Below are 131,149 nucleotides of genomic sequence, written 5' to 3'. Positions count from 1 at the left end.
ACAGATCTCATATTTTTTATTTCCAGGTGAGATGAGAACCGAATAATCTATTCCCGACCGTAGCATAGACTCACTCAACCTTTGGGTAATAGGAACAGGAAAATGCGGGCAACCTGCCCCAGTGAATACTTCTAGCTGTTTTAATATGGCTTCATTTGGTTCACGAAGCGAAGTCTAATGACCCTAACAAAATCCTCAATAGGAGGCACCGTCCATTCAAGAATATTGATTAACCTTAACTGATCAACTTTAAATTAACTATATACTAATTAGGTTAAGGCTACCAAAACCACCTTACTTATATGTGAAATAATAAATCTCAGATAGTATCAATGACAAAAATAAAATCTGAATTTTATAAGACAAGGTCTTCCCAACTCAAAATAAAAAGTCGGATTTGTATAAATTATGTCTGAAATTATATAGATGAAGTTCAACCTAAAATTGTTTATATTAAAATATATGACAAAAGAATATGACATTGTATTGTTGTCCGCCTGCTGCTTTTTGCTTGTCTTGCCGTCCACAAACAATTTATTTCCCAAATGTCCAAACAAAGATACGAACACGACAGAAAAAGTCAAAATACTTTAGATCAACTCATCCAACGTTTGGTAAAGAAGCCACCAGTTCATCTTTGACATTCAAGATTTTATTCAATTCTCAGATGTAAATTAACATTTTAAAATGAAATATGGATTGAATTGTCGACTGAAAATGACTGCTTGTTTGTACCACAAGAGAGTAGATGTTAAATTCGTTTTGTACGCCAAGAAAAGGAATTGACAGCCTGACAAATTTTGTCTACATTACGAGGGAATGTTTGGTTTTGGTATAGTTTCCATAATGTGTACCTACTTTTTTTCCTAGTTAACAAAATTGTTAACCAAAGTATGATTTTTCAAATCATACCAAGACAGTGTTTTGATCGTTGTCTCAGTAAAATCAGTGATTACAATCAAAGATTGAATATCTATACTATTTTATTAAGTTTGAGATACTTAGAGTAACTAATCTTGGTGTCACGATCTGTTTTAAAAATTATATAGTTTAATAAAATGTTAAAATTTTAATGCAAGTTATATGTAGTTCAGCGGATAGAGTCATTGTTTCCTGGGGTTTATGTTATAAGTTCAATTCTTAGTGAGGTCATTTTTTATTCTTTTACTTTTCAATTTAATTTTTAATTTATATATCAAAATTACAGGGTAGTCTCTCACTATTTTTTATAATTATATTTTGATCCTTATTTAAATATAAATCAAATGAATTATAAAAAATATTATATAAGTATGTAACGCGTGTGTTGATGTACTAGTATTTACGAGGAATCCGATCCACTGTAATGTTAAAAATTAAACAAAAGTGTATGGTCAAAATGTGAGAGAATTCTTATTAAAAGCCCCCCAAAAATTAATAATCTATATTTGAAAGGTGATTAAATGCTGACGTAAAAATAGTACTCTCACACATAATATTTATTTATTTTTATGAACTCTACATATTCCTCTCTACTTTATTGAGAAAAAAAGTTGATAAAGATGAAAATTAGGTGTGAGTTTTGAGGCTAACCTAGATTTCCCACTGACAAACGCCATTCTTTCTGCCACTTGTCAGTTTAATCGTGAGGCCCGTCGCAGCTGGCGCGTGAGATTTTGTTTTGCACTTTAGATTCCGACCGTCCAACATGCACCATCTGCCTTTTATCAACGCGTCGAAATTACGAAATTACCATATTTTTTATTTAATAGTTTACTAGAATAAGTCTACTTAGATGCTTATCCAATTATCGATATTTAATTATGGATTTTGAAAAGAATATTGTATTCTTCATTAGTCTTTATATTTTATTTAAATTAAAAAATAAGAGTTTTGTATTTTTGAACTCATTTGACTTGATCTAATAATAAGATTTATTCCTAGATAATTTAATTTGCATGATTCGTTTTTCTATGTAATTTATCCCTTAGATATGATATCTTAGATTTGAATAAAGTTTTATTCTTATTAAACTCTTGTTTCCATATTTGTAGAATTTTGTATTCATGAAAAGACAATAAGGTCAAAATATGAGATCTATATATACGAGATATTGGAGAAAAAAAAAAGATGATTTTGAGAAGGTCTTTACGTAGCTGCTGGAGTTTTTCTTTGAACGTACACAATGTTCAGAGTTGGAGATAATTTTCGTGCTGAAGATTTTGAGTGTGACTCACGATTATATTGTGTTGTTGATTGATGTTAAAGACACGTGAAAACAACGTTAACACAGGCAGAGTATTGATCGAAGAGTGTTCTTCTATTGTTTTTAAGCAACTTCGTTTATGCATCTAGTTTTGATTTTGGTTTATTTTGATACATTTTCAATTCCTTGAGCGTAAAGGAATTTGGTTTTATTATTCTCACTAGTATTATTTTGGTGTAAACGATTACTTATTTTTCTAGTGAATTTTTGCTACGAATACTTGTGCATAATTTAAATATGGTCTCTATTTATTCGAGTTATAGTTGTGTGTCAATTATTAATTTTTGATGCATACTGTGCGCTCGTGTTGACAACATCATAACACAACACTAACTTTTGATACACATAATATATAAATTTCGAGCACATTTATGATCAACAGTCTTATCAAGTGGTATCAGAGTCAACTCTTGATACACTAAGTGATTGATCTTGTGTTACTGTTGTTTTTACAAGAAATATAACAATAGCTCAATGGATGCATTGGCCTCAAGTGCTACCTTTAGACCACCGGTTTGGATAGATCGAATTATATATGTGTTTTGAAAAGTCAAGATGAGAATGTACATAAAATCCATCGAGAAAAGAGCTTGGCAACGGGTTCTAGATGGTTGGTCATCACATAGAATGTCGATGCAGATGGTGACAGCCGAGTAAAACCTGAGAATGCATGGACTAATGATGAAGTTCAGACCACAAATTTCAACTCTAAGGCACTCAATGTCATCTTTATCTCGGTCAATGTCAACATGTTCAGCCTCATTACAAATTGCATATCTGTTAAAGAAGCATGAGACATTCTCCAAAAGCACTGTGAAGGATTTGAAAATGTCTGCAGAACCAAATTGAGGATGTTGACCTCTAAATTTTAGAGCATAAGAATGGAAGACAATGAGACAATTGTTAAGTATGATCGAAGACTTCGAGATATCACCAATGAAGCTTTTCGTCTCGGTTATCCTATGTCTAATGAAAAGCTCGTCAGTAAGGTATTAAGATCTTTTCCTGAACAATTTAACATCAAGATTTGTGCCATTGATTAATCAAATGACACGTCTACTCTGAATCTGGAAGATTTGATAAGCACTCTTAGGACTTTTGAGATGAATTTGGATATACATAAAAGAGATAAAGGGAAGGTCATTGCATTGCAAGCTACTAATGACTCCGTCAACAATCTAATTCAAGAAGCAAATTAATCTGATCTCGGTGAGGAGTCAATCTCTTTGATTACTAAGAAGTTCGGTGATTACTTGAAGAGAATGAGAGACAAGAAAAAAAAAACATGTCAACACCGAAATCTTATTTTGTCCCTTTTGAGAGAAATAAAGTGTCTACACCTGCTCAAGGGAATTTTAAACCAAGAAATGAAGTGATGGCTCGACCATAAACTAAAAGATTGGATTCCGTACAATGTAGAGAGTGTTTTGGATATGAGCATTATGCAAATAAGTGTGCCAATCGACTTCGCAGAAATAAAAGCATGGCAGTTTCCTTGAGTGATGAAGATTATGATGAAGAACTTGGATTCAGTAAATGAGATGATTTCATCTCTCTGTATGCCGTTTTGAAGAGTTCACGCCAACTGCAACTCAATCCACTTGGTGTTGCCACCAGTGTTGCAACACCAGGCTGCAACACCATCTCAAAGTCACTGTGTCTCAATGCTAAATCTCTGGAGAACTCCGACTTTGACGAAATCCAGGAATCCGATCAAGAAGAGCTTACTGTAGATACTATCCAGACGATGTATGAAGAGTTGTATGGTGACTGGCTCGAAAGAAATGAGACAAACTCGATGCTTTCAAATCAATTTTTAAATCGCGTGAAGATGTGTTTCCTCCGGCAAAAGAAAACAATTCGTCGACAACCACTAATTATAGTGATGTTGACATCTCACCTAACATTTCTCTCATTTGAAGACTTGATTCCAATCATGACTTCACATGATCATTGCAGCAGCTCATATCTCTCAATTTATACTTGCAGTCCAACTGAAGTTGAACACATCTTCAGTTTGTCAATGGTTACCATCTTCGTGAGCATATCGGCTGGAAGCCGATTTTTACTTCCAGGAATCTTCTCAAGCATCAAGACTTCATCTTCCAATACTGATATGATGAAATGGTACCTAACATGTATATGCTTTGTCCTAGCATGATAAACATGATTTTTTGCTAAATGAATAGCATTATGACTGTCACAGTATAATGTGCTACTTTCAAGCTTCTGACCCAATTTTTCCAAAAAAGATCTCAATCATATCATCTCTTTGCTAGCTTCTGTAACTGCTACGTACTCAGCTTCAGTAGTTGAAAGCGCAACTATCTTTTGCAACTTAGATACCCAGCTTAATGTCGTACTATCTAATGTGAACACATATCTAGTGATACTTTTTCTGTCATATAGGTCACCACTCATGTCGGCATCGACAAAACATTGTAAGCCCAAATTTGACCTTCTGAAGCATAAAGAGAAACTAGCAATACCTTTCAAGTACCTCAGAATCCATTTAATTGCTTCCCAGTGCTGTTTCCCTGGATTGCTCATAAACCTACTTACAACTCCCACTGCATGTGCTATGTCTGGTCTAGTGCACACCATTGTATACATGAGTCTTTCGACATCAGAAGCATAATGAACCTTGTTCATATAAACATGTTCCTTCTCCGTCGAAGGTGATTGTGCGTTGATTAGTTTAAAATCACTAGCCAAAGGAGTACTCACATGTTTAGCTTCATCCATATTAAATATGTTAACCACCTTTTTCACGTACTCTTCTTGAGATAACTTCAAGATTTCGTTCACCTGGTCTCTTAAGATCCTGCTCCCAAGAATTTTCTTTGCAGCACCCAAATCCTTCATATCAAATTCTTTTGATAACTCTTTCTTGAGTTTATCAATCTCCTCCGGACAAGCTCCTGCTATCAACATATCATCTACATATAGCAGTAGAATGATATAAGAACCATAAAACTTTTTCACATAACAACAGTGATCAGCCTGACACCTCAGAAAACCATTATTACTCATGAATCCATCAAACTTCTTGTATCACTGTCTTGGAGCTTGTTTGAGACTATTCAAGCTCTTCTGAAGTTTGCACACCATTTTCTCTTTTCCCCGTGCTTCAAAACCCTGTGCATGCTTCATATAAATTTCTTCATCTAGGTCATCATGAAGAAACATTGTCTTTACATCTAACTATTCCAGATATAAATCTTCTTTTGCCACTATTCCGAGTACAGTCTTGATAGTGGTTAACTTAACCACCGGAGAGAAAATCTCTGTGTAATCATTGTCTTCCTTTTGTTGAAACTTTTTACAACAAGTCTTGCTTTGTACCTCTTACTTCCATCACGTTCTTCTTTTAACCGGTACAATCACTTGTTGTGTAATGCTTTTTTGCCTTGCGGAAGTTCTGACAACTGCCACGTCTGATTGGATTACAATGAATCCATCTCATCTTCCATGATTAACTCCCACTTGGTTGAATCATCATTTTGCATTGCCTCTTCATAGGTCTCTGGTTCACCTTTGGCTGTCAGCAAAATATAGTGAAGTGTAGGAAAGTATCTATCAGGTGGTCTAATTGTTCTCACCGATCTTCTAAGTTCAATCACCGGAGTTTGTGGATTATCATCTTGTGTAGTTGCTTCTTCATCTTCTTGGTTATTGCTTTTTGATTCATTCACATGAATATCTATCAATAATACTTCATCTTTATTCTTGACTTCGGAACTTTCATCTTCAGTTCCAATGTCTGACTCATCCTTGTAAAGAACTTGCTCATTGAAGATTACATCTCTGCTCCGAATGATTTTCCGGTTTTGGTCATCCCAGAAACGATAACCAAACTCATTATCTCCATAACTAATAAATAAACACTTCTTTGATTTTAAATCAAGTTTTGTTCTACTTGCTGAATCAATATGAACATATGATAGACAACCAAACACTTTCAAGTAAAAAATGTTTATTTCTTTGCCGCTCCATACCTCTTCAGTTATTCTGCAGTTAAGCAGTACAGAAGGTCCTCTAGTGATCAAATATGCTGCAATGGTAACATCATCATCCCAAATGATTTCAGTAATACAGAATGTAATCTCATGCTCCTAGCACGTTCATTTAGGGACATGTTCATCATTTCAACTACATCATTCTGTTGAGGTGTACCAGGAATGGTTTTTTCCATCTTGATCCCGTTCTGTGCATAATATTTCTTGAACTCATCATCTTCATATTCACCACCATTATCAGACCCTAAGCACTTCACCTTCAAGTTGGTCTCATTCTCAACCATGTCTTTTCATCTTTTAAAGGTCTCATAAACATCATATTTATTTTTTAGAAAATAAACCAAAACCTTCCAGCTTGAATCGCTGATAAATGTGACATAGTATCTTGATCCTCCAAGGGATGTCACAGGAGATGGTCCCCATACATCAGTATGAACCAGATCCAACTTTTCTGCTTTCGGTTCTCTACCGCTTTTTGAAAAACTCGCATTTTTCTGCTTTCTAAAGGTACAGCTTTCACATAACTTGTGTTCAACGGTCTTTAATTCCGGTATCTTCCCGTTTGATACAAGCATCTTCATTCCCTTCTCACTCATATGCCCAAACCTACAATGCCATAGACTTGAATTAGCTCCAGCACCTACGACTGCTAATGTATCTTTGCAACTGAAAGTCATATAAAGTATTTCAATTTTCTTTCCTCGAGCAACAATCATGACTCTTTTGTTCACTTTCCAGAAACCATCACCAAAGGTCACATTATGGCCTTCGTCATCAAGCTGTCCTACCGAGATCAGATTTCTTGTCAGTTTCGATACATGCCTAACTTTGTTGATTTTTCAGATAGATCCATTTGACATCTTCATCTGGACATCACTCATACCAACTATTTCCAAAGGTTTTCCATTAGAATCACCAGCGATGTAATAATCGAATACATCACGATTACCAGTGGTGTGAAACGAAGTTCCTGAATCCATAACCCAAGAATCAATCGGGCTTTCCGTGGATAGTAATAGTGCATCATGTATCTCCTCAGTAACAGAATTTGCATTATTATTTGTTGATTTACAGTTCTTTTTCAAGTGATCAGTTTCACCACACCTCCAACATTTCAAATTCTTTTCAAAAGAGTTTTTGTCTTTCATTTCTTGACTTGGATCTACTGCGCCATATGTTAGATCTTATTTCGTCACTCCTGCCTCTTCCCCTATTCTCGAGATTTAGAGCAAATCGATAATGTCCCTTCACTCGAATCCATCTTGCGAACTTTTTCGGCAAAAATTTGATCTGTAAAAAAGTCAAAAGAATAAGTGCACGAATCTCATCACCAAAATTAATTTCAACCGATGTTAGCTGAGAAACAATCATGCTGAACTCATTGATGTGTTTAGCCACCGAAGTACCTTATCCCATTTTCAAGTTGAATAACTTTTTCATGAGATGTACTTTTTTGTTTGCTGATGGCTTCTAGTACATGTCCTATAAAATAAATATAATCTCTTCCGTGGTTTGTGCCTCTGCCACGTTATGTGTCACATTCTTTATTAGGGTCAATCGTATTACACCTAACACCTGTCGGTCAATGAGCTCTCAGTCATCATCCTCCATCTTTTCCGGTTTCTTTCCTGATAGAGGTTGATGCAACTTCTTGCTATACAGATAATCTCTAAACTGTAACCGTCAGAACGAAAAATCTGTTCTGTCAAACTTGCTGATTCCAAGTCCCAATCCATCATTTCCGACCATCGCTTCTATAGCTTTAGCAAAAAATCTAAAAAATCTTTTCTGATGTGGAAGATCGGACAATGCTGAAACCACAAAGTATACTCAGAATTTTAAGAATTTCACAACAAGACTCTGAGACCAGTTGTTGGGTAATTACACTGAAACGATGGCGATCATGAGGATAGTATAGTACAAAAAATGCGGAATAAAATAATCAACTACGCGGTTCACCCAAGATAGGCTATGTCCACGGAGCTACTGCAAATATTTATTATAGAGAAAAAATTACATGTGTATACAAAATACTTAATATCTCACAATCTCGACCCTCCAGTATAACCGAGAAAATATTTTCTCCAACTCAAACAAAATAACCTCACAACACTTTGCTTTCTATTATTTAAGAAGTTTTGAAATTGCTTCTATTTTGGAATGATTTAAAATGATCGAATAACTTTATAGATGCAAATTATGTTGTGAAAATGCATTTTCTTCATAAAAAAAAAAAATCGTCTACAACCATCAACCACTAATTATGATAACGTTGATATCTCACCCAACACTTCTCGAGGTCATCAGCGTCTCTTTATGGTGATTATGGCCTATAGATAGCATTTACGATACAAAGAATGAAACAAAATCTTGAACTGATAAAAAAAGAATGGGGATCATGATATTTCATATATACCCGGGTAGGTCCAATTTCCTTCGAAAAAAGTGAATGATTGATCGTATCTAGACTTGATGACAAAGGAGTCAAAGGATAAAAGATCCATGTGTCCGAGAAATTTGTAATAATATCGAAATGACAAGTTCAATTCTTTGAGCCACCAACAACCAAGTCAATCAATCATAGTGCTAAAGGAAATATTATTTCAAAATTTGAATATAAAATTACAATATGTATAAAAAAAATGAAAAAGAGAATGATCAGTTAGTTTCCCTACATCCACACCAATTATACTATCATAATAATAATATTCCACAAAAAGGAAACTATCATGCATGTGTATTATTACATTGGTGTGAGAAATGTGAACAACATGATTACTTAACAACTTTTATTTAGTGAAAAGTGTTCGCTTTTCAATTATGTTTTTATAGTTTAACTATTATTAATATGGTTATACCGGAACCATGTCTTGTTTTATCTTAACCCACCTAAAAATTAAAAGATTGAGAAAATCGTCCACTGAATCCTTAATTGATGGACAAGATTAAATATTTTTGATTAATTAATTTTCACACGATTACTAGTAATAATTAGACAAAACTTGCATGAGACGGTCTTACGGGTCGTATTTTGTGAGACGAATATCTTATTTGGTCATCCATGAAAAAGTATTACTTTTTATGCTAAGAGAATTACTTTTTATTGTGAATATCGGTAGGGTTGACCCGTCTCACAGATAAAGATTCATGAGACCGTCTCACAAGAGACCTACTCTTGAAAAATTAGATTAAGATTTGTTTATTGTCATATATAGAATTGAAACTTGACTTCCATTTCACTTTTTGTATCAAAAATACTCAAATAAAAAATATGTTCTATTGGGCTGGGCTTAGCCCAAACCACATGCCTATTAATGTATCGTATGATCCGCCCAGAATTTGGGCTTTTCATTCGGGTCCGGTTCTCTGTTTTCAGTTTCATCTTGTAATCGATATTAGGTTTATTGTTTTGGCGACAAATATTGATTCTTGTACAGTTCTCTGTTGTGTTTCATATGGAATTTGCTCTTTTCCTATGATCCGGCTTTTTGCTTGTTCTCAAACCTTCAAGATTTTTATTTAAGTTCTTCAGTATTTGCTGCCTCGTATGGTTTTGTTTAGATGTTTGATGCATGGATTTGATGTGAGGGTTTTTTTAATGATCGATTTTGAGGAATTTTATGGGTGCTACCTCGTGTTTGTTTGTAGTTATTGTTAAGCAGTGATGGCAGATTCATTCTTTGTGTGTCTCTCTATTTCCATATTTTTGGTTGCGATAATTTGTGTGTTTCTGTTTTAATGCGACCTAGATGAAATTATGAGTTTTGTAGGTATTGTGTCAACTGGTAGATGGGATTATCGTCTCGTTTTGAAGGTTGCCATTGTTCACTTTTAATGAATTTCGTAAGGTTAATAAATCAGGAGATATTCGAAGCATATAACTCTTTTGTTGTTTTAGTTTTATGTACTGGATGTTGTGCTGGCATTATCAAATTTTTTTTTAGGTGCTGTATGGAGTGAGAAATGAGGTGGTGATAATTGAGGGCATTCAGTTTCCACTTGGATAAATTTCCGAAATTATTTTCCAGAAAGTTTGGAAAACATGGACGGGAGCAGGCCGGATTCCGTGCAAGAAAGTTCTCAGACTCCCCACTCACAGGCTTTGCCTGAAGAAATGGATTAGATGTTTTGGTTCCTTGGTTAATCCTCAGTTTTCTCCTCTGCTGTCATTTTTACTTTTTATGATGCCTTTCAAAGGGCACTCATTGAAACTTGTGTGCATGTATCTGATCCCAGAAAGAAAAGCTCGCATAGATGCTATTTGGCAGCAAATCAATAAAGGAGTTTCAGCAAAATCGATCAAGTCCATGATGGAAATGCATAGCTCAACCGTAAATAAGAGTTCTTGACACAATTCCTCCCAGACTTCATCAGCTGTAAGGAACTCCCGTAAACCTCTAAACCTCCCTATCTTTCCATAAAGTGTGTTGTATGCTTAAATTTTTTACTTGCGACTCAAAGGTAGGTAAAATGGATTTACTTTAGGGTTGGATGGGTTATCTAGGATTGGAATCAAAGAAAACACCATCCCCTGGCCAAGGAATCCCAGCAAGCCACCTAGCATCACTCAAAATGGTACCAGTGAGGATGCCAAAAGACACGCTGGGGCTGCTCTTGCAGCAGTTAAGGATGCTGCTGGGTTATCCACTGCAGGAAGGGGCAAAGTTGAGGTGTGTTTGTTTTTTAATTGTGAAAGGGTGTTTTTTCCACGAAATTTTCTATTGTTCTTTTATTGCTTTTTGTGTATACACTGTATCTTAGTTTTCACTGTTCTATGATTCATTTCATTATTTTTTTATCTATAAATGAAAGGTAGTATTCCATGTCAAAACCAACAATTGTTGGGCAGAACTTAATTTTCAAGGAAAAGTTATTGAAAACAGAGAAAATAAATGTTTCCCTTCTGGTCGTGCTGTGGGAACTTGTAGGAGTAAAGATTTTTGTTTGTAAAGCTATTTGTCCAATTGCCCTTTCATTTTTCTTATCTTGAGCTAATCCCATGAGAACCTAAACGGAGCCTTTTTAATTCATAACTTTTTGGCGTACACCCTTTGTTGTGGTTTGTTCTATCAGTACCCGAACCTTGAAATTGAAAATTCAGGTGATGTTATGTTATTGTATTATTTTATTGAAAGAAATTCAGATTTTGTTGTACTTGCTGTGGATTAGCTCATTTTCAAAAACCCGAAACTTCTTCGTTCCGTTTTTCATTGTTACATTCTCCATTTCACATTTTATTAAATTCAGTAGTGTACTTATCAGGCATATACTTGTTCAATTTTATGTTCTCCGAAGGCTACAGAAGTTCGAGACTTTGCCAGTGAGGAAATTTAAGTAAAGAAACTTGTTGATGCTTTGAGGCAGTTGATAAAGGTAAGACTGCAGCAGGTGCTATTTCTGCTTGTTGGGATCTCGTTTTTTCTCGTGTCCAAATCCTAGCGAAAGTTTTAAACTTTTATTTTGTTATTCAAAATATTTTTTGGACACTTGTATGGTTTAAACTAAATAAAACATTCATAGGGAGTTGGTAATATACCTTTAGTGAATTAATTCACTCGATTCCAACTATTCCGGTGTTAGCGGATATAGCTCTTGTTGAAAATCTCTACGAAATTTCTTCAATTCTCCTTCTTTAATCTTCGAATTAGGTCCACGACTAGAACAAACGTTCATCTTCTAAATTGCACTAGAAAATTTAGAAGATATTTTTCGTTTGGAGATTAAAAATCGAGAGGCGGCTCAAACCAAACTTTCTTTGATGAAGGCCGAAATTTTTAAGAGAAAAGGGATTGTGATTCTCGAAAATCACCATGAGGAATTATTGGAGGCTATGGTTGTTTTTTCGTTACCTTAAAACAAGAGCTTTAACCTAATTTCCATAATTGTGGATTTAGGTTCCTTAATTAAAATTCAACTCCTTGAATTTATTCTCTTCCAAATTTTAAATATCATAAATTCAACTCCTCGAATTTATTCTCTCAAAATTTAATTATCATAAATTCAACTCCTTGAATTTGCTATATCATTATTTTTATATAAATTCAACTCCTTGAATTATTTTCTCTCGACGGGAACAAATGATCAAATGTTTGTGTGACCCTCAATGGTTCAGGGATACAGCTAGCCGTGAGTTCACAATTCTTTGTGATTCAGGACATTTTTCCTTTATTCGGGCTTACTCTAATTTGTCCCATTTCATGCACCAACATTAGGTCATGAGAATGTCAGAAATCATTTCTGATTAAACCCATTGAATCATGGTAAGAGCATCTAGTAGCATCGCCCCATGATTCCATAGGTATCACTGATAGTGCCTGCAAGAACCAGTCGATTATGATTAACGTACAGTACGGTCCCTTCATTTTATATATCCCGATCGAATCTGCAACCATTGGTTCATCGAGAGTTGCATATTAATTCGATAGCTATGTGATACAATCATGAATAGTGTCATCGCATGCACAACTAGGGAACTATTTCCCTAATGTACATCTCATTCTCTGGCCAGAGATTTCATGCACTATTATTTCGTTAGATCACATAGGATATCCACACCCGTAGGTGAGCGGTGAATTCCCGACTATAATGCACTGGCTCCTACACATTTCGCAATTGCACCCAACCTCGCCATCTTGTGACCCTCGCGGAATCGGTAAACGAATCAAAGCACAATCCTAGTATGTAGAACCTCAGTATTGTCTCTGGTCGTAAGAACTAATCATGTACGATCACAACAACAGACTTTTCCTCTCGATGAATGATAACCACTTGGAAAGTCCGAGGGAGGGTTGTTCGGTACAATCATCGTATGATTACCCATCTGCATGATTGGACATTTCTATGCCCTTACCATGAAACACGGTACACAACATCACAGATGCTAGTGTCAATCTTAATCGATCTTTTTCCTTGTTTTAGGCGGCTGAATCGACTAGGAACGAATTTAGAATATACAGTGTTTACAAATGAGTTTTAAGATCGAATTACGATTCATTTGTATTAAAGTATAATCAAGGACTTTATCTATGCTGATTGCATGGGTATACAGATAAAGTAAAATAAAACCATAAAAAGTTAAATTATATTAAAATAAAGATTGTTTATTACAGTTGAGTCAATAAATTTCCTAGCTAATCGTTGGCTTGCAGGACATCTACTCTAACACTGCTGTAGATGTCATTCTAGAACAGATAAAAAAGAAACCTAAACTAAGTGTTTTTAGGGATGGAAGACGAGCTAGATGCTTACAAAAAAAGTTCGAATCAGTACCTAGACAAGGTTTCTTTCTTGCACCGTACTGATTAAGAGAATTTGAGCGGGAAAGAGATGCCCGCCTTGCTTCGTAGGCCGAGAGAAAGGTAGATATGCGGGATGATTGATAAGAGCACTCTGTTTCCAAAAAGTCTGACTGCTTGGTTCCGTCAAAAGGGAAATGCAGGTCTGCAAGTGCTTGTTTGCGATGTTGATCCGAAGCATTTTTTTAGTAGGATTGACGGATATGGTAACTCATTGAGCGCAAGGATTCTTGGACACTGCAAAAGCTTTACTCTTGATTATTAGTTAGTATAATTTCCTTTTTTTTTTTGCCTTTTTCCTCGTGTTTCTTTTAATGTTTGGTCAAGTTGATGAGTATATGTTTCTAGGAAGGAAGCTTTGGAGTGGCAGATTTAACTGGCAGGGATGATATTTTTCCCTCAATAAAGTGATAAATTTATCAAAATTATTAGTTTGTGACGAGTCCCACTCAAATTTAGTTTGAATCTTCCAATAACAGGTGTCCAATTTATTATTTAGTGTATACGATTTTCGTTCACCAAAATACTTAGAATGTAAAAGCAAACATTTTTTGAAACCGAAACTTATAAATAATTGATATTAATTGAAGATCTTGATATCTTCTTGAAAATGTAAACTATCAACACAGATTCAAATCACAAACAAAACAGAAAGTTATCTAACATAGAAATGTTTATCAACAAAAAAAAAAAAGAAGAGATAACAAGGAAAAAATCTTAATGGTACCAAGAAAAAACAATTTTAATCCGGATCCAAAAATGTCCCCACAACAGAGAAATAAGAGGTAGTTAATGGCTTAGAAAATGAAGCAAACCGTCCCAAACAAGCTACACTACACTTCCCACCTCTCGTACTTGATTTCGCGTCAATTTATTGGATAATTGTCATAATCGACATATGAAACAGATAACAGTCCTCAAAATTCCCACTTTAAAATTTCTTGCCTTCTGTCCAACACAGAGCAAGCCAATAACTGTCAGACATTGCCAGATTCAGGACAGCAGCCTAAAATCTTCATGGGCTGCTGTTATTCAGCTTAGTTTCGATTAAACTTCGTAGCTTTCTGTGGCTATTGTCCCGAAAAGCTTATTTTTGAGAGTTTCTTGAACTGAAAATGAGAAGTTAGGAAATTCACAGGTGTTGGATTTGATTGTTTGAATTAAAAATGTTACATGTTTGCTCAACCACCACCAACAGCTCCTGTCACACACAGGTTAGATTATATAAGCTTCGCAAATGTTTGGATTTTAATTTCTTGGTTGTTAAATAGTTGATATTATGTAGCATTTTAGTTTTTCTTTGTTTCATTTTGAATTTGTTTCTTGAATTATTTCTTTGCTTATAGCTGTTAACTACTTAGATTTTACTTGTTTATCTCTTAATTGAGTATGAATTTGATTGGAGGATAAGAGCTTAGTAGCCATATAATAAATCCCCGTGTCATTAAATATCTGGGTGATGGGACCGTTGTGATACATCAAGAGTTTTTTACACGTTATGAATATAACCCTGCAGATTCCTATCCATGGAGGACTGAAATCATTTTCCCTGTTCGATGTCAACTCCAACCATGTGGACAAAATTACCCGTAATTTCTCCAGTGGAGTTCTTGACAGAGCTTCTCCATTGGAATTCTTCATGAGACGACCTGCTTTGTGCTTCTACTCTAACTATGCTGTGAACAGCGAACAATGAAGCTCCATGGACATGATTAATAGGCCGGCAAGTCAGATTGGGTTAGGAAGCACAAAATTTTTGAAACATGGCAATTATCAAGTTGGAGCGATTGATGAATCACACATTTTAGGACCAAACAGATTGATATTTGTAGAGAGCTCGAGTGGATTTGCTGAAGGTGATCAGCTCATGGAATTGACTAGTGAAACAATCGACAATGCTGCTGACATACCGAGTTATGCTGATCTTGAATTGACTACACCTTTCTATGATGTTACAAGTGATTCCTCCCCAGCACCCGATTCTCTAAGCGGTGATGCAAATTCGTTCTCTGACCTGAATGCGAGTGTCTTTAAAATGAAGGAATCATTTTCTGATACAATTAAAAGAGGAGAAAATATTTTGAACAATTCAATTGATACCATCACTTCATCGATGAACAAAACTCTTACAAATGCTACTGAAGCAGTCGATGGTGTCATCAAGGACATCACTTCATTTTTTAATAAATCTGGAGAATCCTTTAGTAATAAGTTTACTGGTGTCACTAGTGATCTTAAGGGAGCATCGGGTAGAGCCGGGCTTGGTGCACTTGATGTGTCGAGGAAGGCTATTGTTATTATAGTTGAGGATTCACTAATACGGGGGACCAAAAATGCTGGGTATGCTTATAATTCTGCTAAGGAATTTCTTCCTCCAGAATTCAAAGAGGCAATTGTAATGCCCGGTTACTCGTACAAATGATTAATAATGCGTTTATGTAATTTAGTATGTGGTTATTTGACTCATTATGTTTCACGTGTTGATTGAGGTATCGATAGTGAGATTGAATATGATTTATATATTTTCCATGGTGTATTGAGAATGAATATATGTCTAAATAGTGATAGTAAGATATGTAGATAAAGTAGTAAGATGTGTAGATAAAGTAGTGTAATCGAAGTTGGTATGGAAATGCAGGAAATGAGATAAAAAATATGACAGTTCTTATGGGTTTTAGCATAATGATTTGGATATTGATCCAAATTGTGTGAGGCCACAACAATTAGAAAGCTAAGATATAAGGTTACAACTTTCATGTTTTGGGTTTTGTCCAAATCATTGTGGAAGACAAGCCAAAAGCGCCCCGAAGTGTATCGTGTGTATCGTTATTCCTACAATGACACATTTTGGTAGATTGAGCATAACTTTTTACTTACACCTCCAAATGACATGAAACCAATTGGAGATGCAAGCCAAGACATAGGGCTACAAATTTCATGTTTACCACTTTTCCGATTATGAAAAGAAGAGACGTTTCTAGAGCGATCTTTGATGAACAGTGTGCAGGGACATAATATGTGGCGCCCGAGCGGTAGGATGTTACCGCCCGAGCGCCCCTGTACCACAAATGCAGTATGTTTACAGAAAGTTCCGCGCCCGACCGGTAGAATATTACCGCCCGAGCGTCACTGCAATTCTATGCCCCGATTTCCCACATCCAAAGCATACAACGCTGGCCCTTCGGCATTCCCCGAGGTGTCTGAAACCGCATTTTGGGCATGGCTTGAGTCCTTGATGGTTAGTGGAGGGGGATTGCCCTGAGGGAGGTCCACCTGACTGATTGGGCCTCTTGAACATCTGTCTTCCTTGAGAAAGCTAGCTGTTAGGGGGTCGCTTGTTCCTGTTTTCCCCTTTTCTTCGTCGAATGTCAACTTCGGCGCGACTATCAGGTCTGAAAAGTTGGTAAGTTGGTAGACTGCTAGATCTTATTGGATCCGGCTGTTCAATCCCTTCTTAAAACGATGCAGTTTCAAAACTTCGTCCGCCATGATTGCCAGAGCATAAGATCCAAGGGCATTGAACTGGGAGATGTATTCCACAACTGACATATCCGGAGCTTGAATAAAATTTTCAAACTCACTCAGTTTCTGCAGTCTGACCTCAGCTGGATAATACTGTTTCAGAAAAGCTTCTCGAAAATGCTGCCATTTGATTGGTCCTGCAGCTGTCATGGCTGGCGAGATTGCTTCCAACCATTTGCCTGCCCTGTCTTCTAGGAAAGACACTATTACATCCACCTTGAGTGCCTCAGGGACTTCCAGCAGTTGCAGCTGGGTTTCCACACTTTTCAGCCAGCTCTGGCTAACTTCGGGCTCGTCAGCTCCACTGAAGGTTGGACAGCTGTTCTTGCGAAGTGATTCATAGTGGAACTTGATTTCATTCGGTGGTGGTGGCTGATTGGTGTTTGGGTTCACTAACCCCTGCAGTGTCGTCGCCACGATAGTGGCTATAGCCATTAAGTCTGCTTGGTTAAGACTGAACCCTGGTGGTGGTCCATATCTTCCTTGTTGGCCTGATTATTGTTCGCATAGCGGTGGTTGCGATTTTGTCTCAAGGGTCTACCGGCCATTTCCTACAATTTAAACGTTTCTAAGAATTTGTTGTGCATAACGACATGACTGAATGAACAAGTTATGCTGGAAACAACTGAAATCAATGAAAAAATAAACATATTTTATTGATTTCTTAATATAGAGGAGCAACTGAATGAAAATAAATCGTACTGAATGAAAACAAATCGTACTGAATGAAACAACGTAACAACAATGATAAAATAAACTCCTAGTAATAAAAAAAGGGTCACTAGGACATTCTAGTCTACTATCTCTCCACCATTGTCGGCTTCTATGGGCTCTGCCACTATCTCTATGGGCTCCTCCTCTTCCGGCTCGTCTTCCTGAAGTAGCTCTATCATCTGTGTGAGTTGGGCATTCTCTCCAGTAAACCGTGCCACTTGCGCCTTCAACTCCTATATCTCTGCATCCGTCTCGTCCAACAGATCACTGACATGCTGCTGGTGCTGCTCACGCTCCGTCTTCTTCTGCTTGACCTGGTTCTTCAGAGTCTCAACCTGCTGGGTCAGACGGCGGTCACATCCGCAAGGCTGCTCACAGCCTCACATGAATTCTTCAGTCTTTTCTTACCCCTGGCATTTTGCTGGCTCTCTTCCTCCAATTCTTTACGGTAATGCTCCGTATCCTCTCGTAACCTTCTCTCTCGATACAGGCTCTGCTCTATGACCTCCCTTAAGTCCATGTTGTCACCTCTCACTAGCTCTCCCTGATAGATTGCATTGTTAAGCTGGACCTGTATCTCCTCCTTTTCTGTGGCTAAGGTCTCGATCTCTCGCCTAGTCTGGCTCTAAGTCGCTTCATCTGGCGCGACTGATAATCAAGGGCAAGCTGCTTCATATGAATGGCAGCCTGGGCACGAGTGCGGAATCACATGGGAGTTGATGGAGCCATTTCCTGAAATAAAAAATGGAAATGCGCAGAATCGGAAAGAGACAAGAAAATGAGTAGGAGAAGAAGGTGTACTCGACCGTATTTTCAGAAAAACGAAGAAACATGCATAACGAATTTTTAATCTTTAAAACAAGCCGAAACCTCGTTTTTGCCGTTTTAGGAAATATTCGTAGACCCGATAACTTCTCATTGGAAATTCCGAATTCGATTTTGTCAATTGTTCTGGAATCTTCTCGAGATATGTTTCGAACCCATGTGTCTATTTCCAAACTTTTTTTTTTGGAAAAAAAATCTGTATATATTTCTCGAAAATTTCATGTATATAGCATATTGTATCTTGTTCTATATTGTCTCTTTCCAATTCTGAGCATTTCTATTTTTTATTTCAGGAAATGGCTCCATCGACTCCCTTGCGATTCCGCACTCGTGCCTAGGCTGCCATTCATATGAAGCAACTTGCCCTTGATTATCAGTCGCGCCAGATGAAGGGACTTAGAGCCAGACTAGGCGAGAGATCGAGACCTTAGCCACAGAAAAGGAGGAGATACATGTCCAGCTTAACAAGACAATCTATCAGGGAGAGCTAGTGAGACGTGACAACATGGACTTAAGGGAGGTCATAGAGCAGAGCCTGTATCGAGAGAGAAGGTTACGAGAGGATACGGAGCATTACCGTAAGGAATTGGAGGAAGAGAGGCAGCAAAATGCCAGGGGTAAGAAGAGACTGAAGAATTCATGTGAGGCTGTGAGCAGCCTTGCGGATGTGACCGCCGTCTGACCCAGCAGGTTGAGACTCTGAAGAACCAGGTCAAGCAGAAGAAGACGGAGCGTGAGCAGCACCAGCAGCATGTCAGTGATCTGTTGGACGAGGCGGATGCAGAGATATAGGAGTTGAAGGCGCAAGTGGCACGGTTTACTGGAGAGAATGCCCAACTCACGCAGATGATAGAGCTACTTCACGAAGACGAGCCGGAAGAGGAGGAGTCCGTAGCGATAGAGGCAGAGCCCATAGAAGTCGACAATGGTGGAGAAATAGTAGACTAGAGTGTCCTAGTGACCCTTCTTTTATTACTAGGAGTTTATTTTATCATTGTTGCTACGTTGTTTCATTCAGTACGATTTGTTTTCATTCAGTACGATTTATTTTCATTCAGTTGCTCCTCTATATTCAGAAATCAATAAAAATATGTTTATTTATTCATTGATTTCAGTTGTTTCCAGCATAACTTATTCATTCAGTCATGTTTTTATGCACAACAAATTTTTAGAAACGTTTAAATTGTAGGAAACGGCCGGTAGACCCCAGAGACAAAACCGCAACCCCCGCTATGCGAACAATAACCAGGCCAACAAGGAAGATAATGGACCACCTCAGGGTTCAGTCTTAACCAAGCAGACTTAATGGCTATAGCCACTATCATGGCGACGACACTGCAGGGGTTAGTGAACCCAAACACCAATCAGCCACCACCACCGAATGAAATCAAGTTCCACTATGAATCACTTCGCAAGAACAGCTGTCCAACCTTCAGTGGAGCTGACGAGCCCGAAGTTAGCCAGAGCTGGCTGAAAAGTGTGGAAACCCAGTTGCGACTGCTGGAAGTCCATGAGGCACTCAAGGTGGATGTAATAATGTCTTTCCTAGAAGACATGGCAGGCAAATGGTGGGAAGCAATCTCGCCAGCCATGACAGCTGCAAAACCAATCAAATGGCAGCATTTTCGAGAAGATTTTCTGAAACATTATTATCCAGCTGAGGTCAGACTGCAGAAACTGAGTGAGCTTGAAAATTTTATTCAAGCTCCGGATATGTCAGTTGTGGAAAACATCTCCCAGTACAATGACCTTGGATCTTATGCTCCGGCAATCATGGCAGGCGAAGTTTTAAAATTGCATCGTTTTAAGAAGGGATTAAACAGCCGGATCCAATCAGCTCTAGCAGTCTATCAACCTGCCAACTTTTCAGACCTATAGCCGCGCCGAAGCTGACATTCGACGAAGAGAAGGGGAAAACAGAAACAAGCGACCCCCTAACAGCCAGCCTTCTCAAGGAAGACAAATGTTCAAGAGGCCCAATCAGTCAGGTGGACCTCCCTCAGGGCAATCCCCCCCCCACTAACCATCAAGGACTCTAAGTCATGCCCAAAATGTGGTTTCAGACACCTCGGGGAATGCCGAAAGGTCAGCGGTGTATGCTTTGGATGTGGGAAATCGGGGAACAGAATTGCAGTGTCCCCTACCGCCGCCAACCGACCAGCACGGCTGAACAAAGGAATTGGGCCAAACGCGAGAGCAGACCTTAGTAAACCAAAGGTGGACAAACCTAACGCTAGGGTCTTTGCCATGACTCAAGAAAAGGCAGACGACGCCAATGAAGTCGTGTCAGGAACCGTCCTAATTCAAAAAGTGTCTACTTATACGTTATTTGACTGTGGTGCTACACATTCATTTATGTCTAAGAGATTTGCTAAAAAGTTAGGATGTAAGCCCGAGAAACTAACTGAGCCCTTTCGAATAGCCACACCTACAAGTAGGGTCATTGAAACTCACGAAATTTACAAAGATTGTAAAATCAGTATCGATAATCAGACTTTTAGCGCCGACTTGATACAGTTTATCATGGTCGACTTTGACATCATTTTAGGGATGGATTGGTTAGCAAGAAACAATGCGATAGTAGATTGTAAGAGGAAGAGAGTCAAACTCCGAACCCCAAATCAGGAGGAAGTCGTGTATAATGGTAAATCCAAGGAGCGGAAGTCACTGCTTTCCGCATCTCAAGCTTGGAGAGCCATGAAATCTGGAGAAGACATCTACCTAGCAATGGTCAGTGAAGTAAAAGAGGAAGTCGAGCTAAAACTGGAGGACATCCCAGATGTTTTTCCAAAAGAACTCTCTAGGACGGTCCCGAACCGCGAAGTTGAGTTTGAAATCAACTTGGTTCCCGGTACTGCACCAATCTCTAAGGCGCCAGCTGAGCTCAAAGAGCTGAAAGAACAACTCCAAGAATTGCTAGATAAAAGGCAGATTCGACTGAGTGTGTCCCCGTGGGGAGCCCCAGTACTCTTCGTGAAGAAGAAAGATGGGAGTATGAGATTGTGCACCGACTATAGAGAACTGAACAAGATCACAATCAAGAACATGGACCCTCTATCTCGGATAGACGATCTGTTTGATCAGCTTAAAGGAGCCGCCGTATTTTCTAAACTGGATCTGAGGACAGGTTACCACCAGTTGAAGGTCAGGGCTGAAGATATCCCCAAAACAGCCTTTCGAACCAGATATGGGTATTATGAATTCACAGTGATGCCTTTTGGCCTAACAAACGCACTGGCAACATTCATGGATCTGATGAACATCCTAACGCTAAAAGCCATTCCTGGATCAGTTTATAGTGGTATTCATCGACGACATCCTCGTCTATTCCCCTAACGCTAAAAGCCACGAAGAACACCTTCACCTTGCTCTACAAACCTTAAGAGAAAATAAACTCTATGCTAAGTTTAGCAAGTGTGAATTCTAGCTAAAGAGTGCGTCCTTTTTAGGACATGCGATCTCGAAAACAGGAGTGTCAGTGGGTCCAAGGAAAGTAGAGGCAATTGCAGAGTGGCCGAGACCTAAGAACGCCACCGATATCAGAAACAGAAGCTTCCTTGGATTGGCAGGTTACTACCGGAAGTTTGTCGAAGGATTTTCCTCGATAGCCGTGCCACTGACCAAACTCACACAGAAGAATTCTAAGTTTATCTGAAGTGAAAGCTGTGAGAAGAGTTTCTAGACATTGAAAGAGAAACTCGCATCCATGCCAATGTTGATCTTGCCCGCAGATAATAAAGATTTCACTATCTACAGTGACGCGTCTAAGAAAAGTCTAGGATGCGTACTCATGCAGGAAGGAAGGATGATTGCCTACGCATCAAGGCAGTTGAAACCGCACGAGCAGAACTACCTTACGCATAATCTGGAACTTGCAGCGGTTGTCTTTTCCTTAAAGATTTGGAGGCACTACCTCTATGGTGCTAAATGTTAAATCTTCACCGACCATCAGAGCCTAAAATACTTGTTCACCCAGAAGGAACTTAATATGAGGCAAAGACGATGAATCGAACTTCTGAAGGACTATGACTTGACCGCTACCATCCGGGTAAAGCAAACAAAGTGGCCGATGCGCTAAGTAGGAAGGGCCCAGGCAAAGTGACTCTAGCTTCCCTCTCGGCCCAGCCACGTTTGCAAGAGACCGTCAAGTTAAACCAAGATCGAGACCCGGTACAGACCAAACTTAAAGATCAAGTCAGAGAAGGGAAACCTCAAGATCATCAGATTGATGACAAAAGAGTCTTATGGATAAAAGGGCGACTGTGCGTACACCCGACAGCGATAACCTTCGCCAAAAGATAATGGCAGAGGCGCACAGATCAAAATTCTCATTCCACCCAGGTAGTACGAAGATGTACATAGACCTCAAAAATAACTTTTGGTGGAATGGCATGAAAAGAGATGTAGTAGAATTCGTCTCCAGATGTCAGGTATGTCAATAGGTCAAAGCAAAACACCAGCGGCCTGGAGGATTACTGCTACCTTTGGAAATTCTTGAATGAAAATGAGAGCATATTTCCATGAACTTTGTGGTAGGATTGCCAAAGTCTAGGCAAAGCCACGACGGGATACGGGTAATCAGAGACAGACTCACGAAATTTATGCATTTTCTACCCGTCCGCATGAATTACAATCTCGACAAGTTGGCTTCACTGTACATGGATAACATTGTGATGCTGCATGGAGTGCCAGTGAGCATCTTATCTGATAGAGATCTGAGGTTCGTCTCGCGCTTTTGGAGAGGCCATGGGAACGAAAGTGACCCTTAGTACGGCCTATCATCCTCAAACCGATGGGCAAACTGAGAGGACAATACAAACCTTAGAAAATATGCTGCGAGCATGCGCCCTTTAATTTAGTAGCAACTGGAACACTCATCTACCCTTAATTGAGTTTGCATACAACAGCAGCTATCACAGCAGCATTGGAATGACACCATATGAAGCTCTGTATGGAAGGAAATGCCGATCACCACTGTATTGGGATGAAGTGGGAGAAAAAACCGTGGTAGGACCCGAGCTCGTACAGATGACAGTAGACAAGATTAAAATCGTCCGGGAAAAGCTCAATGCAGCTCAAGACCGATAGAAGAGCTGGACAGATCTGAAAAGAAAGCCTGTAGAGTTCAACGTAGGCGAGAAGGCTTATGTGAAAGTCTCGCCTATGAGAGGAGTCGTCTAATTCAGTAAGGCCGGGAAACGGAACCCTCGTTATGTCGGACCATTTGAAATCTTTGAAAAAGTGGGCACGCTAGCATGCAGAATAGCACTGCCACCAAGCATGTCAAGAATTCATAATGTGTTCCACGTATCCCAACTAAGGAGGTATATTCCAGACCCAAGTCACGTGTTGGAAGTAAAACCGCTCTTGATTGAAGGAAACTTGGGAGAAGAACTGAAATACGAAGAAGTCCCCATCAGAATTGTGGACACCAAAGAACAAATTCTTAGACGACGTATCATTCTCTACGTCAAGGTGCAATGGTCCAACCACACAGAGCGAGAAACAACTTGGGAAGTTGAGGAGAAGATGCGAAAGGAATATCCTATTTGGTGACCTAGCCAACTCAAGTTTCGAGGATGAAACTTCTCATAAAGAGGGAGGGATGTGAGGACCGAAGATTTATGTTAATCAACCTTGTAATTAATATTTTCAAGGAAATTAGGATATTTGATTCTTGAGTTAATTGAGAAATATATTGTACATCCTTGTATTGGAAATTTTATATATTGGAAATCTTTGGTATCAAGTCAATAATATTTACACAAGGCATGCGTATTTTCGAAAATTGGGAAAGGAATTTACAAGATTGGAATACCATACAAGTTTCGAGGAATTAAGGCATAAGGATTTCAAGCAAATTTTGAAATTGCTCCTAGATTAAATGCCTAATTATTGTGATGGATAGATAATAGGCTAATTGGAAAGAAACCATCAACCCTTCCTCACAAAATCTTTGACCTAGCCACCTAAATTTTGAACCAATCAAAAGGGTGCTGAATCAAGGAATGATTGGGATCAAATCATGGGAAGATTTGGTGACGAAATGGAAGGGAAATCGTGTGATTTCGATAACAAACGAGCAAGATTTGGCTGCCACCTTAAGCTCCCCTCCCCTCACCTATAAATACTCCATCAACCCTAGCCATTCTCACACCCAAATTTCGAGATTCACTAGCTGCAATAATTCGAAAATTTCAGCAGCATAGTTAAGGTGAAATTCTGCTTGTGTTCGTCCAAGAATTAGGCTAGAAAAGTGAACCGAAGCGCTGCCCGAGCAAGAAGCCAAAAGCAATCCAATCCAAAGCCGTGCACTCCACGTTTTTTTAGCACTCAAATATACTGTAAGTGGGCTTGTTTTAAAGATTAAATTTCTCTTATGCATATTTATTTCGTTTTTTCGAAAATGCGGTCGAGTACACGTTTTTCTTTTACTTCGTTCTTGTGTTTGTGGTCATACGATTTTGGGCACTGTGAGGAGTCAACTGTATATGAGTGGGAATCCCAACCATGACATGACCCTTATGCGGTGGGGATGTAACCGCTATATGGCCTCGCCTCCTTAGATGAGTAAAAATCAGAGACTTATTTCAGTAAACCATAGAAGGTAGAGGAATCTCAATGTCTGGTAAATGTTATGCATGTGATATGAATGATGTTATGCAAGTCATGTGATTTCGAAATTATGCATGTTGTTATATTGTGCTCGATATGACCCCCACTTGCTGAGTATTTCCCAAAATACTCACCCCTTTACAACCATTTCCCAGATATACCCGAGGAAGAACTCGAGGAAGAGGAGTCGGACCATTTTTGGGGCTGATGAACTTTCGAGATTTAGTTTAAGTTAAGATTATTATTATTATTATTCAGTTGTAACGTTTCCGCATTAGATTCTGCCGTTGTTTTTCGGTTATTGAGTTGTAAAGACATTATTTATTTCGTTTGGAATTATGATATAAACTGGTTTTGGGTTATACTGTGCTATGAGGCTGGTTGTTTTTAGTTGTGTGATTGTTAAAACAACGTCTGTGTCAACCCTAAGTTTCGTGGCGTGACAATATGTACATTGTTAGTATGTTTATTGATGAAAACATAGCACCATATTCCATTGTTATGTATTAAATATGAAAAGAAAGTCATGAATATTGAAGATAGGTGTTATGTCATGAACATTAACATGAAAGAAAAAAAAAATGACTGATTTGTATATGATATATGAGCTTGTTGACATCATGGGTGGTTTTAAGTCCACCAAACCTATTGGCCAATATATGTTCATGGGGCGTGGGGTTGTCACAGAGCACCCTGACGTCCAACACAGTAGTAGCTATATAATAAAGCAAGTACAGTAGTACAGGTCAACTAATGAGGCTCAAGTACTGAAATGAACATGAATATATGCTATGGTATGACATGATTTAAAGATTCATTGTTGATCACGACTTGATATGCATAATTCTTCGATGCATATTGATACGTATAAGTGCCAACTTATTGAGTTTTATAAACTCACGTAGCTCATGTATTACAGGATCAGGTAATAAAGATACATAGGATGCCGGTTCGCCAATAGATGCTTGTGACGTGCCTTACCTCGACAAGAATCTGGACATCTTATTGTATAGCTTCCGCATATGTATTACAATGGATTTTATGTCAGGGTTTGAAACGACGTTTATGACTATATGTATAACGATACAGTGTATGTTTGTATATGAAAATATGCTTATACATAGGTATAGTTGTTGTTGCTTGAGTTTTTGGCTTTTAAAAAATGTAGGGATATCATGCCAAATTTTTTATAAACCGTCAAATTGATACCCCTTGTTTGAATTGCTTCATAATATAAGTATATCATTCAAACCCTATTTTGACTATGAGTACAAGTATCATTAATCTTGTCAAGTATAGAAGAAGGGTGTCTCACAATCAGTTTTTCCGAAAACACCGTTGTTAAAACAATCAGGCATGTTGGAACTGCTTTTCAACAGGTGTGTTTGGAATTTCTCGCCTTCTATGTTTGAAGATTTATAAAATTGTTTATATTTGATGATTTGATTATACTCTATTCTGTTATATTTCTATGTTAATGACGAGAGATCATTTGGATTGGCTATCTGGCGTTGGTGAATTAACAACCTTGAATGTAAAATGCATAGCTTCTAAATAAATTAATGTTTTAATATTCGTCAATAGCATTTAAAAGTATTTGCTTACAGATTCTTCAAGTTCTTGATTGATGTTGAAATAAAATAAAGTCATTTTAGGCATTAGTTAATGTAATAGATACCTAATATTTACTTACGCCACTCCCACATCATGTTGAAGGTTTATATTGCTGTGGAGGGGTTTGAAAAAAGCCTTGGTCTGGACCCTAATGATCCTCTTGTTCCACTTGTTCTTTTCCTTGCATTTTCAACCACTTTATGGTATGAATTTCTTTCTTTTAACTATTTTTTCTTTCTATTTTACGCTTGTTCATGTTTTTGTAGGCTACTAGGCTGTGGTTCTTATTATATCTCCCATTCCATCAATCGAAATTACATTTGTCATCAGATTTGTGCAGGGGTTCTTACAGGGTATTTATATATGGTGGATATGCTGGAGATTTATCTCCGAAGTCAACTTTGGAGCTCTTACAAGGAAATGAGAATGCTGTGCTTGTTGACATTCGTCCCGAGGCAAGTGACTGTAAACTTTTCCAGCCTTTCTTTTGTAAAATGCTATTGTGCTGTAATTATGATATTTCTTGTTTTACCTTCATTTTGTTGATTTTTTTTGGAAATAGTTTGTTTTGTGGTAGGTTGTTGTTTTGCAAGATCTTTGTTCTATGCCGAAGCATATCTTTTTGTTTACGAAATGCCGAAGTATTCTAATTGGCAAGACATACTTTTCATTAACTATTTCTGGTTCAATTCTTATGGCCGTGAAGAATTTGAAGGAAAGAGATGGCATTCCTGATCTTCGATGGACAGCACTATCGATATTCCAGTCTACCAGTACCTGAGGTTGTTAATCTTTTCATAGAGAGACATTTAATATTTGTTAACATTACCTTATAAATAGTTGACTGAAAATATATGTTGACGACAAAAATATGCACTGTAAGAACCTTCTTTCTTACTTTTTATTTTTTATACCTTTTTGCAGGTTGATGACTCTGTGAAAAAGTTGCCCAAGGGAGGAAGAGACATTGAAGACTCATTACTTGCTGTTGTCATTTGGAACCTTAAAATTGTTAAAGTATGAAACACCTTTTAACTATTTGGTCCCTTCCATGTTCACGATGAAGCTTCTATAACGAGTTCTGGAAATTTACTTTTCTTTCACTAGAGCGTGAAAGGATGATTAGTGTTAAAAAAAATGGGGATGGCAGTTCGATGTAGATCAAATATTTGTTAGTGAAATTATTGTAGTTAGTTATTAAGTGTGAGCAAACACCTAATGTGATTAACAAAGTTGTATATTCATCTACCATTTTGTATGCGACAGTTATAAATTATAAAGGCTGATCTCTGAAATGAATTCAACCTATAGGACAGGTCAAAGGTTTTGGTTATGGATGCTGATGGAACACGCTCCAAGGGTGTTGCGAGATCACTGAGGAAGCTTGGAATCGTGGTAAGTAAATGTCATTTCCATTTATGCGAATTCTGCTTCTCCTAGCTCCAAAATTACTGTTCAAGCTGTTCATGACCTGTCTTGCAAAATATAAAAAGTATCTTTTAAAAGTTCATCGACTTTTCTAGCTTAGCCGATTATCTACTAAAATAATGATATGCCTATGACATATCCATGGTAGAAAGAGAGAATCTATGCTTGATATCTTCAAGCTAAATGGCTTGTATTTTAGCAAGCAGCTCTATTAAATGTTAGGAGGAAATTATGAATTTTGAACAATTTTCGTTTGTATTCCTTGTGACAGGAACCATATCTGCTCCAAGGTGGCTTTCGCTCTTGGGCAAATGAGGGTCTCCGTGTCAAAGAGCTAAAATCTGAGACCGCACTTACCATTATCAATGAGGTACATGCTACACCTTAAATTCTGGTTTTGCTATCACTTTTGGAGCAAAGATTCTTACGAAATTTTGCTTTTTGCACATATCATAATTGAAGTTCGCACAAATTACAAAATGGATTCATTGCCTAAAAAAGGTTCAAATAATTCGAATCCAAGATGTTATTGTTCCTTGCACTTTTAATAAGCATGGTCTCATATCAAAATTATATTGTATATTGCTACAAATTTAACTTTTCGTTCTCAAAATCAATGCATAAGTGCTTGTATTGATCGTCCTTTTGTCTTTCATCTTTCTGAATCATTGTCTTATTTGGGGTAGTCGTAGAAATTTTTTGTTCAAATATGATAAGTAATCAGTCAATCCTTTGACCTTTCTTTCTGTCTTGTGCATTTGATTGCATCCGGGAAATAGTTGATCTAACCTTTTATTCTTGAGCTTTGTAACTAACGGACAAACACCTTTGCCTTACTGTCATATCATGAACCAATACGAGCATATTTCCATAATAAGAAATAATTGACGAACAGGAGCATTGTGCGCTGACATTCCAAAAGAAAATTTGTGCAACAAGAGTTTGTACACAAGTTATATAATGCTGTAAAAGCAAATAACTCTTAATTTTCCAAGAAGCAATCAGTCGTTGGAATTTGACGGAAGCTTTAATTCTGGCTTGCAAATATGGTGAACTAGAGTTATGGTTCTACAAACTATGAGAATACACAATTTTCCATTTGTTTTTTGTGTTTTATGGTTTTTAGGATCTGAAGTTGCTATTGATGACGTATTTTTTTACCTTCGTAGCGTCTATAAAAACTAACGCGATATTGGGGTCTCATCAGGAAACTCAAGCAATCTTGGAGGAAATAAATCCAACTCCATTGAAACTTATTGGATATGGAATTGTAAGGATCCACTCTAGCATGACTGTTTGTCTGAATCCTTGCTTTCTTCCTACTTCCTGTTTCTGTTCTCTCTTTCATATATTTTTGAGTTGCATATCTCTAATTGGATTGAGATGAATAAACTAGATAAGTTAGGTTACCTTTGAAGATCTCGTAAATGTCCACGCCCTTTCAAACTTTCTTATATTTCTGTCAGTTCTTACATATATTCATTCATGCAACTCGTCGTATCTCTGTTTTTGGAGTCCGAATGAACATAAAATGCCACCGTTGGAGGATAAAAACTTCTGTATTTATTTAGCTATAAAACCCCAGTTTACTAAGATAGTTTAATATCGGAAACTGGTTCGAACAGAAGTTGAAGTGAATTTCAGAGTTCGAACTTCTATTTGCCAATGCAACTGATTTATGTGAATTGTGCTGTGGACAGGTCCTTGCCGCTGCAGCTTATTCGTTATTTGGTAATATTTTCTTTTTAGTTCTTGTTACTGGAACATACTTTACGAATTTGTATTTGTTGAGGTGGTGGCCGAGATTTTGAAGGCACGAGTGAAGTGATTAAGAGTCAATAAAAGAACTTAACCACCTATTTGTAACTAACTAGTGTTAGGAGAGTTAGTTAGGCCCAAACTAATTCTTGTGTTGACTTGTGGATAGGCAAGAAAACACGTGCAATAAATAGAGGACCTACGGTAAACTCATTTTTCTTCTAAACAATAAAAGTTCTCTAATTTCTTCAATGTGCTTCAATCTCTCAATCACCGTGAAATTGTTTTCATTGTTATTACTTGGTAAATTTGTATCAACGCATAAGAGAAATTATTGTAACAGTATTCTATTATTAGCACAGATGAAGTAAAAATAATATTTTTGCAGAATGGGAAAAGACTCTGCAATTCATTGCTGTTATTGGTCTTGGCCAGGCGATCAGTCTCAAAACTCTAATTTCTAATAAGAAATCTTCTAGCATTCTCTATATTCAAAATAAGGTAAATGTACTCAGATATTGAGTAAGCTGATAATTCTACTGCTCTCATTTTTTACTCTTATATCAAACTGCCAGACCATACTCGGGAGAGTTGGTTCTTACCAGGACGCCGAAGACGTTAAGAAGGACGTCCGGTAAAAGCTTTACTTCATTACACATCAATCAAGTCATGAAATAACATTGTGTTGCTGTCATATCTCGTAGGTTTCTGCTAACTCCAGCTAGACTTGGAGGTCAGACCATTTCTTGGGTTGCTGGCAAATTAGAAACGAACCGTAATGGGCTCCCTACATCACCATCATCATCCGACGTCCAAAGCAGGGTGTTGCAAGCTGCTGCAAAGCATGAATCGGGACCTGAAGAAACACAAGACTCATCTCCGATCACAGCTTCTGGCAACGTGGAGGTTAATGCATCTGAAGCATAGAAGTCAAGATTCATGAAGCTGGAGTGGAGCCCATTTGTGTTCTGCTTGAGTTAAATTATAGGGATGGTACTTGATGATCCAATATTAACTTTTTTTTGTAGAGTTTGTTCAAGATTATGAGAAAATTATGTAGTCTCATTTGTACCAAATAGCATGATGTACTTGTGTTGCATGTAATATCAATTATATTATAAAAATTAAAAAAATTTGATTTTCTCAACAATTTGAATCATTTTGTTATTTATCTGAGTTTAATTTCTTATCATATTAGACGACTTATAAGAACTTATATAACTTACTCTCAAGATTGTTTTCCAAATTAAAATTCAAACAGTTGATTTTATGTTATATAATAAATTGTAATGAACATAATATATAGAACAAAATGAAATGAAACAATTTTTTTAAAAAAATTATATATTCAAACACCACGTATAAAGCATAATAACCTAAAAATCAACCAAATTATGGATTTTATCAATGTATAAATCATAATCTACAAAAGCGAAGCATACTAAAGAAAAATAATTATCAATTTAAAATCACTATGACTAACTAATAAAAACAATATTAAAACAAATGAAATAGTAATTTTGAAGTATTTAACATGTATTAATTTTCTTTTTGTTATTATTGAATTTGGTTTTTATAATATTATTTTTTGATGAAACTGTTTAACATTGTTAGATGATAATATTGTTCGTTGATTTTGTCATTTCATACGATCGACTCTTCAAAAGTAGCGTTATTATTTTTGCTTATAATATTGAATTTTTTGTTGTTGTTGTTATTAGAATAAGCAAATTTTTTATTTAGACACTTATTAGTTGTACGAGATAAATTAGCATTTTTTGAGAAATAATTACTTATGAATCATTATTTTATTTTATATAAAATATAATAATCATTTTTTTTAAAAATGACTTTTATTATATTTGTCAATCATAATTAGTAATAAACGGAAATATATACATTTTTATATGAATTAGATTAATTTTAATATCTATATTATTTTTGAACTATGATTGACTGAATTTAATTTTGCACAGAATAATTACATAAAAATATTAATTTCTTTTATTTTTTTAATTCTTTAGTTAATTTTTGTATGATATAGTATGATATATTACAATAATATTTTAAAACTAATATTTTTTAATTAATATTAGTTAAAATTAGTATGTTTTAAAGTTGTATAATTATTATTTTCATATATTATTTAAAAATGTGATTGAACCAATTAATATTATTAATATTTGCTTAATAATAATAATAATAATAATAATAATAAAACTAAATGTGTTTTTAGTATTTATTTATTATTCGTTAAATAATATTATTTAATATTATTATCATATAATATCATCCCACTACAGAAATAATAAATACTAATATTCTTTAGTAAATGCAACAATCACCTTACAACACGTTGCACTTATTTGGGGTTAAATATTCATGGCATGCCCATCATTGGTGTAAGCGTACGACAAACATACGTTACAACAGCGCTACGCAACTTGGTTAGGTTTTATGCCTACATCTTATCAGATTAAAAGTGCACACTTTTATCTGACCGTTTTGCGAGATCACTGCCTAAATAATATGATTACTGATCACAACACTGAAGATGATGTGGCACAATATTCCCGCTGTGTGGCATTAATTGTCATTGGTGGTTGTATATATTCGTTTATTCTTAATTATGATTGACAAATATAGTAAAAGTCATTTTTAAAAAAATGATTATTATACTGCATATAAATATGCTATTTTAAAATTAGTACTTTTTGCCAAACAAAATAATGATTCATTATTAATTATTTCTCAAAAAATACTAATTTATTTTGTACAACTGTCTAAATAAATTTTTTTATTGTTCTAATAATAATAAGAACACTAAATACAAAATAATTTCAATATTATCAACAAAAATAATAACACTACCTTTTAAGAGTCGCTCATATGAAATGACAAAATCAACTTACAATATTATCACCTAACAATGTTAAACATTCTTATCAAAAAATAATATGATAAATCCAAATTATTTCAATAATAACAAAACTAAAATTAATATCTGTAACATACTTCAAAATTACTGATGTTCGATAAACCAACGCAACGTAGTCGAAAAACATAACCAGAACAAGAATATGTGAAAACCTTTAAGCGTTTTGCGCAAACGAATCGGAGGAAAGCGCAATTTATAGGGGAAATAGTCACGGATTCATTTTAAAAAGTTAGAATCCGGAACAGTTTTAACCGGATTGCCTTATTTTTATAAATCTTTCACTTTTGCAATAGTTTACTAAATACTTTTTAAATTTATATTATTTTTTAAAAAAAGCCCAATAAAATGAATTGTTTTTTCAAAGTTTCTTTTTGAAGTTCCCAAGCCTATTAGATAACACAATTTGAAATATTTTATAATTGATAATTAATATGTAATTAAATTATTGTAATGCATAACAAATTCTTTTTCAAATTTCAGTTTTAAAATTGAATTTCTTGAAAATATAAATTTCACTTTTAATTTCAAATTTAAATCTAAATATCTTGAAAGAATAAATAACATTCAAAGATTTGACATCAGTTCTATCACATGATTTAATATATTGGTTCCATCACACGGTTCATACCAACGAGGTTGTGCTGAATATAATTTGATTGAAAACAATTATTTTTAAAAATATAATTCTAAAAAACGAAATATATATTATTAATCTCAAAATAGGTGAACTGCAATAAATGATTGAAAACAATTAATTTTATGCGATTTTTATTGATATTTTTGTAATAAAGAATGATATATATTTTTTTTTAAAAAATTCACATGTGAATTGAAGAAATTTGAAAATATAAACTTCAATTATTGTTTGAATTGATTATATCAATTCTTTTATTAGTTTAAATATGAATTTAATTCATTTTTATATCAATTTAAATGTAATATATGAATTATGTGTTTTTTATGTTCTTTATTCAAATTGAAACTGAACTCAATTGAAAACATAAACTATTTTTAAATCATTCAAAAATACATTTAGCGCTTAGACTCTAATTAGTTCGTTGATACGATCTACCAGCATATGGAAACTACATAAATTCAAATTTAAAATGTTTTTTTCATTATCAAAATTTTATTATTGTTTTTTCCATACATTTATTTTTTGATTTAAGTGTATTATTTATATATTTTTTATTTTATATTGTTCATACGCACACACACATATATATAAACAAAGTTTTTTTTCCATATCTGAAAAGTTTTTCGTCAAAAATAATATGTTATAAAAAAAATATATCATTATTAATGTATTCACATACCGCATTAATATTTGAAACAAATAGAAAATAAATACGTAATTAAATGTGAATTGTTTGCAAATTATTTTTTAAAATTCAAACTTAAATTTAATGTTTTTTGATATTATAAACTACATTTAAGTATTTGCATTGATTATATCATTCTATTTAATTTCGATTATGGTTTTAAGTTGTGTGTTACTTTTATAAAATTTATGTTTATTACTCTCTACCATACTAAAAAAATATAAAAGCTTTTATATTATTATGTTTTCAATTTTGTTAAAAGAGTGTCAGAAATTGTTGTTGTTATTATTATGTATAGAACTTTAAAATATGTATTTTAATAGAATTTTAATATAAATATTTTTAACATATCCAAAAAATAATTATTTTTTTAATCAAAATTTATTCATATAATAAATAACAAAAAATGCGAATTTTTAAAAAATGTTTATTTATTCTTTAAAATTTTGATAAACAAAATTATATAATTTTTAAAAAAATATTTTTATATTCTTTTTATTTATAGCAGTTCCATTTAATCAAGATAATAAGTCAATTTAACGGCAAAATATTGTTATCATCGTTTGAGAGTTATTTCAAATGACATTAATATTTTGATATAATAATTTTTTGATAATAATATTTAAAATTTAAATATATTCATTATATTAAATAAATAAGTTTAATCATTATTCAAACACTAATACTTACTAATTTTAATCATTAATTATATAAAATAACACTCTGTGCATCGCACGGGTGAAATACTAGTATGTAAAGAAATGCACATTCAAAAAAGATTATATGGTAAATATCAATTAAACTCATATAATAATTATTAAATATATATTTTAAACTATTGGTATGATTTTCACCATTAAAATTTGAAATATAACAAAAGAAATAAACTTTCATAAAAAAACGTTATTTTTGTATCTATTGAATTAATTAGTTTGATTTCAAAATAATTAAATAAAGAAATTAAATATCATATGTAAAAATTCTGATACTTTGACAAATACTAATCAATGATCATTATAATTATATTTATTATAAAGATTATATCATATATTGTTTTTACAATAAAAAATAACATATAGTCTTTTTATTGCTCGTTAAATCTCTTTTCATGAATTACACATTCAAAGTTTTGATTGATAATTGATTTTACAAACAATACATGTAATTTTTTAGTTATACAATTTAATAAAATAATTACGCCTATAACATATATATTCGTTATAGATAACTTTTTTCATATTTTTTGAAATCGTACTATCTTTTAAAATTAAAATTAAACTCTTTACTTTCAATTCTTTGTTAAAAAACTCATAAAGTATGTTAGTTATTCTACTATTGCACATATATTTATAAATTCTTCATATATCTTTTTGTGATACTATAATTTACTATTTAATTAGAAATTGCACTAAAAATATAATTACAAAATTACAATAAAATCATTGGAAAAAAATGTAGAGAGAAAATTAAAATGATAAAACATTTAAATGTAGTATAAAGATGAGTTATTTGATAAAATTAATATAGGAGTTACATTCTATTCTTGATGTGTGTATAAAAAATTAATTTTGTCATTGCACAATTTGAAAACAATACACTTTCTCCACACTTTCATAGGTATATAGTGTAATATCCCAATCTTTTAGCATTTTATTGTTTATAATATTATTTTTGGTTGGGTGTTTAGGAAATATGTTTATTGGAATGATTATTATATGGTCATTGTTTATGGTTATTGTTTTGGAATCATGTTCATAGTTGGTGATGATTAGGGAAGTGAATGGGTATAATAGAAAGTTGATTTTGAGTCAAATAGGAAATTGAAGTGCAGAAACGGTATGAAAAATGTGGCAGTAGTTGTGGTTTTTAATATAATGTTTTGTATATTGATGCAATTGATATGAGGCCACTTCCATTATAAAGATAAGATATAAGACTATAACTTTCATGTTTTGAGTTTTGTTCAAACCATTAGGGAAGACGAGCCAAAAGTGGCCCGAAGTGTGTCGTGTGTTTCGTTGTTCCTGCACTGACACATGTTGGGAGAATGGGCATAACTTTTTACTTAAACCTCCAAATGACCTGAAATTTGGGGAGATTCAAGAAAAGACAGCTACAACTTTCATGTTTACCACTTTGGCTAATTCGGAAGAAAAAGTGCAGTTTTGGCCCTTGGACCGAGGATACACGGACCCCACACGGACCCCTACACGGGGTCCGGGTCTGGCCATGCAAAATGAGTGATTTCCCGAGTGTACACGGACCTATACACGGAGGGGGGCACGGGGTCCGTGTCTAGGACATAGAAAACACGTTTTTGATGGATTTTGATGGCTTATAACTTGATTCTAGAGGCCTCTATCATAATCTATCTTCCTCCCATTCCCTTGCATCGGTTCTTACTTCTTTTCCCTTCAAAGTTTTCTCTCCCAATTATATCTTCCACTCCAAGTCAAGGATTTTAGTTGTATTCTTAGTGGTTTCCACTTTTTCCTCCAAGCTACAAGGTAAGGATTATAGTATTGGAGTTGGAAGGGTTTTTACTATTAAGGTTATGTGAGGGTTAAGTTGAATTGATGGATTCTTTGGATTAATGTTAATGATTCATAGTTATTATTGTGTTTATTGTTGTAGGAATCCTTTGAGATCATCATAGCCACCATATTGTTGATTGGTTGTAAGTAGAAGCTTTTCCTTCTAATGCTCACATGATATATGTATATAAGACATGTTTATTGATGTCTAACTCCTTCCATTGTTAGATTATTGATGTATGTATGTATTATTTGTTCATTGAGCCAAGAATATCATTGAATTCATTGATAAGGAGCTAGTACTCTATTGTTGCTTACCAAGTGTTTGCTAAAATGTCCCAATGAAGTTTCCTATGATTAAAGCCAAGGAATGATAGTAATTCATGCATGTCATTGGCCAATCACATGATTATGAGTATCTCTCACAGTTTTGATATATTTATATATCAAAGAGATACTATCCACAGGTCATAGGTCACAGAACTATCATTTCCTTTCCTTTAATTCATGCCATGTTATACCATCTATATTGCCTTGATTATATATTGTTCATTGAAGATGGTATTGTTCGATTTTCATTGCCATTTCCATAGCCATGTTTCAAGCCAAGCCATGTATATGTATTTGTTATGTACAGCTTTCTGCTTACTGAGTTTTATATCATTCCAGTTAATGTCATGTGATGCAGGTGATAAAAAGAATTGAAGTGGAAGTCATATAGCAAGTTGAAGGGGAAGACTTTTGAACTTTTGTTTTGTAACCATTATTTTGGTGAACATTGAAAGTTTAAAATATCATGTATTTGGTAACTTGAATCTTGTGAGAAAATGTGGGGTGATTTTTGAAAATATGTTGATGATGGTTTTGTAAATAGTTATGGTTAAAAGTTTGAAATGTTTTTGGTGCAAATTATATTCTTTCCTTTAAATTGTAATGCTTCCGCGTATGTTATTTATTTAAATTTATTGTCATGGGAGTGGAGTTGTTTCAATTGGTATCAGAGCGAAGGTTCTTCGGACCATATATGACTTCTTCTACCTTGGACAATCCGGTATGTTTTCGATCCTGCATCTATTAATTTTAACATTGAGAGTTGATTCCATTTCATTGCCATTGATGTATCCTTTCTTCCTATCTATGTTAAAGTAAGCATTTGTGTAGGATATGCCTCCCAAGAGAAAGAATATTGAAGGGGATGATAGGACCCCTGATAAGACTGCAAAGGTGGTAGATGAATTCAGTAAGTTATTGAAGGAGCAAGCAAAGGTCCATGGCGAACAAATTCAACAGCTATTGAGCATGCATACCTCGAGCCAGGGTCGTGGTAGAGGAAGAGCCCAAAGTACAACTGAAAGTTCTGTTGAGGGTGCTTATGATCGTTTCAGACATATGAACCCTCCTGATTTTATTGGAGGCACTGATCCCTTAGTGGCTCTTGAATGGATCAAATCGTTGGAAGCCATATTCGATTATTTGAAGTTCACTGACCAAGAAAAGGTAAGTTGTGCTGTGTTTATGTTGGTCGAAGCTTCTCGTATCTGGTGGGAAGCCACCAAGGTGACAGTTAATGTTCAAGAATTAAAGTGGAACGAGTTTAAAGATTTATTCTACGCCAAATATTTCTCGAGCGAAGTAAAAGCCAAGAAGGTGAAGGAATTTCTGGAATTGAGGCAGGATGCTTTGTCTGTTACTGAATATACGTTGAAGTTTGAAGAAGGATGTGTTTTTGTTCCTTTTATTGCTGAGAACGATAAGGATAAAGGTGAACACTTCCTTCGTGGATTGAAGCCAGAGATTCGAAGAGATGTGCATATGTCCAAGGTGGTCACATACCAGGATATTGTTGAGAGGGCCTTGCTAGCCGAGCACGATGAGCAAGAGATCGAGAAAGAGAGGCAATTAAGAAGACAAGCTTTCCAAGCTAGAGGACAAGGTGCAAGTGCAAATGTTCGTGGTGGCCACAAAGGTAAGGGTAAGATAGAGCAGCGCTCTAAACCTCATGTGCCTTCTTCTGATACCGAATGACAGGTATGTCCTAAGCGTGGAAAGCCACACAAGGGTGAGTGTTTGGTGGGTAATGGACGATGTTTTAGATGCAAGGAGATGGGGCACACGGCATTGAAATGTCCTCTCTCCTCAGGCAAAGGAAAAGTCCAAGGCAAAATTTTTGCTATGACGAAGGAAAGTGTTAATCCTGATTCTTTTGTGATATCAGGTAATATTTTAATCTACGGCAAAGAAGCAATTACATTGATTGACACTGGTGCAACCCATTCTTTTATGTCTGAAGTGTTTATGCATTCTATATCTGTTGAACCTACTGTTATGCCATTACACTTCAATATTGTGTTGCCCTCTGGGGATGAAATTCGTGCCACTAATATTATCAAGGCATGTCCCGTACAAGTGGGTAATAGATTATTGTTTGCTGATCTTATTGTTATTCCAATTGTTGCATTCGATGTTATTTTGGGGATGGATTGGTTATCTGCGTATCGTGCGGTAATTGATTGCGTGAGAAAAACAGTGAAGTTTTTAGCTGATGACCATGATAGTGATGTGTTTGTGGGTCTAGGCTCTTCGATGGGTATTCCTATTATTTCTTGCCTTCAAGCTAATAAGTTGTTGCACAAAGGTTGTATGGGTTTTCTAGCTTCAGTGGTTGATGTGCGAAAGGAAAGTAATTTGCAATTACAGGATATTGATGTGGTTCAGGATTATCCTGACGTTTTTGCTGATGATGTGCCTGGATTACCACCTGATCAAGAGGTGGAGTTTGTTATTGATTTAATTCCAGGTACAGCTCCAATTTCCAAGGCTCCATACAGAATGGCTCCTACTGAAATGAAAGAATTGAAGACTCAATTGCAGGAGCTATTAGATAAAGGTTTTATCCGACCTAGTTCCTCACCGTGGGGAGCTCTAGTTTTGTTCGTAAAGAAGAAAGATGGATCATTGCGATTATGTATTGACTATCGAGAACTCAACAAGGTAACAGTGAAGAACAAATATCCTTTGCCACGTATTGATGATCTCTTTGATCAATTGCAAGGAGCAAAAATATTTTCGAAGATTGACCTTCGGTCCGGTTACCATCAACTGAAGGTGAAAAAGGAGGACATACCAAATACTGCATTTAGAACAAGGTATGGCCATTATGAATTTCTGGTGATGTCGTTTGGGCTAACCAATGCTCCTTCGATTTTTATGGATTTGATGAATCGTGTCTTTAAGCCGTATTTGGATACTTTTGTCATTGTTTTCATTGATGACGTCTTGATCTACTCAAAGACACGAGATCTTCATCGTGAGCATTTGAGGATTGTGTTGCAGCTATTGAGGGATAAGCAATTGTATGCCAAGTTAAAGAAATGTGAGTTCTGGTTGGAGCAGGTGGCATTTTTGGGCCACATCGTTTCGAAAGAAGAAATATCTGTTGATCCATCCAAAGTTGAGTCCATAAAGCAATGGTCCATTCCAAAGACAGTTTCAGAGGTAAGAAGTTTTCTTGGTTTGGCAGGATATTACAGACGTTTCATAGCGGACTTTTCGAAGATAGCTTTGCCATTAACGAGTTTGACTAGGAAGGCAACAAAGTTCGAATGGACCATTGAGTGTCAACGAGCATTTCAAACATTGAAAGATAAGTTAACGTCGGCCCCTGTATTAGTACTTCCTTGTGGTACTCAAGATTTTGTTGTATATACAGATGCTTCAAAGCAGGGGTTAGGTGCAGTACTGATGCAGCGTGGGAAAGTGATAGCATATGCTTCTCGTCAGTTGAAGGAATACGAGAAGAATTATCCCACTCATGATTTGGAGTTGGCGGCGGTGGTTTTTGCTTTAAAGATTTGGCGGCACTATCTATATGGTGAGAAATGTGAAATATTTACAGATCACAAAAGTTTGAGTTATTTGTTTTCGCAGAAGGAATTGAATATGCGGCAGCGAAGATGGTTGGAACTTGTAAAGGATTATGATTGCACCATTAGCTATCATCCTGGTAAAGCTAATGTGGTTGCGGATGCTTTGAGTCGCAAATCGAGTTCATTATTGGGTTCCATGATTTCTAAACCTTTATTGTTTGATTTGCAAAGAAATGAGATAACTTTGGTATCTTCAGGTACAGTTGCTCGATTATCTGCACTGGTTCTCCACTCAACCTTATTTGATCGAATTTTAAAGGAACAACAGCTGGACACTCAGTTATTAGAGTTGAAGAGAAAAAGTGATCTGACTAGAGTTTCAGAGTTTGGGTTGAATCGTGATGGTTTATTGACCTTTCGAGGTAAGATATGTGTCCCTATGGGTGATGGCATTCGAAAAGATGTACTTCTTGAAGCTCATACAGCGCCTTATTCTGTACATCCCGGTAGTACCAAGATGTACCAAGATCTTCGACGTCTTTACTGGTGGCCAGGTATGAAGAAAGATATCATGTTATTTGTTTCTGAATGTCTAACATGTCAGCAGGTTAAGATTGAGCACCATAAAACCCGCGGGATTGTTGCAATCCTTGCCTATACCGCAATGGAAGTGGGAGCACATAACTATGGATTTTGTTGTTGGGTTACCGAGGACGCAGAAAGGCTTCAATTCTATTTGGGTGATCGTGGATCGATTGACCAAGTCATCTCATTTTCTTCCTGTCAAGACGACGTATTCTATGAACCAATATGCTGAGGCTTATATTCAGGAAATTGTGAGACTTCATGGAATACCGGTATCGATAGTTTCAGATCGTGATCCAAGGTTTACATCAGAATTTTGGAAGAGTTTGCATAGAGCCTTGGGAACGAAATTGGCTTTTAGTACCGCCTACCATCCTCAAAGCGACGGTCAATCAGAAAGGGTTATCCAAATTCTTGAAGATATGCTAAGGGCTTGTAGGATTGATTTCCCGGGAAGTTGGGATTCCAAGTTGCCTTTGGTGGAGTTCACGTATAATAACAGCTACCAGTCTTCTATAGGCATGGCACCTTATGAAGCTTTATATGGAAGAAAGTGCCGATCTCCTTTGTTTTGGGAAGAGGTAGGTGAAAGGAAGATGTTGGGCCTGGAGTTGGTTCAACAAACAGCAGATGTTGTGGCATTGATCCAAGAAAGAATGAGGACCGCTCAGTCTCGACAGAAGAGTTATGCCGATGTTCGACGACGACCTTTAGCATTCGAGGTTGGTGATCATGTATTTATTAAGATAGCTCCTCTCAAGGGAGTTATGCGATTTGGCAAGAAAGGTAAGTTAAGTCCTCGATATATTGGGCCATTTGAAATTCTTGATAAGATTGGAGATCAAGCCTATCGTCTTACATTGCCACCGGACTTGGATCGAGTTCACAACGTATTTCATGTTTCTATGCTACGTAAGTACCTTCCCAATCCATCGCATGTTCTTCGACATGAATCATTAGACCTTTTGCCTAATTTAAGCTACGAGGAAATGCCGGTTCAAATTCTTGATCGCAAAGTTAAAGTGTTGAGAAACAAAAAAATTGGCCTTGTCAAAGTTCTTTGGAGGAATCAAGTAATTGAAGAGGCCACGTGGGAACCGGAAGTGGAGATGAAACATCGTTATCCGAATTTATTTGACGGTAAACAAATTTCGGGGACGAAATTTTTATAAGGAGGGGAGATTGTAATATCCCAATCTTTTAGCATTTTATTGTTTATAATATTATTTTTGGTTGGGTGTTTAGGAAATATGTTTATTGGAATGATTATTATATGGTCATTGTTTATGGTTATTGTTTTGGAATCATGTTCATAGTTGGTGATGATTAGGGAAGTGAATGGGTATAATAGAAAGTTGATTTTGAGTCAAATAGGAAATTGAAGTGCAGAAACGGTATGAAAAATGTGGCAGTAGTTGTGGTTTTTAATATAATGTTTTGTATATTGATGCAATTGATATGAGGCCACTTCCATTATAAAGATAAGATATAAGACTATAACTTTCATGTTTTGAGTTTTGTTCAAACCATTAGGGAAGACGAGCCAAAAGTGGCCCGAAGTGTGTCGTGTGTTTCGTTGTTCCTGCACTGACACATGTTGGGAGAATGGGCATAACTTTTTACTTAAACCTCCAAATGACCTGAAATTTGGGGAGATTCAAGAAAAGACAGCTACAACTTTCATGTTTACCACTTTGGCTAATTCGGAAGAAAAAGTGCAGTTTTGGCCCTTGGACCGAGGGTACACGGACCCCACACGGACCCCTACACGGGGTCCGGGTCTGGCCATGCAAAATGAGTGATTTCCCGAGTGTACACGGACCTATACACGGAGGGGGGCACGGGGTCCGTGTCTAGGACATAGAAAACACGTTTTTGATGGATTTTGATGGCTTATAACTTGATTCTAGAGGCTTCTATCATAATCTATCTTCCTCCCATTCCCTTGCATCGGTTCTTACTTCTTTTCCCTTCAAAGTTTTCTCTCCCAATTATATCTTCCACTCCAAGTCAAGGATTTTAGTTGTATTCTTAGTGGTTTCCACTTTTTCCTCCAAGCTACAAGGTAAGGATTATAGTATTGGAGTTGGAAGGGTTTTTACTATTAAGGTTATGTGAGGGTTAAGTTGAATTGATGGATTCTTTGGATTAATGTTAATGATTCATAGTTATTATTGTGTTTATTGTTGTAGGAATCCTTTGAGATCATCATAGCCACCATATTGTTGATTGGTTGTAAGTAGAAGCTTTTCCTTCTAATGCTCACATGATATATATGTATATAAGACATGTTTATTGATGTCTAACTCCTTCCATTGTTAGATTATTGATGTATGTATGTATTATTTGTTCATTGAGCCAAGAATATCATTGAATTCATTGATAAGGAGCTAGTACTCTATTGTTGCTTACCAAGTGTTTGCTAAAATGTCCCAATGAAGTTTCCTATGATTAAAGCCAAGGAATGATAGTAATTCATGCATGTCATTGGCCAATCACATGATTATGAGTATCTCTCACAGTTTTGATATATTTATATATCAAAGAGATACTATCCACAGGTCATAGGTCACAGAACTATCATTTCCTTTCCTTTAATTCATGCCATGTTATACCATCTATATTGCCTTGATTATATATTGTTCATTGAAGATGGTATTGTTCGATTTTCATTGCCATTTCCATAGCCATGTTTCAAGCCAAGCCATGTATATGTATTTGTTATGTACAACTTTCTGCTTACTGAGTTTTATATCATTCCAGTTAATGTCATGTGATGCAGGTGATAAAAAGAATTGAAGTGGAAGTCATATAGCAAGTTGAAGGGGAAGACTTTTGAACTTTTGTTTTGTAACCATTATTTTGGTGAACATTGAAAGTTTAAAATATCATGTATTTGGTAACTTGAATCTTGTGAGAAAATGTGGGGTGATTTTTGAAAATATGTTGATGATGGTTTTGTAAATAGTTATGGTTAAAAGTTTGAAATGTTTTTGGTGCAAATTATATTCTTTCTTTTAAATTGTAATGCTTCCGCGTATGTTATTTATTTAAATTTATTGTCATGGGAGTGGAGTTGTTTCAATTGGTATCAGAGCGAAGGTTCTTCGGACCATATATGACTTCTTCTACCTTGGACAATCCGGTATGTTTTCGATCCTGCATCTATTAATTTTAACATTGAGAGTTGATTCCATTTCATTGCCATTGATGTATCCTTTCTTCCTATCTATGTTAAAGTAAGCATTTGTGTAGGATATGCCTCCCAAGAGAAAGAATATTGAAGGGGATGATAGGACCCCTGATAAGACTGCAAAGGTGGTAGATGAATTCAGTAAGTTATTGAAGGAGCAAGCAAAGGTCCATGGCGAACAAATTCAACAGCTATTGAGCATGCATACCTCGAGCCAGGGTCGTGGTAGAGGAAGAGCCCAAAGTACAACTGAAAGTTCTGTTGAGGGTGCTTATGATCGTTTCAGACATATGAACCCTCCTGATTTTATTGGAGGCACTGATCCCTTAGTGGCTCTTGAATGGATCAAATCGTTGGAAGCCATATTCGATTATTTGAAGTTCACTGACCAAGAAAAGGTAAGTTGTGCTGTGTTTATGTTGGTCGAAGCTTCTCGTATCTGGTGGGAAGCCACCAAGGTGACAGTTAATGTTCAAGAATTAAAGTGGAACGAGTTTAAAGATTTATTCTACGCCAAATATTTCTCGAGCGAAGTAAAAGCCAAGAAGGTGAAGGAATTTCTGGAATTGAGGCAGGATGCTTTGTCTGTTACTGAATATACGTTGAAGTTTGAAGAAGGATGTGTTTTTGTTCCTTTTATTGCTGAGAACGATAAGGATAAAGGTGAACACTTCCTTCGTGGATTGAAGCCAGAGATTCGAAGAGATGTGCATATGTCCAAGGTGGTCACATACCAGGATATTGTTGAGAGGGCCTTGCTAGCCGAGCACGATGAGCAAGAGATCGAGAAAGAGAGGCAATTAAGAAGACAAGCTTTCCAAGCTAGAGGACAAGGTGCAAGTGCAAATGTTCGTGGTGGCCACAAAGGTAAGGGTAAGATAGAGCAGCGCTCTAAACCTCATGTGCCTTCTTCTGATACCGAATGACAGGTATGTCCTAAGCGTGGAAAGCCACACAAGGGTGAGTGTTTGGTGGGTAATGGACGATGTTTTAGATGCAAGGAGATGGGGCACACGGCATTGAAATGTCCTCTCTCCTCAGGCAAAGGAAAAGTCCAAGGCAAAATTTTTGCTATGACGAAGGAAAGTGTTAATCCTGATTCTTTTGTGATATCAGGTAATATTTTAATCTACGGCAAAGAAGCAATTACATTGATTGACACTGGTGCAACCCATTCTTTTATGTCTGAAGTGTTTATGCATTCTATATCTGTTGAACCTACTGTTATGCCATTACACTTCAATATTGTGTTGCCCTCTGGGGATGAAATTCGTGCCACTAATATTATCAAGGCATGTCCCGTACAAGTGGGTAATAGATTATTGTTTGCTGATCTTATTGTTATTCCAATTGTTGCATTCGATGTTATTTTGGGGATGGATTGGTTATCTGCGTATCGTGCGGTAATTGATTGCGTGAGAAAAACAGTGAAGTTTTTAGCTGATGACCATGATAGTGATGTGTTTGTGGGTCTAGGCTCTTCGATGGGTATTCCTATTATTTCTTGCCTTCAAGCTAATAAGTTGTTGCACAAAGGTTGTATGGGTTTTCTAGCTTCAGTGGTTGATGTGCGAAAGGAAAGTAATTTGCAATTACAGGATATTGATGTGGTTCAGGATTATCCTGACGTTTTTGCTGATGATGTGCCTGGATTACCACCTGATCAAGAGGTGGAGTTTGTTATTGATTTAATTCCAGGTACAGCTCCAATTTCCAAGGCTCCATACAGAATGGCTCCTACTGAAATGAAAGAATTGAAGACTCAATTGCAGGAGCTATTAGATAAAGGTTTTATCCGACCTAGTTCCTCACCGTGTGGAGCTCCAGTTTTGTTCGTAAAGAAGAAAGATGGATCATTGCGATTATGTATTGACTATCGAGAACTCAACAAGGTAACAGTGAAGAACAAATATCCTTTGCCACGTATTGATGATCTCTTTGATCAATTGCAAGGAGCAAAAATATTTTCGAAGATTGACCTTCGGTCCGGTTACCATCAACTGAAGGTGAAAAAGGAGGACATACCAAATACTGCATTTAGAACAAGGTATGGCCATTATGAATTTCTGGTGATGTCGTTTGGACTAACCAATGCTCCTTCGGTTTTTATGGATTTGATGAATCGTGTCTTTAAGCCGTATTTGGATACTTTTGTCATTGTTTTCATTGATGACGTCTTGATCTACTCAAAGACACGAGATCTTCATCGTGAGCATTTGAGGATTGTGTTGCAGCTATTGAGGGATAAGCAATTGTATGCCAAGTTAAAGAAATGTGAGTTCTGGTTGGAGCAGGTGGCATTTTTGGGCCACATCGTTTCGAAAGAAGGAATATCTGTTGATCCATCCAAAGTTGAGTCCATAAAGCAATGGTCCATTCCAAAGACAGGTTCAGAGGTAAGAAGTTTTCTTGGTTTGGCAGGATATTACAGACGTTTCATAGCGGACTTTTCGAAGATAGCTTTGCCATTAACGAGTTTGACAAGGAAGGCAACAAAGTTCGAATGGACCATTGAGTGTCAACGAGCATTTCAAACATTGAAAGATAAGTTAACGTCGGCCCCTGTATTAGTACTTCCTTGTGGTACTCAAGATTTTGTTGTATATACAGATGCTTCAAAGCAGGGGTTAGGTGCAGTACTGATGCAGCGTGGGAAAGTGATAGCATATGCTTCTCGTCAGTTGAAGGAATACGAGAAGAATTATCCCACTCATGATTTGGAGTTGGCGGCGGTGGTTTTTGCTTTAAAGATTTGGCGGCACTATCTATATGGTGAGAAATGTGAAATATTTACAGATCACAAAAGTTTGAGTTATTTGTTTTCGCAGAAGGAATTGAATATGCGGCAGCGAAGATGGTTGGAACTTGTAAAGGATTATGATTGCACCATTAGCTATCATCCTGGTAAAGCTAATGTGGTTGCGGATGCTTTGAGTCGCAAATCGAGTTCATTATTGGGTTCCATGATTTCTAAACCTTTATTGTTTGATTTGCAAAGAAATGAGATAACTTTGGTATCTTCAGGTACAGTTGCTCGATTATCTGCACTGGTTCTCCACTCAACCTTATTTGATCGAATTTTAAAGGAACAACAGCTGGACACTCAGTTATTAGAGTTGAAGAGAAAAAGTGATCTGACTAGAGTTTCAGAGTTTGGGTTGAATCGTGATGGTTTATTGACCTTTCGAGGTAAGATATGTGTCCCTATGGGTGATGGCATTCGAAAAGATGTACTTCTTGAAGCTCATACAGCGCCTTATTCTGTACATCCCGGTAGTACCAAGATGTACCAAGATCTTCGACGTCTTTACTGGTGGCCAGGTATGAAGAAAGATATCATGTTATTTGTTTCTGAATGTCTAACATGTCAGCAGGTTAAGATTGAGCACCAGAAACCCGCGGGATTGTTGCAATCCTTGCCTATACCGCAATGGAAGTGGGAGCACATAACTATGGATTTTGTTGTTGGGTTACCGAGGACGCAGAAAGGCTTCAATTCTATTTGGGTGATCGTGGATCGATTGACCAAGTCATCTCATTTTCTTCCTGTCAAGACGACGTATTCTATGAACCAATATGCTGAGGCTTATATTCAGGAAATTGTGAGACTTCATGGAATACCGGTATCGATAGTTTCAGATCGTGATCCAAGGTTTACATCAGAATTTTGGAAGAGTTTGCATAGAGCCTTGGGAACGAAATTGGCTTTTAGTACCGCCTACCATCCTCAAAGCGACGGTCAATCAGAAAGGGTTATCCAAATTCTTGAAGATATGCTAAGGGCTTGTAGGATTGATTTCCCGGGAAGTTGGGATTCCAAGTTGCCTTTGGTGGAGTTCACGTATAATAACAGCTACCAGTCTTCTATAGGCATGGCACCTTATGAAGCTTTATATGGAAGAAAGTGCCGATCTCCTTTGTTTTGGGAAGAGGTAGGTGAAAGGAAGATGTTGGGCCTGGAGTTGGTTCAACAAACAGCAGATGTTGTGGCATTGATCCAAGAAAGAATGAGGACCGCTCAGTCTCGACAGAAGAGTTATGCCGATGTTCGACGACGACCTTTAGCATTCGAGGTTGGTGATCATGTATTTATTAAGATAGCTCCTCTCAAGGGAGTTATGCGATTTGGCAAGAAAGGTAAGTTAAGTCCTCGATATATTGGGCCATTTGAAATTCTTGATAAGATTGGAGATCAAGCCTATCGTCTTACATTGCCACCGGACTTGGATCGAGTTCACAACGTATTTCATGTTTCTATGCTACGTAAGTACCTTCCCAATCCATCGCATGTTCTTCGACATGAATCATTAGACCTTTTGCCTAATTTAAGCTACGAGGAAATGCCGGTTCAAATTCTTGATCGCAAAGTTAAAGTGTTGAGAAACAAAAAAATTGGCCTTGTCAAAGTTCTTTGGAGGAATCAAGTAATTGAAGAGGCCACGTGGGAACCGGAAGTGGAGATGAAACATCGTTATCCGAATTTATTTGACGGTAAACAAATTTCGGGGACGAAATTTTTATAAGGAGGGGAGATTGTAATATCCCAATCTTTTAGCATTTTATTGTTTATAATATTATTTTTGGTTGGGTGTTTAGGAAATATGTTTATTGGAATGATTATTATATGGTCATTGTTTATGGTTATTGTTTTGGAATCATGTTCATAGTTGGTGATGATTAGGGAAGTGAATGGGTATAATAGAAAGTTGATTTTGAGTCAAATAGGAAATTGAAGTGCAGAAACGGTATGAAAAATGTGGCAGTAGTTGTGGTTTTTAATATAATGTTTTGTATATTGATGCAATTGATATGAGGCCACTTCCATTATAAAGATAAGATATAAGACTATAACTTTCATGTTTTGAGTTTTGTTCAAACCATTAGGGAAGACGAGCCAAAAGTGGCCCGAAGTGTGTCGTGTGTTTCGTTGTTCCTGCACTGACACATGTTGGGAGAATGGGCATAACTTTTTACTTAAACCTCCAAATGACCTGAAATTTGGGGAGATTCAAGAAAAGACAGCTACAACTTTCATGTTTACCACTTTGGCTAATTCGGAAGAAAAAGTGCAGTTTTGGCCCTTGGACCGAGGGTACACGGACCCCACACGGACCCCTACACGGGGTCCGGGTCTGGCCATGCAAAATGAGTGATTTCCCGAGTGTACACGGACCTATACACGGAGGGGGGCACGGGGTCCGTGTCTAGGACATAGAAAACACGTTTTTGATGGATTTTGATGGCTTATAACTTGATTCTAGAGGCTTCTATCATAATCTATCTTCCTCCCATTCCCTTGCATCGGTTCTTACTTCTTTTCCCTTCAAAGTTTTCTCTCCCAATTATATCTTCCACTCCAAGTCAAGGATTTTAGTTGTATTCTTAGTGGTTTCCACTTTTTCCTCCAAGCTACAAGGTAAGGATTATAGTATTGGAGTTGGAAGGGTTTTTACTATTAAGGTTATGTGAAGGGTTAAGTTGAATTGATGGATTCTTTGGATTAATGTTAATGATTCATAGTTATTATTGTGTTTATTGTTGTAGGAATCCTTTGAGATCATCATAGCCACCATATTGTTGATTGGTTGTAAGTAGAAGCTTTTCCTTCTAATGCTCACATGATATATATGTATATAAGACATGTTTATTGATGTCTAACTCCTTCCATTGTTAGATTATTGATGTATGTATGTATTATTTGTTCATTGAGCCAAGAATATCATTGAATTCATTGATAAGGAGCTAGTACTCTATTGTTGCTTACCAAGTGTTTGCTAAAATGTCCCAATGAAGTTTCCTATGATTAAAGCCAAGGAATGATAGTAATTCATGCATGTCGTTGGCCAATCACATGATTATGAGTATCTCTCACAGTTTTGATATATTTATATATCAAAGAGATACTATCCACAGGTCACAGGTCATAGGTCACAGAACTATCATTTCCTTTCCTTTAATTCATGTCATGTTATACCATCTATATTGCCTTGATTATATATTGTTCATTGAAGATGGTATTGTTCGATTTTCATTGCCATTTCCATAGCCATGTTTCAAGCCAAGCCATGTATATGTATTTGTTATGTACAGCTTTCTGCTTACTGAGTTTTATATCATTCCAGTTAATGTCATGTGATGCAGGTGATAAAAAGAATTGAAGTGGAAGTCATATAGCAAGTTGAAGGGGAAGACTTTTGAACTTTTGTTCTGTAACCATTATTTTGGTGAACATTGAAAGTTTAAAATATCATGTATTTGGTAACTTGAATCTTGTGAGAAAATGTGGGGTGATTTTTGAAAATATGTTGATGATGGTTTTGTAAATAGTTATGGTTAAAAGTTTGAAATGTTTTTGGTGCAAATTATATTCTTTCCTTTAAATTGTAATGCTTCCGCGTATGTTATTTATTTAAATTTATTGTCATGGAAGTGGGGTTGTTTCATGTAGATGGAGCCGGGATAATCCGAAAAATGATATACCTTTTCATTATATTAATTGTAACCACAAATAAATGTAAATTGCTTCTTTGGGCTCTTTGCCGCTGTTTGCTATGTTTTTAGTTCAAGAATGCCGAAAGCTGTCGTTAGAACTTAGATGGGAGCTCTCTCAGTGGGAGGAACATTGGTAGATATTAAATTTTTATTTTTATAGAAAACTTATACTACAAATATAAAATTTATTAGTTTAAGATAGCAAATTCCCGGAATAATCTTCGTTTTCACATGGAACCAGATCAGTGAAACACAAACATTCTGCATTCTACATGCTACATTTTTATTCACGTTTAATTCTAGCACCTGTTACTGATTACAAACATGCACGCGGGAAAAAAACATGTGAAAAAAATAAACATGTCAAAAAAATAAAGAAAACAACGGCAAATGCATGAAAAAAGACTACTAATCTTGATAAAAAAGCACAAGGGTACTGCCGCGGTTTCAGCGGTATTTACGATAGTTGGGGCAGTACATAAAGCTTTCAGCATATGCCACGAGGTTCTCTGGTTGCGGGAGACGAGTAGCCAAACCTTAATGGCAAAAAAAAAAGAAAATATTCAAACGTAACAGATTACACAACTATAGTATTATTGCATGTTTTCGTATATGAGATTAAGATGTCCCCCTACCAAGTTCGTATGCTTTAGCAGCTACTTCGGCTGCAATCTGGGCTGAAATCTTTCTGATGTTTGCAAATGGTGGATACACAAGTCCTTTATCTAAGTTCTCTTGGCTGACTTGCGAAGCTAATGCTTCCGCTGTTTCAAGAAAACAAGTCGACAGGAAAGATGAAAAATGATCAGAAAGAAATGTCAGAGCCAAGCCCTTGTGTTGTATTCTTTGCAAGTTGTTCGTTCCTTACAATGCCGCGGTTTGCCTTCTTTATTGACAAAGTTTAACATTAAATAAACTTACAAGCTACCAAGAGCATGTCATCATGAACTCGTATTGCGCCAGAAATTATCAAACCCAAACCGAATCCAGGGAAGATGTATGCATTATTTGCCTAAAAGATGATAAAATTCATGCTTAAGTCTGTTCAAAAAATGGGAGCCGAAACAAATGAACTCTACTGGAAGTTAATAAGACTCAACCTGCCCAGATGCATAAGAAGTCCCGTTATATTCAACAGTGGCAAATGGGCTGCCACTGGCGAAAATGGCTCTGCCCTGAAGATACCAAAATGAACAATGATTAAATTGATGGCATCAGAGGTATGTTGGTAAAGATGAGAGCTGGCCCGTAAAAGTACCTCACTCCATCTATAAGCTTCTTCAGCTGTACATTCGGACTGCGAAGTCGGGTTGGAGAGAGCAAGAATAATGGGTTTCTGAACGTAAAAGTACGGTCTTTGAGCATGTGTGAGCGCAAGTTTTATTCGAGGACAACAAATAAATAAATTCACTTAAGATATCGTACCTCATTGAAGGATGCCATTGCCTGGATCACTTCTTTTGTGAACGTTCTTCCTGCTCCAGAAGATCCAATTAAAACTGTTGGTTTAATGACCTGTGCAAAGGAGATAGGTAAGATTGGCACGTCCACCCAGCTCATTTTTTTGCACTCAATTACAACATCAAGTTCACACCTTTACAGCATCTAACAAGCTTTCGACAGGTTCATGTTCATGAGCCCAGGGCCTCTTAAAATGTTGAAGCAACTCCAAACGAGACTTAACGATCAACCCCTTGAAAAGAACAGAAAATTAGGGATCTGATATTCAGAGATGGAAGAAATAATTAGATCTGCTTGTTGACAAAGACCATGAAATTTGATTACTTTTGAGTCTACAAGCCAAATCTTCTTGCGAGTCTGTTCCAGTGGGGCACCAGTCTGCATAGAAATGAGAGAACAATAATCACAAGACTTCTCATGATTTAGCTCGAAAATGCAGATGCTTATCGTCCTTTAACCTGTTTCGACATTTCAAGAGCAATGAGTTCTGCAATACCAGTGCCAGCCTGCAATTAGAGCGCATCAAAAGACAGAGGATCATGTATATTTCACTGGATATATAAAAAGACTATGCAGTGATAAAAGTACAAGTGGAAGAAACATATTACACATAGTATCAATCCACGTACTACATTTCATACTACTCAAGCACAAGAAGACAACAGAAAATAGAGAAAAATGATGACAAAAGGCACCTCTCCAGCTCCGAGGAACAAGAAAGTATGTTCAGCTAAAGTGCGCCCAACTAATTTCAACGAAGCAATAAGACCGGCAAGGACCACAGATGCCGTACCCTGACACAAATAAAACCGTATGAGCTAAGCAATGGATGACAGCAATACTTGAACTAAGGCCAAAACATATTCTCAAAAGAGATGTAAAGACTAATTAGTACAGTAAAGTTACCTGAATATCATCATTAAAAACGAGATGGGTACTTCTATACTTCGCAAGGAGATCAAAAGCGTTGTGATTCGCAAAGTCTTCAAACTAAATGGTTTCCAACATGGAAAACATGGTTAAGAATCAGAATCGCAGAACAAACTGGCAAACACCAAACCCTTGGGGCAAAAAATGACTCACTTGTATAAGGACTTTTTCTCCGTAATTTTGCTTCACCGCAATCATAAACTCATGCAGAAGTTCGGAATATTCCTGAAAATGCCAATAATTATAGTTTAAAGATCTTTAGAGGAAAAATATGACTTTTTTTCGGATTAGTAATAGGTATTTAACCTGTCCAGTTGCTCTTCTCCGTCTGAGTCCAATATAAAATTCATCATTTAACAACTCCTCGTTGTTTGTCCCCACGTCAATGGTCACAGGCAAGCACTGGGATGAATAACAATTATGAACAACTTTAGCTTTGGCATAAGCAAAATAGCTACAGCAAATAAGACATCGAATTTATGGATCAATGATGAATCATAAGTTGGTTAAGATGTTCCATTTTTTGAGAAACAATTAATTTATTAGCAACTAATAGGTAAAATATTAGAAAGGCTAATGATGGCATATATTAAACATGATGTTATGAAACAGAGATTTAGGAAAATAGAAAAGCTAGTCAAGGAAAAATTTACAGCAGACGGACGGATGCCACCAAGAGCTGAATATAAAGAAAGCTTTCCCACAGGTATGCCCATTCCCTGGCAATAAAATTTGATTCTAAAAAACATTAAAAACCATTCTTGATTATTTCATGCAAGATAGAAAACACCAAGGTACACAATTCTAGAACTTTTCTTGGGAATACCATAAAAGAAACAAAATATACATGTACCTGGCAGCCAAGGTCTCCAAGTCCCAAAATCCTCTCACCATCTGTCAGCACGATGACTTGAATTTTCTTCTGCGGCCAATTTCTCAATACCTCAATAATTCTTCCCCTGAAAAATACTACTAATCATCAGTTTAATAGGTGATAAACAAAACGTGTAGTATCACTGGAAAGAAACGTACTTTTCTTTGAGACTAATAAAGAGGCCCTGAGGTTGCCTGAATATGCACCCATACTTTTGGCATGCTTCACCTACAGTTGGAGTATAGACGACTGGGAGCAACTCTTCGACATTGTCGATGAGAAGTTTGTAGAACAGTTTTTCATTTCTCTCCTGAAGATGAACACAAATACAAATATAAGTATATCAATGCTACACGGTAAAAAATAACAATGCTCGTCATGGTTCTAGAAACAAAGACTTTAATTGGTTTTTAATATGTTGGAAGTTTCATAGATGCAGCTAATTTTGATGACCATAGAGACGCAATGAGAACTAAGCTAAAAGAGAAATTTCAATAAAATAACAGTGTAATTGTTTACCTGGAGATCCATCATAGCCATGTACCTCTGTAGAGGTACCTGGTACTGACGCATGTTGTGCATCATTTTTTTCACCTATTCAGTACAATATCAAAAATTTTAACAATACCCCATGAAGTAAATGATTAAAAACTAAATCATCTGATTGAAAATTCAGAAATTGAGGAGTCAATTGCAGTAACCTGAAGGTCTTGGCTGATGACAACTGGAGGAAGAAGACCACGTAAAAAGTGGGCATCCCTCTCTTTCTCGGTGAATGCAAGACCCTTGTTATGGTGGGGGTCACGCAACAATTGATAACCACTGAGAAAGAGAAATAGATATACTACTATTGGATGAAGAAAGAAAATTTGAGACCGAAATAGATATACTACTATTGGATGAAGAAAGAAGATTTTAGATCGCATATCAATTAAACATAAATAATTAATTTAGTATCTCAGATGATACGGCAAAACACAAGATTAATCAAGCATCAAAATTCTTGCCACCAAAACTAAGTTATCTTTAAATGCAAATCGCCTTTTAACTATATTGCCTAACCTTTACAAAGCTTAGCAAATACTCTGATCCTTGGTTCAGGAAGCATTAAAGACACCGTGGTATTACAGAATGTGATACTAAACCTGGACATACGTCATCTCACAATGCATGGGATTTAAATATGATCGAGTACTAGAACCCTTCGAAATCGATAATCATCATACGACTACCTATGCAGTCTTATTTGACATTTTGTTGGTCAGTTTCTACACAAATAGGCAAGCATCCCCGGCCATAGACCTCGACCAGTACAGCAATGCGTGACAGTAATAACATCATAACATTTTACAGAAAGAATTGAACTACATGGAAGGGGAGACATGTTTTTCATAATTTCCGTAAAATTGCAAGCAAGAAAATACAGCAACTTCCCAATCAACTCCAGAGCCACTAGCCGACAAGATAAGTAAAGGAACACAAACAACACGGTTCCAAGATATAAAATAAATTAACATTGTATATTAAAAGTAAAATACATAAGCTGGAAAACAAATCAAAAATCTATCCATAAACAGGAACACAAAAGTATAACGCCTGAAAGGAACGTGTGCGAATAGTTTTTTACCTGGCAACAGTGACAGTCCAGGGGGTGATGTACTGATCCTCGGTGGCGCTATCCTCACCGTAGACATCTTCAACTCCGCCACCGACGGTGGTACTTGTTTCTTCCTCAATCACTGATAACTGTGACGCTACCGATGGTGAAGGAGGATCATTCTCCCGGATCTCCTTCTCCAACAAAACGCTCAGGTTTCGATCACCCGGAGAGCCATTTGAGCTCAGAGAAGCCACCACCACTGCAGGTGGAGAAAATTTCTTTGTTTGTGTGGACTGTACCAAGCTTTTCGATACCCCAGAAAGAGGATTGTTCTGCATAACACCAAGATAATAAGCAACAGACTAAACAAACAAAGAATTAAAAATGGGGTCTTTATAAAAAAAAAAAAATCTGTTGAGGAATTACACGTGGATTTCCTGAAAACACAGAAAGATTTGAGCTTTCCTGAAATTACAAAAAAGATTTGAGCTTTCGTAAATTTTCTTGAAACGGGTAATTTACAAACTGATATTTATAGAAAGGCTGTGCTTATTTTTTCAGTCTGGGATCAAAATCAAGAAAATTGAAGTAGTGTGAAGCATGAAACATGGGATATTAAAACTGAACGCGCACACATTAAAAAGGAAAACAATATCCGTCGAGATTGACAAAAACTAAGAAAATACCAGAAAAGTGCTTCCATTCAACGAGAACATGTTGGCCAAGATTCACGAAAGAGAGAAAGATAGAGAAAAGAGGAAAAAGAAAGAAGAAAAATGAAAAGAGTGAGCTCAAGAATTCCTTTCCTTCTCCCCTTCCTTTCCTTTCTCCTCTCTCTATCTCTATCTCTATCTCATTAGCTCGGTCCGCTTTTTAACAGGTAATTACACTCTTTGCATGTTTCTATCAAGATTCAATCAGGACACAACTCAGACCCTCGGGCCTAACGTCTCATTTCAATATTTTAGGCAAAAAAAAATCATATAGTTCATATTATTATCTTAAAATATATGCTGACGAGCCTAATTGATTTATCTTATCAAAGTAATTTATATTTTGTAAATTATTATGTTAATTTAAAAATTTACACACTACACATCAAAGATAGCGACGATAAGTTCACACATTATTATTAAAAAAAAAAAAAAAAAAAAACTAAACTCAAATTCTTATATCATATAATACCAAATTACAATTGCTCTCTCAAAATGACTCCCAACAATAAGAATATTATTGTTCACATTTCTTGACATTAACATAATATTAGTAGAATCTTTATGGTAAGGTAATATTTATTACTACTGATACAATCATTATTTTTCAAAAAATGTTGGATTTGAGGAATCAGAATTTAAAAGCTTGTTGTAATGATATTTTCTTATATATAAAAAATGACTGATTTTCCTATATCATTGGAATAAAATATTTATAAGGGGATGAGGATGGTATGTTTCAGCATCATTGCCTAAAATGTGTTTGGCTTATTTTTCGAAAAGGGTTTTTAATGTAATAAAATACTATTTGAGATATGAAAAAGGGTGTCACGTTCAATTATTATCAATTGTGTAGTTTTGTGCAATTATTAGTGCATATAATGGGCAATAACTATAGCATGAATATTTTCTAGACTTTATAATATGAGGACATAATTCAAAATGGGGGGTAGTGGATGACTCCCTCTACATTTGGCTCCCATTCATCCACGTCCACTATATGCAAGAATCTATCATGTTTTGCATGTTCAAATTCTAGCCCCTAAAAAAAAAACAAATTAATATTCTGAGTACAGTATACAGGTATGGATGTAAATGAAGCAAATCGTTTGTGAGATATTCGAAGCTCGATTCGATAAAAGATCGTTTGAGCTTGTTTAATGAGGCTCGTTAAGATAAACGAACCAAGTTCAAGCTCTACAATATTCGTCTCGTTAGCTTGTGAACATGTTTGTTAGTAAATTTACAAGTAATATCTTAATAAAAAATAATAATTTTGATATTTAATTTATTGATTTAACACATTAATTATAAAATATATAAAAAAATCTATTAAATTTATTTATTATAATAAATTGATAAATTTTAATAAAAATATTATATTTTTTTCTAAATGTATAAATTATTTTTTAATGAATTTAATGAATATTTAAATGTATAATTCATATTTATTGAGCTCGTTTAGGTTCGATAAAACCTTGAATAAGCTCGTGAATCATGAATATATTCGTTAAATAAAGTTCGAGCTCGGCTCGATTATAAACAAGCCAAGTTCAAACATTCAAAAGTTCGACTCGACTCGACTCGATTATATCCTTATATATAGGATTGCAACCGGGTCGGGTACAACCTCACCATTTCCCAATTCAACCCGGTCCAATCCTTCAGGTTGTCCAGTAGTTGATGGGACAGGTGGAAGAATCTTTTAACAAGTGTACTTTTGATTCATTTTGTCTGAAGCCCAAATATTTGGCCCAATATTGTATCTCCAAACCTTGTATGTTTTGTAATAAAAATTGACCTGCCATCTTTTTTTATTTTATTTTATTTTTATTAAAAAAGAATCCCTTTTCCTTGTAGAAAATCGTGCTTTTATTTTTATCTCTAAAATAAAAATAAATGAAAAAAATTTCCCATTCCCTGTGTGTGAAGAGGGAGAGATGGAGGTAAATGATGAATTTGAGATAATGGATATGGAAGACGATGAATTTGAGTTTACATTATCTGAGGTAACTTCAGTCAGAGTTGCTTAATTTTCATTTGCTAATCTGAAAGATTTCATTTTTACACGCCTTTTAGTCAGTGGCTGCAAACCATTTAGTGGTTTTCCATTTTCATTGATTTCGATGCTAATCCAATTAATAACTCTGTTTCCGTTCTCTGAAATGTTAGCAATCTGCATCAATGGCTGATTGAAGAGTTTTTGGTTTGTTTTTTGGTCTATGATTTTGTGGGTTTTAAGAAAGAAAAAAGGATTCTTGATATCTTATTTGATGGGTATATAAAGCAAGAAAACTACTCGTTCATTGATGATTACTTGAGCAAATCTATTAATTTTGTGATTCTGTGACAAATTTTATATAGGAATTCTTATAATAAGCTTAGCTGACGATTTTATTTAAGTTGGCAATAGTCTTACTTTTTTACACTCCGATTGGTTTTGTATATAAACTCGTTGTACAGATTGAATTCAAAAAAATACAGAGAAATATTTTCTCCCAGATTATCCTCTCATCTCTTAACATGGTATCATTAGGAATAACACTTTCCAGCTTTGTCTCCTTGTCAACTCATCGGAGTTGATTAAATTGCCTGATGGCTCAATCACTAAGCCTGATTACTCCGATCTGAATCTGCTGCAATCTTGGATTCGAAATAACAATGTGGTTATTTCTTGGATCGTCAATGCAGTTTCTAAAGAAAATTTTGAAAGTATCGTGCTTTCCTTGTCCTTTGATTCTGTGTCATATATTTACCGTAAAGATTTGAATGATTGGTGATTTTTCAGTTTACCGATAAAGATTTGATCTTTATAGGTTTTGGCGGGGATAAATTATCGGTTAGTTTTCAGTTTACCGTTAAAGAATTGATCTTTACTCGGTTTTGGCGGGGATAAATTATCGGTGATTGTTCAGATAACCGTTAAAGATTTTATCTTTACACCGTTTTGGCGGGGATAAATTATCAATGATTTTTCAGTATACCGTTAAAAATTTGATCTTTACTCGGTTTTGGCATGGATAAATTATTGGTGAATTTTCAGTTTTAATCTCTTACCATGTTATGGTTTCGATGCTACTTCAAGTAATAGTTTTTGACTGCTGTGAAATGTTAACAAACTACTTTAATGCCTAATTGCCTGTATGAAATAGTTTTTGATGTGTTTTTCTGGTTTATGATTATCTGGTTTTTCGGGATTTGTTTTTTTGTGAAATAAATGTCCTGCGTTTTTGTTATATATGCCTGAATCCGGATAATTTTTACAATGATACTGGAAGTTGTCGATCCAATACTTTAATTGAGGTGGACGTTAAATATAATCTGGAGTTGACATAACTGCACAAGAAATTTGATTTTTTTTTTTTTATTTGAGAAGGGTGTTCCTGACTTGCTCACCTCCTACTGCATCCCCCCTTAAAACACTGGCACCCTTCACATATCGAATATTTGTTTCTTGTTGTTGAATTTTCTCAATGATGACGGCTTTTCATTTTCTTGAATTAGATCATGGAAATGGAGAACTTATTTAAAGAAATGTGTGAAAAATTTATCAGTCAAAGTTTCTGCCAAGAGCTTGCCACCAAATTTAGGTATGCTTTATTCTTCGGTAATGTCTTATTTTATTCTGGATGGTTCACAGTGTATGCCCTGGACATTTTTAGTTAGGTCTTTTGGTTTTAGAAGTTTTTCTTGCACTCCAATTCATCCTAACAACAGCAAGGAGACTGCACACTTGCACTAAATTATGGTGCTGTTCATTTTATGCAGTCATTCAGTTTACCGTTCAGAAAAATTTCCAGTAAAATGGGAGCAGGTGTTTGTTCTAAACTCTTTGTTTATAATTTTTGTTGTTATAATATCTAATCGTTTTTGCTCAGGCTGTTAATATTTTTATATTCAGGTGCGAAGCTGGTTTCAAGATAAACAGAGTACTTTGGCAGTCAAAGCTACTCCGTCCTTTTCTCTGGATAAAACTTTGGCTTCTCCTAGGGCTTTTCCAGTTAAAAGAAGAGGTAAAGTTCGCCTTCTTTTACTGCAAAATATACGGTTTGTGATCGTAGAAATGAAAAAAAGAAGTCATTTTTTTATGATCTGTTACATCCAGAGCTGGAAGATGTACAAGGTGAAGTGTTAACAAAAAAAGTAAGATACATAACAAAATCAAGTATTTTTAACAGTATTTGATTAATTCTTTCATTTCAAGTGTTCTGTTAATATAAGAAATGGATGTTATTTAGAGTAGGTGTCGTGCGTGTCAATAGTTCACATGTGATTGCTTGGGCTATAATAGCTTATGCAATTTCTTGCCAGTATCGACAATTTCTATCAGTGAAGCAGCTGTGGAGCTACCAAACTTGATGTTTGAAGCTAGATCAGCAAAGGATTATGCTTGGTGAGCATCCATTTAATTAAATCCGGTTCTGCTTAATCCTCCTCTGATCTTTTAATATTCTTTAAACAACTCAGCATCGTTAAAATATTGTCTTGCTGATTTTTTTTTTGTATGATTTGTAGAAGTTAATTTTTGATATTTTGCGACTTTGTTACATCATTATGGCAACTTGACACAGCATCCTTTCCCCGTTTCTTAGGTTCGACGTTGCGTACTTCCTCAATTTCAGAGTTCTCAACTCCGGGGAGCTTGTAAGATTCTTTCACTTTTCTTTCGTTTTGTTTTCCATTTACCCGCCTTGATTTTCCCTTGGATTTCCGTCTTATATTTGAATTCGTCATGGAGGGGGGGATCTGTTCTTGTGAAAGCATAACTGTTTTTTTTTTTTTTTCTGATTTCATTGTTTAATTTCTACTTTTTCCTCCATGTTTCTTGGTTTCCATTCCTATGACAAAATCGTTGGTAGTAAAGCTATTCTAAGTATTCCCTGTCAACATGACAGATGGTTCGTGTGAGATTTGCTGGTTTTGACAGAGAGGAAGACGAATGGGTAAGCGCTGACAGGGCAATAAGGGAGCGCTCGATTCCTTTAGTTCCTACCGAATGCGACAGTGTTAATGTCGGGGATCAAGTTCTCTGCTACAGGGTACTGCTCTTCTCTTACCCTTCAAGTTGTGCCTCGAAACAGGCTTTTTAACTTCGACCTTTTAATGTCGATTCCCAGGTCAACGAATATCATGCACTTTATGTCGATGCTCATGTCACCGGAGTCGAAAGGAGATCACATGACGAGAGCTGCTGCACATGCGTCTTTAGCGTTCGCTACGAGTATGACAACGTCGAGGTATTAAATCTTTTTTCCCCTAATAATTCAAATATGGATATTTTTAGTGTTAGAAATTTTTAAGGAATGTTAAAAACCTGAGATTCGCAATTTGTAGTAGTGTGTGTGTATATATATATATATGTATGTATGTATGTATATGTTTGGTGCGGATGATAACGTATCGATAGATTAATCATTTCTACGAAGGATTAGTGTCATATACTATTATCTATATTATATATCATACATCATCTCATTTACGAGCCAAACGATGTGTATAATGTTTTATTGTTTTTGTGTATAGGAGAAGGTTGGATGTAATAATCTGTGTCGCAGGCCAACACAAACCTTATCGAAGGAAAGCAAGGCGTCGGGCTTCTCCATTGTGTCATGATTTTTGTTTGAGGAGAAAAATAAGGTTTCGGAGGACAGAAATGTCATGTAATAATCTACAGTATCTGTACTACATTATTAAACTTGAGACTCATATATTATATTATTAACGAATTTTGGTGTCATTGTCTGTTTTTTTTATACGATGTCAAATCTATATTTATTTGATTTAACTTTTATTATTCGAGAAAAAAGTTTATTATAGTAAATTTATCATCATATTATTATTATTATTATAAAAACTAAAATCATATAAAAATAATCTATATAATTTTTTATTTTAAAACTTTTCACAAAAATCTTGTTTGCGTATGGGACACTAGTTATAGTGTTTATTAACTTTAAAAATTTAAACAATTCATGTCGAAGAAAATATAAAAAAAATTTTTGAGATGGTATCACGAGTCGGATCGTATTTTGTGAGTCAGATATTTTATTTGGGTCATCTATGAAAAATTATTAGTTTTTATGCTAAAAGTATTATTTTTTACTGTGAATATCGGTAGTGTTGACCCGTCTCACAGATAAAGATTCGTGAGACCGTCTCACAAGAGACCTACTCACTCGTTCAGAAATGGTTGTTGTGGACTGTCAAAGGAATGGATTTTAAGTTTCTGAATCGTTCTCGACGGCCACGAACTATTATTGCTAACAACAAAAATGGATATCCCCATGGATTCAGGAACAACGTTGTATCGGGTATCGAACGTTTATTGTTTTAATAATTATATTACATACAAAACGGCGAGAAGCCCGTCTAGCTCAGTTGGTAGAGCGCAAGGCTCTTAACCTTGTGGTCGTGGGTTCTCGAGCCCCACGGTGGGCGCTGATGTTTTTTCAACCCTGTATCGTTGCTGGGCTCGAACTAAAGCCCAGCTTCAGTTGTGGGCTTCTCCTGGCTGATGTCAGAGTATTGGGCCATGTACAAATCCGGACTCCACTTTTTCTCCCTTGGGCCCAGTCCTGGATTTTTTTCATTTTATTTTATTATATTTTTTGGCTGAAAATCAACATTAAAACATTGAAATGCTTTTATTACCTTAATGACCTCCAAAAGTAGGCAACATTCAGATGCCATGGGGCATCATGTTGTATATTCTAGACTTTTCATTATGAAAGTAGCAACTATTAATTCTCAGTTTGTGGTCGATAATAGAGATTGCTTATTATCCATATTCAACAACTCTTTTTCAAGTTGTTTCTCTTATCTCCCCCCATCTTCAGCTTTTAATTATTGAGTATATCTAATGTGAGATGTTCTCACGAATCTTTATATGTGAGACAGGTCAACCCTAACGATATTTGCAATAAAAATTAATAATCTTAGCATAAAAAGCAATATATTTTCATTGATGATCCAAATAAGAGATCCGTATCACAAAATACGACCCGTGAGATCGTCTCACATAATTTTTTGCTTTAACTAATTGAATCATACAATCCTTTTGTGAAAATCAATTCTAAACGCGCGGATTCGATCTTATTTTTAATCAAAGTCCTCTTATTTGTTTATCATATTTCGTCGATATTTGACTGTTTTTAATCTTAGAAGAGTTTTGCATTGCAAAACAATAATTTTGATATAAAAAATAATAAACATTTTTCAATGTACTGTCAAGTAATAGATTCGTCTCACAAAATTTATTTCATATAACGATTTCATAAGAGTGTTTGTATCAATTTTTCATCTGATGTGATACAATTGCGCCTTAAATATAGACGTTACTCATTTTGGCTCATTGGATCTACACTTTGGGATGCTACTCATTTTCAAAAGCACATACCATGTGTCATGAATCCTATGGTCGGTACAGTTCTAAAAAGTGTAGTGTTTAGGAACTGACCATGTCAAAGTATATATTTTTTAATATTCAAAAGTTTAATGGAGAATTATTTATGTTTCAAAGTTAATAAAAGTGATACTTTTATTTCAATAATTGAGCAATCCACTCCACCCATGGCTTTCTTGTTTTTTGGAGAGTTCTAGCTATTTGTTAAGAATTGAACTTGGACATAACTCAATCCCAAAAGCTAACTCAAGAGAGAAAGATTGTCCAAACTCATATATACAACTCTCAAGTATTTTATTCAACTGATGTGAGACAACTAACAAAGCTCCCATCTTGAACTAACTTTTGGTGTTGAGTTAGATCCAAGTCTCAATCTTAACATTATTAATACATACTTTTCATTTTGATGTGAAAACCTTAATTGATGAACAAAGTTTATTTGCCATAATGTGTCTATGTAATAAGTGCAAGTACTTGGAAAATTACCATAAAAAACTTTAATGTTTTGTTTGGAAAAAAATGGCAAAATGAATTGGTCATCGGTTTATCAAAGACAAAAGCCACGAAAGTTTTAATAGACAAAAACTTGATTTAAATTCGATTTTTTTATATAAAATAATATATCAAAAATTCAAATATATTATATTTATACTTACTATATTATATAAAGCGTTAAACCACCAACTACAACATCTAAACTTGTGATGTGATTCATGTTTGGAAGGTAATTATCAACGTATATTCGTGTTTTCATCCAACTGGCTTTGAGATTTTTTTTATCCGATTAGAGATATTTTTATTAAACAATTATTTTTATCCTATCTTAATTTTTCGTCTCGTATAAATAATATTTTTAGAGTAATATATAGATTTTTATAGTAATATATAGTAATAAATTGGCATTTTCAAATAATAATCATACGATTTAACGGATCCATATATGTGTTTTTAGTATAAAAGCTGATACTTTTCATAAGTTTCGTCAGATGAAAGATCTACCTCACAAAATTGATCGGTAAATGACTTCATGGGAAATTTTGTAAATAATCAATCGATGGCCAGACGAGATATGTTGCAATATTTAAAAAAACATTATTCAACTATATTATGCTAAAAATAATTTTTTAAAAAAATTATATACAGAGGCACATGCAAATGATGTTATTATTTGTAGATTATGTCTAATGTATTTTTATATTTCAAATAATCCATTGTTCTATGATTTTTTGTTTATAAAATAAAGATTTTATAAACCTATTTGGTTTATGTGATCATGACCTCAAACAATATAATTTATATTAAATAATAAGGCATCAAGATCTTAAAATAATTACCCAAAAACGCTTTATAGATGAACAAAAATATCTCACTTCTTTCATTAAATATTTCTATAAGAACCTATAATAATTAAATGATTAACAAATCCATAACTCAAAGTTTTTTTTAAAAATAATTAATTACGTCAAAAATATATGCACGTGAAGTATCGCGCACGTGTAGCTTGCTAGTACAGAATGAGTATAATTAAAATATATGAAATCTGAAATTTAATTGAGAAGAGTTACGTACCACTCGATATGATATTTTGATTCTTGGAATATGCATGGAGGGTCCCTTAGAGAAGATCATTTTTGACATGATTTAGCTTTAATAAAAGTATCTTTACATTATACATATAAAATTGGACCTCCAATCCACTTAAAAAGCTTCTGGATTTTAGAAATTAATGTTGAATTTAAGATATATTGGTAAACTTTCATCTTTCAAATCTTGTTCTTTAATAAGATTCTAAAACATAGTTCACACCATATTATAATGATTAGGTCTCTTGTGAGACGGTCTCACGAATCTTTATCTGTGAGACGGGTCAATCCTACCGATATTCACAATAAAAAGTAATATTTTTTCATGGATGATTCAAATAAGATATTTGTTTCACAAAATATGACCCGTGAGACCGTCTCACACAAGTTTTTTCCTATTATAATTTAAAATTATCCAATTCTTACTTCTAAGTACAATAATATGTTGAAATGGAGTATTTCTTGAAATTCGATGTTCAACATTATCTCCTATTGATTCTATAATATCTCAATTGTCACGTTTTGATGATCAAGTTAGTTACCATACCATATTGTAAGTTGTAACTTGTGAAAACAAAATATGATATAATAGAAGTTGCCTCCAAAATATCGATGGGATAATATATAAATATTATATATATATATATATATATTTCTTGTATATGTAAATTAATATAAACAAGTGGCTAATTTATAATTTTGAAATATGTAACTTTTGTCATTTAATCACACCATGGAACGAGGTATAAATAATTTCTCGAAGGAAGTGATCGACCACCTTAAATAAATTCAATCGAATTTATATTTAGATTATATATCCGATTTATTTAATGAGATATACTTTATATTCAATATATTCCTATTTCCGACTTATTTAGACTGCATTTCTTTTTTTTATTTTTCTTAATTATATAGTCCAATTTTCATATTTAGTGTTTTCTTTCCAACTCTTTTATCAAAAGATGCGATAATAATGGATGCAACAAAGTTGGAAATTTTAAGAAAATGGTTTCAAATAAGGGACGAAGACAGGTTCAAAAGATGACAAGTGTTCATTAATTATTGTCACGCCCCAGCCCAACTTTGTACAAATGCACTCGTACAATGAGCTCATATAACAATTACCATATGCACGTCTTCAATTGCTATAATAATCTATTTTAATAATTACGAACTTTTAATTATAATTTTCAAAAAAGTGAGATGAGTGTATCAAAATGATTTTCTTAATTTTCCACATTTTCACCTAACAAATTACCTAAATATGTGGCTTTGAATTCTTCCTTTGCGTGCATTTCGATCCCGGAAGATGATAGATAGAAGGTTGTATATATGGGCGAGATGCACCTATTAATACAGGCCTAACACGCAATATGTTTTAACTATAAATATTTATAATTCAAATAAATATAGAAATTACATTAATCGTATCAAAAAGGAAAAAAAAAATAATTCTCCAATATACAAGGAAAAATATAGCACTATTATTTTATTTATATCTGTTAGCCTTAAAAATATAATTTTGGCCCACAAATAAGAAGTGAATTGTGTCCCCTAGCCTTAACTTCATCGGTTGAATTACAGAAAGGTGAAAGATTGATTAATTCATGGATTCATAACTGCTCATAATTTCACGTACAACATTTGGGGAAACTAGGCGAACTGACCTTCACTGCATATCGAGGAAGTTGATCCATGAAGAATTGATCGTGGAAGATGGAAGTTGAAACATGATTCATGATTAATGATCATGGAATACGGGCCAAATTGCTTGGAGGAACGCGAAAAAGAGAGACAGAACCATCATAAGACAGTCTACATGCAACTTATCGATCAACAACTCAAGCAAAAATGTTCTGCATAATTTCTTCAATTTAATTTAGTCATAATAGTTCGCTAATCTCCAGCTTTTATCTAATGTTCCATCAGTTTTAGCTTATATTCCTTCAGTTTTTTTCAATTCTAGTTGTAAAAATGTTGAATCAATTTATGACAACAATATTAAATTTGATGTTGTTCATGAATTTTCTTTCAATTCGCCGATCAGTGTCCTAGTTTTTGGTAGTTTACTGGGTGAATTATTATTACTTATCGAATCGAGATTCAAATAGTTTGATCGTAGAAGTCAGATTTAACATATTTGGCACGAGAACAAATTTTCGTGATAAAAAAATTAGCATGCCCAGTGGGATAATGTCGTCAAGAAAGCAAGTAAATACTGAGAATGACAAAATAATGCTGTAAAGTCTAGTAAGTTCATAAACCACTAGAAAAGAATGTGCTTCGTGTATGCTTGGTAAGAAAGACACGGTTTCTGAATTTTCAAGTTCATATAATAATCTTTCACAAAATAAGATGTGAATTTCTCAATCAACTTCTGCCGAGAAAATATTGAAGGAATTAGACAATGAATACAACTAGGGAATTAAGTTCCCCGCATCAACTGAATGCACGAATAAATCCTTGAGAATATAAAAAATTTGCTGATCTTAATTCTTGATGTTTATTTGATGGTGTTTATAGAGATGAAATGCAGATTCTCCCTTATGTCCTAAACTTGCTAGTTATTGCTTCAATAAATTAGGTTAATTTACCACTAAAGGACGTGAGAAAATAAACCTAAGATCTTAGATGGAAGCTTAATTTCATTGAATAAAAAAATCCAAATTGTTACACTAATGTATGGTTCTATGTATCATATTTGTGGCAAAGCATAGTATATATACACATATGATTAAGGCCAAGAATTAAATTTTTTAATAATATATTACTTTTAATAAACAAAGGCAACAAGGAATTTAATAATAGGATATTTTCAAATAAAATATGATTATATTTCTGGTCATGTTATTGCATGGTCACTTTACCATAGTGGAATATCGTGGAAACATCGAGCATTCTCCCCAAGGCCAAACTGTCCATGGACCAAATGAAATTAAGAGTCCCGCCCTACCTTGAAATATATTTTGAAATTTCAATAATTAGATATATTCATTAAGAATGTGGTCTTTTTTTGTATTTTTTAGACGAAGATGTTAGAACTTGAGGTTTTAAATTCGAGATCTCATTTCTCTATTGAGACGTTGGTGCCTACTTAAAACTCAGAGATCTCTTTTTTTTTTTATTGAGACGTTGGTGTCAGTGCGCCAGATGCGAGTTGTTGGGAACAATAATTGTCCTTGTTTGGTAGAGCGATCGAACCGTGGTGCTTGAGCTGCTGTAAGGTTTAAAAGATTTGAATTGCACCATTACCACGGTCCTGCACGAGTACTTTGGTGCTTCAAACCGTGCAAATTTTTTCCGGGATCAATGTCTTAATAAGGAGAGCAGAAGTCCACCTCAATTAAAATTTCTTATCTTATATCTTTTTATTTATATTTTTGTAAAGAACATGAAATGTCTATATTTCTTAAACAAATACGAAGGATATATAGTACATATCAAGAATATATATTTCAGATATAAAAAAAAATATCTGTGATAATATTCTTTTATATAGACATATATTGATTTCAAAATCTTATTGTAGTACTGTTCATCGCCAGGGGAAAGTAGTTTTGTTTGCATAATTGCATGGCCATGCTTTGACTTGTAAGTACTAACTAGCTATTTTAATCTTTAATTACACCATTTGGGAAGTGTTAATCTTCTCAGATTAAGAACCGAAATACGCCCTTGAATTCTGCTGCTTCAAATCATTGTAGAATTTGGCGATGAATTCTTCAGCAGCTTCATCCACATGATTGTCTTCTTCAATCTCCCTTAGTGGATATGGAGAGTCTGTGACCCTCAGCTGTCTCACCACCGGGCTCGGCCCGAACCCCGGTAAAGCAGGCGAGGAGGTGGCGCTGGTGAATATCTCCAGAGCCTCCGCTACTAGATCTTCGTTGAGGGGGGGCGGCTCCGGCGCAGCCGCCTTGGAGTGTTTGCGCTTGTTGAGGTGGAAGCTGGGTAGGTGGAAGGTGGGGTGAGCAGGGGTGTTGCTGCAGCTGAACTCGTACTCGTTCAGAGGGGTGGGGAAGGAGAGGTGGCGGTGGTGGGTGGGGTCGGCGGAGGAGGAGGAGGAGTGGTGGTGGAACATGAGTTTATGTATGGCTTCCAGTTTGCCAGCGATCTTGCCACGCTTCAGCATAAGGTTGAGATCGGCGAGTATCTTCCCCTTGGATATGCCTTTTCTAAGCATGAAATATGCCACTCGAAGTATTTTCCAGAATTTCTTCGCTATAATTGGCATATTTTTCTCCATTTTTCTGGTAATCATTTTGACTTCCTCTTGGGTTTTTGGTATGTGATTCTGTAAAGAAAGCAGAGAGAGTTTTGAACAGTAGAAAATCTGGAAAGAAAATTTGTATTGTTTTGATCAAGTGAAGGCAAAGAGACATGGTTTTTATAGAGTTGATGGAGCTAAAGGGAAACACGTTGTTTCACCATGCTTTTTAAGTTTTGATAATTTGCTTCCATGTTGCACCGAAACTTCAAACTCCTTTTTATTTAGTTTTTTGTTTACTGCATTAATAACATATGAGAAACTTGTAACAAAATTTTATTTGATATATAAAATAGAAGAAATTATAATTTAATCGGTTATGTCTGTTTGTTTATTTGCGATTTGACATGTATCATTCGGATTTTTGGTAATTTAGTTTAGTTATTTTCATTGGTAATGTTGATGCATGCAAAATTAGCGACACAGTCAACTTTACGTCGGAAATATGACAAAAGTTGAGACAAAGATCGATAGCTGACCGGTCATGAATGAAATTTGACAACATAGAAGATCTATAATTGAATTTCTCTCTTTAAATTAACAATTTTGGTGCATTTCTCCGACCTGACATCAATATTGCATGTGACGCTCACATGCGCCGGGTCATATTTAACAACAGTCGTGATGAAAAACTACTAAAATTGTCAAATATTGGAAAATAAAAGACTGAAATCAATTTTAACTATATTGAAAATTAAAATTACAGACACACAAATATATAGAAGGAAAATTGCAATTTTTTCTCTCTTAAAATGATAACTAGAATGAGTAATTGAGGATTAACCTCATACGAAAATCACTGGAAAATATTACTTTAATAAAGGTTATTACAATAACTTGGTCTATGAATTTACCTATTCTTTGTGAAAGTTGGGGGCACAATTAATTAGTTGGTCAAATTCCTAACTTTGTTCTAATTATAACTCACGTTCCTAATTCTAATTATTGGGTAAATCAAGAATTTGAACAATTCAATTTCTTTCTCCAAATATCCTCTTTCCTTTAATAGCGTGGGGTTCATGAATCCAATATTTCTTTATAATGAAGATTTTATGTATATTCACATCGGCCAAAGCTTTTTCATGACCATATTTTATTTTTACATCTTGATCGAACCCTCGTTTAATTAAATTATAACGATTTGTGATGTCATGATTAAAAGGAAAAAAAAAATGTTGGTCATGTATAAATGATTCTTTATGATTTATATTATCTATGTTATCATATTGCATTGAAAAAAAGAGTAAAAAAATTACCAAAAAACAAATACAATGAATTAAAACTGAAATTTGAGAACATAGCAAAAAAAAAATGCAAAGAGCCAAATATACCGGACCAAAAATACAATTTTCGTAACCTGAAAATAAATTACAAGCAATAATATTTGTTTCATTTTTTTATTTTAAATTTTTCGTTAATCCATTCATATTATAACATTAATTTCTTGGGTGTCATATTATAAAAAAAAATGTTGTCTTAATGATATTCACAAACTTATTATTGGTTTTATTTAAATATATAGTTCATTTCTCGCAATAAAAAAAATAATTTCTCATTGGCTGATTTAGAGCCAAATTATAGTGTCATTCCTCCAAAAAGGTTTACTTAACCACGGAGGTTTCTCATTTCACATGCCACAAATTAGGGTAAAATTGTATGATAATGCAACGCATTATTCGCCAAGTACGTTGACCAATGTATCGATCTCTTCACTTTCAAGAAAATGCATGTAGACAACTCTTTTTAATTTTTTATTGTAAAATTTAAACTAATTGAAATGTCCATAATTTCCCAACCTTCTCAATTATCTCGTCATTAGGGATCATTCAGTAATTAATCTAATTTCTAAATGCGTACGTCCTCTATTAACACATAAAGTTTCGGTTTTACGACTGATCGACGACCCTAGTCGACTACCCCGACTAGCTTGAGCTTTGATAGTTTGATCGAGCAACACTTGCATGAATGCATGCTTTAGGGTTAATTCATTAAAAGCACCTCTATGTATTTATAATGAGGATATTAAATTTTTATTCCAAGAAATTTCTCATATGCTTCGTTCCGTGCTAAACCGAAAAACCTCGCAATAAACATGTTTTTTGGGATCAAAATAAAAATTATTCTGATTCAAATTTAATTTAATTTGTCTTCAATTACAATATTCGATAATATTAATTTATCATGCATATAATATACATATTTTTTTAATAATCTCGTGTATTATTAAATATAAATTTAGAATCAAGCCATAATTAAAATGTTTCTCTTAGCTTTTGTGCATGCATGTTCTTTTTGAAGCTTTTGACAACTTTTAAGAACTCGAAATATTTTTCTTATACTTGCTAGCTTTTTACCAACAGTTGTCGGAATTAAAGATATTTTGACTGTCTTAATTATTTTCGATCAAGTTGCGAAATTTGGGATTAAGCTGTCGAAATGAGTGCTAATTGTTGTTAATATTTTAATTAAAGGGAAAGCAGAGTTCAGACCATATATTAATCAGCCGTTTGTATTTGTATTACGCGTGCATAACAGCTGTTTTTAGAGTTAAAAATGTCGGCGGAGCTGTAACCAAAGGTGTCATTAAAATGGCTAAAAATTAATTAAACCCATGTGATTATTACTGAAACGTCTCGCTCATTTTCAAAATTCTACTAGACATTTTTTTTAATTGAATAAAAGATTCGCAATCTCGAAATAACATTTAAAAATGATCTTAAATATTTGACAATAAAAATAACGCAGTTTTAAAATTTCTAAACTACTCCAAAATCAAACGAAAGCGTAAACGTGTAAAAATCGTAATATCATCAACATATAAAAATGTGCAACTCCTCTAAAAAACGTGAATCAATATGCAGAAAAATAATGGTCCTCGGGTCGTGTCACCGCGCATCCCGCCTGCCTACTCAGTCTTCGGCACCTCCGGTCCCCTGATCAAAATGCTCACCTGCACCACACACGCCTAGTGAGTCTAAAGACACAACACACCTGTACCAGTAATAACAAGTACATATACGTAGCACACATCAGTGAAAAATAGCATAATCAAAATACATTTCATGAGCTTAAAAACATGAACATAAGCGTGTCGTGTAAAATCGTAACGTGTCAAAACATGTCTCATCATGTTATCATATCGTATGCGTAACTGTGACCTGTCAAAACATGATAATAGCATGTATCATTGTATCAGCATATACGTGTTAAAATCTTAATTTGAATTCCGTTCATTAGCTGTGACTTTCGTATCATCATGTCATCATGTCAGTCGATGGATCCATCTACGTGTAACCGCGGTACCCGGCGGTGGGGGACATCAGCGACACTCTCATCCGTCAACTGAGCCCGAGCCTATCATGTCATCATATCATGTCAATGGAAATACGATCGTCGGGCTCCCTCTGGGCCTTCTCTCGTAAACGGGCTCCCTCTGGGGCCTTTTCCCTCACGATATCTCCAATCATATCATCGTGTCATCGTGTTAGTCACAACTAAATCACTTCCTTCAAAATGTGTCATCATATTCATCACTTAATAAAAGCATGCATATACGTAATTTTTCTTTTAAACCAAGCATGCACCGTATTTATCATAATTGCGTAAAACTTTTAAACATGATGCATAAACATTTAAAATATCATAAATTTGTGCTCAGGGCGCTGTCAGGACCAAAATCTCACCCCGGGTGCAAAATGACCATTTTGCCCCTGGAAACCCAAAAATTATCGTTTAACCCCTGGACCTCTAAAATTTACCCGAAGCTTATCAAACTCCTTAAAATGTCCCAAAACATTTCTAAAAGCATTCCTAGACGTAAACTCAAGCCCATAATACACCTAACCGATTCATTTTAAAACTTGGATCGGGGTCCCGGTTTTAACCCGAATCGCCTCGAAACTTAATCAAATTTTTCCCAAATTCTTCCCATATCTTAAAAAACACTAAAAAGTCCCTAATACTATAATACCGCCCCAAAAATCTTCGGCTGAAAATCCCACAAGAGCCAAAACTCTCGGCCCCCTATCCTATATTCACTTTGCAACACGGCCCCCAATCACATAACCTTTCGGTCCCCTCCAATCTCCCCACCTGTCCAGCATTTTAATCTCATTCTTAAGGCTCTAAGAGACCTCCTAAACCAAGCTTAGCCGAAACATAAAGTTGTCGAGCAACCCAACGTAGAAATGATCGCTTACACCATGGGAACCGAAGACCCTATTCCCTTGGCTCGCAAGTTTCGATCCTAGCAACCCGATGGAACCAACCATTAACCAAGCTCAAGTAGACCACCCTCAGATCCCTCTAGAGCCACAAGAGTCACAACCACGGCTCCATACAACCCATAGCGCCACCCACACGATCGCTGGCACGCCCGAAGCTCGGCCGAAACGAAATCACCTAGAACCCGACAGCTACCTGCTCTCATACTCGACTCTAGCATCAAGTTCCTTAAACCGAGACATGGTTCAACCCTCTAGCATCAGCAACCCACAGCCCCTTGCACAGAAATATATGAAACGTGAACAACCATCACAATAATGCAATAATTTCATGGAAAATCGAAAGGTTCTTCATGTACTAGGATAGATCAAAACTTTTCATGCATAAATACAACCACCAGCATATAAAACATGTGTGATGCGTAAATAAGTGATACAATGCGTGCCTTAGGTAGTTGATGAACGAAACGAGACCAAGGGGACACCGGGGAAACTTTTCTTTGCAAGAATGGTGAAGAAATCCACTCCTTTCAGCTGCTAGGGGTGAAGCCGAGGGGAGGGGTTCTGAAAACGATGGTGTCGGCTGGTGGAAACATTAGGTTTAGGTTAAAGTGTGTTTAGGTGGTTAATTATATAGTAAACTAATGGATAATGGGCCCTAATTATGTAATTAAAAGTTTAGAAAAATAATTAAGTCCTATAAGATTAAAAGTAAGCCCATAAAAAACCAAACGCACTCCCGAAAAATATTTCGTGATGAAAATATTTTGAAAATATTAGCCGAACCATTAAAAAGTCCCCCGACTCGATAAAATTTGCGTACCGTTAAAAATTAAAAGCCTGCGGGTAAAAATTCCCATTTTCGAAAAATACACTTAAAAATGCTTTAAGTTAATTTATAAAAATAAATCATATAATAAAATAATTTTCCTGAAAATTCTCCGGTCTCCGATCCTCGTTCGAGCGTGAAATGCATCTAAAAACCCTAATGCGTGAACTTTAAAAATTTCATGAGTTAAATCGTATCATGTATGAATTATGCATAAAATGCATAAAAATAATTAAAAACAATTTAATAAAATGAACAAGCATTTAATGCTTTAAAACAATTTAATAACTTGCATGCATGTGGTTCACATGGACCTTCAGATTTTCGGGACGTTACAATTACAAACTTTCTTGTTTTAAAGTTTGTTGTTGCATGTAATTAACAAATTAATGACCTAAAAACTTCTTTTACGTGTTAATTTCATTGCTAAAACGCTCGACGTAAGATTATCGCGAACTAAATCTACCGGTTAGTTTGTACATTTTGTAAATTTAATTTCCATTTTTTTTTGTTGAATGTGTTTTTTTTAATCAGTACACTTTGCATTAAAATGATTAATTTATGTCGAAAATAATTATTTGAATGAGTTTATATGTAGATTTAATTCTAAACTGAGAGTTTTAGCTCATTGTTTTCACAGGATTTCATCTATTTAGTTTTATTCATTTTTCTTTAGAAAAGTTGAAATTAAAACTCCTAAATTCATATGTAATCAAGGAAATATCAGAATTTAGAAAAAAATTTATGTTTTGGAATTTTTATAGAAATTCCCTACATTATGAAAAATAAAAGGCAAAAACTTGTGTGAGACGGTCTCACGGATCGTATTTTGTGTGACAGGTCTCTTATTTGGGTCATCAATGAAAAAAGTATTATTTTTTATGCTAAGAGTATTAATTTTTATTGTGAATATCGATATGGTTGATCCGTCTAACAGATAAAGATTCGTGAGACCGTCTCATAAGAGACCCACTCAGAATAAAAATACAGATATATATCACTAGGGACAGAGGAAATCTAGCAAAAACAACAACAATAATAATTTGCATGTTTCTCTTTTAGGTGTCCTGAAATTTCCTGAGTAATAGCTAATTTTTAGAAACTAAAATAAAGTATTCATACAAACCTAAAGCATTCCAAGTACACCTGAACCAATATATGTATGTATACATGTACTCATACAAACTAAATAGAAAATTTGAGAGTACATTAAATATATAACTTTGAACTTTTTATTTCGGTTTGTGAAAATGGATATATCTGTACATCATAATCCAACATTCGACTCAAGTTATACGAAAAAATAGAGTTATAAATCGCTATGTTATTCATCATATATATTGATTTATCATCACTATATTATATATTTTTCGTGATCTCATCCTGCGAGCTAGCAAAATTGTGTTCATTGCAATCGACAAGTTCATTGAAATATGTTTATATGTATTGCTATTTTATGAGAGTGAGTCTCCTGTGAAACGGTCTCATGAATCTTTATCTGTGAGACGGGTCAACCTTACCGATATTAACAATAAAAAGTAATACTCTTAGCATAAAAAAATAATATTTTTCCATGGATGACCCAAATAAGAGATCTGTCTCACAAAATACGATCCGTGAGACCGTCTTACACAAGTTTTCGCCAATTATGATCTAAATTTTTAAAAAAATTACTTGTACATTATTTATTTGTTGAATGTTGGAAGGAAATTTCAGTTTTGAAAAAGTAATTTGGAGGCTCCATAGTTTTGGCTTTGGGGATTCTCCCTTGGGAACACTCCAAACACGAACCACTTTTCTTCCCACGTTAGGTTTTACTCATTATTGTTTGATATTTAATTTATTAATTTATTTTGTATTTTTTAAAGGAAAAAAGAAGGGACACGTGTCCAAGGTAACCTCTCATACGAAGTAAAGCTAACCTACGAGAAAACCAATAAAACGAATATGTTTCTTTCTTTCACTGTCAAAAAAAAAAAAAAACATTAGGGGATTGCTTGTTTTCTTCAATAAGTTTAAATTTGAAAATTAAATATTTAAATAAAACATTTCCACATTTTTGTACTTTGTTATTAGTTTCAATTTATTTATTAAATATTTAAACAAACTATTTATTTTCCCAACTATAAAATACTCAAACTTAACATTTAAATTTTTTTCATAATGTATTATATATATATATATATATATATTAAACGTGTAATGCAAGGTTTATTCATTAGCAAAAGTATTTGACTTAGAATTTGCATAATTAGCACAACAAAAATAAAGTGATTTCACCAAACGAACTAGATCTGCAAGGAAACGTTATTTGCAAATAAAATGGTTTTAAAAAGTGAAAAATTAAAGTTGGAAAAAGCTAAAGAAAGTGATGGAGCAGGCAGCTATTCCCAGAGGAGGCGGAGCCACATGCCGGATGACCCAATTTTTTTTAAAAAAAATATATATGTAAATTTTGTATAAATTTGAAATAATATGATATTAGCCCGGATAGATTAATTTAAAATATTAAAGGATTTTAAAATTTAAAATTTCAGCCCGGGCGGAGCCATATTTCTGGCTCCGCTAATTCCCCTCATATTTCTTTTAAAGCAATCAATTCATTAACAAGTTTCAAAAACTAGCTAGTTTTACTCTTCTTCTTCTTCTTCTCTTTTTTACCCCATATGCATTACTTCATATTTTGAACTATATAATTTAACGCAAAAACCCTATACTCCATCGTGTTATATTTGATATGACGAATATTCATTGTAAATAACGATCAGGTAACGTTCACATATAAAATGTACAATTTCTTCACATTACATATGTGAATGACACTTCACAACAGCGTTATATATCAAAAGTATATTAAACAAATCGTGTTATAATCATTTCTTAAACGAACACTTATTATACACTACAAGAAATATTGCATACAACGACGCACATACGACAACAGTTTTTGTGAAAAACCGTTGTCGTATGTTTTTAACAACGGTTTTAGCGAAAACCGTTGTCTTTTGGGGGTCAAAGACAACTGTTTTATCACTTCACAACACTTAAAATTTTTCTCTATTACATGATTTTATCACTTCACACAACACTTAAAATTTTTCTCACTACATCATAACACTTAAAATTTTTCTCTCTTACACGATTTTACTACTTCACAGCACTTAACATTTTTCTCTCTTACACAATTTTAGTTTCGATTGTTAGTTTTTTTTAGATTTATTAAATTATTAAAAGAATTTTTTTATTTATTTTTCGAAACAAATTAGCGACGAAAATCTTAATTATAGACCGTCGCTATAAATAGCGACGGGCTTGATTGCTAACCGTCGCTAATTTTAGCGACGGTTTTGAATAAAACCGTCGCAAATTCTACCTACCACAACGGATAAAAACAGTTGTCGTTGAACGGATTTTCAACAATACCCTCAGTTACAACAGTTTAAAAAGGCTGACAACGGATTTTATCCGTTGTCGTATGCCGTTTTTGTTGTAGTGATATTTGATTATTTTAACAACACACTTATTAAATTTTATGATGAAAACATGATTAAATATTTGTATACATGCAATCACATATATTTGTCTACTATAATGTAATGTTGTCTATGATTTGCTTAAATAATAGTAGAAACTCACTATGATATTGACAACATGTTATTTTTCTATTTAATTAAATGATGACTCAACATGAAAACCCAACACCTCCTCTAATTTCTCTTCGGCTAATCAATAATTGGAGTAATAATAAATGTAGAAACCAAATAAAGTAAGCTTTCGTGTAACTTAAGGTGTACTACGGACAAACCTCAAAGTACAACTTCTTGTGTCCTCTTTGGCTATAAATACCAATCTTCGAACAAATAAACATACATTCTCTCAACCATCAAATTCCCAACTCCGACACCAAAAATCAAGAAGAAGAAAAATCAAGAAAAAGGGATTCAAAAGTTATCATTCAAGAAAATAAATTAAAATGGAGCAAAACATGCCAATTATAGCAAAGAAAGTTTGGAAAATTATTCGAGTGGCATATTTCATGTTGAGGAAAGGAATATCAAAGGGAAAGATATTGGCCGATCTCAACTTCATGTTGAAGCGTGGAAAGATCGCCGGAAAGTTGGAAGCCATCCACAATCTCATGTTCCACCACCACTCCTCCACCGCTTTCTCCACTCACCACCGCCATCTCTCCTTCCCCACCCCGCTGAACGAGTACGAGTTCAGCTGCAGCAACACCCCTGCTCACCCTACCTTCCACCTACCCAGCTTCCACCTCAACGGCAAGCGTAAACAATCCAAGCTGGCAGCCCCACTCCTCGACGGAGATCTTGTCGCGGAGGCTCTGGAGATGATGAGAACCGCGTCTGAGTCGCCCGTGTTACCAGGGTTCGGACCGAGCCCGATGGTGAGGCAGCTGAGGGTGACAGACTCTCCATTCCCATTGAGGGAGATCGAAGAAGACAACCATGTGGACGAAGCTGCCGACGATTTCATCAACAAATTCTACAACGATTTGAAGCGGCAAAGTTACTAATGCAACGATCAATATGTTTCAGTTGTGATTTTGCAAAGTGGACAAGAATAAATGAAAATATACTTGTATACTACGTACGATGTTTTGAGTGTAGGGAAGAGTGACTTCGTAGGATATATGTTTAGTGTGTGTACAAATGCTGAATATTATGGGTGAAGTTAAAATGCTGTATTTACAATTTTCTGGCTTGAAATTTTGGAGTGGTTGCAATTGCTTAAATTATTTATTTTATGGAACACAAAGTGGTGCAAGCATGGACGTAGTCAGAAAATATTTTCATCCTGGGCTGAATGAATCAATAAACAACATAAAATGATATAAATCAAATATTTAAAAATTCCTTCACGTGAAATTTCCAACCAGTAGGAAACTAGCAGCTCTCATCCTCTTGTTTCCATTTCGGGGGGACGGCTGTGAAAGAAAACCATCGGGTAAATTGCCTAAAAATTAAAAATACAAGGCTAAAATTTTTTTTAAAAAAAAGAAAATTCAATTCATATTCCTAATTAGACCCAAAAAAGTAGACTGGGCTGGAGCCCACCCCAGCCTTTGGGGTGGCTTCGTCCCTAGGTGCAAGCTACATAATATTGAATATTGTGGATTCGATGATATATTTTCAAAAAATCTATCTATATATAAAAACACAGTTTCTGCCAAATATAAAAATATCTCGTCAAATTGATTAGTTAAAAAAGGAAATACAAGTGATAGATTTTAATTTATTAATTTCGGTTCAATCTGCTGACTTGAGCCTTTTATGATTCAGAGTAAATGATTTGTCTTTCACATTGTTAAATAGATTAAATCCGAGAAAATATATTTTTTCAATAATAAATCAATAAATTATGTCTTTGGGCTGCCTTATTTGAATTAAAGAAAGAACGTGTATAAAACTGAATCACCCATCCATACTCAATGGAATTTTCTTAATTATTGGGCAAAAAAAAAGTTGGTTCTAAGTTGCCACTGATGCCCTGGAAGATGTTGCCAAATTTGTTGTATTGGATAAATCTTCCGCCTTGGCTCAAAGTCGCTAGGATATGATCGATCGGCTGCGATGGAGGAGGTGGTTCCGCCTCCGACATCACTGTGTCCCCCGGCTGAGATCTGACCTCCATCTCCGTCGGGTCTTATTTGTCATTTGACAAAAAAAAATCAAACTCAAAACTCGGTAATTTATTATTACCAGTATTTGATGTATGCGATGCACGAAATGTTATTTTATGTCATTAATGATTAAAATTAGTAAATATTAATGTTTTTTCGAATAATTATTTAAAATTATTGATATAATATAATGAATATACTTAAATTTTAAATATTATTATAAAAAATTGTTATATCAAAATATTAATATCATTTAAAATAACGCTCAAATGATGATAACAATATTTTATCGTTAAATTGAATTATTATATTGGTTAAATGAAAATGCTATAAATAAAAAGAATATAAAAATATTTAAAAATCTTATATTATTTTGTTTATCAAAATTTTAAAGAATAAATAAATATTTTTTAAAAATTCAAATTTTTTATCATTTATTATATGAATAATTTTGAATTAAAAAAATAATTATTTTTTGGACATGTTAAAAATATTTCAAAATTTAAACATGTAACATTTATTTTCTAAAAACTTATTATTTTTCCATTAATTAATCATTTAGAAACAATTGGAGTACTAAATTTAAATTCATAAACACATGAAATATAATTATCTTATTTAGCATAGTAATTAATTTCAATTTAAATTTATAAACACATGAAACATAATTATCTTATTTAACATAGTAATTAATTTCATCCCATCCCACGGATTAGATACTAATTATATTTAAATCACGGGTTTGCTTGGGGTTTTTACTTGTATATGATAATTCAGAAATTTATGAACAGTTGGCAAAATATATTAGTCTTTTTTCACTTGTTACTGCTATTCCTACTCCATCCACTATTTCCTACATATTTTCACAAAATTAGCGCGCGTCCGTCTAGTTTTCATGCAACCAAAAAAAAAAGGAGTAAAATCGTATGTAATAACAAATATTTTAGATACGAGGTAGTGATTAAGCATGTCTGAAAATGAGGGAAAAAAAGAGACTCAAATAAAAAGTTTGAGCAGATTCATAACTTAAGTAGTAGAATCCGAACGAGAAGATAAGAACATGCTAAATCCCACAAAGTACACATGATCAAACAACAGAGGATTTCTTGGGCGATAAACGGAGAACTAAACGAATAGTAAAACATTTGTAGAATCTTTAACCATTTTTAAAATTTTTGCAAGTCATGGATCAGCAGCAGCCAGTAAGCTCAAACAAACGACCAGTTGACGAACATAAAACAGATGCAATTCGCGGTTTCATCATCATTCAGAACTTTCCAAGCCACGGCTCTCTCATACGACACCGGCCTGCTCATGCTCGACAAACAGATGCCACCTTGAAGAGATGTAAAACCCTGAAATTAATTCGCACCAAACTTTTTAAAAATTGCATTTGAATTCTCGAGTTCCAATTTAAATGATCAGATACATGGACTGAATGTGCTGAATTAATTGATGATGTTTTGGTTCGAGGAAATCGCAATGACCTGATTCATTATGTGTGGAAACTCAGAGACCAGGTTTTTCCGACCGTGATCGTCGAAAATCTTATCCAAAGATATGTCTTGAAGTGCAACCAAGGTTGTCTCGAGCATGTCAAGACCAGCCTGGTTTGCAAATGTAAAAACTGGCATCGCCTGCAGCAGTTTCACTCGTTTCATGTTACAAGATTCAAAAGAACTAAAATATTGTATGGTTCAATCATAGATCCAAAAATTCATACGTGGGAGACTTGAACAAACTACACTCAAAATTTAATATTTTCATTCATTTTTGAGGGGACAGTTATAAAACAGAGGAATTGAAAAATTACCTTGATGGAGCAGCACATAATGGCATCCGAGTGATGCCATAGAGCTTTAAGAATAGATTCACTCCCTTCCCCGTTACAATTTAGAAGCTCGACTCCCATATAGCTCCTGCCAAATTATGAAGGACATTTCTTTAGCTACAGCAGTGAAATTACACTACAGGTTTTGTGTTCAACTGTATCGTTATACTACAAAATACGAGCACATATCTGGCGTACCTATAACTTTGGCAGATCCAGCGAGTAAGCATATGTGCTTCGGGAGTACCAAGATGTGATCGAAGACCAGCAGGACCTAGGTGAGATGGAGAGAGAGCTAATGCCACCCTTTGAACAGAAGATATGATGCTGCGAATATATTGTCGAGCCATCGAGGCAACGTTGTCTTGCATGTGGCTTTCGAATGCAAACTCAAATGCAATTGTCATGACAGATCTTGTAGAGCCACTTGTGACACCAAGGTCGTTTGAGGGTTTGTAGCCTGCCGTCCCAGTTTCAAGAGCAGACGCGAGGTCCAGAGTGCGGTTTGGACTCGAAGTTTCCTATGTAGCATGTAAGGAAGAAATCAAGAACCGAAGCCCAATAAACATAATGATTCGGATACTTAAGATGTTAATGATTAAAGTACAGAGATGACAGAAGTTAGTCATGAACACTAACCTTGACAGAATCAAGAGGAATGATGCGAAAACCAGAAGGCAAGAGAGGAGCATCATCTGCAAAAGAGGCGTCTATAGGGGCGAATATGAGTTCAGCACATGTCCCAACAGCGTTTTCATCCATTCCACTGCACATCTGCCAAACCCCAGGAAATGAAAAATGGGGAGAAAATGGAAAAATGATGCAAGAAACATTTTCAAATGCATTTTCCCCAGGGCTCTTAGGCCTGGTATTTGGACTCGCTCCCATGATAAATACATTTCTATTTCTCGAAAATAGTCGACCATTATTGAACAAAAGAAATAGTCAAAATTAAAATATAATTCTCATTCTTCTCAAATATAGCAAAATCATATAAATCCAGGCAGTTATTTTCTCGTAATTCCAACAGAGTAGAGGACAAAAAATTTACCTGCAAGAGAAACATGTCCCTAGGCAGCATCGCATCTTCAGGAGAATGGCCAACACCTTCCAATTTGATTACCTCCAGTAGCTATTAAGCAGAAGAAGATGGAGATAATTTGCATTGGAAAGTGACTAAGAGGTGATTCCAAGTTAGATTACCCCATACCATATTATAGAAGCATTGAATTTAATTGGCTAAAGGAAAGATAAGGTGTCTATATGGGTGAACAAAATGATTCATGAAACTTGCCTCTTCGTGCTCAATAGTCTGAGCCAAAGGAAGGATAACTTGACCCCCAAAGTTACCAATTCGGGGCCCTAACAAAGTACAGGGACCCATTTTGATGGCAGCAGCTGAGTAAGCATCGATGTTGTTGTCAGCCCACTCTGATCTATGCTCACGCAGAAACCTTAGTAGTATTGCGGGAGGCACATTCTGTACCAAGAAAAGATATGACATGATGACAGAATATCACGAAGAATGTATATTTTTTCAAGTTTTGAGGTATGTTCTTTTTTATTATTACTTCGCTAAAAAAATAAAACAATGCCCAAAAAGACAAGGAAATGCAAACTGACCTGCAGGAGCATGGATGCTTTGGCGCATAGCACAGCATTGCAAATGGAAGTATATCCATTGTTGAATGAGACATTTAAGCCCATCAACTTGTCTGGATTGGTGTTTACGAGGATAATAACATCATCCATGCCATCATTTCCAATCATTGACCACCCTTCATCACTAAATCCATTAAGAGCCTCATTGAAACCCCTGAGAACGGCCAAAAACATTTTTAAAACTCGACGAGATAATATATAAAACAAAAATGACACCAAAAGAAGTGTAACATGTTCACACCGGATCAACCGATGGCTAAGGGCTCGTAGAGCTGCTGGACGCCTTCCCATGTTGGTGGTATTAGGCTGTGAAACATCCTGAGATATCTGTCTGAGATGGCGAAGAGCCTGCATTTGGGGAAATGTTAGGAGAAACAAAAGGAAACAACACCGTGACATAAAGCATCAACATTTGCCCTGGTGATATTCAAGGGTCATCCTTAATTAAAGAAAGAAGCATAAAGATTGTTACAGCCATAGTTGTCTTCTGAGCAAGCACTGTTGATGATTCATAGAGTGGCCGCAACACTTCTGGAACACTCCACGCCTGCAAAGCAAAACATTGGTATCGATAGAATTGAATAGCAGACAACCGCATCGTTAGAAAGTGAAATTTCTCCATATCAAACCATATCGATTGCAATTGTTCGGAAAGGCTAATCATTTTCCAGAAAAATCTTAAAACGCAAATGTTTCTGTCCGTTATTCAACACACACACACAATATGGACTTGTTTCTTGACACGTTAGACGTGCTCTTAATAACAATATATTCACTTCATGACACAGGTCATACCATGTCGAACATGGGATAGCTATTAGTCAATATACCTCTAAATTCATGTGGTCGACAATGTGGATAATTGAACCTCCACCCTCATAAGGCCTAACAAGATAACCACTGGGAAACATTTCCGCTCTCACAAAGTTCTGCACCGGTGGCATGGTTGGACCATTTTGAGTATTGCTAAGTGATCTTTCACTGACCTGATCATTGCGAAACAAAAACAAGTCCAATCATCATCAAGCTGATATAAAAAAAATTCAAGATTTAAAGAGAGAGAAAAACATACAATGCATTAAAAGTTCACGTACCACTAGACTACCATCGTCCATGACTGAAGTATAGCGCAACAACCAAAAGTCACGACCTGGTGCCAAAGTTGTCGGTGCATATAGCTACACTTTCCAATTTCAAAAGCACGTTGTTGCATATAAATAAGGAAAAGAATATGCAAGTAACTTTGACAACATTTACAAACCTGCATGTACAAGAGTTCTATGGTTCCACCGTTAGCAGTAGGCAGCACGTTGAGAACATCCACAGCCCTGCAATAGCGAAACCACATAGGCCGATCCTTCAGGATTTCAACGACCTGCACCAAACAACATACACAATTTTACTTTACAATTAACCGAAGAAACATTAGATGGAAACACACTGAGAGAACATGAGCGGAGGAAACTTACCCTGGTGGGCTCTAGACCAACCAGGCCGCAGGCTCTTGCCGCAACACCAGTGCAACCATGAGAAATAGCAACGATTCCAATGGAATCCGGACCAGGCTATTCCAGGTAAACCAAATTTCAACAGGCGGAACGGGTAATATCCAACAAAATTTGCCACAGAAGTTAGAACACACAAAAAGACTATATGACTCATCATACTGTACCTTCATTCCAGGCATTTGGACCCACTCTACGGCAGTTCCAGTGGCCTTTGAAAGAAACTCTGTTAAAGTCTCTTCTGCAATGGACAAAAGCCTAGAAACAACACGAAAAGCAAACATAACTCAATAGAGCCACTCATAAACACACAACACAAGGTAAATGAATGATAGAGCATGATAACAAACACAAATACACAATCTATTCTCGTCCTTCAAGAAAATAAATATATAGTTCAGGAGTAATGCAATATATTTGAGAGGCAATAGGAAAAATCATGTGTGACTTTTCAATGCAATAAATATAACCTATAACTTCTCACCCCGCAGGACTTGCATCCCTTGGCGGATGTTGAGGTGTCAAGTGGTGGTGTTGACCACTCGTCACCACTGATTCACAGCTTGTGTCTTTCGTAGCAAGTGCATTCTACAATGGAATTAAAAAGAAAAAATAAAACCCTTAAATTTCCTCCAGAGTCCAGAAACAACTTCTAGTTATCCAAAATTACACCAAATGAAGCTGTAGATCATGAAAAGAGCTCAGACTGATAAAGGGATGTTTCACGATTCTCACACTTGGTGTATGCTGGCGAAAATAGCTGTTCTCATACACCAATTGTGACACTTGTTTCTGCAGCCTATCGTTCTCCTCCATTAAGAGCTTATTCATGGCGGAAAGCTTCCTATTCACAGATTGAAGCCTTGAAGCCTCTTTCCTTTGCTTTTCTCTACACCTGTGTTTCCAAGCGAAGATCAAACAAATATAAGTTAAGGTCCCCAATTTATGAAAAAACTTCCATTAAACATTCCACAAATCACAAACCAAAGAATTGACCAGAAAAAGGAACACTATAATCCACCACTCCATCCTTAACTTTATAAGAGATTGAAACATTTATTGATATTTCACTAAGGTACTACAAAAGATTCAAACTTTACACCTTAAACATAAAATTGGACACCTCATAATCTATAGAAAGAATCACAACGGGTTAAAAAGCAGACTAAAGCAAAAAATTAGGGCTCAACTTAGCCAACAATTCTGTCAAAATAGAATGACAATACCTCCTATTCTGAAACCACACTTTGATTTGCTTAGGCTCGATGTTGGATAAAATAGGGCACTCACGAATCAGCTGCTGGCGGCGCATTGAGCTGGGCTTGGGACAGTCGTGATACAGCCTTTCAAGGGCTTCAACCTGTTCAGGTGTATAACGCACGTACTTACCATTATCCATAACTCCTTCACCGCATGTGGCGGTCCTCGCCCTGTTATTATCCTTGCAAGACATAGCCATATTTCAAAATTTCCCTCTACGAACAACCCAAGAAAACCTTCCCTCTAAAATATAAACCAAGAAACTATCACACAAACTGCCCTTTTCTTCGCTTTAAAATAGCTCAAAATCTTGTAGGCTACTGGAAAAACCGATATTTTCAACATATAAGACATACATTTTCAGCCTTCGAACATAATCCCAACTTTGTTTTGGACAATAAATATTATAGTCGTACTACAAAGTAGAGGCCAAGTTGAGAATGTTTCTGATTCAGAGGCAGATTGCAAACTATATATTAATATAAATGAACACAGAAATCAAGAATCTTGATGTGTAACGGACGAACAGATTCCTGAACTGAAGCGGTACAACTTCACGGCAGCAAACACGAGAAAACAAAATCCCAGGAATCAACAAAGCTCCAGAAAACAAACCAAAAACAGTTTTATACGCAACATTTCTTCAATACACCAAGCATGCCTCCAATCCCACAATTTTCTCTTCATAATACAGATTAAGAACCAGAAAAAAGGAGCCAAATACTCCACCCAAAAGGAGGAAATTAATCTAAAGATTGTAGCTTTAGGCTTTTAAGCATAAACCCAAAGAAAGCAAAAGAAGCAAACCAAACATAACATCTCATCTGTTTCCAAGAATCCTCCTCTGAAAATCAAATTTATCTTCGGCTTAACGGAAATCCCACATGAATGTACCCGTATCTACAGCCACATATTACACAGACATTAGGAAAATGGATCTGGAAATGAATTAAAAACAAAAAAAGGAGGAGTTGGTAAAGAAAAATGGAAAGGGAAAGGAGACTGCTTAGTGGAGCACTCTGTTCCCGACTATTTTTATTTTCATTTTTTAATTAATGTCATTTGTACATGTGCTCGTTTGCATTTAATTTTTAACCAATCCCTTCATTAATTTAATCTTGAAATGAACTAGATAAGTAAAATTATAAAGATATCTCCATAATAAGTTTGATAAAATCTGAAGGGGAAGTCCAACGTAGTTCATTTGTCCGACATCCGTGCAATTGAAGAAAAGAAAATAACAAGAAACCTTACCAAGACTCTTGTCAGGACTACATATCTTGTCCTTATCAAATGGTCAGCAAATGGAATGATTATTATCCTAGTACGTTTGCCATTTTACCTAGTAGACTCATACACCACGCCCTTATTTTTAAAAAAGTCCAACTTCCCACTTACCAATATTTTATTTTTACCACAAATCGAATTATTTAAAATTATATATAAAATGGAGGGAAAATGTTGATTTCAAGAATATATACGAGAAGAAATGAGTGCGGTGGCAGAGAACACCATGATTAATATTTTGCATGCGCCTCACTATTTTATTTACTGTACTTCCAATTCAGACAAGTCTTCTTTGGTTTCCGCAGATTCTTTACTCTCGGCATGCAACATCAGTCATTTTATATTTACATTTTATAATAATAAAAGAGTCCGAGAAGATACAGATGCACGTAAAGCCCTTTTTGTAGACAAAAATCCATACCAAATCTGATATATAGCTTCAAGTTCCGCACCAATATGCCTGCCTAATCATGCTAGCCTTAGCTCCCAAAGCAACCACGCTGTATAGCCTTAGTTGCTCGATAAATATCCAACAATTATATACACCAGCCCACAGTTACCCTCTGCCCTTTCTCCGATAGTATCATGGTTCATTTTACATACTTCACTCCAAACCACACATGACATCATAGCAAACAATGCTAGTTACCACTTCTTGCAATTTCTTAGATAGAAAAGACACACCATTCATAAAAGAGACCGAACGAAGCACGCGCAAATGGCCCCAGAACTCAGAATTTTTCCAAGAATATCTAACCCATGGATAGAAATACAAACAGTAGCTGGTGGTAGTAGTGGGCAAATGCCATTAATTGGAACATGTCTCACCATCAAGTAACCGCGGTTGGCATGTAGTCAAGAGACGCTCTCCATATATAAGAAAATTCTGACTTTTGGTGGTATATGTCATCGCCAAAGAGTCTTCCACCAATGATGAATTGAATTTGGATGACAAGATTGGAATGTCGGAGGAATCATGCAGTTTAGTTTTAATAAGTAAAGTATTCAGTGAATCACTGAATACATACCATTCGAATTTCCCACGTCCAAACATCTAGCATCCTCACAGTCCTTCCGATTCAAGTTAATCGCACAAATATTCTCAGATTCAAAGGAAGAGAAGAATTGGCGTACCTAATTAGTTTCATTCCATGTGCCCGAGGGAGTAATGAAGCAATCCACTTTCATGCGAGGATCTCGAATACAATCGGAGCAGCTCTTATTCATTGGCATAACTTGTTACAGTAGGTGCTCAACAAGTCAACTTGTGACTCGAATTTTCATAGATGAAGCATGCATTATCGATATTTCACATGGTGTTTTGGTGAAAATAACTCAATTTTATTCTAATTAATTTTCTTCCTTCAACACCCTTCTTTCCATAATTTTTCAACAAACCAACCAGATAATTACAAATTATTTAATGCTTAACATAGTTATAAATATTTATCTATTTACATTTTTTTTTATTTCATTCAAATTAAATTAATTATATATTATCAACAAATTATAATAATAAATACTAATTATATATAAATATAACTTCATGCAACACGCGTGCCTAAGCTGATGTATTATCATATTATTATAAGAGTAGGTCTTTCATAAGACAGTCTCACGGATTTTTATTCGCGAGACGGATCAATCATATCCATATTTACGATAAAAAATAATATATTTGACATAAAAAGTAATACATTTTCGTGGGTGGCTCATATAGAATATACGTTTCACAAAATTGACTTCTGAAACCGTCTCACGGAAATTTTTGTGTTATTTATAAATAAGAGACTTCTAGTATCTAAATTTGATATTGTGATGTGTTTTTTAATAAACAAAATATTCTCTTTCTCAAATTAAATAGCATTCTATTTTTATTTTATAAAAAAATCATAAAAATATGTATCTACAATAATCATATCCTAATAAATTATATTTTATCTTTATATATATTTTTGAATTTTAAAGTAAGCATTTCAACATAAAATAAACAAATTATTATCAAAATACATTTTTAAAGTTTTCTATAGAGGATACCATGTTGGGTTAAATTTGTCTTCCATGTGTAATTGATATTTAAGTTAAATAACAAAGTTCTTGTGAAAAATAAATCTTCTAGTGAACATCCATAAATTTCTGGGCTATTTTGATGGACAATAGTAACTTCTCATTTCAAACTTACAAATATTAGAAGAGCTATGGAACAAGGGGTACACCAATAGAACCAACATCAGAGCCACAGTTTAATTTTTAATAATTTATGTAAACGGAGCTTATCTGAACAAAATGTAGCACGGTTTAGAACATCAAATATAGTAAGATTTTGTTCCGTTGAATGAATAAAACGTATTTAAGGATGTAAAAAAAGGAAATAATAATAAATATTCTTTTCTTTCCGGTAAACTAATTAATTTAAGTTTGGACATATGTGTTGGATATTAAGTGGGGTTTAGGATGATAGGGTCGAATGGTGGATTAAGGGGAAATTCAAACATATGCGGTCGGTTATATTTTTAAAAAATAATAACGGTTTTAGATGTAGAATTAGTTATACAGTTTAGAACAGTCTCGGACTGTTGTCGTCGGTTTGCTGTTTGAATTTCCCCCTAATCCACCTTCATATATAGATTCTAAAGTACTATTGCTTTTTCCTGAATCGATTTGAGAAGACACAAAATTAACTCGTGAGATATCTCACAAAATTTTTTCGCTGAATGTTATTATATCACAAAAACTCTTATTATAACCATCTAAGATAAATACAATACTAGCTCAATCAGGCCACAAGCCTAACTTTTTTAATTTTTGCACATATCCGTCGTTAATTGGTTCTAATGTTACGGTTCTATTTATGGGCTATCCATAGTTAGTTCTTAATAAATTCGACATGGGAAGCTTAAAATATCTATTCGGACAAATACTTTAGACATGATTTCAATACGGTACGACACAAAAACTAATGTGATATATATGATTTCACGGATTAATTTTGTGAAATGTAACGATGTGTATTTGATGATATATTAAAGCTGTGACGTGAATTTACGTATGTTTTTTAAGAATAACAGACAAAATATGAAAATTTTGGTCCCCCACTCAGAAATCGCCACCCGAAATCTTCTTCTCTACCCAGGAAGGCGACAGAACAGGGCTCATTTTACATTCCAAGTACTGATCATTCCCTTCTGATCTATCCAACTTTATTTTCTCCCCAGGATGATGCACTTTTACTCGCCACACTTTCAGAGTTTGGTCCAAGCTACCACTGTATACCAGCAAATCTCTGCCAATCTCATCGCCTTCCATGGCAGCAGCCAAGCACTTCACTGGTCCATGATGCCCGTCTACCACCGCAACACATGAATGCAACGAGTTCCCATCTTCACGCTTCCAAATTCGTATCGTTGCGTCCTCGGAACCACTGAGGATCAGATCCTCGATTGTTACTAAACACAGAACTGCAAAATGATGGCCTTGCAAGAATCCCAAGTGATTGTATCTTCCGGAGATTCTTTCCTTCTCCCAGAAATTTATCAGCCCATCAGACGAGCCGGAGTAGAGGAAACAGTTTGCGTGGGACATGCTCAAGGCTAAGGCGTTGACAGGAGAAGGCTGGAACTTGAGCTTCATTGTGAGAATATGTGAGCTTTCCCCGGAAACCCTTCTCCAGATCTTCACTGTTCCATCGGAGGAACAGGTGAAAACACAGCCATCTTCTTGGTTGATCACAATTGCGTTCACTGGGCCGTCATGCGCGATAAACGAATCGATGCATCGTCTCTCCGTGATTTGCCATACTTTAACCGTTCGATCCCAAGAACCTGTGAACAAAAGCCTCTCCATGTTGCTGTATGCAAGACATGAAATAGGGTTCTTGTGTTGATGACCGCTTTTCTTTGGAAATTTGAAGAAATATCTTCCGGGCAAGGTAGCGATCTTCTTCGACCGAAAGTTTTCCGCAGACGGCACATCCCACGCTCGAATTCTGCAGTCACCGTGCGAGGTGAAAAGAAACCTACCCCACCCTGAAATGGCTCGAATATCGCCGCTCGAAGCCTTGATATACCCCACTTCTGAGCAATCAAGCAGCTTCCAGACATGGATTCTGCAGCTACCAGATCCAGTAAAGATGAAATCTTTTGTTACATACACAGAGTAGATGTTACCTTCACTGCGATGCAGTGATGCTAAGCAATGGTACAGAAGCGGTGGAGACGGGGAAGCATTCATCGGAGACCGAGTCCATTGTGTTTCAGGACTCGTCGGCCAAAGCCTGAAGGATGCCGCGGAAGCACAAGAAGTTCTTGCTGACACAGGCTGAGGATCGCCTTCGTCGTCGTCATGCAAAACCGATAATCTTCTAGGCAGATTTACGCTTCTTCTTGCTTCATGAATTTTTAACTTACAGGGACTCTTTTCATCTGTAAACTCCATGGATCTTGAGTTGAAAATGGTTGATGAAACGAGAAAGGCATTATATTTTAAATTTTTGACAAAAAAATACAAGTTGGAAGATCACATAATACAGTTTTAATATTAAATGTCAGAATTTAAGCTATCAGTAGAGCTGTACATCGAAAAAGACTATCAACCTTATTGCTTCCTTCTTACATTTATGGGCACACTCAGTTGTCAGCTCTGCAACTACAAATTAATAATTAATAACAAGAGAGAGTGGTCCAAAATAATATACATATATATATATATATATATGATCAATAATTATTGGTATTATAGTAAGGTTGGTGATTGAAGGTTTCACATTATTTCAAGTGGAGTTATGATTTGATCAACCTCTTTTCCTCCATTAATTCTTTTAAATGGGAATATATAACATAAAAACTGTATCTATATATATATTTATATGTGTGTGTTGAAATGGTTCGCTAGTTGTTATGTGCAATAATTATCCTCTGCTTAGTAGAACGATCGAATCATGATGTTTGAGCTGTTTTGCGGTTTAAAAAATTTGAGTTGCACCATTACCACTAGATATATCTTTTGGTAAAGCGTTAAGCACTCGATCTTACAATTGGTATGAGAGCCAAGATCACGTGTTCGATTCCCATTGATTGCAAGGAGTGCAATTATTGGGAGGAAGATTGCTAGGTAGGTGCAATAATTAGTCGCTGCTTGGTAAAACGATCTAACCATAATGCTTGAATAAAATTGCCAACAATTTATCGTGACAGGCCAACTCGCATGAATAAAATATTGCTAGATTTTCTTCTTTAGATTAAATATTTTACGGTAGTTCATTAAAACAATATTTTAAAAAGTAAATATAAATTTCATGTATCCATAATTTCTTCACCACGGTAACTCCATTCATGAGATTTCCACTCAGGAAGTTGTTGGATGACCACCTGTATTTACATTAAAAAAAATAAATCTTTTTTGAAATTAAATTATTATTAAATGATTAATTAATTATAAGTTTCGAGAAGTGAAATGACGAACCAGCCCTCTGGAATCTGATCCTCCGACCGTGGTCTGGCAAGCAAGTCTCCAATTCTTTGGTTTCTACGAAGCAAAATGCGAACTTGGTCATTAGTAGTAAGAAGTTCGATAATCGCACATTGAACCCTGAATTTCTAGTGAAATACCTTTTTAAGCTTTTCTTTCTCTTTTCCTGTCCGAGGGCTCAATAGCTCTCTTCCCTCGACTACCTACTGTCAAAAGAATCTTATTTATTTTGAATTTTTAAAAAAAAATTCTTATTTGAGAACAAAAAACAAGTAGTGTGAGTATAATTTATTTGTTTTGGTTATCGATCGAATCGAATTTTAAATATCGTAAGAGACAAAAACTTGAATGAGACGGTCTGATGGGTCGTATTTTGTGAGACGGATCTTTTACTCGTGTCATCCATGAAAAAGTATTAATTTTTACACTACCGTCTCAAATATAAAGATTTGTGAGGTCGTCTCACAAAAAACCTACTCTAAAATTAATTAGTCTAACATTAATTACCTCAACCATGCAGGAGGCACAGGTTCCTCCTCCAGCACAATTCAACAATGGCCTAGCCTGTAATTAATTAACATTAATAATGAAACAAAAGTCTATAAGATAAGAGTTCAATTCACCAAATAATTATCATATTTATTTATTAAAGCATTAAAACTATACAGTAAAATTATTATTATTATTATTATTATTGAATAAAAGACAAATTACCAAAAAGGGCTCTACATACATATGGTCCGTACAAATCAATGTTGTTATCCAGCATGATGTCCCTTAGCTTCTGCCCACCAGAAGCTGTCCGATAATGCACATCCAGAGACCCGTCAGGAAGCAAAACAGACTACCAAAAAAAAGGTTTTCCAAGAAATAAATCAATCAAACCTGTAATAATAATTAATATAAAATTTGGTTATTACATATTATAACTTACGCTGACAAATGCTAAGCTGATACCCGGGCTGGCTTCTTGGTCATCAAGGGGAGTGATTCCGGATTCGGCGTCGGCTCGAATTCGGAATCTTTTTAGAGCGGTGAAGCTGAGGTGGTTGGGGGGATTTAGTATTTTGAAAAGGCTGTTGATACTAGGAAGTGATGGTGAAGACAATGTGTGTGTGTTGAGGTGAAGGGATCCCATGTTTTGTGTGTGTGTGTGTGTGTTTGTGTGTGTGTGATGGTTTACATAAGTTGAATCTATGGTTCTAATTCATCTTATCTCATTGTGTATGGTGGTATGGTCTCTAATTCATATTTTTTGCAGCATGGACATATTTGTATTTTTTTTTTAAAGTTTTTCTGGTGTTATTATAATGGGGTATTATGTTATATAAATTGTAACGACGAGATGTGATGTATTACTGATTTATATGTAAATTTGATAATTTCGGCAAAATTTAATTTAAGTTGTATTTGGATGAATGTTGTTGAAGTTAAAGATTTTAAATTCATGATAACAAATAATAAATTTATTGGTTTGTTAGATAATGGTTTTAATTTATGTTTCAATTTGGGAAAATTATTCACAAGGTGGAGAAATATAATGATAACTGATATGTATGTGGGTTCGAAGTGGAATTTTATTAAATTTTGGGTTAAAAGTGCAAAATGCAACTGAAAGGAAAAAAAAACCCCTAGAAGGAGGGCTTGAAGTGGTTAACAGCCACACGCTCTAACCAACTGAGCTATTCCAGCTCGTTGTGATGTTTATTGTATAATTATATATTTAACTACATTAAATTATATATTCGAAATTTAACATCTCAGAAAAATATTCGTTACATTTTTTTATTAGCTTGCGAATATAATCAAGAATTTCGGACCAAAAAAGATTGACATGGTAACCACTAACCACATACTCAGCAACATACGGAAAAACAAACAAAATCAATTTTTGGTAGATGAGATGCGAACTTTTATCAACGAGAAGATTAAAAAAAAAAAAAAAAAGATATTTCATCGTCCCCTGCTACATTTCTGCGCATTAAAAAACCTAAACCATCGAAACAATTTTCGTAACCGAATTCGCAATGTCCCTTTCAATGATATGTTTTCTTCTCGTTAAAGCAATCTGTTGTTACTCGAACATATCTGTCCTATTGTCAGGGTAACAAAGCTTAAGAAAACGTAAAAGATTTTTCTGGTGTTGAGATGCAAAGCTCCATATCAGTCATCCAAACTGTAAACTTCACAGAAAGTTTTTTTTTCATACATATATTCCTCAGATGTTTTCTGTCCAAATCCAAGTTCTGACAATTCTTGTTTTGCCATTAAATTCCTGCAAAGTAGCACCATATGTTTATTTAAAAAATTCAAGAAGATGAACATGTACTCATTTTTTTGGGAGATTAGATAACATCATAATGATTGCTTCTAATGGAATAAATCCCACAATATAAATACATTTTCCCCGTCATAAACCCAAGAATGCAACAATAAAAAAATATGGAAAATAATTGAAGTTGGATATCAAACTGAGATTTGCGCCAATTCAAATCCCACAGCATGTTGACCTCGAATGCCAATCCCCAGTCATAAAAAACTTGACTACAAGTAAAACTTCAATAAGTTGACCAGAGGGAATTCCATATGTGACTTACAGCTTGAATTGCTAAGGGTAAGGTTCAGTTATCTCATCGTCAGTTGCTTGTAATCAAAATACCGAGTCTTTAAAAACCAAAATAACATAATGCACTTACTTTTCCATGCGACATTCCAAGTACCTCTTAGAGAAGTTTCTGCAGTTTTCAGATTTGTGGCCTGAAGACTTCAGACATTTGATGTAGTCTTTTTTCTCCTACAACAAAAGAAATGTGTCAAATGAGCATACATAAAGCAGCCACCCAACGCCTGCAAGTCTAAATGTATACATCTTAATCATACCAGGTCACATAGCAACATATGATCCAAAGGGAAAACTCCTTTTTCGGGCGGCACAGGTCTTGCCCCTCTGTTCCCACCAAATGCTCCCCCTGCATGTTTGAGAACAACAAATACAAGTTGTGATATACAACAAACAGGCGAAGCACAAGCTAGATATTCTACTTTCAAACATTTGAATAGTTTTTTCGAATGAAGTTATTCATTTCGAATACCCCAACACATTGACCTGCAACTTCTACTCACGAATGTTACCATGAGTCTCATTATTAGAAACGGATACAGAAACATGATGGGCGTTATTAGAAGATTAGTTAAAGAAATAAACAAAGTATCCCTACATTGAAATCTAAGTCCAAACCCAGATTATTTGACATATTTAAACTCAAATCTTTTAAGTCTCGACACTGGAATTTCAATTGATAATGTAACAACAATCTTCCAGCCACGGAAAAGAAACTTAATGAATCAAACAAGAAGCTTTCTCCTTTCATAATTTGTGGTTAAAAACCAATAATATTTACTCTTCAGCTAATAACAATCAATCAATGACTTCATAAGATAGATGGCCAATTACAAATGAAACAATGGGTGTTTAAAATTTGAAGCAAACATGTACTCCCTTAATGTACAAGAACATTTAATATCAAACATTTGACTAAACCTTAGAAGGGAGTACCTGCACTCATTTTTCAACTCTCTCCGCAAGCTTGGTGGGATAACACCCAACTTCGTCCCAATTGTTTAGGATATTTCTGGTTCAGTTCCTATTCTTACGTGTGAGGCGAAATAATCCCTGCCGTTCTAAAATTTTTCGCAAAATAGTCCAGGCATTAGCTGTAACGTTATAATAAAAACAGAATATGCAACAGGAATATCAAGTGAACTAATAATCCCCAAATTGGTCAAATAAATGACTTAATATTTCATATTATTCAGTTCATTCCTCCTCCAATTTCTCTCTTCTCCAAATTGATAGGCATTTCGAAGATCACTTCGGACATTACGGCACATTTCAGTTTATTTTATGTATCATATTTCCGTGCTTTCTTAGCTTCTTTTTTTGTGTACATGAACCACCTTATTTACTTCTTTATAATTAACATTTCAATACCTAATTCATTTTAATCACGAAAGCAACCAAATTTCAAGAGGCCTGAAGGTTTGGGTTTGCGATTGCCATGGTGGCGCAAATGGTTGTGATGTAGCTCATTATTCTGTATTTTGGTCGAAAATCACGAGGGAAAAAATCAAATTCGAGAGGAAGGGAAAAAAAGGATTTTTTGTGACGAAACAGAGTAACTCAGACAAAACCAAACGCGAGAGGAAAAACTTATCATACCTCTAAGTGAAATTCAGAGCATGCAAGCGTCTCTCTTCGTTGGACCGATGAATCACAACGAAGCTGCGACCTTGGTGGTAGGCTGATCTTAGCGCTCAGTCGAGTGGAATGAAATTCAGGTTCTGTCGATTTTAGGGGAAATGGGAGCTGATTTCCGTGAAATTAGGTTATTTGATCGACACATTTGGGGATTATCAGATCACGTGATATTCACGTGGGTCAAACGACAAGAAAGAAGCAACTGGAAACTATTATCCCAAGCCCAACAGGTATATTTGGGGGCTTTTCTTCAATCAGGCTCAAGAAATCAAGTTTTTAGTGAAATTACCAATTTAGACAAGATTCAAATTTTCCAATTTTTTCACTTGCAAGCGTTGATGGGTTGACCCGTCGTAGCGGGTGGTAACATTAAAACTTTGATATTTATAAACTTATATCAATTTAAATGTCAATGTTCTAAAATTCGGCCTAGGCAGCCGCCTAGGCGCTAGGCGGAGGCCAGCCGCACCGATAAGGTGCTAGGCGGCCAGCCCAGGCGCTAGGCGGGCCTGGGCGTGCCTAGGCGGGCCTGGGGGCGCCTAGGCGGAGGCTGGCCGCCTAGGTGGGCCTGAATTGTTAAAAAAAAAAACTCGAGCTTAAAAAATGTAATGATCCGCTAGAAGCCCATTAAAAAAATAAAATTTGGGCGGTCTGCTTCATTAATTTGTCTGCGTTTCTTTCTCTCGTTATTTTCCAGGGCTCTTTCTCGGCCAGACTACCACTCGTTCCAGAAAATCCTTCTCGGTCCAGGACTCCTCGTTCCAGAGGCTCGTTATTCTTCCTTCTCACTTTCTTGCATATATGATATATTTTTTCTCCTGATTATTGGCCAAAGTTTTCTTTTTTAGTTTTTTATAAATATGGACAAAAATTAGGTCTTTTGAGTTTTCAGTTTTGAGTTTTGTATTAACTTTCTTACACTAGTTTTGAGTTTTTTATTGGAACATGGTGATTCTTTTTCTTTAAAAATTATGTTGTTTGAGCTGTGGCAGTGGGGCAGTGCATTGTTTGAGCTTTCTGGTACTTTCATTTGTTTGTGTGGTGACAAAAGTTAGCTGTCCATTCTTTGAAAATTTTGTTGTATATGGAACATGGTTTATTGCTGTTACATATCATATTTGGTGCAAGTTTGTTGCTGAAAATGTTTAATTGTTTCGTATTCAGCAAGGTTTGGATGGTGACAATGGCAAACAATCCATCGTCGACTGCATCCGTCACTCAGCCTGAATCTGGGATTCTTAAGAGAAAGTCGAATGACATCGGATGGGAGATTGGTATGTTGATTGATCCTAAGAACCTCGACAAAGTTAAATGTGTGTAGGAAAATGATGTCTGGTGGAGTGTATAGAATCAAGGAGCACATAGGAAATATACCTGGAAATGTATCTGGGTGTCGAATCGCATCTCAAGAAGATCGTAATAAGTGCAAACATGCTATTTTAGAAGGGAGGAACAAAAAGAAAAACAAAATACTGGAAGAACAAAGTTGTAGAGCGGAGGTGAATATTTCTCTAGACGAAGAAGAAGATGCTGAAATTGAAGGGATAGATGGAATTAAAAAGCCTCATCAACTTGGCCCCATGGATAGATATGCATCGATGATTACTCCAGAAAATGTAAGTTCAAGTGGGAGTAAAGTGCTTCGCCAAAAAAATATAAATGAGGCTCTTTTCAAAGAGAGAACTCAACAAGTTCAACAATATGTTGGGAGATGGGCTTATGAAAATGGAATCTCATTCAATGATCTTGATATTGATAGTTTCAAGCAACTAATGGAGGCAGTGGGTCAATTTGGGCCAGGGTTCAAGCCTCCAACTCAATATCAACTTAAAGAGCCACTTTTGAAAGCTGAAGTTGAAAGAACAAAGCAACTGTTGAAGAAGCACGAAAAAAGAAGAAGCATTTTAAATTTGTGTGTTAATTGCAAGGAGGGTACAGTATTTTTAGAGTCTAAGGAGTCTTCAAACGAGGCACATACAGCTGGACTTATTTTTGAGTATGTTGACAAGTGTGTGGAACAAGTAGGAGCTCATAATGTTGTTCAAATTGTAACAGACAATGCCACCAACAATATGACTGCGGTTAAATTGATGAAAGAAAAGCAGCCTGGGATTTTTTGGACTTCGTGTGCAACTCATACTGTTAATCTCATGTTTGAAAGTATTGGCAAGCTTCCAAGATTTAAAAAGATTATCGACCAAGCCAAGTCTTTTACCATTTTCATTTATGCTCACCATAAGACTTTGTCATTGATGATAAGTTTTACGAAGAAAAGAGACATAGTCCGGCCAGGAGTTACCAGCTTTGAATCAAATTTCCTCACATTGCAAAGTTTGATTGAGAAAAAATCTAGTTTAAGGGCCATGTTTACAAGTGATATGTGGGAGAACTGTAAATGGTCAAAGACAAACAAAGGGAAATTGGCTTACTCTACTCTGATGAGCATGAGTTTTTGGAATGGTGTGACACTTTGTTTGAAAATATTTGCTCCTTTGGTAAGAGTTCTCCGATTGGTTGACGGAGATAGAAAGCCATCCATGGGGTTTCTATATGGGGAGTTTCTTCGAGCTAAAGAAGATATCAAGGTGGCCCTTAATAATGTCGAATCAAATTATCAGCCTATCATAGTGATTCTTGAGTCAAAAATGAAGGATAGACTTGATACATCATTGCATACCACGGCCTTTTTGTTGAATCCCTACTTATACTACAAAGATAGTTCTATTGCTCTTTATGGAGAGATCGCGACAGGGATTTTTGAATGCATGGAAGTTTTGCATGCCGATGAGTTTGAACTGCAAGATACAATTATTAACAAGGAATTTGCAAAATATAGAGATGAGACTGGGTTATTTGGGAAAGCATTGGCTGCAAAAGCATGTGAAAAAAATGATGATACATTTGATCCATGTACATGGTGGAGTACCTACGGTGCTCACACACTCAACTTGCTAAGAGTGGCATTGAGGATTCTTTCATCAACTACAAGTTCATCTGGGTGTTAAAGAAATTGGAGTGCATTTGAAGGAGTAAGTATAAACTTTAATTAAAATAAATTATTGATTTTTAAAGTGTATGTTCATATTCCTAACTATACTAATTACATTTTCGGTTTTTTTTAGATTCATACAAAGAAGAGAAATAGGTTGGATGTCCATAGGTTGAACAATCTAGTATTTGTCCAATTTAATGCTAGATTGTTAAACAAGCAAAAAAGAGAGAAAGAAATGAATGTCGACGTCCTTCTTGAAAAAGATGCTTCAAATGCACAAGGTTGGATTGTGGATGGTGGGGAAGAAAATGAAGTTGAACCAGGTTCGGGGCTCACTTGGCAATTAGTTGATGAAGCAACTGGGGCAGATGAAAATCTACATTTGTCAGGTAATTATTTTACTGAATTGCGAGGAAATCACGCCATTTGTCAGGTAATTATTTCAATTAAAATGTTAATAAACTTATCGATTAAACTAATTACAAGTTTTATGAACAGAATGTACGAAGACTACTTGCACAGAGAGAATCCACACTTAAACGACTCTGATCTTGACTCATTGTTGCATAACAATTTATTTGGGTGGTTCAAGAATTACGTAAGTAAATATTTTCTAACTATTTAAGTTTGTGGACAATAACTCGATAAGTGAAACCTTAATTTTTTTCTCGTAATATATTTATCAATGTAGGCTGAATTGCATAGCGCAGAATCTATGTCTCCAATGATAAAACAGGTTGCAGCAGGTCCATTTCAAAAGGTCAATACGTATCGATGATATAATGTCAATAGCTTCAACTTCCACACAGTTAATGATACAACTTATAAAGCAACAAACAACTCAGACATTCAAGTTAGCGGTCAGTACAAACGTGGAGAGTGTACAGAGTATTATGGACAAGTACAAGAAGTAATAGAAGTTGAGTATTCTGGTCTCCCACTAAAGCAAACAATACTATTCAGATGTTCTTGGTTTGATATCAATCCTCGTTCAGACACGTGCGTACACAGTAAGTACAAGATTGTATATGTTAATTGTAAAAGAAGTTTAGGTTCATGAGAGCCATTTGTCTTTGCGACACAAGCGTCACAAGTGGTCTATTTGAGATATCCTACGACAAGAAGAGTTGTTTCAGAATGGATGTATGTGAGCAGTTTGCATCAAAGAGCTTATGCATCTGATGTCACCGCACCTGTTACTTCACCCGAGGATATCACGAATGCTTTTCAGAACAATGACAGTGAAACACATGTTGTTGAAACTCAATTTCTGTTAGCATCGCAAAATCTTGTCGATGTCGATGTTGTATATGACATTGAAATGGATGTACACTCCATTGATAGCGAAAGAGACAAATCTGTTCCAACCGACGATGACGAACGACAATGTCATCAGAGTGACTAGGTTTGTTTCACAACGATTAATATAAATTTCCGTGTACCAAATGTTTAATACTGTGTATTGCATGTTCAAAACTTTTATTCATTATCTGAAATCTTTATATTAACAAAATTTTTGGGTTTGAAGTTTACACACTATGTATGGACATCGCGATGATTCCCCGCCTCCTCCACCGCCTGATGACAAGATTGAGCTCACCATCAGGGATGGGATGTAAGTAGTTTTTTTTAAAACTTAAAGTAATTGTTTGAAAATATTTCGTTCTAATTATTGAATACTTTTAGAAAAAAGATTACAACGACATGTTTTCCTAGTTATAGATTTTTCCCACATAATAGTCGTGTCTCGAGATACGTATCGGCTCAGTTCTCACTGCGGACATGTTATCCCGGCTGGTCGTGGAGGTATGTGACACCTGAGCAGTGGCAGTGGTACTGGAAGCAGTTATGTGTAAGTCTTTATTAAAACAATTAATTTTTAAAATAAAATATTTCAATTTTTATTAAAAGGTTAACTTAAATAAAAAATATTGCAGACGAGGTATACATGGCCTGCTGACATTGATGCTCACGTACGGGACTTGTGGTTACGTACCACTGCCGCCCTATACCGCCGGACCATTCACGGCTGGAGGACCAGTGACCGTCACGCCTGACAGATGGGCTGCTGTCTGGCAGCAGCAGGATTGGCAGGACAGAGCCGCGAAGAACAAGGCCAACAGGAACAGCGAGCCTGCAGGTGAAGGTACAGGGACGACGAAGCACATTGCAGGTGCGAAGACATACAACGCTCACGGACAGGATCTGGTATTTCTTCCAGTTTATTACTTTTCAATTGTACTTTAACATATATATGTGTTTCTCATTAATTATAAATGTTAATGTTTTACAATTAATGAATTTATTTTAGCGAGCACGACATGGCAGAGATCCGACGTCATGGGAGCTATACGTTCACACACATCGACATGACGATGGATCGTTCGTTGACACGCGATCCTGCCTGGTCCATGTATGTTTATGAAATTTCGTTATTCACATTAACGTTACATTAAGAAAGATCGATTTGGTTCATTTTTTATCAACATCACAGGAGGAGATGGAGCGCTACATGGCTGAGTCGATGACTCCCGCAGATGATGGATCAGAGCATGTTGTCCCCAGCCCACAGTCGGTGAACAGCATGTTCAAGAATGTGGTTGGGGGGGAGAAGAAGGGGAGGATGTACGGGTGTGGGTCGATGGCTAGCACCTTATATCCAGATGAGATGGCTCCGGGTCGACGTGGTGGGTCATCCGGTGTCAGTCAGTCGTCTGAGTCCCAGCAGATGGCAGACCTGCGACAGACACTAGACTATCGTTACGCCGTAACGATGAGCTTTGCGAGAGGATGCAGGCTACAGAGGCGAAGAACGCCATGCTGACAGATCGCATGGCGTCACTAGAAGAGCAGGTCCAAGTCCTAGTCGCAGGTATGTCACAGGGAGCTACTGCACATACATCAGGTCGCACGCTGCTTGGACCAGGAACTTCTCACTGGGGTCGATCCCGTGGGCAGCAGTTGCTTCTTCATCTCATACCCACAGATTATCACAGAGTTATGTTCCTCCGACGCAGGGGTATGGGGATGGAGACGACGACGACGAGACCCAATCACCGTAGCCACGTTTTTTTCTGATTTTTTTTACGACATTTGTACAAACACACTTGTATTATTATTGAAAGATTAGTAATATGATTACATTTCTCAAATTTTGTTGTTAATCTTTTTCAATTAGACATGACAAAATATATTTTTATATCACTACGTATTTAAGGAAATTTAAAAAAAAAATAGAAAGCGACGGTTTTAGAAAAAATCGTCGCTGAATATAGCGACGGTTTTTTCAAAAACCGTTGCTTAAAATAGCGACGATTTTGTTAAAAACCGTCGCTTTTATTCAGCAACGATTAAGTTACATCGTCGCTTAAATTAGCGACGGTGTGCATATAACTGTCGCTTAAATTAGAGACGGTTTGCATTTAACCGCCGCTAGTATAAGCGACGGTTTAGTTAAAATCGTCGCTAAATTATCGACGATATTTTTCAACAAAACCGCTGCTAATTTGTAACGGTTATTGAGAAACTGTCGTTGAATGAAGGCGACGCGATCTCCGGTTACGGACCACCCATCAACGCTGGCAAGTGAAAAAAATTGTAAAATTGAATCTCGTCTAAATTGGTAATTTCACTAAAAACTTGATTTCTGGGTCTGATTGAAGAAAAGCCCCCACATATAGCTGTTGGGCTTGGGATAATAGTTTTCAGTTACTTATTTCTTGTCGTTTGAGCCATGTGAATACCACGTGACCTGATAATCCCCTAATGTGTCGATCAAACGACCTAGTTTCACGGAATCACCCCCATTTTCCCTAAAATCGACATAACCCCAATTACATTCCACTCCACAAAACCCCAAGATCATCCCACCACCAAGGTCGCAGCTTCGTTGTGATTCATCACATCCAACTAGAGAGACGCTTGCATGCTCTGAACTTCACTTAGAGGTATGATAAGTTTTTCCTCACGCATTTGGTTTTTGTCTTCTGGAGTTAAGTCTGCTTCATCACAAAAAATCTTTTTTTTCCCATCCTCTCGAATTTGATTTTTGCCCTCGAGATTTTCGACCCAAATACAGAATAATGAGATACATCACAACCATTTGCACCACCATGACAATCGCAAACCCAAACCTTCAGGCCTCGTGAAATTTGGTTGCTTTCGTGATTAAAATGAATTAGGTATTGAAATGCTATTTAAAGAGAAGTATTTAAGGTGGTTCATGTACCCAAAAAAAAAAAGCTAAGAAAGCAATGAAATATGGTACATAAAATAAAATGAAACGTGTTGTAATGTCCAGCGTGATTTTTGAAATGCCTATCAATTTGGAGAAGAGAGAAATTGGAGGAGGAATTAACTGAACAATATGAAATATTAAGTCATTTATTTGACGAATTTGGGGATTATTAGTTCACTAAATATTCTTGTTGCATATTCTGTTATTACTATAACGTTACAGCTAATGCCTGGACTATTTTGCGAAATGTTTTAGAACGGCATGGATTATTTCGGCTCACACGTAAGAAGAGGAACTGAACCTGAAATATCCTAAACAATTGGGACGAAATTGGGTGTTATCCCACCAAGTTTGCGGAGAGAGTTTAAAAATGAGTGCAGGTACTGTGAATGTTTCCCCTTCTAAGGTTTAGTCAAATGTTTGATTGATCTTAAATATTCTTGTGCATCAGGGGAGTACAAGTTTGCTTGAAATTTTAAACACCCATTGTTTCTTTTGTTAATTGAACATCTATCTTATGAAGTCATTGATTGATTGTTACTAGCTGAAGAGTAAATATTATTGGTTTTTTAACCACAAATTATGAAAGGAGAAAGCTTGTTGTTTGATTCATTAAGTTTCTTGTCAGTGGCTAGAAGATTGTTGTTTCATCATCAATTGAAAATCCAGTTTCGAGACTTAAAAGATCCGAGTTTAAATATGTCAAATAATCTGGGTTTGGACTTAGATTCCAATACAGGGATACTTTGTTTATTTCTGTAAATAATCTTATAATAACGATTATCATGTTTCAGTAGCTGTTTCTAATACTGAGACTCATGGTAAACATTCGTGAGTAGAAGTTGCACGCTAATGTGTTTGGGTATTCGAAATGAATAACTTCATGCGAAAGAAGACCATTCAAATGTGTAAAAGTAGAATCTCTAGCTTGTGATTGGCCTATTAGTTGTATATCACGACTTATATTTGTTGTTCTCAAACATGCAGGTGGAGCATTTGGTGGGAACAAAGGGGCAAGACTAGTGCTGCCCGAAAAAGGAGTGTTTCCTCTGTAATTCATTGCACTAAATTTCTAGATGATTGGTTGAAATATTATTGATTGTGTTTTTTCTATTGTGAGTTGCAGATTTAGTGCAACATTACGAAGAACGTCAGTTGAAACAGGTACGTTTATGAAATTCTTCCTTCCTCAGTGTTCAGGTTTTATGTAGCCTCAAATTTAAAAAATAGTTGCAACAATTGAATATTAGTTAGAATACAATGTTTGGAGTTTGTTGATTATTCTATGAAAAGAATATAAAATTACACTGCCAAATGCTGTAATTAAAAATACCAGGAGCATTACTTCATGATTGACGGAATTAATCAACGAAATAATTTAATTTTGATCGATTTAAGTGGTCTTATCGGCCTTAAACCTGAAATTATTGAAGATATATGGGTAAATGTTGGATTTATGTTTCGAAACTAAGCTTATTTGTGCATATGGTTTGAATTTATGCTGAAACATGTACCAGTAGGAACAGAGCATATTGGGTCTTTTTCATGTTACTGCAACTTTTATTTACTTGTGGAATTTGAAGTTATGGTATGAAGAAAGCTTCTACTGCTCTGTGTTGCTTCGATTTGATGCCAATTTTTAACATCATTTGGTTTAAAATTGAAAGAGATATGCTCATATTACTTAAACTTGTCCTACATCAGAAACAAGCTTGCGGTGGTGCAAATTTCTTACTGTTTTTTAAAATTCTGAGCATTGTACTCTGGAAAATTGGAAATATGATTCCAATGAAAGTTGTAGAGAATTGTCTTATCTTCAAAATCGAAATGACACCGAAATCACGTAATTTGGTTTAATGATGAATGATATTTACCCAATCTCCCAGATAATATGCATTCTCATATAAATAGGGCATACAAGATTATAAGTATGTTCTTGCGGAGAAATTTAGGCCAGATATATAATTTTATTTGGCATAACACTGTGATGATGAGTTGGACTTTGAGATGTCTTGCACTTCCAATTGGAATAACTCGATTTTGATCAAGCATGAGAATGTTATCAACTTCCTACCAATATGTGTCGAAGAGGAAAATGCTTCTGCTTTACTTTGCATATGTGTGCTGGTATGGGTTGTTTTTTTTTCGGCATTGTTAATCAAATAATTTCACTAAGCGTTGAACAACTGAAATGTGATAGAATTTGTTTGCTTTTCAACAAAATTAGAAGAATGAAAATTTGGTGAGTTTTGATCAAGTTATAGGAAACATTCTCAAGGCATGTAAACTAAAATTTTATGAGATGTTATAGACTAAGCAAGGCAAATGTTTGATATTGTTAAGGTATTTGAATGAATTTATGATATTATTGTGGATGTATCTCATTGTTAAAATCATGATGTGAGGATCGTGGAGACGGGCTATCTTGATGTATGACTCCATTTTGTACTTGAATCACACTGCTCAGGTACTGCCCAGATACGTGTTTTTTAGATTTTTTTATTTATATTTCGATTCATTGCATGTATCATTGCCCACAACTCTTGGTTTATTGGTATGTCATGTCATGTCAATTTTTTATATCATGTTTTAATAGATTGTTCTATATCTCTTGTACTTGAGAATGATTAAATAAAATGAATATTTTATTATTATGCTAGAACATAGAGGGTTTAACTTATGCATACAATGCCTAAAGATAAATATAATTTTAATTGTTTTTGTTCAATTTATTAACTGAATTCAGGAAACAAATTTGATGTTTTTATATTCAATAAATTTTAGTTCGATAATATTATGATAATTTTTTAAAAATTATTTGACTATTTGTTTATTTCTTTTACGTTGAAGTTTATCATTATTTCAATTGAGATTATATTGCGGCTGCAAAAAAATATTATTTTTTATGATCAAACATATATCATATAAGTTAACAAATTGAGTTTGGCGGATTTACGTAAACTTTGGAATTCATTGTCTTTCATGATTCAAGTACGAAATGTTTTTCAATGTCATGCTATTGTAATATCATGAATGCTTAATTTATTAACTCAATATATTCATGACACACGCAACGCGTGTGCCTCGGTAACTAATATAAATTAAAAATCATTATCAAACAAACCAATAAATTTGTTATTATAAATTTAAAATATTTAACTTCAACAAAATACAATCTAAATTAAATTTTGCTGAAACTATCGTGTCTACAATTAAATCAGTAATATATATATATATATAGTCATTCCAATTTATATAACATACTGTCTATGTAAAGAAAACGCTTTAAAAACCTTACGTGCGCGAAGATATGCAAATCCACGTAACACTGGAAAATCACACCGACGAGCAAATCTACTAAATTAATACGAAAAATGTTAGTAAAAAATAAAAAAAAAACGAAAATGCGAAAAAATTGATAGAGTTTTGCTACTACCGGAGAGAAAAAACGCGTAAATCGCTGAAAAAAATGTTCTCTAAACTCAATATATAAAGACACATTGCGACGGTTTTAGAAAAAACCGTCGCCATAAGCAACGGTTTTAGATTAATACCGTCGCCAATAGCGACGGTTTTAAAAACCGTCGCCGATGTAGATCGGCGACGTTTTATTTTAACCGTCGCTATGGGCAACGGTTTTACACCGTCGCAATAAGCAACGGTTTGTGAATAAAACCGTCGCCAATAGCGACGTTGTTGAAATACCGTCGCCGAGCGGATCGGCGACGGTTTGTGTTAGCCGTCGTTATTGGCGGCGGTTTACGGTCTTAGCCAAATCTTGCGACGGGCTTTATTATTTCGTCGAACATGGCGACGGGTAAATAACCCGTGGCTTACTTTATTAGGCGACGGTTTAACAATATAGCGACGGCGTATCCAAACCGTCGGCAAAATAGCGATGGTTTATGAAAACCCGTCGCTAAAGTAAAAAATAATATTCTTTTGAAGCCGTAATATTATCTTATGTGAAATAATGATAAACTTCGACCTAAAAGAAGTAAACAAATAATCAAATGATTTTCCAAAAAAATATCATAATATCGTCGAACTAAAATTTATTGAATATAAAAACATCAAATTTGTCTCCTAAATTCAGCTAATAAATTGAACAAAAATAATTAAAACTGTATTTATCTTTAGACATTGTAAGCATAAGTTAAACCCTCTCTATTCTACCGTATTAATAAAATATTTATTTTATCGAATTATACCCAAGTACAACATAAATGTACAAAATAAATAGAGCAATCTATTAAAGCGTGTTATAAAAAATTGACATGACATAACAAAATGTAAACTATTGCAAGGATTTCGCTAAATACATGAAAAATAGAGTAGAAATTGAAAAACTCATTTTATTTGCCAAAAAAACAAAAATATTGTAATTAGATTATTTCACAAAGATGAACAATAAAAATTCTAGCAATAGTGGTAGAATTAAATCATTTTCGGAAGACACATATTATGTTTTGCTTAAGTTGAAATAGAAAGCAACAATTTAAGTAGATAGAACAATGGAAATAATAAGTTTGTAAATCCATGCTAATGTCAAATTTATTACTGTAATACTAAGAATTTTAAAAACCTGCGGCATTGGCTATTTATGGAGACTATTGATTGGATTTCTGCCTCCATCATCCGCGTTTTTCATGTATGAATCGTAAGGTTTAAATACATATGCAGCAAAGATTCAAATATGTCAGATCAGTAAAGATGCAAATGTTCCAGATAAAAGTTCAGGTTTTAGGATCGGAACTCTAATAGATCTCGAAACATTTTAGTTTAATCTACCAACCAAAATATAAATTTGTCTGTAAAGTTTATAATAAAACAATATTTAAGAAGCCTTAAGATAATGATTTAGTGACTCTGTTGACAATATGCGAGAGATTAGATCGTAAGATAAAGGGCAGTATGATTCAAGTACAAAATGGAGTAATACACCAAGCTCCATGATCCTCACATCAAACTTTTATCAGTGAGATACATCCACAATAATATCATAAATTAATTCAAATACCTTAACAATATCAAACTTTTGCCTAATTGCTTAGTCTATAACAACTCATAAAATTTCAGTTTACATGCCTTAAGAATTTTTCCCATAGCTTGACCAGAACTCATCAAATTTTCATTCTTCTAATTTTGTTGGAAAGTTAACTCATTCTAGCACATTTTAGTTTGTCAACGCTTAGTGAAATTAATGGATTAATAATGCCGAAAACAACCCATACCAGCACACATATGCAAAGCAAAGCGGAAGCATTTTCCTCTTCGACACATATTGGTAGGAAGTTGATAACATTCTCATGCTTGATCAAAATCGAGTTATTCCATTTGGAAGTGCAAGCCATCTCAAAGTCCAACAATTCATCATCACATAGTTATGCCAAATAAAATAATATAACTGGCCTAAATTTGTCAGCAAGAAAACGCTTTTAATCTTGTATGCTCTATTTCTTTGAGAGTGCATATTATCTGAGCATATCTATTTCATTTTTCAACCAAATGATGTTAAAAATTGGCATCAAATCGAAGCAACACAGAGCAGTAGAAGTTTTCTTCGGACCATAACTTCAAATTCCATACGTAAAAGTCGCATTAACATGAAAAGAGACTCAATATGCTATGTTCCTACTGCTACAGAGTACGACTACATGTTTCAGCATAAATTCAAGCCATATGCACAACTAAGCTTAGTTTCGAAACATAAATACAACATTTACACACATGTCTTCAATAATTGCAGGTTTAAGGCCGATAAGACCACTTAAATCGATCAAAATTAATTTATTTTGTTGATTAATTCCGTCAATCATGAAGTAATTCTCATGATATTTTTAATTTCAACATCTGGCAGTTTAATTTTATATTATTTTCATAGAATAATCAACAAACTCTAAACATTAGACTCTAACTAATATTCAAATGTTGCAACTACTGTGTTTGTAAATTCCGAAGCTCCATAAAACCTGAACAATGAGGAAGGAAAAATTTACTACAAAACGGCAAGGAAAACGTCAGAATTTTGAGTGGCCTTTGGTAAGAATATAAATTTAGAACAATTCTCCAAAATTGGCAGGAAAATCGGCGTAACACACCAACACACGTACAGAAAAACGAATAAAAGATGAAAAATAATACGTCGTTATAGCAGTATTCAAAATAAAATAAATTTAAAGAGGAAAAAATTTGAATTCACCGTAGGGTGATGCAGCGGCAGTTGTGGGCAGATGAATTGGGTGTTTCCTCTCCAGGAAGATTTTAATATGGTTTGTTTCCTTTCCACAAATATTCACCACTGTCGTAAACTTCCTTTTATCATTTATCCTACTTTTAAACACTGACAAAGCGCTAAACAATCAAACTAAACTTATGTTTCACTAAAATGAAATAAAAAAACTACTCACAAATATATAGTAACAGTTCTGCTAAATTCTCAAATAACCTCAAATAACAATTACTATTCTTCGAGCAACACAATCAGAGTATAAATGAGAAATGACTTAATACTTTAGAGCACAAATGATTACCCGGTGATTGACTATTACTTTGACAACTTTCACTGTTTTTGTGGGGGAGTAAATCCAGTCATACAATGAGGATAAAAAGTATCCGACAACACTAGAAAATAATAATGACCGAAATACCCCTAATTTAAAAAATCAAATTTGCAAATGTGTCTTATTTACGTCATTCTCCTAATTTCTTCTCATTCGACTCTTGCCATTGACCGCTGCTGAAGAAATTCGAAATCGACAGGGTAGTACGAAATCCAAATTTCTATTACAGATCTGAAGAACTTCGAAGGTTAATCAAAGGTAAAACTCGATAAATTACAGCTTTTAAGCTACATGTGATTATTGATGTAGGATCTGTTAAATTACGCTTTTGAGAGTAGATTTTTGAGCGATTTATGTTTTTCTGTTTTCGATTTCTAGTAAGAATGTATTGTAGAAAAGAATAATTTTTTGTTGTCGTTTGTTTGTTGTATTATTCTAACGTACCGAGAATTTTTATTGTTTAAAAAATCCAAAGAAATTTGGCTCGTCCTAGATTGTAGTAGACATTCGTTGTCATTTTCTCTTTGGGTGTTGTACAAGAATTTTTTTTTGGTAACATGTATCATGTTTTTGTATTCGCAAGGATGATGTGCAGAATTTTTAATTTTTTAACAATATTTGTAAGATTTGTTAATTTATGTATTGGTTTGATCTAACATTTTTTCTATTTGGTAAGTAAGTGTGCGAAATGGACCGTAGACGTCATAACATTAGAATTTTCCTGCTGCTACACCAACTGATGATCCGTACAATTTTTATGGTCTGTCTGTTAACACGACATCGCACGAGAATACTCGCCGAACAACGTCGTCAAGAACGTAGATCGTCAGCTTCGTACAACATGACGGGAAGAATGAATGTTCAGATGAACCATTTAAGAAGAATTATTGAAACTGGAGATGTTCAATGTGTGGTTAATTTGAGGATGAACAGAAATTCATTTGCACAACTATGTTACTTGTTAACTCATGTCGGCGGGCTGGATCATTCTAGATATGTTAGGATTGAAGAAAATGTGGCTATGTTTTTGTCCATTTTGGCGCATCATAAAAAAAACCGAGTGATAGGTCATGATTATATACGAAGCGGTCAAACAATCAGCACACATTTCCATGAAGTCTTGGGGTCAGTACTGAAGCTACATACTATACTGCTTGTGAAACCTTCCCCTGTCGATGAAACCTGCACCGATGAGACGTGGAAATGGTTCAAGATAATATCAACATTTGATGAATACTACTTATTACAAATTCCATTTATAATGTTGTACGTACAATAACTTCTAGTAGACATCCTGATACATATTATTCATAATTTTCTAACTTATTTTGCAGGGTTGTGTTGGTGCGTTGGATGGTACATATATAAATGTGAATTTGCCTATTTTAGAGAAGGGAAAGTTGTAATGCCCGAATTTTAAAAAAATATGGCAGTAGTTATGATGGTTCTTGGCTTTACGTTATGGTATGAATGGTAATGAATGTTATAGAATGGAATAGATAATGGAGGGGTAGAATCAAAGGTGGAATTTGAGCTATATAGGTAATGGAAGTGCAGAAACGGTATGAAAAATGTGGCAGTAGTTGTGGTTTTTAGCATAATATTTTGTATATTGATCCAATTGATGTTAGGCCTCTTTCATTAGAAAGATAAGACATAAGGCTATAACTTTCATGCCTTAAGTTTTGTTCAAATCATTAGGGAAAACGAGCCAAAAGCGCCCTGAAGTGTGTCGTGCGTATCGTCGTTCCTACAATGACACATGTTGGGAGATTGAGCATAACTTTTTACTCAGACCTTCAAATGACATGAGGCTAATTGGAGATGAAAGCCAAGACATAGGGCTACAACTTTCATGTTTACCACTTTTTCTAATTCGGAAGGGAAGAGGCGTTTCAGAAGCGATATTTACAGTAGCTGTGCGCAGAGCGGCGCCCGAGCGGTAATAAACGGCCGCTCGAGCGCCACTGCTTCTGAATTTTTGAGTTGTGGGCAGTAAGTTCGGCGCTAGGGCGGTAATATGTGACCGTCCGAGCGCCCAGCAAGTTAAAAAGCGTGTTTTGAGGTTTGGGAAGGCATAAAATCGAATGGGATCATCTTTTTACTCATTTTCCTTCTCCTTCTTTTCTCTCCATTGGTTTAGAGCTAGGGTTCTTCATTCTCCTTCAATCCAATTTCTTCCAAGACATTAATATTTGATTGAAGCCTTAATATTTGCTTGGAGATTAGAAGTTCTTCTCCTCAAGAGTTTATAAGCAAGGTAAGAAAGCTTATTTCCTTGGTTTAGTGATTGAAGGGAAAACAATGTGTTGTTTGGTTTGAGTGTTGAGGTAAAGTTGTTAATATAATGATTGATGGTATTATTATTGTATGTATTGATATTTTGAAAAGGAATGGAATGGAAGGTAAGGGCAAAGTAAATGAGCTAATTCTTTAGCACGCATGTCATGTGTTTGATAAAATGATTCAATAAATGTTTTTATGACATATTACGGTTAAAAAATTTACGGATCTTGATTCGAAGCAGTATTGAATTAATTATGAATTTTGAACAGAAATTACTTTGTTTTGATAGATGATCAAAGTTCTTGAGTTATAGTAGAATTCAAAGGTTCAAGACTTCTCACATACACATTTCGATCTTCTTTTGGTAATATTTGAAAGGTATGTTACGGTCGGTAACATACGAGGTAAAAGTATTTTTTTTATTTTAAATTGAAAACTCTATGGCTCGATGAACTATTGGTGATTTGATGATGATTGTTGTATTGAGATGAGTTGATTATGATATCGAAATGATGATATTGATTTGCATCATTACATTGCATATTGAGCCACTTTTTAATTCGGATTTGATATGGCGGAGGTCGCCTTGATTTATTGATTTGTTGGACGTATGAGGCTATAATTGAGTTGGCATAGTGTATGCGGAGGTCGCTGCTTTGGCCTGAACACTCTCTATAGGCGCACCATAGTCCTGGGATTGTAGAACACAGCACCCCACCCCGAGCGGATGAGTCGGTGGATGTTGCTAGGTGATTCTATTCCCTTGGGTACCCTATGACCAGATGATTCACTTGATCTTGAGATTTATTGATAGCCCACAGCTTCTGATCATGCATTGCATTATATTGCATCTTTATGAATTTTATATGAGATATTTGAAATGTTAATTCTCATATGTTATTTATTGTATCATAATGGGTTTATACTCACCGGCACGTCGGCTACCTCTTGTTTTCATGTGCTTGACGGTAGGTGAGGCGAGGTTTGGGATACCAGAGTCCAGCTCCAGGCGAGGAGATACGAGTTAGAGTGGGATTCTCAGGTCTTAGGAGCTATGTGATGATGTTTGTATTTCTTTGGTTCACTACTTTTTGTTGGCATGTTGAAAATTATATTTCAAACATTTGAGACCATTAAATTATTTTGACGATGTTTATGTGAATTTGTGAACCACAAATTATGTATTTACTAAATCATTTGGTTTGTTACAATTATAATTATTAGTATTAGATATCGAACCCGGGCCCCCACATTAGGTGATATCAGAGCGTAAGATATTTGGGAACAGGGTAGATCGAGTCAGTTTGAATTGCTTGATCATGTGATATATTTGTTAGCATTTTCATTGTGGTATGATGTGAATTACATGATTTAAATTGAGATATTATATTGTTGAGTTTTATTCGAGATTTTTGAGATTGTTGAGTCTCAAGAGCCAGAGATGATTGATACAAGATTGAGATGATTATGATATTGTGATTTTATATGTATTGATCTATTGTATATCATACATGGCTACTCGAGGTAGAGGTCGTGGTAGACCTAGACAGAACCATACCAGTGGCACAAGATCAAGGCAGTGCTACTCATACTCAGATGGATATAACTCCGACTCCGATGGAGATATTGTTAGCCAGATTTCAGTCTTTGCACCCACCGATGTTGAAGGGTACCGAGAATGCATTAGAGTGTGAGAACTGATTGGAGAATATTGATCAATTATTTGAATCTCTTGAGTATCCAGATGATCGTAGAATCAAATTAGTTGTTCATCAGTTATTGGATGTTGCTAAGAGTTGGTGGATAATGACCAAGAAAGCTTTAGAGGGTCGAGGTACGATTGTTACCTGAGATATTTTTAAATCTGAATTTTATCAGTGTTTCTTTCCTACCTCTTACAAGAAAGATAGGGGAGTCGAGTTTGCAAATTTAAAGCTGGGAAATCTGAATATTGAGGACTATGTTGTCAAGTTCTCGAATTTACTGAGATTTGCTCCTCATGTAGCATCCGATGAAGAAGCTAAGGCCGATCATTTCATAAATGGTCTTAATCCTAATATATTTACCCTGGTTAATACTGGAAAGCCTAACACTTTTGCTGAGGCTCTTGATCGAGCCAAGGGAGCTGAAACTGGAATCATTAGGCAGAGAGGTTCTCAGTATTCGCAATGACCCCAACAGCCACAGTTCCGACAGCAGTTCAGACAGGGTAATAGTGGCAACATAAGAGAGCAGTTTAGGGCTAGAGGGAAGCAATTTAAGAGGCATGACAGTAATTTTTCGAATTCTAGTGGATCGAGACAGTCTGGTTCAGTTCAGAGCACTGGTTATTCAGGCACAACTTGTGGTCAGTGTGGTGGTAGACATTATACCGATCAGTGTAGAGGAATCTCGGGAGCTTGCCACTTGTGTAACCAGGTGGGACACTATGCTCGAGTGTGTCCTAATCGTGGCAGTGAAATATCTCAGAGTGGGAGATCATCGAGACAGACACCTCACCAGATTCATCACACCCCTACAGTTCATTCTTATCAGCAATCAAACCGGTCAGATCAGAACCAACATAGTGGTGGCCACAGGGTAGAACAGCCACCTAGACAGCATGCTTGAGTTTTTGCACTCACTGAGGATGAGGCACATAATGCTCCAGATAATGTTATTGCAGGTAATTGTTTTCTTTCAAGTTATCCTGCTTATATTTTGATGGATACTGGTGCATCACATACTTTCATAGCTGAGCACTTTGTCTCGTTGCATTCATTGCATTCTATGCCATTATCATCTACATTAACTATTTCTACTCCACTGGGCAAAGTGATGAGGTCAGCAGAAATGATAAGTGGTTGTGAATTTCGTTATGAGGATAATGTCATTGAGATTGTTGCATTGTGTTGGAGATGTCTGATTTTGACTGCATAGTTGGTATTGACATGTTGACAAGATACAGGGCTACTGTAGATTGTTTTCAGAAGATTGTTAAGTTTAGGCCTGATATGACAGATCACTGGACATTCTATGGTAAAGGTTCTCGAGCTAAGATTCCTTTGATATCTGTTTTGTCCATGACTCGTTTGTTGCAGAAAGGAGCCGAATGTTTCTTGGTTTATGCAATTGATATTTCAAGGTCAGTACCTAAATTGGCAGATATTCCAATTGTTAGCGAATTTTCAGATGTATTTCCAGATGAAATTCCAGGATTTCCTCCAGTCCGAGAGATTGAGTTCAACATTGAGTTGGTGCCAGGTACACAGCCTATTTATAGAGCTCCTTATAGGATGGCGCCAATTGAACTAAAGGAACTAAAGGAACAACTTGAGGATCTATTGGCTAAAGGATATATAAGACCAAGCGTTTCACCTTGGGGTGCTCCAGTTTTATTTGTGAAGAAAAAAGACGGGTCTATGAGGCTTTGTGTCGATTATAGACAGTTGAATAAAGACACAGTAAAGAATAAGTATCCTTTGCCAAGGATTGATGATCTCTTTGACCAGTTGCAGGGTTCTTCAGTATACTCTAAGATTGATTTAAGATCCGGATATCATCAGTTAAGAGTTAGAGAGGCAGATGTGCCTAAAACTGCTTTTCGTACCAGATATGGTCATTTTGAATTTTTGGTAATGCCTTTTGGGTTGACCAATGCACCTGCGGTATTTATGGATTTGATGAACCGTGTGTTTTAAAGGTATATAGATCAATTTGTTGTGATCTTCATTGATGATATTCTTATTTATTCAAAATCTGAAATTGAGCATGTCGAGCACTTGAGAGCTGTTTTGCAAATTTTGAGAACTGAAAAGTTGTATGCTAAATTATCGAAATGCGAGTTTTGGTTGGATATAGTGGTTTTCCTTGGACATGTGATTTCAAGTGCTGGTATATCAGTTGATCCGAGTAAAGTTGAGGCAGTCATCAATTGGTCTAATCCGACATCAGTTCCTGAGGTACGTAGTTTTATGGGTTTGGCAGGCTATTATCGCAGATTTATTGAAGGATTCTCACAGATTGCGAGGCCAATTACCCAGCTGACACAAAAGAATGTACCATTTATTTGGTCGCAAGCATGTGAGGCTAGTTTTGTTGAACTTAAGCAGAGATTGACTAGTGCTCCAGTTCTGACTATTCCATCAGGTGTAGGAGGATTTACAGTGCACAGTGATGCTTCACATCAAGGACTGGGTTGTGTATTAATCCAGCATGGCCGTGTGGTTGCCTATGCTTCACGACAGTTGAAGCCACATGAGTCTAGATACCCAGTGCATGACTTGGAACTAGCAGCAGTGGTTTTTGCCTTAAAGATTTGGCGTCACTACTTGTATGGGGAGAAATTTAAGATATTCACTGATCATAAGAGTTTGAAATATCTCTTTTCACAAGCGGAGCTGAACATGAGACAAAGAAGTTGGTTAGACTTGTTGAAAGACTATGATTGCAAAATAAAATATTATCCAGGCAAGTCAAACGCAGCAGCTGATGCTTTGAGCAGAAAAGTATGTAATATGTCTTTGATCACTAGCAGTATATCTGATCTAGTGGAAGAATGTTGTATTTCTGGTTTGGATTTTGTGGTGGATACTCAACCTGTAAGAGTATTTATGATTCAGGCAGAGCCAGAGTTGTTTGTAAAGATTAAAGAGGCTCAAAGGTTAGATTAAAGCATTCAGAAATCAGTTAAACTCGTCACATCAGGACATCGATCAGAATTTCAGGTCAATAATGAGGGTATTTTGTTTGTGAATGATCGTATTGTAGTTCCTAATATTTCAGAGTTGAGGATACAGATTTTGCGTGATGCTCATTGCAGTAAGTTCAGTGTACACCCTGGAAGTAAAAAGATGTACAATGATTTGAAGAAATAATTTTGGTGAAAAAGAATGAAATCTGACATAGCAGAATTTGTATCTCGTTGTTTGAATTGTCAACAAGTGAAATCAGAAAGAAAACGACCATGAGGTCTTTTGCATAGCCTTAAGGTTCCAGAATGAAAGTGAGACCATATCACCATGGACTTTGTCACGAAATTGCCAAGGTCGTCGAGGGGTTGCGATTCAATTTGGGTTATCGTTGATAGATTAACCAAGTCTTCATGTTTTATTCCTTATCAGATGACATATAGGCATGATCAGATGGCCAGATTGTATATCAGAGAAGTTTTGAGATTGCATGGTGTGCCTAAGTCCATTGTATCAGATCGTGATCGCAGATTTTCTTCTCATTTTTGGCAGAGTTTACAAGAGGCCCTTAGGACTCGTTTGCATTTGAGTACAGCCTATCATCCTCAGACAGACGGACAGTCAGAACATACTATTCAGACATTAGAGGATATGCTGAGAGGTGTAGTTATGGATTTTGGCATTGGTTGGCAGGATTCGTTACCACTTGTCGAGTTTTCTTATAACAATAGTTATCAAGTGAGCATTGGAATGTCACCATTTGAAGCACTATATGGCAGGAAGTGTCGATCTCCTCTGTATTGGGACGATTTATCTGAAGCACCAATTGTAGGACCTGATATGATAAGAGATATGACAGAGAAGGTGAAATTGATTCAGAGTCGTATGAGAGCTGCTCAGGATAGACAAGCTAAGTATGCGAACATCAGGAGACGGCCGTTGATTTTTGAGTAAGGTGACAGAGTTTTTCTGAAAATATCTCCTTTCCGTGGTACAGTTAGATTTGGAAAGAATGGTAAATTATCACCGAGATTCATAGGTCCGTATGAGATTTTGGAATGTGTTGGTGATTTGGCTTATAGATTAGCTCTTCCTCCTGCGTTATCCGGTGTTCATGATGTTTTTCATGTGTCCATGTTAAGGAAATATCATCCAGATCCTTCTCATGTACTTCCACCCGATGAGGTTGAGTTAGATCAGAATTTGAGCTACATTGAGAGACCGATTCAGATTCTAGACAGAAAAGATAAACAACTCAGAAATAAATTGATACCATTGGTTAAAGTACAGTGGAGCAGACATGATGTCGAGGAGGCAACTTGGGAATTAGAAGATAAAATGAGACAAAAATATCCAGAGTTATTCAAATGAAGTATGCTTCTATTCTCGGTTTTATTTTCAGTATTGATTATTACATGTTAGACTTGAAAGAGATGATTGATTTCGAGGACGAAATCTATTTTAGAGGGGAGGAATTGTAATGCCCGAATTTTGAAAAAATGTGGCAGTAGTTGTGATGGTTCTTGGCTTTACGTTATGGTATGAATGGTAATGAATGTTATAGAATGGAATAGATAATGGAGGGGTAGAATCAAAGGTGGAATTTGAGCTAAATAGGTAATGGAAGTGCAGAAACGGTATGAAAAATGTGGCAGTAGTTGTGGTTTTTTGCATAATGTTTTGTATATTGATCCAATTGATGTTAGGCCTCTTTCATTAGAAAGATAAGACATAAGGCTATAACTTTCATGTTTTGAGTTTTGTTCAAATCATTAGGAAAAACGAGCCAAAAGCGCCCTGAAGTGTGTCGTGCGTATCGTCGTTCCTACAATGACACATGTTGGGAGATTGAGAATAACTTTTTACTCACACCTTCAAATGACATGAGGCCAATTGGAGATGAAAGCCAAGACATAGGGCTACAACTTTCATGTTTACCACTTTTTCTAATTCGGAAGGGAAGAGGCGTTTCAGAAGCGATCTTTACAGTAGCTGTGCGCAGAGCGGTAATAAACGGCCGCTCGAGCGCCACTGCTTCTGAATTTTTGAGTTGTGGGTAGTAAGTTCGGCGCTAGGGCGGTAATATGTGACCGTCCGAGCGCCCAGCAAGTTAAAAAGCGTGTTTTGAGGTTTGGGAAGGCATAAAATCGAATGAGATCATCTTTTTACTCATTTTCCTTCTCCTTCTTTTCTCTCCATTGGTTTAGAGCTAGGGTTCTTCATTCTCCTTCAATCCAATTTCTTCCAAGACATTAATATTTGATTGAAGCCTTAATATTTTCTTGGAGATTAGAAGTTCTTCTCCTCAAGAGTTTATAAGCAAGGTAAGAAAGCTTATTTCCTTGGTTTAGTGATTGAAGGGAAAACAATGTGTTGTTTGGTTTGAGTGTTGAGGTAAAGTTGTTAATATAATGATTGATTGTATTATTATTGTATGTATTGATATTTTGAAAAGGAATGGAATTGAAGGAAAGGGTAAAGTAAAGGAGCTAACTCTTTAGCACACATATCATGTGTTTGATCAAATGATTCAATAAATGTTTTTATGGCATATTACGGTTAAGAAATTTACGGATCTTGATTCGAAGCAGTATTGAATTAATTATGAATTTTGAACAGAAATTACTTTGTTTTGATAGATGATCAAAGTTCTTGAGTTATAGTAGAATTCAAAGGTTCAAGACTTCTCACCTACACATTTCGATCTTCTTTTGATAATATTTGAAAGGTATGTTACGGTCGGTAACATACGAGGTAAAAGTATTTATTTATTTTAAATTGAAAACTCTATGGCTCGATGAACTATTGGTGATTTGATGATGATTGTTGTATTGAGATGAGTTGATTATGATATCGAAATGATGATATTGATTTGCATCATTACATTGCATATTGAGCCACTTTTTAATTCGGATTTGATATGGCGGAGGTCGCCTTGATTTATTGATTTGTTGGACGTATGTGGCTATAGTTGAGTTGGCATGGTGTATGCGGAGGTCGCTACTATGGCCTGAACACTCTCTATAGGACACAGCACCCCACCCCGAGCGGATGAGTCGGTGGATGTTGCTAGGTGATTCTATTCCCTTGGGTACCCTATGACCAGATGATTCACTTGATCTTGAGATTTATTGATAGCCCACAGCTTCTGATCATGCATTGCATTATATTGCATCTTTATGAATTTTATATGAGATATTTGAAATGTTAATTCTCATATGTTATTGATTGTATCATACTGGGTTTATACTCACCGGCACGTCGGCTACCTCTTGTTTTCATGTGCTTGACGGTAGGTGAGGCGAGATTTGGGATGCCAGAGTCCAGCTCCAGGCGAGGAGATACGAGTTAGAGTGGGATTCTCGGGTCTTAGGAGCTATGTGATGATGTTTGGATTTCTTTGGTTCACTACTTTTTGTTGGCATGTTGAAATTATATTTCAAACATTTGAGACCATTAAATTATTTTGACGATGTTTATATGAATTTGTGAACCACAAATTATGTATTTACTAAATCATTTGGTTTGTTACAATTATAATTATTAGTATTAGATATCGGACCCGGGCCCCCACAAAAGTACAAAACCAGAAAAAGAACCATAGCAGTGAATGTTTTGGGAGTGTGCAACCGAGATATGAACTTCATTTATGCGCTTTGTGGGTGGGAAGGATCGGCAGCGGATGCTCGAGTTCTTCGTGATGCATTATCACGTGATGACGGACTTAAAGTTGAAAGAGGTTAAAATATTGTGTAATGTAGTCGTATTATTTCACCATTCTCTGTTATTGGATTCCTTTTGCATTAGTGTTTTGAATTGAAATTTACTAACGAAATGTATGACTTCGATGGTAGGTTGTTACTATTTGTGCGACAATGGATATGCAAACGTCCTGGGATTCTTGACTCCGTATAGAAGAGTACCATACCATAGGGATGCTTGGGGCAATCGCACAAATGCTCCAGAAAATTATAAAGAACTCTTCAATTGGAGACACAACAAAGCTAGGAATGTGATTGAAAGAGCTTTTGGCTTTCTTAAGAAAAGATGGGCTATTCTTCGAAGTCCTTCATTCTACCCACTAAAAACTCAGAACAGAATCATAATGCTTGCATTTTGTTACACAACTTCATCCGATCTCAAATGCCAGATAATCTTGTTGATGAGATTGAAGACGATACATTAAGCCCAACGCCGTTGACTGAGAATTACTTCATTGAGGATTTTAATTCCTCCGACGTATGGGATATGTGGAGAGATAAATTTGCAATGTCGATGTACCACAACTAAGAGAAATGTTTTATGTTATTGTATTTGGATTGCAAACTTTATTTTGTTTGGTAGTTACGTGCTACTTATGATAGCACAAGTGTGAATTCGAACTTCTCACAATTGAGTGTTGTATTTTAAAATATGATCTCAAAATTGGTTTTCCTTTTTGCATTTGCACATCTCTTTCTAACTTCTCACTTTACTTTGTAACAGGTTAACATTGCACACAAATTCGAATCAATGGATAGCACAAGTGTGAATTCGAAAGGTAAAAAAACAGATAAGCTGCGTCGTACTTGGACAGCCCCTGAGGAAGAGGTTCTAATTGTGGCATTGAAAGATATAATAAGCAAATGATATAAAACCGAGAACGGATTCCGTAATGGCTATTTACCATTATTGGAATCTGCACTTCAAAACGCTTTCAAAGATTCAGATTTACGTGGGCATCCTCACATAACTTCGAAAATACATGTGTGGAAGAAACATTATGGATGTTTGACAACAATGCTAGCAAAAAGTGGGATTGGTTGGAATGACACAGAAAACATGATAGACGCTACAAATGAGGCCTGGGATGCGATACTGAAGGTTAATCATTGTAGTACAATATTTAAGTTTAATATTTAAATTTTTTACTCTATTAAATTGAATATTATTCAGGTGGACAATAATGCTCGTGTTATGCGTTACAAGCGGTGGCCACACTATAAAGATTGGTGCGAAATCTTTGGCTACGATAGGGCAACAGGTGATCGAGTGGAGACTTTCTCAGCGGTTGTTCAGGATGTCTTGAATATGACTGAGAATGAACCCATTGACATGGAATTTGGCATGGATGACTTTTACCGGCCACTGGAAGGAGATGATGAATCAATGTTTGTAGCTCAGACTCTCCCTTCAAACCCAAAAGGAGTATCAAAGTTGAGGACAAAGAAACGCAAGCAATTAGACGATGTTGACAACCAAATTGTTGCTGCAATCAATAATTTAGCTGACATAACAAAGGAGACAATGTCAAACCTCATCAAGAAAATGTCATCTGAGTCGAAAATTGAATATGCTATGGATAATGTGTTGGCCACCTTAGGAACCATCCCGGAATTAACTTCATACGAGAAAGTGCGTGTGGCGGAGCTACTGGTGGATAACCCCAACAAACTAGCTTTGTTCTTGCGGCTTAACCTTGAAGGAAAAATCAGCTTAATTACACGGCTACTAAATACATAATCTCACATGCTATGCGGTACATGAACTTGATGGTTTTGGTCTTTTTGTAATGGCCCGAAGTATTGTGTGTGTGGATGTTCCCACTTTTGTATGAAGATGATTAAGGTATCTTATTTTGAGACATTATTATAATACATGTGTTTTGGTGTATGAAGTTTTGGTGGTGTATGTACATTTGGTGGTGCTATGTACATTTGCTGGTGTTTCGGTTGGCAATTGGTCTGGTTTTGTTGTGTGTAAATTTGCTGGTGCATTAGGAACAAACTAGTAATGACTATGTTGAGGAGTTGACTGAATCATTTATGTTTGCATTGACAATATTGCTATCCTAAAATTACAGTCCCAAGTACAATGAATCAAATATGTTTTAATTGTACATGGTCCAAAAGCAGAAAGGCCTATTCCAAATATCGAGTTTCGTAGTTGGTGGAAAGGTCACTGCCGATGGAAGATTGTTTGGTCGTCGAGGTGTACTTGAGGTAAAAAAACATGCACTTATATTGAGATGAACTCATTGTCAAGCACTTTGTCGAACCGAATAATAAATAATAAAAGGTAGACTTCAATATTCATATCGAAATTCCGTTGTGATATTAACACAACACTATAGCAAAGAAACAATGTAACATCGTTGAAATGGACGTAAGAGTAGGTTGGAGTTGGAGTATCAACTTTAAGCAAAAAATCAATTTAGTCATTAGTTGTTTACATCCACATTTACATTGTCATCCTTCTACACATGATGCTTTAACATTCCAAAAACAAAAGTTGGTACAAACACCACAACGACAAACGTTTCGCAAAGCAAAAAGCACTTGTGATCGAACGTTTAAAACAAAATGTGGATGCATATACGAGATACTCCTTCGAAGAAAGATAAAAAGGGTATCATAATTATGATATACTTGTACGGAGTTTCATGTGGAAGGCGCCGAGTCATCCGAGCTACTGATTAACACATATCCATCTATTTCATGCTACCGTAAGGTTCTCTTGGAAGGGCGGCCAGTGGGATGATCGTTGGAACGTTTGTTGCATGCTTTGAAAACTTCAGTGCTCGTTTTGTAGTACTCATCCACTGACTTCTTCCAGGGATTGTTGTCGGGAGTGATTAGTTTTGGTAGATTCGAAACTTTGATTGAAACAGGCTCCACTTCCTTGCGCACATCAGTGTCTTCTCCTTCTTCATTCACTTGTTCATCATCCGAGATGATAATGACTTCCACTTTGTACTTGCTAGTTACAGTCACTTCCGAAGACGATTTGTACGTGACAGACATTGTGGGTGTGTTCTGCAGAATTAGCAAAAGTTGTGAAACTAAACCGAGCATATGTTTGTTGTGTCGCCCATGAAAGTGTGCTTATTTAAGTAAAACAAACACATTAAACATTGCTCACCAACTGAAGAGTAAATGCTTGTCTTTCACAAGAGATAGAGGATCATAATGATTTGATATCCCACCATATGTGAACATCTATTGTCATAATGATTTTGTGTAGTGCTCAAGTGTAAACAGTGTTCTGTGCAATTAATACTGTGCAGGTAGACGCCTCCTAAATATTAAGTTAGTGTTGATCAAGTGAAAACAGTCATAAAATATGAAGGTAGACGTGTAATTTGGTGATCAATTCTAAACAGTAAACAGCTAGTAGAACAGCCTCATAAATAATAAATGACAATTCTGAGTAAAATAAAGAAAATTGATAAGACCATTTAGACAAGTGTGGATAAACAGCTTACCTATTATGACAATTTATTAAACCCCTCCGTAAATGTAGATTCCTGACCAAATCACCATGGCAGACAAACACTTGTTTCGTAATCAATATAAATCGCGAGCATATACACCATTTCGCATTAAACCCAAAAATATGTAAAATGGAAGAACAATAAAATCATATTTCAAAGAAAATTACTTACCCGTCACTGCTTTGTAAGGTTCACTGCTACTTAATGACTTGTGTTGTACATATGATTGAGGTAATATAGGTGCTCATCTTGTCGAACAAAAAACTCAAGAAAAGTTAAAATTAGACAAGTGCTGATAATTAAATCAAAAACCGTGAACAAAGCAATAAATAAATCCACATAAAACTTGTTCATAGAACTTGCACACAACACATATGTCTCACTCATCAAAAGTTGTGAACGTACATGTCATAAAGTTGGACGAAACAATTTTAACACACCAGTACATACTTAAAAATGCAATTTATCAGAATCTCAAGACAAGGACTATAATCAGGAGGATAAGAACACATATCAACGCATATATGAACCCAAAACAACAACAAACTTGATCACGTGAATAAGGTGTGCTCTTCAATCCATGATTCGGTAACTCATATCTTGTACTTGACATGCCACGTTCCATTTCATAATATTGGTTGCTGGCATGTGGATGAGCTTCCTTCGAACGACGAGCATATGGCCCGGAGGATGAGTTCATTGAATCCTTCTTACAAAACATTGGGGTACTAGTATGACATGAATGATCTTCAAAATTAGTTGAGTGGTTCTCAGATTTATACGACTGTTCCTCGGTGGGTGTTACATTCCTTCCATGGTACTCAAGGTACCAAGAGAAACTTTTACGATGTTTCAGACCCGCTGGACATATATAGTAATAGTGCCCAGGACGAGTCGAGTAATCCCCAGCTTTCCGTAATATCATTTTCCCGTTTCCACAATCGCACTGTGGTGATGTCTTCATTTAATCATTTCCATGATACCTATAAATCAGTACCTCATTTTTTAAACCGTCGCACACAGATTCACGAAAACCAATTATGTTGGATTAGTTATTCAAGTGACGTATTTGTACATATATGTTGTAAAGTTTGTTTTAAGAAATTACTGGATTTGAGAACATACTAGGAAAACTTTCGGCTTCAAATATTTAATCTTTTACGTATTTTCATAATAGCATTAAAATAAAAAAAATCCGATGAGTGAAAAATGAATTACACAAGAACCATAACAAGATACAAAACAAAAAAAAAAGTTAAGACAAATACACATAAAAAAATGCCTACGCTGACTCAAACTACTTAAAATTGGTTTCTGTTAAACTTGGAATTAAAAGATAACTTGAATAAGAATTCCGAAAATTACTCACAATTACTTTCTTTCACAGCTTGCTCTTGCTCTCTTCCACTGGATCGAGCGATTTTTGTAGATTACTATCTGATCTCACCTGTTCAAAAAAAAAAATTAAACTCAGAAATACATGCTCAAGGTCTATGTTGCCTCTTCGCTTCAGATCTTTCACGGATCTCGCCTCAGATTTCAATCTTCAGGGACGAAGAAACGTGAGAGGGTTTGCAATTGCTCTGTGAGTTATCGGAAGACATGTTGTATGTTTGGGGAGGAAATCACTTTAATGGTTAATAAATTCAATATTAAAATGAAGGGTATTTTGGTCATTAATGCATTTATCATGATTTTATCCATCTCACTAATTTCACACCACACATGATATTATATATCTCTCAAATTATTAATCTTATCATATCAAGCATTTATCAATCAAATTATTAATCATTCAATTATCACATCCTACAGTACCAAGCGAACCCAAAAGGAAAAGGGTATCCAAGAAAATCAGCAAAATGAAATCTTAATGAGTAATAATTTGAATAATTCAATTTTTTAGCGGGGAGGAATGGGTCACGGTCGTATATGTACATTTGTCTTTGTGTAAGCATCGGACAAAATTAAATAAAACGACGCTCCAACGGACAATTGAAATGGACTCATACGTGCGTGATGGAGACCATCACTCGGAGATTTTTATTCGTCAAAGACAAATTTTAAAATATATTTTACGAGATTTTGGTTTGTTAATATGGCATAAATTATTCATGTTGGTTGTAATTTTTTGCCACGCAATAAGGATAAATTGTTTTCTTTCAATATCCAATATTCAAGTTTGGTAATTTGTCCAAAGATTGGAGTAAATTGTTAACGTTACATTTCTCCTAGTCAAAGAGAGCGTGTAAATTCCCATTTGTGAAACGTGATGGTCTTAATACAGCAGGGTTCTTGTGAGACGGTCTCACGAATCTTTATCTGTGAGACAGATCAACCCTACCAATATTCACAATAAAAAATAATACTCTTAGCATAAAAAGTAATACTTTTTCATGGATGATCCAAATAAGATATTCGTCTCACAAAATACGACCCGTGAGATCGTCTCACACAAGTTTTTGCCTTTTAAATAAAAATTCTAGAATTGGATAAATAATTCGATTTTGTGCACTAATCCTTCGTAGGGAAATTTTAATTTTGATAAGGAAATACGTAAATTTTGGTTGTTGTGTGTTATCATATTTCAGTTTTAGACCGTCATTTTAGAATTTTATAGAATTGATATATTTTTTTTACATGACCTTGTGAAAATATCATGGTTAAAACGTTTAATATATATAATAAATGAAAAATGTATAAATTAAAAAGAAAATTTGGAATCCGTAGATACCTCTATCAAAGCTCAACTAACTCTTCTTTCCTTGCATATATAAATCAGTGAAATGCATTAACACAATCCTAGCTACCTTTTGTATATGTATCGTGTGAATGATATTCGCTTTCCCCAGCCACAATTTTAACTCATTCATCTAGCTAGACAGGGCTGAGCCACCAGCTTCAGATGGCGAAACCGCCGTCTTCCACCGCCGAGCCCATCGGCAAGAGTGCTCGAAACTCTGGTGATAACAAAGGAAAGATATCTGAGAAGAGATCGGGAAGAAACAGTGGGGCTAAGCATCCGGTGTACAGGGGAGTGAGAATGCGGAGCTGGGGGAAATGGGTATCCGAGATTCGTCAGCCGCGGACGAAGTCGCGCATTTGGCTGGGGACTTACTCGTCGGCGGAGATGGCAGCCCGGGCTCACGACGTGGCGGCGTCTAGCATAAAGGGTAGCTCTGCGGTTCTCAATTTCCCGCAACTGAGAGATACCCTGCCACGCCCTGCTTCTCTATCTCCGGCGGACGTGCAAGCGGCGGCGGCGAAAGCGGCGGCCATGGAGGAGCTCAGCCCTATGTGTTCCTCTTCTACGAATTCCAACTGCGCTTCGTCGAATTCTGAAGTACTCAACACGGGGTCGACGGATGAATTGGGAGAGATAATCGAGTTGCCGAGTTTGGAGGGGAGCTATGACGACTCCGGCGAGTCGGGGAGCAAGTTCCCGCTAGTTGACACGGCGGAAGGGTGGATGCATCCGCCGTGGTGGGAGCTGGATAGATACTTTTACGACCATTTTCTTGATCAACTGACCGGTGGAGATAATTTGATGAATTCCATGAAGATTTGAGGAATTGAAATGAGCCCACATTACTGTCAAAAGTATGTGTACCTTGTGCTTTAATAGTTATACCTTTAATTCTCTTACACATTCGACTATATTGTATATATTAATAATATTTTTTATATATTTTTCCTTTTAAATAATTGATTAGTATTTGTCAATGCCAAATTATATGATTGTATACATGTTCAAATTCTCAAAATTAGTAATGTAATAATGTGATTGTTATGAGTTGTGACTTTTACTTATTTCGGGAGAAAATTTGTTATAATTAAGTCTCAAACTCGTTAGATTTTTTCAAATCTTATATTTTGGTGCATGCGTATTATCTCGTTTTAACTGATAATTGAATAAGTAAGCTTTAAATGGGGAAATATTACAAATTTTACCTCGATATTAGTAATTATATATAGAGTAAATTTCTTGTGAGACGGTCTCACGACGAATCAACCCTATCGATATTCACAATAAAAAGTAATACTTTTAGCATAAAAAGTAATATTTCTTCATGGATGACCCAGATAAGATATTCATCTCACAAAATACGACCCGTGATATCGTCTCACGCAAATTTTTAACTTATACAATGAAGTGCATATATTAAGTGAGATTAGTCACCCCACATGTCGCATTCTTTTTCTTTAGTGAATTTATTAATTGATTTGAACCTTTCGCTACAAGCTTCAATGTATTAATTTTGTTTCCTTCTAGACATACTTTGATTTAAAAAAAAAAAAATAGTAAAGGGAGCTGTATCATATTTGAGTAGTCTCTGGTGAGACGGTCTCACGAATTTTTATGTGTAAGATGAGCCAATCCTACCGATATTCACAATAAAAAGTAATACTTTTAGCAAAAAAGCAATATTTTTTCATGGATGATCCCAAATAAGATATCCGTATCACAAAATACGATCCGTGAGACCGTCTCACACAAGTTTTGTCATCATATTTTCCCACCTCTCAGAGTGAAAGATGAAAAAAAACACTAAACAAAATCTCGTTGGTAAGAAAAACTATCAAAACCTAGCTCATAGACTCCACCACGTCCATGTTACATTGAAAAAATAACTAAAATTGAAATGAAAGAAAAATGAAACAAAAATATAACAATCTAAGATTTTTTTTTTTTAAAATGTAGTTTTCTCGAGTTTTAATTAATTGTAAGTTTTTTTAAAAAAAAAAAATAGCTAACAATTTTGTCCACATCTCAGGTTTGAAAAGTCTAGCGTAATTAATATATATGGATGTTGGCCTTTTTTCAAAATTGTTGCAACCCCGAGTTATTGTTCATTTGCCTGATTTATTTTCTTCCTCTTTGGGGGTCCCATTTTAGTCGTTAGCTCGTGAGATGTGACGATAAAATGAAATATAATAATATATATATATATATATATATATATATATATTTTATTTTTTTTTTTTTTGAAATCCGACTATTGTAAAACTCAACTCAAACATAAAATGATGAAAAAACTTGAAACTCTTTGTTTGTTGTTCGTATCAAAATATATCATTTATATATAATTAAGCTTATCTTAACAAAATATATTAGATTGTTATATAAAACACATAAAATGGAAATATATAATTTTAATCTTTTTTACAAATAACATACAAATTTGGGAATTTATTTTTCCCAAGTAAAATAAAATAAAAATTCGAGTAGTCAATCGCTTGCTAACATGTCGACCATATGACTTTTCTTCTGCTTACAGATATTTTTTCATATTTGATAAAATGAGCATGTGCAAAATTTAATTCACCACTTTAAAACCAAAATGGACCACTCTTATAATTCCAAAATTCATTTAAAGATAAATTAAATGAT

General features: G+C 35.5%; 13 protein-coding genes, 1 long non-coding RNA gene and 1 other non-coding gene across 42 annotated transcripts; 8 read left to right on the top strand and 7 right to left on the bottom strand.

Moving 5' to 3' along the window:
- Nucleotides 1-9,628: 9,628 nt before the first annotated feature.
- LOC142520493 (uncharacterized) lies at nucleotides 9,629-31,185 on the top strand. 22 transcript variants are annotated; one of them, XM_075623482.1, is made up of 16 exons: nucleotides 9,629-10,403; nucleotides 10,501-10,640; nucleotides 10,750-10,934; nucleotides 11,560-11,637; nucleotides 26,155-26,242; nucleotides 26,952-27,052; nucleotides 27,190-27,304; nucleotides 27,556-27,631; nucleotides 27,774-27,866; nucleotides 28,161-28,244; nucleotides 28,549-28,647; nucleotides 29,485-29,547; nucleotides 29,978-30,008; nucleotides 30,424-30,536; nucleotides 30,611-30,669; nucleotides 30,740-31,185. In XM_075623482.1, exons 8-16 carry the CDS (start codon nucleotides 27,572-27,574, stop codon nucleotides 30,960-30,962), a joined length of 825 nt encoding a protein of 274 aa, XP_075479597.1. In that variant the 5' UTR covers nucleotides 9,629-10,403; nucleotides 10,501-10,640; nucleotides 10,750-10,934; nucleotides 11,560-11,637; nucleotides 26,155-26,242; nucleotides 26,952-27,052; nucleotides 27,190-27,304; nucleotides 27,556-27,571; the 3' UTR covers nucleotides 30,963-31,185. The 22 variants fall into 22 exon arrangements, 13 of the variants coding, with proteins under 13 accessions (XP_075479597.1, XP_075479592.1, XP_075479596.1 ...); XM_075623477.1 differs by having other exon boundaries at nucleotides 27,180-27,304; XM_075623481.1 differs by having other exon boundaries at nucleotides 26,155-26,614.
- A 14,292-nt stretch (nucleotides 31,186-45,477) lies between these two features.
- Nucleotides 45,478-48,996, top strand: LOC142520441 (uncharacterized). The gene is made up of 4 exons (XM_075623416.1): nucleotides 45,478-46,365; nucleotides 46,708-47,056; nucleotides 47,498-47,794; nucleotides 48,410-48,996. The coding sequence occupies exons 1-4, from the start codon at nucleotides 45,478-45,480 to the stop codon at nucleotides 48,994-48,996; spliced, it is 2,121 nt and encodes a 706-aa protein (XP_075479531.1).
- A 2,215-nt stretch (nucleotides 48,997-51,211) lies between these two features.
- LOC142520459 (NADP-dependent malic enzyme, chloroplastic-like) lies at nucleotides 51,212-56,699 on the bottom strand. Its single transcript, XM_075623433.1, has 20 exons — nucleotides 56,517-56,699; nucleotides 55,858-56,162; nucleotides 54,932-55,052; nucleotides 54,750-54,824; nucleotides 54,389-54,540; nucleotides 54,210-54,315; nucleotides 54,010-54,075; nucleotides 53,663-53,758; nucleotides 53,510-53,581; nucleotides 53,333-53,416; nucleotides 53,122-53,220; nucleotides 52,885-52,932; nucleotides 52,751-52,804; nucleotides 52,560-52,658; nucleotides 52,391-52,480; nucleotides 52,224-52,301; nucleotides 52,066-52,140; nucleotides 51,887-51,977; nucleotides 51,601-51,729; nucleotides 51,212-51,501 (listed from the first exon to the last, which is right to left on the bottom strand). The coding sequence occupies exons 1-20, from the start codon at nucleotides 56,544-56,546 to the stop codon at nucleotides 51,413-51,415; spliced, it is 1,959 nt and encodes a 652-aa protein (XP_075479548.1). The 5' UTR covers nucleotides 56,547-56,699; the 3' UTR covers nucleotides 51,212-51,412.
- A 1,709-nt stretch (nucleotides 56,700-58,408) lies between these two features.
- On the top strand, nucleotides 58,409-62,280 carry LOC142521412 (protein SAWADEE HOMEODOMAIN HOMOLOG 1-like). Its single transcript, XM_075624614.1, has 9 exons — nucleotides 58,409-58,552; nucleotides 60,048-60,133; nucleotides 60,312-60,357; nucleotides 60,445-60,556; nucleotides 60,855-60,936; nucleotides 61,136-61,187; nucleotides 61,439-61,582; nucleotides 61,661-61,780; nucleotides 62,067-62,280. The coding sequence occupies exons 1-9, from the start codon at nucleotides 58,484-58,486 to the stop codon at nucleotides 62,154-62,156; spliced, it is 801 nt and encodes a 266-aa protein (XP_075480729.1). The 5' UTR covers nucleotides 58,409-58,483; the 3' UTR covers nucleotides 62,157-62,280.
- Nucleotides 62,281-62,906: 626 nt separating this feature from the next.
- Nucleotides 62,907-62,981, top strand: TRNAK-CUU (transfer RNA lysine (anticodon CUU)). The gene has a single exon. It is a non-coding gene; the product is annotated as a tRNA-Lys (tRNA).
- A 6,116-nt stretch (nucleotides 62,982-69,097) lies between these two features.
- LOC142520695 (uncharacterized) lies at nucleotides 69,098-69,901 on the bottom strand. The gene has a single exon (XM_075623791.1). The coding sequence runs from the start codon at nucleotides 69,787-69,789 to the stop codon at nucleotides 69,184-69,186; it is 606 nt and encodes a 201-aa protein (XP_075479906.1). The 5' UTR covers nucleotides 69,790-69,901; the 3' UTR covers nucleotides 69,098-69,183.
- An 8,821-nt stretch (nucleotides 69,902-78,722) lies between these two features.
- LOC142520751 (uncharacterized) lies at nucleotides 78,723-79,419 on the top strand. The gene has a single exon (XM_075623862.1). The coding sequence runs from the start codon at nucleotides 78,821-78,823 to the stop codon at nucleotides 79,379-79,381; it is 561 nt and encodes a 186-aa protein (XP_075479977.1). The 5' UTR covers nucleotides 78,723-78,820; the 3' UTR covers nucleotides 79,382-79,419.
- A 2,050-nt stretch (nucleotides 79,420-81,469) lies between these two features.
- Nucleotides 81,470-87,776, bottom strand: LOC142520560 (homeobox-leucine zipper protein ATHB-15-like). Its single transcript, XM_075623591.1, has 18 exons — nucleotides 86,713-87,776; nucleotides 86,222-86,381; nucleotides 85,971-86,074; nucleotides 85,654-85,744; nucleotides 85,451-85,546; nucleotides 85,243-85,356; nucleotides 85,076-85,159; nucleotides 84,812-84,967; nucleotides 84,454-84,528; nucleotides 84,223-84,329; nucleotides 83,943-84,135; nucleotides 83,614-83,799; nucleotides 83,371-83,451; nucleotides 82,959-83,093; nucleotides 82,518-82,840; nucleotides 82,302-82,407; nucleotides 81,976-82,125; nucleotides 81,470-81,843 (listed from the first exon to the last, which is right to left on the bottom strand). Exons 1-18 carry the CDS (start codon nucleotides 86,943-86,945, stop codon nucleotides 81,697-81,699), a joined length of 2,541 nt encoding a protein of 846 aa, XP_075479706.1. The 5' UTR covers nucleotides 86,946-87,776; the 3' UTR covers nucleotides 81,470-81,696.
- A 3,301-nt stretch (nucleotides 87,777-91,077) lies between these two features.
- LOC142521100 (protein JINGUBANG-like) lies at nucleotides 91,078-93,024 on the bottom strand. The gene has a single exon (XM_075624291.1). The coding sequence runs from the start codon at nucleotides 92,465-92,467 to the stop codon at nucleotides 91,130-91,132; it is 1,338 nt and encodes a 445-aa protein (XP_075480406.1). The 5' UTR covers nucleotides 92,468-93,024; the 3' UTR covers nucleotides 91,078-91,129.
- Nucleotides 93,025-93,170: 146 nt separating this feature from the next.
- LOC142521101 (photosynthetic NDH subunit of subcomplex B 3, chloroplastic) lies at nucleotides 93,171-94,708 on the bottom strand. Its single transcript, XM_075624292.1, has 6 exons — nucleotides 94,434-94,708; nucleotides 94,233-94,343; nucleotides 94,007-94,063; nucleotides 93,640-93,702; nucleotides 93,494-93,556; nucleotides 93,171-93,399 (listed from the first exon to the last, which is right to left on the bottom strand). Exons 1-6 carry the CDS (start codon nucleotides 94,635-94,637, stop codon nucleotides 93,325-93,327), a joined length of 573 nt encoding a protein of 190 aa, XP_075480407.1. The 5' UTR covers nucleotides 94,638-94,708; the 3' UTR covers nucleotides 93,171-93,324.
- A 649-nt stretch (nucleotides 94,709-95,357) lies between these two features.
- On the bottom strand, nucleotides 95,358-108,343 carry LOC142520503 (uncharacterized). Of its 4 annotated transcripts, none has more exons than XM_075623501.1 (5): nucleotides 108,285-108,343; nucleotides 97,056-97,180; nucleotides 96,380-96,468; nucleotides 96,196-96,293; nucleotides 95,386-95,774 (listed from the first exon to the last, which is right to left on the bottom strand). In XM_075623501.1, the coding sequence occupies exons 2-5, from the start codon at nucleotides 97,063-97,065 to the stop codon at nucleotides 95,663-95,665; spliced, it is 309 nt and encodes a 102-aa protein (XP_075479616.1). In that variant the 5' UTR covers nucleotides 97,066-97,180; nucleotides 108,285-108,343; the 3' UTR covers nucleotides 95,386-95,662. The 4 variants fall into 4 exon arrangements, with proteins under 4 accessions (XP_075479618.1, XP_075479616.1, XP_075479617.1 ...); XM_075623502.1 differs by lacking the exon at nucleotides 108,285-108,343 and adding an exon at nucleotides 97,719-98,016; XM_075623503.1 differs by lacking the exon at nucleotides 108,285-108,343 and having other exon boundaries at nucleotides 95,358-95,774; nucleotides 96,220-96,293; nucleotides 97,056-97,688.
- Nucleotides 98,858-108,262, top strand: LOC142520502 (uncharacterized). Of its 4 annotated transcripts, XM_075623498.1 has the most exons (4): nucleotides 98,858-102,957; nucleotides 103,244-104,696; nucleotides 105,242-105,366; nucleotides 105,974-108,262. In XM_075623498.1, the coding sequence occupies exon 1, from the start codon at nucleotides 99,083-99,085 to the stop codon at nucleotides 100,760-100,762; it is 1,680 nt and encodes a 559-aa protein (XP_075479613.1). In that variant the 5' UTR covers nucleotides 98,858-99,082; the 3' UTR covers nucleotides 100,763-102,957; nucleotides 103,244-104,696; nucleotides 105,242-105,366; nucleotides 105,974-108,262. The 4 variants fall into 4 exon arrangements, with proteins under 4 accessions (XP_075479613.1, XP_075479612.1, XP_075479614.1 ...); XM_075623497.1 differs by lacking the exons at nucleotides 105,242-105,366; nucleotides 105,974-108,262 and having other exon boundaries at nucleotides 98,858-102,364; nucleotides 102,472-102,957; nucleotides 103,244-104,955; XM_075623499.1 differs by lacking the exons at nucleotides 105,242-105,366; nucleotides 105,974-108,262 and adding an exon at nucleotides 103,061-103,162 and having other exon boundaries at nucleotides 103,244-104,955.
- A 2,232-nt stretch (nucleotides 108,344-110,575) lies between the features above and the next one.
- Nucleotides 110,576-111,228, bottom strand: LOC142520837 (uncharacterized). The gene is made up of 2 exons (XR_012814005.1): nucleotides 111,189-111,228; nucleotides 110,576-110,958 (listed from the first exon to the last, which is right to left on the bottom strand). It is a non-coding gene; the product is annotated as an uncharacterized LOC142520837 (long non-coding RNA).
- An 11,766-nt stretch (nucleotides 111,229-122,994) lies between these two features.
- On the top strand, nucleotides 122,995-124,288 carry LOC142521066 (uncharacterized). Its single transcript, XM_075624253.1, has 2 exons — nucleotides 122,995-123,368; nucleotides 123,441-124,288. Exons 1-2 carry the CDS (start codon nucleotides 123,285-123,287, stop codon nucleotides 124,005-124,007), a joined length of 651 nt encoding a protein of 216 aa, XP_075480368.1. The 5' UTR covers nucleotides 122,995-123,284; the 3' UTR covers nucleotides 124,008-124,288.
- A 4,243-nt stretch (nucleotides 124,289-128,531) lies between these two features.
- LOC142521199 (dehydration-responsive element-binding protein 3-like) lies at nucleotides 128,532-129,563 on the top strand. Its single transcript, XM_075624425.1, has one exon. It carries the CDS (start codon nucleotides 128,663-128,665, stop codon nucleotides 129,323-129,325), a length of 663 nt encoding a protein of 220 aa, XP_075480540.1. The 5' UTR covers nucleotides 128,532-128,662; the 3' UTR covers nucleotides 129,326-129,563.
- The last annotated feature ends 1,586 nt before the right edge of the window (nucleotides 129,564-131,149 follow it).

This window comes from Primulina tabacum, chromosome 12 (assembly GCF_025594145.1).
Source record: "Primulina tabacum isolate GXHZ01 chromosome 12, ASM2559414v2, whole genome shotgun sequence".
Taxonomy (NCBI): Eukaryota; Viridiplantae; Streptophyta; class Magnoliopsida; order Lamiales; family Gesneriaceae; genus Primulina; species Primulina tabacum.
The sequence above is the reverse complement of the archived record's forward strand: the minus strand, read 5'-3'. Positions and strand labels throughout refer to the sequence as shown.

Excerpts from the sequence above, each read along its gene's own strand:
- LOC142520459 (XM_075623433.1), bottom strand. The coding sequence starts at position 56,546 with ATGTTCTCGTTGAATGGAAGCACTTTTCTG. Across the intron at positions 53,582-53,662 it reads GGAGAAGAGCAACTGGACAG|GAATATTCCGAACTTCTGCA; the intron begins GTTAAATACCTA and ends TGGCATTTTCAG. Across the intron at positions 53,417-53,509 it reads GAGAAAAAGTCCTTATACAA|TTTGAAGACTTTGCGAATCA; the intron begins GTGAGTCATTTT and ends GAAACCATTTAG.
- LOC142520493 (XM_075623474.1), top strand. The coding sequence starts at position 15,262 with ATGGACATGATTAATAGGCCGGCAAGTCAGATTGGGTTAGGAAGCACA. Across the intron at positions 15,954-26,553 it reads CCAGAATTCAAAGAGGCAAT|CAGTTTTTCCGAAAACACCG; the intron begins TGTAATGCCCGG and ends GTGTCTCACAAT. Across the intron at positions 26,615-26,951 it reads TTGGAACTGCTTTTCAACAG|GTTTATATTGCTGTGGAGGG; the intron begins GTGTGTTTGGAA and ends ATCATGTTGAAG.
- LOC142520441 (XM_075623416.1), top strand. The coding sequence starts at position 45,478 with ATGGGGCACACGGCATTGAAATGTCCTCTCTCCTCAGGCAAAGGAAAA. Across the intron at positions 46,366-46,707 it reads ACTATCGAGAACTCAACAAG|CTATTGAGGGATAAGCAATT; the intron begins GTAACAGTGAAG and ends ATTGTGTTGCAG. Across the intron at positions 47,057-47,497 it reads TGTATTAGTACTTCCTTGTG|GTACAGTTGCTCGATTATCT; the intron begins GTACTCAAGATT and ends TGGTATCTTCAG.
- LOC142520503 (XM_075623501.1), bottom strand. Across the intron at positions 96,294-96,379 it reads ATATGTTGCTATGTGACCTG|GAGAAAAAAGACTACATCAA; the intron begins GTATGATTAAGA and ends CTTTTGTTGTAG. Across the intron at positions 95,775-96,195 it reads TTGGAATGTCGCATGGAAAA|GAATTTAATGGCAAAACAAG; the intron begins GTAAGTGCATTA and ends GCTACTTTGCAG.
- LOC142521199 (XM_075624425.1), top strand. The coding sequence starts at position 128,663 with ATGGCGAAACCGCCGTCTTCCACCGCCGAGCCCATCGGCAAGAGTGCT.
- LOC142520502 (XM_075623498.1), top strand. The coding sequence starts at position 99,083 with ATGATGTCTGGTGGAGTGTATAGAATCAAGGAGCACATAGGAAATATA.
- LOC142521100 (XM_075624291.1), bottom strand. The coding sequence starts at position 92,467 with ATGGAGTTTACAGATGAAAAGAGTCCCTGTAAGTTAAAAATTCATGAA.
- LOC142521412 (XM_075624614.1), top strand. The coding sequence starts at position 58,484 with ATGGAGGTAAATGATGAATTTGAGATAATGGATATGGAAGACGATGAA. Across the intron at positions 58,553-60,047 it reads TTGAGTTTACATTATCTGAG|ATCATGGAAATGGAGAACTT; the intron begins GTAACTTCAGTC and ends TTCTTGAATTAG. Across the intron at positions 61,188-61,438 it reads TTCTCAACTCCGGGGAGCTT|ATGGTTCGTGTGAGATTTGC; the intron begins GTAAGATTCTTT and ends TCAACATGACAG.
- LOC142521066 (XM_075624253.1), top strand. The coding sequence starts at position 123,285 with ATGCTAGCAAAAAGTGGGATTGGTTGGAATGACACAGAAAACATGATA. Across the intron at positions 123,369-123,440 it reads CCTGGGATGCGATACTGAAG|GTGGACAATAATGCTCGTGT; the intron begins GTTAATCATTGT and ends AATATTATTCAG.
- LOC142521101 (XM_075624292.1), bottom strand. The coding sequence starts at position 94,637 with ATGGGATCCCTTCACCTCAACACACACACATTGTCTTCACCATCACTT. Across the intron at positions 93,703-94,006 it reads GTGCCTCCTGCATGGTTGAG|GTAGTCGAGGGAAGAGAGCT; the intron begins GTAATTAATGTT and ends TTTTGACAGTAG. Across the intron at positions 93,557-93,639 it reads AGAAAGAAAAGCTTAAAAAG|AAACCAAAGAATTGGAGACT; the intron begins GTATTTCACTAG and ends TTTGCTTCGTAG.
- LOC142520695 (XM_075623791.1), bottom strand. The coding sequence starts at position 69,789 with ATGATTACCAGAAAAATGGAGAAAAATATGCCAATTATAGCGAAGAAA.
- LOC142520751 (XM_075623862.1), top strand. The coding sequence starts at position 78,821 with ATGGAGCAAAACATGCCAATTATAGCAAAGAAAGTTTGGAAAATTATT.
- LOC142520560 (XM_075623591.1), bottom strand. The coding sequence starts at position 86,945 with ATGGCTATGTCTTGCAAGGATAATAACAGGGCGAGGACCGCCACATGC. Across the intron at positions 84,136-84,222 it reads CTTAGCCATCGGTTGATCCG|GGGTTTCAATGAGGCTCTTA; the intron begins GTGTGAACATGT and ends GGCCGTTCTCAG. Across the intron at positions 83,094-83,370 it reads GGGACATGTTTCTCTTGCAG|ATGTGCAGTGGAATGGATGA; the intron begins GTAAATTTTTTG and ends GGGGTTTGGCAG.